At 42.0% G+C, this 107,495-nt stretch overlaps 1 protein-coding gene across 1 annotated transcript; it reads right to left on the bottom strand.

The window, feature by feature from the left end:
- Positions 1–4,856: 4,856 nt before the first annotated feature.
- LOC109874106 (microtubule-associated protein 1B) lies at positions 4,857–70,173 on the bottom strand. Its single transcript, XM_020465882.2, has 7 exons — positions 69,786–70,173; positions 62,785–62,886; positions 27,040–27,122; positions 14,022–14,162; positions 8,784–13,773; positions 8,369–8,607; positions 4,857–8,157 (listed from the first exon to the last, which is right to left on the bottom strand). The coding sequence occupies exons 1-7, from the start codon at positions 69,967–69,969 to the stop codon at positions 8,002–8,004; spliced, it is 5,895 nt and encodes a 1,964-aa protein (XP_020321471.1). The 5' UTR covers positions 69,970–70,173; the 3' UTR covers positions 4,857–8,001.
- Between the last annotated feature and the right edge of the window lie 37,322 nt (positions 70,174–107,495).

Here is a 107,495-nt window from a genome sequence, read left to right as displayed (position 1 = left end):
CTGTATTCAAGAGCATACTGTATCTCAACCAATGGCGGGGTTAGGGTTAGGAGTTTCCAGATGTCTTGAAAGCACCATTACTAGCTACTCAGACTGGCTCAGTGGCTCACAGGGCATGGAAGCCACACACTGGCTGATTGGTATGCTGCCTGCAATTCTCCCTAAATTTCACCAGCACATCACATGTGCCACATGGAGAGAGAAGACACTTGATCAGTGTTATTCTCCCTGCAGAAGAGCAGCAAAGTAAATTAAAACAATATGGGGATGAGGTATGTAGATTGGGTGGGCTATTTACAGATGGACTATGTACAGCTGCATCGATCGGTTAGCTGCTCATGTAGCTGATGTTTCAAGTTACTGAGGGAAATGTAAGTCTCCAGCTTCAGCGATTTTTGCCATTTGGTACAGTCACTGGCAGCAGAGAACTGGAAGGAAAGGCGGCCAAAGGAGATGTTGGCTTTGTGGATGACCAGTGAGATACTGTATACCTGCTGGAGCGCGTGCTACGGGTGGGTGTTGTTATCGTGACCAGTGAGCTGAGATAAGGTGGAGCTTTACCCAGAATAGACTTATAGATGACCTGGAGCCAGTGGGTCTGGCGACGAATATGTAGCGAGGGCCAGCCGACTAGAGTGTCATGACGTTGGCCTGTGGGTAGGTTTATGATCCCCATAAATACATTTTCACCTTCCCTCTCTCTTGACTCTAACGAGGGACTCTGGGTAATCCTTTGTTAAACATAGAGAGTCTGGGAACATCAAAAGGTGGGGGGAAAGGAACCATATTTCGGTAATCCAACAAGTTGAAAATATGCGTTGGTACTTAATGAATATGATGTCAGTTCGGTTGTCAGCTGAGTACCTTCTCTGCTGTACAATCCGGTTTCCGAGCTGGTCACAGGTGCACCTCAGCCATGCTCAAGGTACTAACCAATATCATAACCGCCATCGATAAAAGACAGTACTGTGCAGCCGTCTTCATCGACCTGGCCACGGCTTTCGACTCTGTCAATCACCGTATTCTTATCGGCAGACTCAATAGCCTTGGTTTCTCAAATGACTGCCTCGCCTGGTTCACCAACTACTTCGAAGTTAGAGTTCAGTGTGCAAAATCGGAGGGCCTGTTGTCCGGACCTCTGGCAGTCTCTATGGGGGCACCACAAGGTTCAATTCTCTGGCCAACTCTTTTCTCTGTATATATCAACGATGTCGCTCTTGCTGCGGGTGATTCCCTGATCCAACTCTACGCAGACGACACCATTCTATATACATCTGGCCCTTCTTTGGACGCTGTGTTAACTGGATTGTATATTTCAATTATCTGATCGTCTGACCGCATTCTATCCCTTATAGTAAAAAAAAAACATTTGGTGCCAATGAGAATGACATGACAAGAAAGAAGTCAAGGACACTGTGTTAACAGTCGGTCGGTCTCTCTCTCTGCATCTCTGTCTTTCGGTCTCTCCCTCTTTCTCTCTGCATCTCAAATCAAATCAAATCAAATTTTATTTGTCACATACACATGGTTATCAGATGTTAATGCGAGTGTAGCGAAATGCTTGTGCTTCTAGTTCTGACAATGCAGTAATAACCAACAAGTAATCTAACTAACAATTCCAAAACTACTGTCTTATACACAGTGTAAGGGGATAAAGAATATGTACATAAGGATATATGAATGAGTGATGGTACAGAGCAGCATAGGCAAGATACAGTAGATGGTATCGAGTACAGTATATACATATGAGATGAGTATGTAAACAAAGTGGCATAGTTAAAGTGGCTAGTGATACATGTATTACATAAGGATGCAGTCGATGATATAGAGTACAGTATATACGTATGCATATGAGATGGATAATGTAGGGTAAGTAACATTATATAAGGTAGCATTGTTTAAAGTGGCTAGTGATATATTTACATAATTTCCCATCAATTCCCATTATTAAAGTGGCTGGAGTTGAATCAGTGTCAGTGTCAGTGTGTTGGCAGCAGCCACTCAATGTTAGTGGTGGCTGTTTAACAGTCTGATGGCCTTGAGATAGAAGCTGTTTTTCAGTCTCTCGGTCCCAGCTTTGATGCACCTGTACTGACCTCGCCTTCTGGATGATAGCGGGGTGAACAGGCAGTGGCTCGGGTGGTTGATGTCCTTGATGATCTTTATGGCCTTCCTGTGACATCGGGTGGTGTAGGTGTCCTGGAGGGCAGGTAGTTTGCCCCCGGTGATGCGTTGTGCAGACCTCACTACCCTCTGGAGAGCCTTACGGTTGTGGGCGGAGCAGTTGCCATACCAGGCGGTGATACAGCCCGCCAGGATGCTCTCGATTGTGCATCTGTAGAAGTTTGTGAGTGCTTTTGGTGACAAGCCGAATTTCTTCAGCCTCCTGAGGTTGAAGAGGCGCTGCTGCGCCTTCTTCACGATGCTGTCTGTGTGAGTGGACCAATTCAGTTTGTCTGTGATGTGTATGCTGAGGAACTTAAAACTTGCTACCCTCTCCACTACTGTTCCATCGATGTGGATAGGGGGGTGTTCCCTCTGCTGTTTCCTGAAGTCCACAATCATCTCCTTAGTTATGTTGACGTTGGGTGTGATCTCTCTCCCTTCCTCTCGCTCTCTGTCTCCCTCTCTCCCTTTCTTTCTTTCTGTCTGAACTCTCCTTCTCTCTCTCCCACACACATTAATAGACAGTGTGACGATCAGATAATAGACGATCAGATAATTGGTGAATGTCCTTGACTAGACACATTCTTCTGACACTCTGACTGCCCCATCCTCTAGGTTGCTAGTCCTCTCCTCCCGCATCCTGGCTGGTTTACATCCCTTGCTGGATTATCTGTGACATTGTGGAGCCTGAGTCTCTGATACAGTATGTACTTTTTGTAAGGCCTCCTAGACCTTAAAAAAGCTCTGTTCTTATGCCACTCCTTCTACCTGATGGTTTGAAAAATGAGATTTCTTGGATCTCATTTAATAATCTGTCTTCATTTTGGAGAATAATAATTATCTTAAATGCAAACATCAGTTACAGTCATTCAGACATACTGCAGGTTTGTAGTGGCTTTTAAAGTGGACAGCCACAACCAGCTGACCAATTCACATAGCTTATACAATGGGTCTAGTTTGCAACCCAGACTTTTTCCTCTGACTCTGCCAAGTTATTCCACTAACGACGGACTGTTCTTTGATTTATCCCTGTGTGCTCTTCGTCTGGGCGCTGGAAAGTGCCCCGGGGTTGGCCTGTGCCATCATCATTAATAAATAAATGTCCTGGTTGAAACGGTTGGCATGGGCCACCGAGTCGCTCTCTCTGACTCGCTCTCTGTTTACATCCCTGTTAGTGAGCATTTTATCTTTTGTCAAGATAATCCACCTGACAGGTGTGGCATATCAATAAACTGATTAAACAGCATGATCATTACACAGGTGCACCTTGTGCGGGGACAATAAAAGGCCACTCTAAAATGTGCAGTTTTGTCACAACACAATACAAAGATGTCTCAAGTTTTGAGGGAGCATGCAATTGGCATGCTGACTGTAGGAATGTCCACCAAAGCTGTTGCCAGATAATTTAACGTTAATTTCTCTACCATAAGTGGCCACCAACGTCGTTTTAGAGAATTTGGCAGTACGTCCAACCGGCCTCACAACCGCAGACCACATGTAACCACTCCAGCCCAGGACCTCCACATCTTCTTCACACATCTTCCAGCTTCTTCACCTGCAGGATTGTCAGTGAGGGGAGGGGCTGAGGAGTATTTTTGTCTGTAATAAAGCCCTATTGTGGGGTGAAAACTCATTATGATTGGCTGAGCCAGGCTCCCAAGTGGGTGGGCCTATGCCCTCCTAGGCCCACCCATGGCTGCCCATCTGCCCAGTAATTTGAAATCCAATGATTAGGGAATGATTTCCTTATATGAACTGTAACTTAGCCAAATCTTTGAAATTGCTGCATGTTGAGGTTTTTTTTCTTTTTTTTCTGAAAAGATAGTGAGTGACAATGTTTGCACTCAGAATTACCCCACATGGCTACTGGGCTGGGCACAGTTAATTAGGGGAATTCCCCATCAGCACTTATGAGTAATTCATGTCATCTAGAGGAGTTACAAGTGTTATGTGTGTGTTCTTGTGAGCGTGAGTGTGTGGTTGTGTCAATCTGGAGGGGTTACAGTGATAACCTTCCCCTGTAACTAGCTCATTAAGCCTCTGTTCCAACCTGTTCCAAACTGAACATGTGTTCTTGTGGCCCAAACAGACAGACACACATTAACGTGCTGCTGGTAATGATGCTGCCATGGGAAAGGGCACCTTAAAAACTCTATAGACCACCTGCGAGTGCAATGCCCATAGTCTAGTTTATCGTAATGGTTAGTTGATTATTTGTTCCATCAGTTTCAATAATATTGATTGTTGATGGCTTGTTTAACCTTTTTCAGTTTTGTTTACATTTTCAGCTGAAGTTAAATTATTACATTATCATGCTTCTCACACCCTCATTGCCTAAAACTCTGCACAACATGTTCCTCATGGGACAATGTGTGTCTCAAGAAGGGCTGCAGCCTAGACTAGCACCCCTATCCATCCCAGTGGTTATAACCAGTGTGACAAACAGGTTGACTTCCTGGGCCTTCAATCTCTCCACTCCCTCATCTCCGTCTCTCCTCCCTTCAATCTCTCCTCCCTCATCTCCGTCTCTCCTCCCTTCAATCTCTCCTCCCTTCTCTCTGTTCCTCACTATTATTCTACAATGTAGAAATGAGTACAAAGAAAGAAAAACCCTTGAAGGAGTAGGTGTGTCCAAACTTTTGACTGATAATTGTACATTCATTCAGGAAAGAAGGACACCAATACACACATTCATGATTCTCCACAACATGAGTTTATTGTGGTTCTTTTTGTAGGTTTCCTTTTTAATAGTTGTGCCCTTTACATCAAATGTCCTATAGGAGGGGAGAGGAGATACTGCACGCAAATATCAGAAAAGCACTAAGTAATACTTTCACTTGAAACTAACCGCTACATTAGGTATGAGTCTGGAAAACGAGAGGGAGGATGCAGAGATCACGAGACAATTTTATATCACAAGGCTGCAGACAGTATTAACAATCATCCAAAAGAGAGAAAGATAGAGAGATTACAGGGATTATAGAAACCAAGGAATACAATAAAGCAGTAGCGTGAGGAAAGGTCAAGAAAGAGTGGTGTGCGTGGTCTGTCTGTCACTATAGTTTGTAGTTGAACTGCAGAATGGTTATGTTTATGGTTAAAGGTTCCTGTTGCAGAGCTGTACAGGACCACTGGATAATTGTGTTGCCATGGAGACAGTAACTAAGTCCCTGCCTCTGGTTGGTTGACTGTACTAACTTGTCTACATTGTGAGTTTTCACCTAACAGTGACCGTTTGTTCTGAGTAAAGGATGGTTGTATGTTCATGGCATCCAAATAGGCACGGTCATTTGTGGTTGACGTGTGCGGTTGGAGTTTTCTATTGTTCTGTTCATGGCTTCGCGCTACATTTCTTATTATTTGTCCTGGCTTTTAAATGTTTTTGTCTTTCACACCTGGAACTCACACCCAAAACAGTCACTCTCCCCCATGTTCTACTCTTCTCAAGGCGTATCTATACAGCGCTTTACCTGACTCATAGCGATTTTAGCAGAGGTACTGCCATATATATTTTTCTACAGACCTGTGGTTGGCCGAGGTTCTATACGTCCTCTTTGAGTAGCTACAGGGCCATGGACTATGATGGAGCAGATTTAAAGACCTTAAAACGGCCAACATAGTCAGAGGATGGGGCCGCTCGTTTCACTTTTCACTCCATGCCATAATGGCGTAGCAGGCAACACCCCAAAGACAACCAACTATTAATGTACCTCCCACTGGGCAAAAACTGGTTGAATCAACATTTATTTCCACAACATTTAAAAAATTAAATTCAATGTGATGACGTTGAATCAATGTGAAAAACTGATTGGATTTGCAAAAAGTAATCAACATAAGCGAATTGACAATTTTTTACACCCAACTTTGAATCTAAATCTAATCATGTCAACACTTTTTGTTGATTTCATGTTGAATTCACAATAGTTTGAAGACTAATCCAAATGTAAATCAAAAGACGCTGAACCGACGTCTGTCCCCAGTGGGGTATGTCTTATATTAATTAGCACAGCCTTGCATTGTTCTTTTGGCAGTTAAGGGCCATAAAAAGACTAAAAATACTTGGTATATTTTACATTACTCATGCACATTTCTTTTGGCCAGTCACCCTGCCACAAAGCTATATATAATTATAGTACAGTGTTAAAAAATAAAAACAATTCTAAGCTTAGGAAAGCTTCACAAGCCGGAACATATTGTGGCACATTCAAACAGTCGCTAGGGCTCCATTTGTGGTTGACACAAAAGGCTGCAGGACGGACTGAGCAGGAGAGTACAGTACATAGAGTTCTATTGAAATCAGTACAACACAAACGTTAGCAGACCATTTCTGAATCTTTCTGAACGTTACAGATATCATTTTGAAACAGCGTTTTTCAAATTCAATTGGTCAAGAAACATATTTGACATTTGGCCAACAAGTTCTACTTATTTGTTATGCACATTTGACCTTGCATTAAACAATTCTCCCGCAAGAAGGTCATTATTTTTATACTGAATTGTATACATTTAAAATGAATAAATAACAACTTTTAAAAACACTGAGATAAAATGTTTAAAATCATGGCGCCCATTATTAACTAATGGGAAAAACAATCAACAATATTTTGCGCAAACAGAATGGATACGCAACGAATGGATACATCTTTACTAGAATTGTATTGTTCTCAAAATAGTCGCAATGGAATAAGACAGTTAACATGATCCACAGGCCCCTCAGTGCAGTTGAACTTGAACTTGCTCTATGTATTTCTTCATACTCCGTCACTGCAGTGTCAAACGAAACTAGCTCTATACAGATAGAGACAGATATCTGATAGTTGGGGACAAACTTGTTTTATTTTATTTTAAGTTTATGCTGCCTTCTATTTGTCCTCAGTGCATCAATCTTTTACATTCAATTCACTTCCTAAGGCAATAACTTAAATGAGTTCTCCTCAATCCTTTGGTGTACGCAGCTGGGTTAAATCAATCTTATATATTAGTTCTTTTTATGGACAGAGATGTAATCAGTGGATTGAGACTGCTTGATGACCTATTAAACTATCACACCCAATATCTAAGTTGTCAGCATGTACCAGAAGAATTTTGACTTTTAAATTGGTAGTCCCAACCTTGAGGATAAATTAATTTCATCATATCTATTTTTTATTATTGTCAGACCTATTTTTTCCCCCAGTATGAACAAGTGTATTCTCATGGATTCTTCTATCTATATGTTACTTGATACATATATAATTGGTGCTCATGGGAAAGAGAGTTTTCTGAATAAATAAATCTACGTCAAGAGCACCAATATATACGATGGGACCTTCTCTTCATGTTCTCCACACTGGTTTAGGTCATATATTTCATGCATACCGGATATTATTATAACATCATTCCTTATTCAAAGTGTTCCACAAAGCTGATGCTAACTTGTGTGAGATAGTTTGTTTGAGTATTGTGGACAATTACATTTGTGGTTGTCATTTCAAACTCAAACATAATTGTAATGTAAGCTATGCATTGTTCATTAATGTTGTCAAAGATCCTTTGTTTAAATGACGTGTTTACGTGGTTTATACTCTTATGTCTACGTCATCCCTCACCCCAACTCAAAGATACCACTAACAACATGATCCACTTGATCACTAGATCTCTCGGTTACTAGATCCTTTGATCAGGAGAGTCCAGAGGGTTGTTCCAATCTAAATGACTACGACCCCTTCCTTCCATCAGTCCCCTCACTCTGAAAGTGCATCTTGGAATGTCAATGGAGTGCACACTCCAGTGAAGGGAGAAATGAAGGGAAGAAGAAACTCATAATTTGGAATGGAACGAGTCCCGGGATCAGGTTCACAGCTCTATCTTGCAGGCGGGGAAGGACTCATCCTGCATGACCACGGTGGAGCTGGAGGCCAGCACCATTATGTTCAGGTCCTGCTGCTTCTCGTGAGTCTCCTGGTACCACTCCCTCATCACCTCTGAGTCATGGGTCGGGATCAGGGTCACCTGCCAACAGGGAAAAGAGGTTAGGGTTTGAATACTATTTTTCAAAAACTCAGAGCTTTGTTTGGTTCCGCTCTAAAAGGCAAATATATACAGGTATATATTATTTTTCCTCTATGTACACTTTTTAAGCCTTGTCTATCATCTCTATCTTTCTGATACTATGGCATTATAACACAGTTAATTCGGATAGATTTTGACTGTCTCCCTGTACCTGCATGTTGTTTCCCCACGTGGCTTTGCCCTCCAGCAGTGAGTCCAGGACAGCTTTGCTGGGCTCCCGGGCCGTCTGGTCATTGCCACTGACTACATAGTAGGAGGACCTGACCCATTTGAAGAACTCTGCATCCACATTCTTGGCGCTGCAGTGGTTTGGGATGTAAACCAGGTCCATGTATGTGGGAGGGCAGTTGGGTACGGGCATTGCCGCTGCCGCCTTTCCACTACCTGAACCTGAGACAGAGATGTTAGAAAATCAACGTGCATCATGGATGAAAGAAATGTGAAACTATACCGAGGCAAATAGCGCTTAAACCTTAAACTTGTTTGTTTTTTTATCAGAAAAAGAAGCAAAGGATCTAAACACATGATTAAGTATGAAAAGATGAGTGATGAGTACCAGGTCTTACCTGATGTAGCACTTTTCACACCCCTTGAAGCAGAGGTATTGGTGGCATTTTTGGCATCTTTCCCTTCTCCTGCACTCTTTTTGGGAGAGGCTATTACTTTTGAATCCTTTACTTTTGAGAGCCCAGTCTTTCTGGCCGGAGAGGAGGACTTGGTCTTGGTGAGCTTCTTCTTCTTAGCTTTCTCAGCTCCCTCTGCCTTTGAGTCCTTGTCCTTGGTCTTTTTGTTGTCGTCAGGGGGTGGCTTGTCGGCCTCCGGATCCACCATGGTGACATCTGGGTGGGCTGGAGACGGAGCAGAGTCCCTGGGGGCCATGGGAGGAGGATCTGCTTGTCTGTACGTTAGGGTTCTGTCAGTGGGAAGTGTCTCAGAATCATCCTCAGAGTCTATGTTTGCATCTGCGGTAATTGAAGGGCACTCCTCAGTCCCAGGGGGAACATCCGAATCTGTCTGGGACGGGGCAGATTCACTGATGGAGGTTGGTGGAGTCTCTTCACATTGCTTAGCGTGTAGTTTACTGCTGGGGGGTGGAGGTCCTCCATCTGACTTAGCCAGGGGCTTCTCTTCCTCCAGAGGGTTCTCCTCATTCATGAAGTACTCCAGGGGACTGGGGTTTATGAAGGAGGGGGACAGCTCTGTCTTAGGGTGTCGGTATTCACAGGAAGTGACCAAGCATAGGTCAACATCTGTTCTGGAACCAGAAGAAGGGCTCTTCTTGGAGGAGTCTGGATCCTTGGAGCCACCTGCACACTTCTGATAGTCAGAGAGGTTTGAGGAGAGTGGAAGGTAGGATGGGGAGGGAACCTTGGGACTGACAGGGGATTTGGAATCTCCACATTTGAAGGGATTAGTTTCTGCTCCCAGAGACATCTCTGTTTTCTGTGTGAAGCAAGCATAGGAGGATGAAGAGGGGATGGCAGGGGATTTGTCCATCTGCTGGGCTAAGACAGGTGACATTTCCCTCATCTGACAATGTGTAGTGGTCGAGGGGGTGGATTGGGATGCATCTGAAGGAGACACAGAGGTGGCGTGACTTGAGTCATTCTCTTTGAAGAGCATAGGCTTGTCCATAGTGGGTGGGCACTGCTCAGCGGGTCTCAAATCATTGTCCTCTGACGGGCTGTAGTCCACCTCTGTTGGCCCATTCTCCGTGGCACGCAAGCTGCCTGCACAGGTGTGCTCTGGAGACTGTTTGTTGAAGTCCAGGGCTAATGAGTGGTCAGGGGACTCCTGACCAAATGACATGGTCGAATGTTCCGGGGATTTGGGCTCCTGTACTGGTGTGTTTGATTTGGCCGTCTTTGGTGAGATGTCTGGAGAGATTGACATGGGCCTGGGGCTGTCCCCCTTGGGAGAGATCTCTGCCTCCTGGAAGGGGGTTGGAGTCTGAACCACAGAGACAGACAAGGAGTCCTCCACCTCCGTTGATTGAGGGGAGCCGGCTTCAGCGTGGAGAGCAGGGGAAACGTCATCTGTCGTAGGCTCTGGGAATGAGCTGGTGGCCAGTGAGGTGGTGGAAGCCGAGGCGACGTGTGAAAAAGTGTCCTCTGCTACAGCCTCATCAACAGGGCTGCCCGATTTATCAGATGTGGTTCCCTCTGAGATCGACATTTTACTCTCCTCTTTGAAACCTGCGAAGGGGTTTGTGGATGAGACTGAGTTACTGTCTCTAGCTCCATTTTTCTTCTCATCTTGACTCAAGTGTATTGTTAACATTTGATCTAAATCAAAGTGTGACTTTCCTCTTACTGGTGGTGGGCTCTTCATTGGGGAGAGCACCTTCTCTACAGGTGAGGTGTGGTCTGGAATTGGGTCATCCATGGGGCTGACCCTGATGGAATCCTCTTTGTCACCCGTAACCTCTACGATTACAGGACCATGGTCATTTGCAGGTGGTATAGAGCCATACTTCTCATCCACAGGAGACTGAAAGTAAGGTGTGTGACCAGAGGAATGAGGTGAGGTGGTTCCTTCCAATGTCTTGTCATCGGGGCTGGTGGAAGACCCTGCTGCTGCCTTTGATGATCCTGAAAGTGTTGTGCACAGCTCAATTGGTACAGCGAATCCAGATGGGTATGAGTCAAAGGTTCCTTTGGGAGCTGAAGGGGACCGTATGAGAGGAGAAGTAGTGGAGAGTGCAGAGCTGAGTCTTGCCGAATCAAGACCAAATTTGTCTGACTTGAATCCTTCCTCTTTGTCCTCTTCCAGTGACGATGGTGGAGATATTGTGGACGCAGAAGCGTGGTAGTCCCTGCCTTCAGTGGCATTACTCTTTGAATGGTCTGACTCTGGGCCGTCCTGTAGCGGAGACAGCCTCTTCCTCTCAAAGTCTCCTAACGTGGTTCCTCCAAACCTGGCCATGTCCTGAGAGGGAGAATCCTCTGTCTCATCGTTAGTGGTTTCATCACTCATAATGTCCCTTGGAGTGGACATTTCATCCATTGGAGTAGGCACACTGGAGATCTCAATAGTTGACTGGGTGTGGCCAGATGTAGCAGTGTATGCCTCGTCTCGGTTCTCATCATCTGAGGCTACTTCGTCATCGTCGGAGCCAGCTGGAAGGGTCTCATCATGAATAGATGCAGCCGGAGAGAGAGGCTCAGATGTTATGTGAGGGTGTGTCACAGACAGACCCAGCTTCTGTACTTCTCTTTCATTTCTGTTATGATCTCTTACATATTGGTCTGCATCCGCACCCTCATCCTCAGAGTCCTTGTCTTCACTATCCTCAGCATGTATATGCTTGTCCATTTCCCTTCTCATTGGCTCATGGACCTCTTCTGTCTCTCCCTTCTTTTCATAATCTAGCCCAGTTCCCTCATCTTCAAACTTCTCACTGCCGCTGCCACTCAACTTGCCTTTATGCTCCTGTTCCTCTGGGGTCTCCCTGCTTTCTCCTTCATGCTCAGTGATTGTGATCCCCTCATCCAGAGACTCTTCTGCTTCAGGAGACTCCTTAGAGTGCAGGAGGGCCTCTCTGTGGACCACCACTGGCTCTTCCTCCTGAACGATCTCCTCTTCTTTGAGCTCCTCAAAGTCCTTGGTGAGGTCCTCTGGAGAAGACATCGTGGCTCTTTCTGTCTCAAGGACCTCCGCAGCACAAGTGGCGGCTACCACTCCCGCTGTGACAGCTGCAGCTCCTGCAGCAGCAGATTTAGCATCTGTGGCTTTGGTGTCCTTCTTGGTGACTTTTGGTTTCCCCTTGGACTTAAAAGGGCTTCCAAAGTCTTTCTTTGTAGTGTCATCTTTTTTCAGAGGTTTTGGTTTTGGTGCAAGTTTTTTCCCTTCACCTAGTGCAGATGAAGCATTTTTTACATCCTTGGATGGCTTCTTTATGTCTTTCTTTAGATCTTCTTTCTTTTGCTCCTTTTTCTCTTCCTTCCTTACCTTCATTGGGGAATCTCTCCTGAAATCTTTGTCTTTCTTTAAAATGTCTTTCTTTACCTCTTCTTTGTTTACCTTCTGTTCCTTTTTGGGTGTTTCTTGCCTCTGTTCCTTTTTGGGTGTTTCCTCCTTTTTAGATGTTAGCTTCTCATCTTCCTTCGCTACTTCTTTCTTTACCTCCTTTTCATCATTTTTCTTTTCTACAGACTTCCTGGGTTCTTTCTTGATAATCTTCTCCTTAAGAGCTTTTGGTTTAATTTCAGGCTTCTTCTTTTCTGGAGTTTCATGTGTCGGCTCTGCTTTAGCCTTCACTTCTTTTTCCGGTGCCTTCGCTTTCTCCTTTTTCACCAAAGGTTTCTCTTTTTTCTCAAATTTTTGGATCTTTTCTCGAGCTGATTCTGCGTCTGTCTTTGCCTTCTCTGGAGCTTCCTCCTTTGACTCTTTCTTGAAACTTTTGCTTGGTGATGGCCTTGAGACTGACTTCAGACTCTCCTTGCTGTCAGTTTTATGTTTCAACTTTGCCTGCTTCAAGGCTGGAGCCAAGTTAGAAGATAGCTCTTTCTGAGTGACAACTGGTTGCTTCAAAAAGTCCAAGTGTTTTAGTTTTTCCAAACCTTCAAGAATGTGATACTGAGTGGCATTTCCAGGGAAAAGAACTCGCACTATCTTCTCTGAAGGGTTTGATGGGTGCCACACGATCAATGAAGATATTGAGGTCATGTAAGAGATTGGGAGCTCTGATTCTTTTCCATTGGGCAGAAGAACAGAGGCTTTGTCTTTCTCACTACCTGTCCACTGCTTCATAAAGTGCTGCAGGTCCTTGCTGGTCTTTGATGGGCTAAGCACATACATCTCAAGCTTCCCCACACCCATCTTCTGAAACAGAATGATGGGTTCGATTGTGTTCCCGACCGGCCTCTGCAGAGGCTCGGGCCTCAGATTCAGCTTGCTCAGGTAATGGAGAGTTTGTGCCACCTCTTCAATGTTTCTCCTCACCCTGAAGTTGGGTTCAGAAGGCTTCCCTATATTCTCAGGAATGTTCAAGAACACAACTCCAATGTCTGGGGATATGAGGTTCTTCACCCAGTCGCCGGTAGCTTGGGATCCATGGGACAGCTCTTCCTCCAGCTCAGCCATCTTCCTCTGGAGCATGCTGTTGATGCCAGGCAGGTTGTCATCCCCGATGTGGGTCAGGAGGATGGAGTCTACCCGGTCTAGGTGTCTCACCAGCTTCCAGAAGCAGGACTTACGGTCAGAGCCCCCGTTGATAAGCATGTTGAACCCGTTCACCGCAAAGAGGGCTGAGTCGCCGCGGCCGCCGGGGAAGATGTAGCAGCATGGTTTTGAGAGCTTCAGGAAACCACCAGAGGTTGGTGGCTCCAACATGTCAAATGGCGATGGGATTTCTACTGACTCCGACAGGTATTCTGTGAACTCTGAGAGACCTTCCATCTCTGGGAGTATCAAGGGTGAGTTGAGCTTCATGTTGATGAAATCTTGTAGGTTGTGTTTGTCCAGGTTTGAATTTTTCCAGTCGCCTTGCTCAGGGCAGTAGAGGGCTAGGCTTGCTTTGTTTGCTGGGTGAATAGTGATGAGCAATTCACCAATCTGGGGAAGAGAGAGATATTTCTAGACTTGAGATAAAAATCATGACTGTTTGATCAAACAGAATATATTTATTAACACAATTAGGACAGATAACAGATGACAAATGTATTGTATTGTATCTGATGTATTGATGACGGTTGCTCATTGATAGGTCAGTAAACTTCAGCAGATTAAGAATTGTATTACAAACTATACATTTATAATTGTATAGTAATTGTTTAGCAAACAATTTGCTCAATTTGACTCACCTCGGGGTCTGTGAATATATCTATGAAGTTGAAGAAAGAGAATGAGCCGGACTGCAGAATCAGCTCTCCTGTGTCTTCAAAGCATTGTCCTGAAAGCACCAGCAGCTTGTGTCTGGCTGTGTCTGAGATCATTTGACAAACCTAGGCAGAAAAAAGGCATCAAACATATCAGAAAGACATATGTTTCATTGGAGTTTCAGTGCAATTGTGACATGAATCTCTTTTGCAATCATAGTTTAAGCTACCGCCAAAAACAGGAATAAATACAAGAAGGCCCACTATGACTTCTGCAGAGTCAAACTAGCAAAAGGACAATATAGGAAAAATGTGAAGTCATATTACACAGGCTCCAACGCCGGAGGCATGTGGCAGGGGCTACAATCCATTACGGATTGCAAGGAAGACCCAAACGTGATCTGCCCAACAATGCCTCTCTACCAGACAAACTAAATGCATTTAATTTTGACAACAACAATGTTGAGCCGGGTCCATCACCGACCCAGAGGATTGGGTGATCTCACTCTCCGAGTCTGACGTGAGAAGGGTCTTTAATCAGGTCAACACCTGCAAGGCCGACAGTAGTTCCAGGGCGCATTCTCAGAGAATGCGCAAAACAGCTTGCAGGCATATTCATGGTAATTTTCAACCTCTCCTTGTCCTAGTCTGTAATCCCCATGTTTTAAGATGGCCACAATCATTCCTGTTCCTAAGAACTCTAAGGCTTCATGCCACAATGAATACCACCCTGTAGCACTCACTTCTGTAATCAAGTGCTTTGAGAGGCTGGTTATGGCACACATTAACTCCTCCATTCTAGCCACCCTAGACCCACTCCAATTTGCATACCGCCACAACAAATCCATAGACGGCGCAATCTCAATTGCTCTCCACACTGCCCTCACCCATCTAGATAAGAGGAATACCTATGTGAGAATGCTGTTCATTGACTACAGCTCAGCGTTCAACACCATTGTCCCCTCCAAGCTCGGCACCAAGCTTTGGACTCTGGGTCTGAACACCTCCCTCTGCAACTGGATCCTGGACTTCCTGACGGGCTGACCCCAGGTGGTGAGGGTAGGCAACATCAACTCCGCCACGTTGACCCTTAACACAGGGGTCCCCACTGTTCACCAAAAACTGTGTGGCCACGCACAACTCCAAAACCATTATCAAGTTGACGACACGAAGTTGGTAGGCCTGATCACCCGCAACGATGAGTCAGCCTACAGGGAGGAGGTCAGTGACCTTGCAGTGTGGTGCCGGAGCAACAACGTCTCCCTCAACATCAGCAAGACCAAGGAGCTGACCTTGGACTACAGGAAATGGTGGGGCGAGCATGCCCCATCCACATTGAAGGGGCGTCAGTGGAGCAGGTAGACAGCTTCAACTTCCTCAATGTCCAAATCACTAAAGACTAAAAATGGTCAAAACACACACGCACAGTCATGAAGAAGACTTGAAAAAGTTTGTCATGGGACCTCAAATCCTGAAAAGTTTCTACAGCTGTACCTTGAGAGTACATTGACTGGTTGCATCACTGCTTGGTATGGCAATAACACCGCCCTCAATCGCATGGCACTACAGAGGATTGTGCGGACAGCCTAGTACATCACTAGGGCTGTGCTCCCTGCCATCCAGGACCTCTATATCAGGTTGTGTGAAAAGACGGCCCGGAAAATCGTCAAAGACTCCAACCACAAGCCATGGACTATTTTCTCTGCTGCTGCATGGGAAGAGGTACCAGTGCATCAACTCTGACACCAACAGGCTCTTGAACAGCTTCTATCCCCAAGCAATACGACTGACGGACAGGACATGTCCCCCAAATTCTGAATTTGCATTTTTGTCCTCCTCAGTTTTATTATTGGAATGTCATACAAAACAAGGCAGCGGTGGGGTAGGCTGTTTTGGGTGTTTATCCGACTGGATTTAGGGCCACTCTTGACAGCGGGCTGACGGGCTGTGTGAAGGCAAAACTTCTGGAAGGCTGGCTGCACTAGCACGGGAGAGTTGAGCATAGTTCAGTGTATGTGTTGCGCTCGTTCACCGGCTTGTAAAATAAATAGAAACTGGCTACTCTTTAGTTGACTGATGTATCTGGCAAGGTAACTGCTGTTTAACTTAACAGAAAAAACTAAACTAGTGTTTATTCGCAGTGCTGAGCTAGTATTGTAACCTGCAAGTAAAGTTAGCTAATGTTTCATACCCTCTCGACTGAGGTGAATGAATAGGTGAATGAATAAGCTATGCTAGTGAGTAGCTATCACAGCCTGATCAACTCTAGCCTCTAGTTACCTGTCAGATAGTAATAATAGCCACCTCATATTGCTATCTACCAGCAGATGTTTGTATGGACATGTTTTGTAGCCTTTGTTTTGTCACATTTCAGAAGTAAATGAACTTGGCAAGCTTTCGCCAGTTGATGTACCATTAGAGAGAGCGCTGGCTAAAAGTTGGCTTACATTAGCTATTATTTCTGCCTCAATCAAACTAAATCTGAATCAAACGATGAAACGTATTGATCTGTCAGTTTCCCAAGCTAATTCCCTACTTTTCACAATGGCACAGTAATAAACAGCAATATCATTACAGGCTTCACTGTCATGGTGCACAGTAGAGGTCAAGCCCACACCTGCTGGCTTTCTGTCCGACTGTCACGTTCGTTGTAATGATGAGACCAAGGTGCAGCGTGGTATGCGTACATTCTCTATTTATTATATGAGCGTCGAACAAAAACAATAAAGAACAACCGAACCGTGCCGCTACTGAAGTGCACAACGACAACTTACTGTAGACAAGAACCCACAAACACCAAAGGGAAATGGCTACTTAAATATGATCCCCAATCAGAGACAACGATAAACAGCTGCCTCTGATTGGGAACCATATCAGGCCACCATAAACATACAAATACCTAGACCTACAAAACCCTAGGCATACAAAAACCCTAGACAATACAAAACTCCTAGACAATACAAAACCCCTAGATAAAAACTTGAGTATCCACCCTAGTATCCACCAAAATATAAAGAAATCAGAGATATCTCAGGTCAGGGCGTGACACCGACTCCCACCTGCAACCGCAAGAACTGGTCCCAAACTCAACCGCAGTCCCACAATGTTATTTTTGTCCTTGTTTTTGAAAGAAAAGCACATTTTTGTCCATTAAAATAACACAGTATAGACATTGTTAATGTTTTAAATGACTATTGTAGCTGGAAATGGCATATTTTTTATGGAATATCTACATAGGCATACAGAGGCCCATTATCAGCAAACATCACTCCTGTGTTCCAATGGCACGTAGTGTTAGCTAATCCAAATGTATCATTTTAAAGGGCGAATTGATCATTAGAAAACCCTTTTGCAATTATGTTAGCACAGCTGAAAAGTGTTGTTCTGATTAAAGAAGCAATAAAACTGGCCTTCTTTAGACTAGTTGAGTATCTGGAGTATCAGCATTTCAGGCTCAAAATGTCCAGAAACAAATAACTTTCTTCTGGAACTCATCAGTCTATTCTTGTTCTGAGAAATGAAGGCTATTCCATGCGAGAAATTGCCAAGAAACTGAAGATCCCGTACAACGCTGTGTACTACTCCTTTCACAGAACAGCGCAAACTAGCCCTAACCAGAATAGACAGAGGAGTGGGAGGCCCCGGTGCACAACTGAGCAAGAGGACAAGTACATTAGTGTCTAGTTTGAGAAACAGATGCCTTCACAAGTCCTCAACTGGCACCTTCACTAAACAGTACCTACAAAACACCAGTCTCAACGTCAACAGTGAAGAGGCGACTCGGGGTGCAGTTCCTCTGTCCAGTGTCTGTGTTCTTTTGCCCATCTAAATCTTTTCTTTTTATTGGCCAGTTTTCTTTGCAACTCTGCCTAGAAGGCCAGCATCCCAGAGTCGCCTCTTCACTGTTGACGTTGAGACGGGTGTTTTGCGGGTACTATTTAATGAAGCTGCCAGTTGAGGACTTGTGAGTCGTGCTGAAACCATCTCTGTCGAGACCTGCATGTCCAGCAGGTTTCCCGCGGGAATGCAGCCCTCTAGTGCAGTCAGTACACAACACTATGCTCATCATGTCTTAGTAGGATCAGATGGTGACAAGGGTCCCAGCAGGATCAGATGGTGACAAGGGTCCCAGCAGGATCAGATGGTGACAAGAGTCCCAGCAGGATCAGATGGTGACAAGAGTCCCAGCAGGATCAGATGGTGATAGGGGTCCCAGCAGGGTCAGACAGCCAGGGAAGACCAGTGTACGGAGCTCAAGTGAATTTTCCATTATATTCAGTGAATGATACAAAGTTCCATCTTGAATTGATGGGTAGACCTACAGTAGCAGTTTAAGATTAAAGTTACAGCCTGGGATCTGGGAATAATGGTCATTTCAATTATTGAACCATTGATTACATTCTTGGATAATACACTGTTCAAAAAATAAAGGGAACACTAAAATAACACATCCTAGATCTGAATGAATGAAATATTCTTATTAAATACTTTTTTCTTTACATAGTTGAATGTGCTGACAACAAAATCACACAAAAATGATCAATGGAAATCAAATTTATCAACCCATGGAGGTCTGGATTTGGAGTCACACTCAAAATTAAAGTGGTAAACCACACTACAGGCTGATCCAACTTTGATGTAATGTTCTTAAAACAAGTCAAAATGAGGCTCAGTAGTGTGTGTGGCCTCCACGTGCCTGTATGACCTCCCTACAATGCCTGGGCATGCTCCTGATGAGGTGGCGGATGGTCTCCAGAGGGATCTCCTCCCAGACCTGGACTAAAGCATCCGCCAACTCCTGGACAGTCTGTGGTGCAAAGTGGCGTTGGTGGATGGAGCGAGACATGATGTCCCAGATGTGCTCAATTGGATTCAGGTCTGGGGAACGGGCGGGCCAGTCCATAGCATCAATGCCTTCCTCTTGCAGGAACTATTGACACACTCCAGCCACATGAGGTCTAGCATTGTCTTCCATTAGGAGGTCTCCCAAGGGGTCTGAGGATCTCATCTCGGTACCAAATGGGGGTCAGGCTACCTCTGGCGAGCACATTGAGGCCTGTGCGGCCACCCCACACCATGACTGACGCACCGCCAAACCGGTCATGCTGGAGGATGTTGCAGGCAGCAGAACGTTCTCCACGGCGTCTCCAGACTCTGTCACGTCTGTCACATGTGCTCAGTGTGAATCAGGTTTTCTCTGGCAAATGCCAAACGTCCTGCACGGTGTTGGGCTGTAAGCACAACCCCCACCTGTGGATGTCGGGCCCTCATACCACCCTCATGGAGTCTGTTTCTGACCATTTGAGCAGACACATGCACATTTGTGGCCTGCTGGAGGTCATTTTGCAGGGCTCTGGCAGTGCTCCTCCTGCTCCTCCTTGCACAAAGGCGGAGGTAGCGGTCCTGCTGCTGGGTTGTTGCCCTCCTACGGCCTCCTCCACATCTCCTGATGTACTCCTGGTAGCGCCTCCATGCTCTGGACACTACGCTGACAGACACAGCAACTGCTCTGCCCTCGACCGTAAGGCTCTCCAGAGGGTAGTGAGGTCTGCACAACGCATCACCGGGGGCAAACTACCTGCCCTCCAGGACACCTACACCACCCGATGTTACAGGAAGGCCATAAAGATCATCAAGGACATCAACCACCCGATCCACTGCCTGTTCACCCCGCTATCATCCAAAAGGCGAGGTCAGTACAGGTGCATCAAAGCTGGGACCGAGAGACTGAAAAACAGCTTCTATCTCAAGGCCATCAGACTGTTAAACAGACACCACTAACATTGAGTGGCTGCTGCCAACACACTGACACTGACTCAACTCCAGCCACTTTAATAATGGGAATTGATGGGAAATGATGTAAATATATCACTAGCCACTTTAAACAATGCTACCTTATATAATGTTACTTACCCTACATTAATCATCTCATTTGCATACATATATACTGTACTCTATATCATCGACTGTATCCTTATGTAATACATGTATCACTTGCCACTTTAACTATGCCACTTTGTTTACATACTCATCTCATATGTATATACTGTACTCGATACCATCTACTGTATCTTGCCTATGCTGCTCTGTACCATCACTCATTCATATATCCTTATGTACATATTCTTTATTTTGGAATTGCTAGTTAGATTACTTGTTGGTTATTACTGCATTGTCGGAACTAGAAGCACAAGCATTTCGCTACACTCGCATTAACATCTGCTAAACATGTGTATGTGACAAATAAAATTTGATTTGATTTGATTTGCCACAGCTCGCATTGATGTGCCATCCTGGATGAGCTGCACTACCTGAGCCACTTGTGTGGGTTGTAGACTCTGTCTCAAGCTACCACTAGAGTGAAAGCACCACCAGCATTCAAAAGTGACCAAAACATCAGCCAGGAAGCATAGGAACTGAGAAGTGGTCTATGGTCCCCACCTGCAGAACCACTCCTTTATTGGGGGTGTCTTGCTAATTGCCTATAATTTCCACCTGTTGTCTATTCCATTTGCACAACAGCATGTGAAATTTATTGTCAATCAGTGTTGCTTCCTGAGTGGACAGTTTGATTTCACAGAAGTGTGATTGACTTGGAGTTACATTGTGTTGTTTAAGTGTTCCCTTTATTTTTTTGAGCAGTGTATAATGTATAAATGTACACCAAGGTAATTCTTTGACATGCCTCATTTTAGTAGGATCAGTTGGTGACAGGGGTCTCAGCAGAGTCAGGCAGCCAGGGAAGACCAGTCTGTGAGGTGAATTTTTGTAGATACAATACTTTATTCTCTCTATACAGCAATCACTGTACAAGCCAGATGCTATTTTAGGGCAGTCTGACAAACCTCTAAAGTTGATTTCCAAATGGTATTAAGGGTTGATAGAGGTTTTTCCCGATGACACAAAACATGTCAAACAAAAATTGTGAGGAAGACCTGGGAGATGCTATTGATGATGATGAACGTATACAGATATGTTAGAATGCCCCGTCAGGTTCATATAATCTCAGACATAAATTACTGCAGTTTAAGACCATCCATTGAATGTACAATATGCCAGTGAAACTGAATATCATGCACTCAGAAATTGTATTATTCTGCTGGAAGTGTATAACACAAATGGGGACATATTTGCATATGTTGTGGTCTTGAAGGCTGGCTCAATTCTTTAATCTCAGCATGTCTACAGATTCTCCCTTCTCCCTATTTTTGTTTGCATGGAAATGTTGATACTGGAGACTGTTGTCAGAAGAAACTGTGTGACCTATAATTTATGAACTGTCTGTACTGGCAAAGGTTTTGGAAACCTGGTGAACTCACAGTTGAAAGACTTTCTTTGTAGTAACTCAGTTTCTATCTCCATTTCAGTCGGGTTTACAAAGAATTACCTTGGTGTACATTTATACATTATATTATCCAAGAGAACCCTCAATGGGTTTTACCTCGTTAACTAAAGGTTAAATAAAAAAAATATATATACAAAATTAATTGGAAGGTTGGTTATCCACCCACAATGTATGGAAGAAATGTCAAGTTATGTACAGTATCACTAGATTTGTTTTAAGATTAAGGGTATACTGTGCAACTTTCATAAGGTCTGGATGTCATATATGGAATACTGTATGACAAAAGGAGTCTATATTGAAAACATGCCCACGTCAGGGGAGATTTAGGCAATTCCTAGTTGCTGGGCTGCTCAGTCCTGGCCCTGGGGGTCTGCTGTACTGCTGTCACTCTGGCTTAACACACCTGAAACCAATAATGAATGTTTCACTAAGATTCTAAAGCTGAGTGGGGTGTGTTAGGTTGGGGCGCTACGTGGACCCCTAGGGGCAGGACGGGGTGACCCAGCTATATTGTGTGCAAGTACTATTAGGCCTATGATATGAATTATATGGTGGGTGTACTGTTTTAAAGACAATCAAAAGTACTATTAGGCCTATGATATGAATTATATGGTGGGTGTACTGTTTTAAAGACAATCAAAAGTACTATTAGGCCTATGATATGAATTATATGGTGGGTGTACTGTTTTAAAGACAATCAAAAGTACTATTAGGCCTATGATATGAATTATATGGTGGGTGTACTGTTTTAAAGACAATCAAAAGTACTATTAGGCCTATGATATGAATTATATGGTGGGTGTACTGTTTTAAAGACAATCAAAAGTACTATTAGGCCTATGATATGAATTATATGGTGGGTGTACTGTTTTAAAGACAATCAAAAGTACTATTAGGCCTATGATATGAATTATATGGTGGGTGTACTGTTTTAAAGACAATCAAAAGTTGTATTTGTATTTTATTTGTAAGAGTTGCTCATTGTTAGGCTATTGGTGTGCAACACAATATTAATTAATGCATTATCATGGATCGAGTTTAGTCTTATCAATCACTTAAACATATTTAATGATCTCTTACTTAGCTTGATGACTGTGGGCATTTTTGCTTACTTTTTGTTGTTCTAAATAGAGATGGCTAGAAGGGCCATGGGTCATATTATATTGTGTAGACATGCAGGAAATGTTCTTTAGATTTCCCCCCAAAATGGGATGACCCCCAGACACCCTGCCAAGTTATGTCCCCCTCTGCAAATAGCACTGCTGGGTGATTTACAGCTTCTAACCCCAAGCCATAAGACGGCTGAACAATTACCTCAACTAACCTGTACCCCGGCACATTGACTCGGTACCAGTACCCCCTGTATATAGCCTCTTTATTGTTATTTTATTGCGTTACTTTTTTATTAAAAAGTCATAGTCAATCGATCAATAATATAATACTCTTAGAAAGAAAAAAATTACATGTACAATATGTAGAATCTATGAGAATAGAAAGGTTCGGAACTTTTGTGAAACATCACAGCACAGTTCAAAAATATTTGGCAAATAGAAATCAAAACTGGATGGTGTTCAGAGACAGATGGGAGGAGTTGAGTTGAGCTGAAGGATGGGACTAAAAACAAACAAAACATAACTATTGTAAAATATACTGGGTTCGTAGAAAATGTACAGTGCATTCGGAGAGTATTCAGACCCCTTCCCCTTTTCCAAATTGTGTTATGTTAAAGCCTTACTCTAAAATGTATTAAATATTTTTTTCCCTCCTCAATCTACACACAATACCCTACAATGACAAAGCGAAAACAGGTTTTTCGAAATTTTGCAAATGTATTAAAAATAAAAAACAGAAATACCTTAGTTGCATAAGTATTCAGACCCTTTGCAATGAGACTCTAAATTCAGCTCAGGTGCATCCTGTTTCCATTGATATAGATGTGTCTGGACTGGAGTCCACCTATGGTAAATACAATTGATTGGACATGATTTGGAAAGGCACACACCTGTCTGTATAAGGTCCCAGAGTTGAAAGTGCATGTCAGAGCAAAAACCAAGCCATCAGGTTGAAGGAATTGTCCATAGAGCTCAGAGACAGGATTGTGTCGAGGCACAGGTCAGGGGAAGGGTACCAAAAAATGTCTACAGCATTGAAGGGCCCCGAGAACACAGTGGCCTTCTTCCATTGAATGGAAGAAGTTTGGAACCACCAAGACTCTTCCTAGAGCTGGCCGCCCGGCCAATCTGAGCAATCGGGGGAGGAGGGCCTTAGTCAGGGAGGTGACCAAGAACCCGATGGTCACTCTGAAAGAGCTACAGAGTTCCTCTGTGGAGATGGGAACCTTCCAGAAGGACAACCATCTCTGCAGCACTCCACCAATCAGGCCTTTATGGTAGAGTTGCTAGACGGAAGCCACTCGTCAAGAAAAGGCACATTATAGCCCAACTTGGACTTTGCCAAAAGGCACCTAAAGGAATCCGATCATGAAAAACAAGATACTCTGGTCTGATGAAACCAAGATTGAACTCTTTGGCCTCAATGCCAAGCATCACATCTGGAGGAAAGCTGGCACCATCCCTACGGTGAAGCATGGTGGTGGAAGCATCATGCTGTGAAGATGTTTTTCAGTGGCAGGAACTGGGAGACTAGTCAAGATTGAGAGAAGGATGAATGGAGCATAGTACAGAGAGATCCTTGATGAAAACCTACTCCAGACCGCTCAGAACCTCAGATTGGTACGAAGGTTCACCTTCCAACAGGACAACGACCCTAAGCACGCAGCCAAGACAATGCAGGACTGGCTTCAGAACAAGTCTCTGAATGTCTTTGAGTGGCCCAGCTAGAGCCCGGACTTGAACCTGATTGAACATCTCTGGAGAGACCTGAAACTAGCTGTGCAGTGACACTCCCCATCCAACCTGACAGAGCTTGAGAGGATTTGCAGAGAAGAATGGGAGAATCTCCCCAAATACAGGTGTGCCAATCTTGTAGCGTCATACCCAAAAAGACTCGAGGTTGTAAACGCTGCCAAAGGTGTTTTTGCTTTTTCATTATGGAGTATTGTGTGTAGATTGATGAGGGAAAAAAACTAGTTAATCCATTTTAAAATAAGGCTGTAACTTAACAAAAATACTTTCCGAATGCACTGTATATATTATGTATAAGCTGGAAGTAGAAGCCTAAGTGTTGTTGTCCATTAGTTTACTCCTATTAGGGGAGAGGTGGTAGGGTTAGGAGAAAATAATAATGGGTAATATATAAAACTGTATATATAGTACCAGTCAAAAGTTTGGACACAACTACTCATTCCAGGGTTTTTCTTTATTTTACTACTTTCTACATTGTAGAATAATAGTGAAGACATCAAAACTATGAAATAACACATATAGAATCATGTAGTAGCCAAAAAAGGGTTACACAAATCCTCAAAATAGCAACCCTTTGCCTTGATGACAGCTTTGCACACTCTTGGCATTCTCTCAACCAGCTTCATGAGGTTGTCACTTGGAATGCATTTAAATTAACAGGTGTGCTTTGTTAAAAGTTAATTTGTGTAATTTATTTCCTTCTTAATGTTTTTGAGCCAATCAGTTGTGCTGTGACTAGGTAGGGGTGGTATTGAAAATAAATAACTATTTGGTAAAAGACCCAAATGCAGCCCAAATAAATGCTTCACAGAGTTCAAATAACAGACACATCTCATCATCAACTGTTCAGATGAGACTGCGTGAATCAGGCCTTCATGGTCGAATTGCTGCAAATAAACCACTACTAAAGGACACCAATAAGAAAAGACTTGCTTGGGCTAAGAAACACAAGCAATGGACATTAAACTGGTGGAAATCTGTCCTTTGGTCTGATGAGTCCAAATTTGAGAATTCTGGTTCCAAGATGCAGAGTAGGTGAACAGATTATCTCCGCATGTGTGCTTCCCACTGTGAAGCATGGAGGAGGAGGTTTGATGGTGTGGGTGCTTTCCTGGGATACTTCTTTGATTTATTTAGAATTCAAGGCACACTTAACCACCATGGCTACCGCAGCATTCTGAAGTGATACACCTGTTCTCCACTCTGGTTTGCGCTTAGTGGGACTATCATTTGTTTTTCAACAGGACAATGACCTAACACACCAGGCTGTGTAAGGGCTATTTGACCAAGAAGGAGAGTGATTGAGTGCTACATCAGATGACCTGGCCTCCACAAACACAAAACCTCAACCCAATTGAGATGGTTTGAGATGAGTTGGACCGCAGAGTTAAGGAAAAGCAGCCAACAATTACTCAGCATATGTGGGAACTCCTTCACGACTGTTGGAAAATCATTCCAGGTGAAGCTGGTTGAGAGAATGCCAAGAGAGTGCAAAGCTGTCACCAAGGCAATGGGTGGCTACTTTGAAGAATCTGAAATATATTTTTTTGGTTACTACATTATATAAAATATAACTTTTTTGGTTACTACATGATTCCATATGTGTAATTTCATAGTTTTGATGTATTGACTATTATTCTACAATGTAGAAAATAGTAAAACATAAAGAAAATCCCTAGAATGAGTAGGTGTGTCCAAACTTGTGTCCAATGTACTGTATATATTTACAAAAATCTATATGGGTGATTGGAAATGATGCAGACAATTACATTGATGGAAGCCACAATATATCTGCAATGTTAAAGCTGATCTACCCACTAAAATAATTAATAATAATTGTTAATATTTTTGTATTAAGTACTTCTTTTTATTTATTTATATATATATATATAGCCCATCCCAGCCTTGTGCAGGTCTACAATTTTATCCCTGATGTCCTTACCAGCTCTCTGGTCTTGGCCATTGTGGAGAGGTTGGAGTCTGTTTGATTGAGTGTGTGGACAGGTGTCTTTTATACAGGTAACGAGTTCAAACAGGTGCAGTTAATACAGGTAATGAGTGGAGAACAAGTGGGCTTCTTAAAGAAAAACTAACAGGTCTGTGAGAGCCGGAATTCTTACTGGTTGGTAGGTGATCAACTACTGATGTCATGCAATAAAATGCAAATGATTTACTTAAAAAACATACAATGTGATTTTCTGGATTTTTGTTTTAGATTCCGTCTCTCACAGTTGAAGTGTACCTATGATAAAAATTTACAGACCTCTACATGCTTTGTAAGTAGGAAAACCTGCCAAATCGGCAGTGTATCAAATACTTGTTCTCCCCACTGTATATAGCCCTTTTTCGCCCTAATTTGGTGATATCCAATTAGTAGTTACAGTCTTGTCCCATCGCTGCAACTCCCGTACGTACTCGGGAGAGGCGAAGGTCGAAAGCCATGCATCCTCCGAAACAGACCCTGCCAAGGCGCACTGCTTCTTGACACACTGCTCGCTTAACCCGGAAGCCAGCCCCACCATTGTGTGGGAGAAAGCACTGTTCAACTGGCGACCGTGTCAGCGTGCATGAGACCGGCCCGCCACAGGAGTCGCTAGAGCGCAATGGGACAAGGACATCCCGGCTGGCCAAGCCCTCCCCTAACCCGGACGACATTGGGCCAATTGTGTGTCGCCACATGGGTCTCCTGGTTGCGGCCGGATGCGACACAGCCTGGGATCGAACCCGGATCTGTAGTGACGCCTCAAGCACTGCAGTGCCTTAGACCATTTATGTACTTATGGAATGTGCTTACCTCAGTGCTGACAGCTGCATCTGAAGGGTTGATAAGAACTACAGTCTCGAGAACGCTGCTTTTGTGGTGAAGAATTCTCTGCCCTGAAAACAACAAAGGGAGAAAGAATAACTCAATCAATGTGTGCTGTGGAAAATATATAAATGAAATGCTTACATTTTTTGCTGATTGATTAAACATTTTTTTATAGTGGGTGCATGTAAAAGCATGCCTTAAATAGCTGAAAATATTCAATGGCCCTATTAAATCAGAGGCTACAGTTGCAGCAGATCATTTTTTTCCTTTGCCCTGTCAGGCCAGTATGGCATGTCTGCCCTCCAGAGATGAAATGTTCTTAGTAGTCTCCTCCACTCAATCATCAAGGCTGCACACACCCAATTACCCACACAGCCTACTAATCACCCACCTACCACCAGCCACAGACTGTCACCAAGAAGCCATTACCACCAGTTACCCTCAGTCACTTCCAATTCAACCAGGGAATTGGTGAGAAAGAAACATCTCTTTGTAGTCTATTTGTTTCAATATGAATCTTATGAATCCAGTGTTTCTTCATTAAATCGTTAATCATGTAACTCCAACTCCATAATGCTCTCCTTTAATATCAAAAGGCAATCATTAATAATTTATTGTGGAATCTCATGTATTCTCTCTCTCTCTCTCTACTGTCTGTCTGTCTATTAATCAAACGGTTCAGATACAGATGTTTCTGACAGTTTTAATGTGACTATGTAAATGGTCATGTTTCTCCAGCGGTGGCCTTTATCACTGCCTGTCCAATATAGCCATGAAATGGCTGGATCCGAGAGTCAGCCCAGCTACTCAGAATCTGACTAAACAAGAAATCACTGTTTTAGGAACTTTCAGCAGCTTGCTTTATCTGAATACTTTCCTTCGCCATTATTATACATTAAGAACCAACTGGGTAACCCTTCAACATGTTAATGCATGAATTAAGTGTTCTTACGCCACACATAATTTAATGAGGAAACAGGACTTGTGCTTCCTGATAACTACCCAATCAAGAGCAAACAGTGAGTCGGTGAGCATCAGAATATAACAATACAAAACTGTGATGTAGTCTCTATTTAATCCAACTGTGTGCCTCTGCCTTTTGTTTGTGCTCCTCTGGTCCAAGTTGCACCAACACACTGAGGGCAACCACAGAGTCATCATTCACCTATAGTAGTTGCGATGCCTTCCTTTAAATCACCTGAGTGGCATCCCAAATCACTGGGCATAGACGTCAATTCCATGTCTATTCCACGAGGGTTCAGTGTAATTTCATTGCTATTACATGGAAACAATGTTGATTCAACCAGTGTGTGCCCAGTGGGAATCGATCTTTCTCTCTGTCTCCTCCTCTCCTCCTTTCACTCATCATGGTGAGCCGTGGTGGTATTTACCAAGAGGTTCTACAGCCATGGTATACTGCTGCTACATTACTTGATTCAAGAGACAGGCGTTTATGTTCCTCATAATTGACAAAAAAAAATTGGGGGGGATTTATCACATACCATAACATGCCAACACTCGTAAAAGCTTAAGCTCTATCACTAGTGGAAAACCAGGCCAGATTTGTAAAACTAACACCGTGATTGCAACAGAACAGAAATAACTGAAATGGATGATGCTTTCTTGGAGGTTGAGGGCGGGGTTGGGGATCTGCTCTGCTGGTATATAGAAAGACTACCAGTCGTGATTATCTCAGAGAGAGGGAGAATGTCTGGGGGGCTCCATACAGCAGTAGGTTCTGGCCTCAGGGCTGATTCAGCCATACATATTTCATATTCCCGATCGATCCTCCTACCCATTAACACACCTGCTGTACCCTCCTCCTGAGGGCTGTCACTCACTATGGAGGAGGTGCTCAATCTACTGCCACTAATGCAAGACTGGCTCACATATAAGAGGAATAGATTTAGCTCGATAGTAATGGTCCTTTTCCAGTTGCGTATCCTGTAATGTATATATATATTTTTAAATCTTCAATGGCCAATGGATCATGCACTCCAAATTAGAAAGGAGGAATAGGTTAAGCAGACGTAGTTCCTAGTTGAAGGACTTCTTTTTAATCCATGGTGGAAATGTTATGGCGGTTGTTGTTGTTTGTCTTGGATAGCAGCCTATAAGATTTACAGCTTTTGATACTGACACACAGACTTCTATTGGAAATCCACAGCGTTTATTTTATTCAAGGGAGAGAACTGTGATTTTAAAATTGCGGAACAAGCTTAGCTTAGTTCATGTTCAAAATAACTGGTTGTCTCTTTGACTATGTGTTGTACTTCCTGGCGCAGTTCAAAGCTGGAGCTATTACTGTATTCTCTTGCTGTGTATTCATTCATTTTCAAAGGCTGGCTTAACAGCATCAGATTTATTACTTTAAAGGCCAGGGGTAATGTTTCAACCCCACGGTCTTCATGGAGATTGATAAGCAGAACCCTGCAGTCTTGAACCGGGGCCTCTGTGTTTCTGTATGAGAATAATCATTGACTGTGGGAAACACAATCTCCATACACAAACATCACAAACACAGGCTATTTCTCTACCGGCCCCATCTTCTTAGCAGGTGGCAGCTAAATCAGGCACGTGCACAGATGTAACAAGGTTACATTAAAAACAATTAAATCAATTCTCAGAAAAACAACTTTACATGTTTTACAGTTATTTTATTTTTTATTTTTATTTCACCTTTATTTAACCAGGTAGGCTAGTTGAGAACACCTTTATTTAACCAGGTAGGCTAGTTGAGAACACCTTTATTTAACCAGGTAGGCTAGTTGAGAACACCTTTATTTAACCAGGTAGGCTAGTTGAGAACACCTTTATTTAACCAGGTAGGCTAGTTGAGAACAAGTTCTCATTTACAACTGCGACCTGGCCAAGATAAAGCATAGCAGTGTGAGCAGACAACACAGAGTTACACATGGAGTAAACAATTAACAAGTCAATAACACAGTAGAAAACGAAGGGGGGGTCTATATACAATGTGTGCAAAAGGCATGAGGAGGTAGGCGAATAATTACAATTTTGCAGATTAACACTGGAGTGATTAATGATCAGATGGTCATGTACAGGTAGAGATATTGGTGTGCAAAAGAGCAGAAAAGTAAATAAATAAAAACAGTATGGGGATGAGGTAGGTGAAAATGGGTGGGCTATTTACCAATAGACTATGTACAGCTGCAGCGATCGGTTAGCTGCTCAGATAGCTGATGTTTGAAGTTGGTGAGGGAGATAAAAGTCTCCAACTTCAGCGATTTTTGCAATTCGTTCCAGTCACAGGCAGCAGAGTACTGGAACGAAAGGCGGCCAAATGAGGTGTTGGCTTTAGGGATGATCAGTGAGATACACCTGCTGTAGCGCGTGCTACGGATGGGTGTTGCCATCGTGACCAGTGAGCTGAGATAAGGCGGAGCTTTACCTAGCATGGACTTGTAGATTACCTGGAGCCAGTGGGTCTGGCGACGAATATGTAGCGAGGGCCAGCCGACTAGAGCATACAAGTCGCAGTGGTGGGTGGTATAAGGTGCTTTAGTGACAAAACGGATGGCACTGTGATAGACTGCATCCAGTTTGCTGAGTAGAGTGTTGGAAGCCATTTTGTAGATGACATCGCCGAAGTCGAGGATCGGTAGGATAGTCAGTTTTACTAGGGTAAGCTTGGCGGCGTGAGTGAAGGAGGCTTTGTTGCGGAATAGAAAGCCGACTCTTGATTTGATTTTCGATTGGAGATGTTTGATATGAGTCTGGAAGGAGAGTTTTCAGTCTAGCCAGACACCTAGGTACTTATAGATGTCCACATATTCTAGGTCGGAACCATCCAGGGTGGTGATGCTAGTCGGGCATGCGGGTGCAGGCAGCGATCGGTTGAAAAGCATGCATTTGGTTTTACTAGCGTTTAAGAGCAGTTGGAGGCCACGGAAGGAGTGTTGTATGGCATTGAAGCTTGTTTGGAGGTTAGATAGCACAGTGTCCAATGACGGGCCGAAAGTATATAGAATGGTGTCGTCTGCGTAGAGGTGGATCAGGGAATCGCCCACAGCAAGAGCAACATCATTGATATATACAGAGAAAAGAGTCGGCCCGAGAATTGAACCCTGTGGCACCCCCATAGAGACTGCCAGAGGACCGGACAGCATGCCCTCCGATTTGACACACTGAACTCTGTCTGCAAAGTAATTGGTGAACCAGGCAAGGCAGTCATCCGAAAAACCGAGGCTACTGAGTCTGCCGATAAGAATATGGTGATTGACAGAGTCGAAAGCCTTGGCAAGGTCGATGAAGACGGCTGCACAGTACTGTCTTTTATCGATGGCGGTTATGATATCGTTTAGTACCTTGAGTGTGGCTGAGGTGCACCCGTGACCGGCTCGGAAACCAGATTGCACAGCGGAGAAGGTACGGTGGGATTCGAGATGGTCAGTGACCTGTTTGTTGACTTGGCTTTCGAAGACCTTAGATAGGCAGGGCAGGATGGATATAGGTCTGTAACAGTTTGGGTCCAGGGTGTCTCCCCCTTTGAAGAGGGGGATGACTGCGGCAGCAGTCCAATCCTTGGGGATCTCAGACGATATGAAAGAAAGGTTGAACAGGCTGGTAATAGGGGTTGCGACAATGGTGGCGGATAGTTTCAGAAATAGAGGGTCCAGATTGTCAAGCCCTGCTGATTTGTACGGGTCCAGGTTTTGCAGCTCTTTCAGAACATCTGCTATCTGGATTTGGGTAAAGGAGAACCTGGAGAGGCTTGGGCGAGGAGCTGCGGGGGGGGGGCGGAGCTGTTGGCCGAGGTTGAAGTAGCCAGGCGGAAGGCATGGCCAGCCGTTGAGAAATGCTTATTGAAGTTTTCGATAATCATGGATTTATCGGTGGTGACCGTGTTACCTAGCCTCAGTGCAGTGGGCAGCTGGAAGGAGGTGCTCTTGTTCTCCATGGACTTCACAGTGTCCCAGAACTTTTTGGAGTTGGAGCTACAGGATGCAAACTTCTGCCTGAAGAAGCTGGCCTTAGCTTTCCTGACTGACTGCGTGTATTGGTTCCGGACTTCCCTGAACAGTTGCATATCAAGGGGACTATTCGATGCTATTGCAGTCCGCCACAGGATGTTTTTGTGCTGGTCGAGGGCAGTCAGGTCTGGGGTGAACCAAGGGCTGTATCTGTTCTTAGTTCTGCATTTTTTGAACGGAGCATGCATATCTAAAATGGTGAGGAAGTTACTTTTAAAGAATGACCAGGCATCCTACATGTGGAGTTAAATTCAACCACATTACGTGCCTGATAATGTGATTAAATCCAACCTGCCTTTGCTAAGCCTGGTCATATTTCCAAAAGCAGCCTGAGAGGGCTGGGTGGTGGAGGAGGATGCGGCCTACACCTCTTGTGCTCAACAGGATATCCTCCATTAAGCTGGTACACTCCCCCTAAGGAGGATGGGTAAGAGGACTGTTGCCATGCTTCATCTACCTATGTCGAGCAAATGCCCCTTTTCGGTGGTGGTATAATTTGCTCAAAAATGAAAAATATATACAATTTTAGAAATTTTCAAAAGACATTTGACAACAATATAACAATGTGACAATAACCTTACAAGACAACGAACCTACAAAATGTTTATAAAATAAAAAAATAAATGAGACATTGGCTCACACAGTCACATACAGGAGGCTACATATTGCACATTGAGTGTGAAACATTAGATGAGGATTATACAGAGATGCAATCAATGAGATGTGAGGGGAGATTCTCCATAAAATCAATAAAGGGTTGCCAAATTCTGTAAAATGTCTCTGACTTGTCCCTCAACGAATAAGTCATTTTCTCCAGTGGGATACAACTATTAACTTTGGATAGTCACATTCCAATTGGCAGTGGGGTATCTGCTTTCCATTTCAAGGCAATACATGTTTTGGCAATTGCTAGTAATATTTCTGATTTTTATAAGATAGGAATTAGTAAAGTTACCCAGTAGACAAACCTCTGGGTCTAAGGGGAACGCAACCCCATGGATTGAGGATATGGCATCACATACCCTTGCCAGAAACTATAGTTTTGAACACTGCCAAGTTGAATGGAGGAATGTTCCTTCATCTACTGTTCATCTAAAAAAATAGGGAGGAGATACCAGGGTGGAACTTGTGAAGGTCTAGATGGGGTGATATAGAGCTGATGGAGGAAATTAAACTGGATCAGTCTGTATCTGGAGTTCAATGTGGATGTAACACCATCCCTGCATAGGTCACTCCATAATCCCTCATCAAGATTGATACCCAGATATTTTTTTCTCCATCTAATTCAGGGTTTATCTAACCCAGGCAGTGGTAATCCTGACATAAATAGATCGTCAACATAGGAAATGGTCTTGAACAGTGGTTGGTCCACATGGCAGAGTTGTTCGATGGGTGACATCTTCGGTAGGTTCCACTGGCCCTTGAGATTCACCCTGATAAAAGTAGGTTGTATGTAACTAAAGGAGTCCTTGTTAGACAAGTGGTATTGCTGTTGCAGCAGTTCAAAGGACATTGGAATTCCCTCCTCATAACAATGTTTCAGAAGAGTAATACCCTTATCAGGCCATGCTCTAAAGTTACTGTTCTGGAGAAACATGGGAAGCAATCTATTGTTCCATAGAGGGGTTTAAGGGGAATTAATCCCTCTTGTCTGAACAGCTCATGCAGTTTAAACCAAGTCAGGATGGAATGTATAATTAAAGGGTTGTCTGTGATAGTTTTTATAGACTTCATGTCTCATTTGTAAAAACAAATCTGCCCTAGTGTCCTCACGTACATGAAACCTTTCGATGTTCAACCACGAGGGGGAAGGGCCATAGTCTAGAGTGCACAACCAAGTAATACATTCTAAAATTGGGGAGGTTTAAGCCCCCTTGACCGTAATCAAGGGTCAGTTTGTCCTGGCTAACCCCTAGGCGTTTTACTGGGCCAGATAAAGTGTCTAGTCAGCTTGTTGAGAGAGAAAATGAATGCTGCGGGTACAGGGATGGGGAGAGATTTAAACAAATATGGAAATCTGGGCAGGACATTCATTTGAATTACATTAATTCTACGCAGTAAAACGAGTGGCAAGTCATTTCATTTACACAGGTTACCCTCCACCTTTGGCAACAAGCTGGCCAAATTGAGTTTATAGAGGTTCTTCAGGTTACCATCCATCAAAATGCCCAAATATTTGAAACAATTATGCTTGATTGTATGACGGTCAAACACAAAGTTCAAATTTCACCTAATTTTTTTATTTAAATCTTGTATCCATAAAATGAACTATAACACTCTAATAGGTCCCGCAAGTGAGAGAGGGAATGTTCTGAGTTAGAATCAAGATAAGGTCGACCACAAAAACTGATAGCCCAAACTCAAAGCCGTGTACAGTGCCTTCAGAAAGTATTCACACCACTTGACTTTTTCCACATTTTGTTGTGTTACAGCCTGAATGTATAATGGATTAAATTTAGATTTTTTCTCACTGGCCAACATATAATGTCAAAGTGGAATTATGTTTTTTTTCGAAATGTTTACAACTTAATTAAAAATGAAAAGCTGAACTGTCAATAAGTATTCAACCACTTTGTTATGGTGAGCCTAAATAAATTCAGGAGTAAAAATGTGCTCAACAAATCACATGATAATATAAGCATGATTTTTGAATGAATACCTCATCTCTGTACCCCACAAATACAATTATCTGTAAATTATCTGTAAGGTCCCTCAGTTGAGCAGTGAATTTCAAAGCACATATTCTGTTATAGCCTCAGCCCACGGTTCAATGGCGAGGGCGAAGAGGTGTGGGATAATAGGGAAACCCTGTCTGTTCCCCGTATAGAGAGGGAAAGAAGAGGAAGTAATCCCATTGATTGCAATCCTAGTTTTATTTTACCAAGTTTAAAAACATGATGCCTAAACCGAACTTTTATAAAAAGTGAAAGAAAAGGCCTTTTCGGGGTTGAGGGACACTGCAACACTAGGCATTGTTTTTGTATCAAATACTTTTCTGAGATTATTGGAGGACAATCTATTAATTATGAAGCCAGTCTGATCTAACATCTTGGTGGCCTGTAGGAGGTGCACTTTAGGGGGTTTTCCCCTTTTTGGAATTACTGTAATCACATCTTCAGAAAAAGACTCTGAAAAGCAGTTGTGGTTCCCATTTTAAGTACCTCCGCAAGGTAGGATACCAATAGCTCCTTAAATTCTTTATAGAACTCTGGGGAAAAAAACATCCTCCCCAGGAGATTAATTAGAAGGTAAACATTTAATGGCCTCCAACAATTCAGGGACTGAGAAATGATCACTCAGGCACTCTCTGTCCTCCTCTGGCGTGGGAGGTTGAGAGAGGAGAGAAATGAGTTGATCTCTGATTGGGAAGTATAGAGTATTTCTTCAAAGTATCATTAATTTCAGTAGGGTGTAAGGATATCTCATTAGTAAGAGTTTCTATAGCATGAATTGTCTTACTTTCCTCTGTTTTCAGTTGCCATGCCAATACTATATGGGCTTTCTCTCCAAGTTCGTAGGATCGTTGTTTTGATCTAGTAAAGGCCCTCTCAGTTTGATATGTGTTCTGCGTACTATATTGCAGTTTTTTATTTACCAAGAGCCCGTATAGGTCTTTAGTCGGGCCTCTTTGATAGGTTTTTATCGAGCTCAAGATTTTCAGATTTAAAGGACATTCATTCCGGCATCGTGTTTTCTCTTCAACCATTTAGTAAAGGCAATGATTTGTCCCCTCAGATAGGTTTTCAATGCGTCCCAAAGAATGAAACTGTCAGGAGCAGAGGGTTTGTTTGTCAAAGAAAAAAATATGAATCTGCTCTTCGATGGATGCACAACATTCAGGTTGCTTCAAGAGTAGAATTTATTTTCCATTTATATGCTCCATTTACCGTGGTAAGGATGGAGAGTGATATTGCCAGAGAATGGTCAGTAAGCAATCTGGGGAGATATTCAGTATCTAACAATTTGTGAAACAGCAAAAAGCTATGCATGTGTGTGTGTTGTGTGGGTGTGAATAAAAACAGTAGTCCCTATCCTGTGGGTGCCTCTATCTCCAAGCGTCTAGTAAATTGAGATCCTTCATGAATGACATGGTGAGCTTGGCGGATTTTTTAAGAGGGGAGGGTTTATCAGATCTGTCAAGAACTGTATCTAAACAAACATTTAAATCTCCTCCAGCCAGTAGCCATCCTGGTGCTTGAGCAATCTGAAGGAAGACATTCTGAATAAACATATGGTCATCAAAGTTTGGGAGCATAAATATTCAATAGGGTCCAAGACTTCGAAGACATACTGTATGTCCCTGCACCAAAACAAACCTGCCTGAGTGATCATATATGGTGTTGCTGACACAAAAGGGAATGTTTCTACTTTGCAGCTCTTCTTGCTTGGGAGTTAAAAGAAGACGCAAAAACTTGTCCCACCCATTCCCTCGTTAATTTATTGTGTTCACCTGCTGTACGATGTGTTTGTTATAAAGAACACAATGTCAGCCTTTCATTTCTTAAGGTACAGTATGTATACACTCTTTTCCTCTTATGTATAATGTGACATATGTTAGTGGATTAAGCATGGGCTGGGTTTCAAATTGATAACCGAATGGTATACACTATTATGAAAATAATTAGGTAATACTTGAAGTGACCTATGTCAAATCAAAGTTTATTTGTCACGTGCACCAAATACAACAGGTCTAGTAGACCTTACAGTGAAATGCTTACTTACAGGCTCTAACCAATGGTGTGTATAGGTCAGTAAATAAATAAAACAACAGTAAAAAGACATTTGATAAAAGAGTAGTAAGGCTATATACAGACACCTGTTAAGTCAGGCTTATTGAGGTAGTATGTACATGTAGGTATCGTTAAAGTGACTATGCATATATGATGAACAGAGAGTAGCAGAAGCGTAAAAAGAGGGGTTGGCGGTTGGTGGGACACAATGCAGATAGCCCGGTTAGCCAATGTGCGGGAGCACTGGTTGGTCGGGCCATTTAGGTAGTATGTACATGAATGTATAGTTAAAGTGACTATGCATATAAGATAAACAGAGAATAGCAGCATCGTAAAAGAGGGGCTGGGGGGGGCTCTCAATGCAAATAGTCTGGGTAACCATTTGATTAGATGTTCGGGAGTCTTATGGCTTGGGGGTAAAAACTGTTGAGAAGCCTGGATGTGGTACTCCGGTAACGCTTGCCATGCGGTAGTAGAGTCTATGACTGGGGGGGCTGGGTTTTTTAGGGCCTTCCTCTGACACTGCCTGTTGTAGAGCTCCTGGATGGTAGGCAGCTTTGCCCCAGTGATGTACTGGGACGTACGCACTACACTCTGAAGTGCCTTGCGGTCGGAGGCCGAGGAATTGCTGTACCAGGCAGTGATGCAACCGGTCAGGATGCTCTCGACGTTGCAGCTGTAGAACCTTTTGAGGATCTCAGGACCCATGCCAAATCTTTATAGTTTCCTGAGGGGGAATAGGCTTTGTTGTGCCCTCTTCACGACTGTCTTGGTGTGTCTGGGCCAATCTAGTTTGTTGTTGATGTGGACACCAAGGAATTTGAAGCTCTCAACCTGCTCCACTACAGCCCCGTCGATGAGAATGGGGAGGTGCTCGGTGCTCCTTTTCCTGTAGTCCACAACCATCTCCTTAGTCTTGATTACGTTGAGGGATAGGTTGTTATTCTGGCACCACCTGGCCAGGTCTCTGACCTCCTCCCTATAGGCTGTCTCGTCGTTGTCGGGGATCAGGCCTACCACTGTTGTGTCATCAGCAAACTTAATGATGGTGTTTGGAGTCATGCCTGGCCATGCAGTCGTGGGTGAACAGGGAGTACAGGAGGGGACTGAGCACGCACCCCTGGGGAGCTCCAGTGTTGAGGATCAGCATGGCAGATGTGTTGCTACCTACCCTCACCACCTGGGGGCGGCCTGTCAGGAAGTCCAGGATCCAGTTGTAGAGGGAGGTGTTTAGTCCCAGGATCCTTAGCTTGGTGATGAGCTTTGAGGGTACTATGGTGTTGAATGCTGAGCTGTAGCATGTTGGTATTACAGACTCAATTAGGGACATGTTGAAAATGTCAGTGAAGACACCTGCCAGTTTGTCAACACATGCCCAGAGCACAAGTCCTGGTAATACGTCTGGCCCCGCAGCCTTGTGTATGTTGACCTGTTTAAAGGTCTTACTCATGTCGGCTACGGAGAGCGTGATCACACAGTGGTCCGGAACAGCTGATGCTCTCATGCATGCCTCAGTGTTGCTTGCCTCGAAGCGAGCATAGAAGTGATTTAGCTTGTCTGGTAGGCTCGTGTCACTGGGCAGCTCACGGCTGTGCTTCCCTTTGTAGTCTGTAATAGTTTGCAGGCCCTGCCTCATCTGACGAGTGTCGGAACCGGTGTAGTATGATTCAATCTTAGCCGTGTATTGACGCTTTGCCTGTTTGATGGTTCATCGCAGGGCATAGCGGGATTTCTTGTAAGCTTCCGGGTTAGAGTCCCGCACCTTGAAAGCGGCAGCTCTACCCTTTAGCTCAGTGCGAATGTTGCCGGTAATCCATGGCTTTTGGTTGGGTTATGTATGTACAGTCACTGTGGGGATGACATCCTCAGTGCACTTATTGATAAAGCCAGTGACTGATGTGGTGTATTCCTCAATGTCATCGGAAGAATCATGTCATCGGAAGAATCAATGTCATCGGAAGAAACATGTTCCAGTCTGTGATAGCAAAGCAGTCCTGTAGTTTAGCATCTGCTTCATCTGACCATTTTTTTATAGACCGAGTCACTGGTGCTTCCTGCTTTAATTTTTGCTTGTAAACAGTAATCAGGAGGATAGAGTTGTGGTCGGATTTACCAAATGGAGGGCGAGGGAGAGCTTTGTACGTGTCTCTGTGTGTGGAGTACAGGTGATCTAGATTTTTTCCCCTCTGGTTGCACATTTAACATGTTGATAGAGATTTGGTAGAACTGATTTAAGTTTCCCTGCATTAAAGTCTCCAGCCACTAGCAGCGCCGCCTCTGGGTGAGTTTCCTGTTTGCTTATTTCCTTATACAGCTGACTGAGTGTGGTCTTAGTGCCAGCATCTGTCTGTGGTGGTAAATAAACAGCCCAAAAAAGTATAGCTGAGAACTCTCTAGGCAAGTAGTGTGGCTTGCAGTTTATCACAATATACTCTACTTCAGACGAGCAAAATCTAGAGCCTTCTTTAGATTTCGTGCACCAGCTGTTGTTTACAAATATGCACAGACCGCCCCCCCTCGTCTTACCGGAGTGTGCTGTTCTATCCTGCCGGTGCAGCGTGTATCCCGCTAGCTGAATATCCATGTCGTCATTCAGCCACGATTCCGTGAAGCATAGGATATTACAGTTTTTGATGTTCCGTTGGTAGGATATTTGTGATCGTACTCTGTCTAGTTTATTGTCCAATGATTGCACGTTGGCGAGTAATATAGACGGTAACGGCAGCTTTCCTAGTTGTCTTTTGCGGGTCCGGACGAGACATCCGGCTCTTCGTCCTCTGCGTCGCTTCCTTTTGCGAATAATTGGGATGTCTGCCCTGTAGGGTGTTTGGAGAATATCGTGTGAGTCCTGCTTGTTGTTGTTGCTGTTGATGAAATCTTTGTTTAATCCGAGGTGAGTGATCGCAGTCCTGATATCCTAGCTCTTTTCTTCCGTAAGATACGGTTGCAGAAACATTATGTCCAAAATAATTTACAAATATCACGAAGAAAAACCCACACATAATAGCACAATTGGTTAGGAGACCGTAAAACGGCGGCCATCTCCTCCGGCGCCATGTGTCTCTTTTGGAAGGAAACAACATTTACAAAAACCCAACCCGATAGTTGGACTAAAACATTTGTAGAGATACATTGTTGCTTGCTTTCCATCTTGCTCTTACTAGCTAAACTTTGACATAAACTAAAATCTATGAGCTCTCTATGCTGAATATTTTACTGTCAACAATAAGGGCGCTTGAGTCTCTTTTCAGAAGAAGAAGAGAAACATAAATGAGGGGAAAAGCAATAGGCCCAGGCCTACTGATTTTGCGTCACCCAGTCAATATCAAAACCAAAATATGCTGTCCCGTAAATGTCCCATAATAACGAGTGTAATAGAACTCAGTAACACTCACCTGTAGCAGCCGAATCGTGGGGTAATCACATCCAAATTCAAAATAGACATTAGCAGTTCAATCCCAGGACAGCAAAAACAAGATAAATCCAATAACTGCGTCAAATCCCACCGATAGACCTTTGTAATTCAAACGCGGTTCAGTACTTCTCTCGGCGTGTCGAAGAGATGGCTTCAGCTATTGTACTGAACTTTCATCCACGCGGGGTGAATGAGGTAGTCAGTGATATTCTTCTCCTTCAGGTCTTTGGTGGCTGGAGTGAACTGTTTGCGAAGACTTGCGAGATCCACGCTCATATCCGGGAAAAGATGGACCCTCTTGCCAGCAACGGTGATGTCCCCTTTGGCTCTTTCAAGTCACAGTATCTTCTCCCTGTCCTGGAAATAGAGGAACCGTGTGGGCTTATCTGGTGTGGGTTTTGGCATCAAGGTTCTGTGGGTGCGTTCGATTTCTAGTGGCTTGGTGAAGTTGTTTATGCCCAGGACATCAGGGATCCACTTAGTGAAGAAACGATGGGATCACGGCCCTTGCTGTCATCCTTCAATCCCACCACATGGATGTTGCTACGTCTGCTCTGGTTCTCCATCTAGTCCACCTTGTTTTTGAGATAGGAATAGCAGCTGTTTGATCACCTGGTCATGACATGTGATGGTATCTTCAATGGTGCTGATGTGCAACTCAGCCTCAGTTGCTCTCAAAAGCAGATCATTCAGGGAGGACTTCAGGCCGTCAAAGGAAGAATGAAGTTCAGACGATTTCTTGTACATTTTTTGTGAAAGTCCTTTTTTACCATCTTGAATTTCCCGGAGGAGAGTAGCAAGCATACCAGAAGAAATTGGAAGTGGCTGCGGAGAGGAACCGTGTTGAACTGTCGTCAGTGCTCTCAGAGCTAATGCTAATCTTACTAGCTGTGGCGTTGCTATCGTTAGTTTGAGATTCAACAAAGTTTTTGTCACTACCTCGCTGGCAATGAGCATACTGCTGGCAGGCTGATGGGGTGATGCAGACAGAACATGCTTTCCATCCAATCCTGCAACCTCCGTTACCAATAGGCCATATGATTTTGCTTGCTTTGGAATCCAGAGAAGGGACAGGATATATCCCTAGTTGAAATTGGCTGCTTACATGAATGACTTTCAGCCCCACATGTAGGTATAAAACACAGTTTATTTCCGTAGCCTATCTTGCACTTAGAAAATGCATAACCGTTTATGGCTGTAATGACAGGCTACAATTGCACAGTGATTGTTTGCGCATGGCAACAAATGGAGTTGGGTTGGAAATAGTAATAGTAGGCTACAGTATTTCTTACAATCGTCTATTTTAACTGAAATTGTGTTGGTCATTATTAATAAGTGCAGCATTTCCACTTCAAAATAGTTTAGCAAAATACTTTACTCAACAGATTGTGCTGCATTCCCCTCTTGTAATAATTGCGTGACGAGTCTGTGACAGCGTTTGAGTGTTTTTTTGTTTGTTTGTTGGGTTGAGCACATGCCCCCCAAAAAGGACTGTGCACAGCCCTGCAGCTAATGGAATGAAAAAGTGGGCGTTTTATTCCCCTTTTCAGGGTTTCTATGTAGATCAAATGCTTTGGTTAGTGCCCTACTTTACTTTTCTGCAGAGAACAGAAGGAACAGTTCAACCCAAAAATAAAAATGTTAAACTCAGCTATATGCAGTACTAGGCCACAGTCCCAGCATTCATTTTCTAGAAACACAACTAACACACCCATCTCCGTGCACCTTGGAAAATGCCTCTGTTTACTTTATCCCTTTACATTACCCCTTAAAAGAAAGAGATAACAATAAAGGAAGGGCCACTGAAGCTAGATTGACCCCTGGCAATTACAGTTGCTTGGATGATAAAAGGGCCCTCTCTGCTACCCTCTTCCACCCCCTGCATCCCTCTACCCCTCTGTCCTTCCAACCCCTCCACCTCTCTCTCAGTGGGAAGGAAAGGCCATGTGAAACTAGGGTTGGACGGTATCCAGATTTTCATATGGTCATACCGTCCTTCTCTTAGCCAGGGATTTAAGGTATTACCGGATTAGTATACAAGGGGGCACCAAAAATACTATTGTGTGTATTAGAATGCTAACAACATTAGCACAAGTAATAGCGAATTTCCACAGAGGCTAATAGCTAAATATGCATAAGAAAATAAACAAATTGCAAAGACATGCAATCCAGCTCATAAAGGTATACATCTATAGATAGGAGCTACCGAATATAATTTTTGGTGAGTTTGGACATTTACAAGCATATGTGAACGAGAGACATTGTGCAAATGAACAAAGTTTTGACACATGCTTGTCTGAAGACCAGTACTGACTCTTTTTTTTTACCTTCATTTAACTAGGCAAGTCAGTTAAGAACAAATTCTTAGTTTCAATGACAGCCTAGGAACAGTGGGTTAACTGCCTGTTCAGGGGCAGAACGACAGATTTGTACCTTGTCAGCTAAGGGGTTTGAAATTGCAACCTTCCGGTTACTAGTCCAATGCTCTAACCACTAGGCTACCCTGCCACCCCACACTGAAGCAAAGTGTGTACACCCTGTTTCTGTGTGGAGTCTGGAGTCGCTAGGGCAATGGGCCTGACTTTTCTGCTCTGAGAAGTTGGGGTAGGAGCAAACGAGCCAAGAAGGGAGAGGAGAAAGAAAAAAACAAAAAAAAGAAAATCAAAAGATATCAGTGGCAGCTGTACAGATAACTCATCCAAAGGGCTTTGACCTCTCAAACACGGCAGAAAGCTTACACAATATGATGCCCTGTCACCTTATTAATTCAGTAACTTACTTAGATAACTATCAAGTTCATCTTAAGGCTTGTGTTAATGCGAAATCTCTTGCTGCATTTTGTAAACGCAGATCTAAAATGTTTGTATTGTAATTTCTGCTCGGAATCAGACAAATTTTGTTCTTCAGTTGCACCACTCCACTCGGATGAGAATTCATGAACAGCATTCTATCAGCAGACAACGCTGTGACTGATGTGTAGTTACTTTTCTCTGGTACATTTCTCAGAGTACCCAGCCTACTTTCTCTGGTAAAATGTGAGATTAACTTTACGCAAAATATTAGGAAATGTAGCTGGCTACATTATTTCTATAGTTGCACACCCTGATTACTCTAATGAATCAAAAAAACACTTGACTTACAATATAAAATGCGACCACTGTCAATACACACTGGGGAGCTACAGTAAGCTTCATAATGTAAAATAAAGTGAAATGAAGAACGCGATCTGCTTCATCTCCTAACGTATTGCACAAGTTGACTGCAGGTATTTACTTAGTAGCTAAGTAGCTACAAATATTAAAATGTATTGAAAAACTTCAAAGAAATAGTTTCAATGGCATTGACAGTGTGGAAAAAACATCTCATGGCTAGGGCTGTTACGGTGACTGTTTTACCGCCACACCGGCGGTCACAAGTCATTTGTAGGGGTGGCAGGTAGCCTAGTGGTTAGAGTGTTGTAACCGAAAGGTTGCTAGATTGAATCCCTGAGCTGACAACGTAAAAATCTCTGTCGTTCTGCCCCTGAACAAGGCAGTTAACCCACTGTTCCTAGGCCGTCATTGTAAATAAGAATTTGTTTTTAACTGACTTGCCTGGTTAAATAACAAATAAATAAAATCACCACAGTCAAATTCCATGTGACCGTTTAGTCACAGTAACTAGGCTTCTCCAAGCTCTGATGCTGCTGATGGTCATTAGTACTCCTAAAGTTGGCTAACAGCCTTCTATTGTCCCTCTAATCACTGACATCAATGAAAATGTAATCGAACATCAAATCAAACACTTCATGAGAGCTCATGTTGTGCAATATTTCTATAGGCTTTGCAGTTGCGTGAGAAAACAGTTTTGATGGCCTCTATTAAAAATAGGAGGATCCCATCAGCTTTCTACAAGCTAGGCCTATTATATATTTTCTCAACTTTCCTAATATTAAGCACATTCCTGGCATGAAAATGAACCACAGGAAACGCATACATTCCCCTTTTCTACGACAGGTGTATTATAATGGTCCATTCTAAATCAAAACTAATTTACACATATATTATTTAGTATATGTAAAGACAATATTAAATTAAGAATATTCCGTGGGTGACAATATTAACCTATCACTTGTGAACGATATATTATCACTTGCGAATTATGCCCAAAGTGTGCAGTAAAGCAAGAAACAGCACGTTCCTTTTTTTTGCAACTTTTTCAAATCATAGTCGAACACCTCATGTAACCTAGCCCATAGACCTATATGTTTTGATAAGGTTTGTATCACAACTAAAGTGGCCAAAGAACTTCTTAAAATGAAGCACATTAATCTGCTTTATAACTGGTGTAGAGCCAAACTGGCATACATAGGCGGAGCAAGATAGGGGAAGATAATTTTCACCATAAAAAAAACACCTTTATGATAAAGCATTACATGCATAATCACATTTGTGGTCACTTTTGAGAAAGGTGTTGGACTGTTAATTGATTGAATTTTGGAACATTCACACTTTCACACGTGTGCGAATTGTTGCGCTTATAATGTGAAGAAATAGCCGAAATAGTTTATCAACATGTGAAGCTAAACGTTCTGGACTGTTGCATCAGCCTCATTGCTTTTAAACACTTTTTTGATGCGAGTGGTTGTATTAATTTGGGATCTATCGCATCCAACAACTGTCCCAGACTATGTTTGGATTAGGGTTCTTTCTCGCACAGAAGGACATGTTGACCAATAGAAGGCAACTTTTGTGGGTGATAGTAAATTGACATAGGCTGGTGCTTTTGCTGTTTGTTGAGCCTAATCATCTTGTTGGCTGACGAAATGTAAATATGGACAGTTCTAACATCTTCAATAGAATAGAATAGAATAAAACTTTATTGTCCATCCAGAATGGACATTTTTCTTTGGCATCACCGTCCCTTAAAAGGATCACATACACATACATTCTCACATCATACACATTTAAACCAGTCAGCCCATCATGCTGCATACACTAAAAACATAGAGGACATTAAAACATTCACTCACAACCGACCGCTGTCCCAACTGCACTGGATAGATAACTACATACACCGAATTTAGTTTGCATTTAGTAGTCCAACAGCACAGGAAAAAAAACTATGTTTGAACATGTTCTTCTGGGCCATGGGCATTCTGTAGCGCCGAACAGAGGGAAGCCTCTCAAACAGCCAGTGCCTTCTTTTTGTTGCCTTGTGGAACAGACTGCTCAAATGCGCCTGTGGTCGACCAATTATTTTGCTAGCTGTGTTTACTATTCTGGTCAGTTTGCTTTAGCTCCTCATGCTCAGATTACCATACCAGACTGTCATATTGAACGTGAGGATGCTCTACACCAAGCTGCTGACACCAAACCCCTTCAATTTCCTGATTAAAAACAGGCCCTGGCTTGCTTTAAAAAAAATACAGTCTGCATTCTCTGTAAACCTCAGCTTGTTATCAATTTGTGTCCCTAGGTATTTGAAACACTCAACCACCTCCAATGGTTGGTCTTTCAGAAAGAGTAGTTGGGACATTGGTAAGTTGTTGCCATTGATGATCAGCTCCTTTGTCTTTTCCACATTGATGTTCAGACGATTTCCGGCACCATTCTTGAAGGTTGTTGGTCTGTTTAAAATAGCTGTCCCCATCTGACGTAGCATCTTTAAAAAAGAGCCCTACCAGTGCCATGTCATCCTCGTACTTGAAAAGGCTCACATTGTTTCCTTGGATCTTCATCTCATTAGTGTAGATAGTGAACAACAACAGGGAAAGGACACACCCCTGGGGCACCCCTGTGTTCAGGGTCAGTTCATCAGAGAGGGCCCCATTCATGAGGAAAAGCTCCGTGGGCGGTCAATTAAAAAGTCCTTGATCCAACATGCGAGGCCTTCATTGACATTCAGGTCCAGTTGTCATTTCAGCAGTGTGTGTATTTACATTGTATTGAAAGCTGAACTAAAATGAATAAATACAATGTGTGCATAGGATTTTGCATGTTGAAAGTGACTAGCCACCATGTTCACCAAGGTCAGGGTAGCATGCTCAGGTCCAGTTGATCTGTAATGGAAAAGGTAAGATGCTTACTAACAACCCTTTCCATGCATTTGGCCAGAAGGGGCGTGAGGGCCACAGGTCGAAAGTCATTTGGTGACGTCTTAGGCCCCAGACGTCTTAGGCACCGGTACAATGGTCCAGGAGTTTTGGCATGTACAGATGCTCAGCAGGAGTTGAAACAGTCATTTGAAGACTACCTTGAGCTGGTCGGCGCAGACCTTCAGTACTTTGCCCCGTAGTCTGTCTGGGCCCGGCACTCTGTGTGGCTTAATATTTGACAAGCATGAGGCCACCTCGTTCTCTGTTATCTGGACAGTAGAGGATTTGGGGATGCTCTCAGATATTTGTATACGTTCGTCTTTAAAATAGACGGTGTCAAATCTTCCATAAAAACAGTTTAGTTCTTTTACAAAGAATGAACAGTCTGCAATTTTATTGTTCTCTCTTTTCCCTTCTCATCCCATCATTGCAGTAAGCCCTTTCCATGCCTGTCTTGGATTGCCTGTACAGAACCTCTGCTCCACTTTATCCTTGAAGTTGTTTTTTGCTTTCCACATTTTTGACCTGAATTCATTTTCAGTATCTCCTTTCAGGAATGCAAACTTCCTTTCATTGAGGCACATTTTCAAGTCCTAAGACACCCAGGGCTTGTTGTTAGGAAATATTTTGACAGTTTTTGTGTTATTGACAGTATCCTCACAGAACTGGATGTATGACGTAATACGGTCTGTCAACTTGTGGGGATCCCTGCACGAGTCAAAGAACACCTCCCAGTCTGTGACGTCAAAGCAATGTTTGAGCTCCTAACTACTCTCCTCTGTCCATACCTGAAAGGGTTTTTCCCGTTTCACTTGCTGCCTTTATCTCGGTAGGAGATGGATAAAGTAATGGTCTCATTTCCCGATAGGTGCACTGCACACTGCCTTGTATGCGTACTCATAACATTGCCTTGTATGCGTACTCATAATGTTGCCATAACACTGGTCCAGGATGCGAGTTGAGTGAGTTGGACAGGTGAGGTACTGTTGCAGAGTGGGGAGGTGCGCGGAAAGGGAGAGCATATTAAAATCCCCAAGCAAAAATACAGGCTGGTCAGTTGATCGTGAAAGCGCAGCATTGAAACAGTCTGTAATCCTGTCAGCAGCTTCCTTATTGGTAGATCCAGGCACATTGACCAGAATACTAGCATGGTAGTTAAAATTGCCTGAATGATACAATGAGAATATAATAGTCTCTGGTGCATACTTGTTCAATCCCATTACACTGCATGGCCCAAGTATTATCTACAAAGATACGCAGCCCCTACAAAGATACATGTTGATTTATGTGAAGCTGATTTGTCTCGATCTGCTCCAATAACAGTGTATCCATCAATGTTCAAATCAATATCGTCCTGCTTGAGTCACATTTCTGTGGCTCGTCTCCTAAAGTCCTCTTCAAATTTAGACCTTGCCACTAACTCATCCAGTTTATTATTTAGTGACCACACATTTGACAGGGTGATCACCAGGTTTTTTTATTTTTTTTATTTATTTATTTATTTCACCTTTATTTAACCAGGTAGGCTAGTTGAGAACACCTTTATTTAACCAGGTAGGCTAGTTGAGAACACCTTTATTTAACCAGGTAGGCTAGTTGAGAACACCTTTATTTAACCAGGTAGGCTAGTTGAGAACACCTTTATTTAACCAGGTAGGCTAGTTGAGAACACCTTTATTTAACCAGGTAGGCTAGTTGAGAACAAGTTCTCATTTGCAACTGCGACCTGGCCAAGATAAAGCATAGCAGTGTGAGCATACAACAAAGAGTTACACATGGAGTAAACAATTAACAAGTCAATAACACAGTAGAAAACAAAGGGGGGGGGTCTATATACAATGTGTGCAAAAGGCATGAGGAGGTAGGCAAATAATTACAATTTTGCAGATTAACACTGGAGTGATAAAAGAACAGATGGTCATGTACAGGTAGAGATATTGGTGTGCAGAAGAGCAGAAAAGTAAATAAATAAAAACAGTATGGGGATGAGGTAGGTGAAAAGGGTGGGCTATTTACCAATAGACTATGTACAGCTGCAGCGATCGGTTAGCTGCTCAGATAGCTGATGTTTGAAGTTGGTGAGGGAGATAAAAGTCTCCAACTTCAGCGATTTTTGCAATTCGTTCCAGTCACAGGCAGCAGAGTACTGGAACGAAAGGCGACCAAATGAGGTGTTGGCTTTAGGGATGATCAGTGAGATACACCTGCTGGAGCGCGTGCTACGGATGGGTGTTGCCATCGTGACCAGTGAGCTGAGATAAGGCGGAGCTTTACCTAGCATAGACTTGTAGATGACCTGGAGCCAGTGGGTCTGGCGACGAATATGTAGCGAGGGCCAGCCGACTAGAGCATACAAGTCGCAGTGGTGGGTGGTATAAGGTGCTTTAGTGACAAAACGGATGGCACTGTGATAGACTGCATCCAGTTTGCTGAGTAGAGTGTTGGAAGCCATTTTGTAGATGACATCGCCGAAGTCGAGGATCGGTAGGATAGTCAGTTTTACTAGGGTAAGCTTGGCGGCTTGAGTGAAGGAGGCTTTGTTGCGGAATAGAAAGCCGACTCTTGATTTGATTTTCGATTGGAGATGTTTGATATGAGTCTGGAAGGAGAGTTTGCAGCCAGACACCTAGGTACTTATAGACGTCCACATATTCTAGGTCGGAACCATCCAGGGTGGTGATGCTAGTCGGGCATGCAGGTGCAGGCAGCGACCGGTTGAAAAGCATGCATTTGGTTTTACTAGCGTTTAAGAGCAGTTGGAGGCCACGGAAGGAGTGTTGTATGGCATTGAAGCTTGTTTGGAGGTTAGATAGCACAGTGTCCAAAGACAGCTTCTCCCCCTCCGTAGTCTGTTCCTGACACCAGCTATTGAGCCTCGCTTCTTCTTAGTTTCCCTTTATGACTTTGTAGAACAACCATCTCTCTCAATGTGAGCAAGACAAAGGACCTGATCGTGACTATAGGAAAAGAAGGACCGAACAGACCCCCAATAACATCGACAGGACTGAAGTGGAGCGGGTCGAGAGTTTCAAGTTCCTTGGTGTCCACATCACCAACAAACTATCATGGTCCAAACACACCAAGACAGTTGTGAAGAGGGCACGACAAAACCTTTACCCCCTCAGGAGACTGAAAAGATTTGGCATGGGTCCACAGATCCTCAAAAATTTCAACAGCTGCACCATCGAGTTAGAATTCCTCACAATCAAATGTCGACCGCATTATCTACCAAGAGAATTCTCTTCGGCAATAATCACAGCCGCATATATTCCCCCCCAAGCAGACACATTGATGGCCCTGAACAAACTTTATTTGACTCTATGTAAACGGGAAACCACATATCCTGAGGCTGCATTCAATGGAGCTGGGGATTTTAACAAGGCTAATCTGAAAACAAGACTCCCTAAATTTTATCAGCATATCGATTGTGCTACCAGGGCATGCGCAGACCAGCTGGCTGGTGTGTTTACAGACATATTCAATCAATCCTTATCCCAGTCTGCTGTTCCCACATGCTTCAAGAGGGCCACCATTGTTCCTGTTCCCAAGAAAGCTAAGGTAACTGAGGTAAACACCTACCGCCCCGTAGCACTCACTTCCGTCATCATGAAGTGCTTTGAGAGACTAGTCAAGGACCATGTCACCTCCACCCTACCTGACACCCTAGACCGACTCCAATCTGCTTACCGCCCCAATAGGTCCACAGACGACGCAATCGCAACCACACTGCACACTGCCCTAACCCATCTGGACAAGAGGAATACCTATGTGAGAATGCTGTTCATTGACTACAGCTCAGCATTTAACGCCATAGTACACTCCAAACTCGTCATCAAGCTCGAGACCCTGGGTCTCGACCCCACCCTGTGCAACTGGGTACTGGACTTCCTGACGGGCCGCCCCCCCCCAGGTGGTGAGGGTAGGCAACAACATCTCCACCCTGCTGATCCTCAACACTGGGGCCGCACAAGGGTGCGTTCTGAGCCCTTTCCTGTACTCCCTGTTCACCGACGACTGCGTGGCCATGCACGCCTCCAACTCAAACATCAAGTTTGCAGACGACACTACAGTGGTAGGCTTGATTACCAACAACGACGAGACGGCCTACAGAGAGGAGGTGAGGGCCCTCAGAGTGTGGTGTCAGGAAAATAACTCCACACTCAACGTCAACAAAACAAAGGAGATGATCGTGGACTTCAGGAAACAGCAGAGGGAGCACCCCCCTATCCACTTCGACGGGACAGTACTGGAGAGGGTAGTAAGTTTTAAGTTCCTCGGTGTACACATCACAGACACCCACACAGACAGTGTGGTGAAGAAGGCGCAGCAGCACCTCTTCAACCTCAGGAGGCTAAAGAAATTTGGCATGTCACCAACAGCACTCACAAACTTTTACAGATGCACAATCGAGAGCATCCTGTTGGGCTCTATCACCGCCTGGTACGGCAACTGCTCCGCCCACAACCGTAAGGCTCTCCAGAGGGTAGTGAGGTCTGCACAACACATCACCGGGGGCAAACTACCTGCCCTCCAGGACACCTGCACCACCCGATTTCACAGGAAGGCCCTAAAGATCATCAAGGACAACAACCACCCGAGCCACTGCCTGTCCACCCCGCTATCATCCAGAAGGCGAGGTCAGTACAGGTGCATCAAAGCAGGGACCGAGAGACTGAAAAACAGCTTCTATATCAAGGCCATCAGACTGTTAAACAGCCACCACTAACATTGAGTGGCTGCTGCCTACATACAGACTTGAACTCATTGGCCCCTTTAATAAACTGATCACTATTCACTTTAATAATGCCACTTTAATAATGTTTACATTTCTTGCATCACTCATCTCATATGTACATACTGTATTTTATACCATCTATTGCATCTTGCCGAATGCCGCTCTGTCATTGCTCATCCATATACAGTTGAAGTTGAAAGTTTACATAAACTTAGGTTGGAGTCATTAAAATTCATTTTTCAACCACTCAACAAATTTCTTGTTAACAAACTATAATTTTGGCAAGTTGGTTAGGACATCTACTTTGTGCATGACACAAGTAATTTTTCCAACAATTGTTTACCTACAGATTATTATTATTGTAATTCACTGTATCACAATTCCAGTGAATTGGTGAGAAGTTTACATACACTAAGTTGACTGTGCCTTTAAAACAGCTTGGAAAATTCCAGAAAATTATGTCTTTAGAAGCTTCTGATAGGCTAATTGACATAATTTGAGTCAATTGGATGCGTACCTGTGGATGTATTTCAAGGACTACCTTCAAACTCAGTGCCTCTTTGCTTGACATCATGGGAAAATCAAAAGAAATCAGCCAATACCTCAGAAAAAAATTGTAGACCTCAACAAGTCTGGTTCATCCTTGGGAGCAATTTTCAAACACCTGAAGGTACCACGTTCATCTGTACAAACAATAGTACGCACGTATAAACACCATGGGACCATGCAGCCATCATACCGCTCAGGAAGGAGATGTGTTCTGTCTCCTAGAGATGAACGCACTTTGGTGTGAAAAGTGCAAATCAATATCAGAACAACAGCAAAGGACCTTGTGAAGATACTGGAGGAAACAGGTACAAAAGTATCTATATCCACAGTAAAACGTGTCCTATATAGAAATAACCTGAAAGGCTGCTCAGCAAGGAAGAAGCCACTGTTCCAAAACCTCCATAAAAAAAGCCAGACTACGGTTTGTAACTGCACATAGGGACAAAGATTGTATTTTTTTGGAGAAATGTCCTCTGGTATGATGAAACAAAAATAGAACTCTTTGTTCATAATGACCATCGTTATGTTTGGAGGAAAAAGGGGGTGGCTTGCAAGCCAAACAACACCATCCTAACCGTGAAGCACGGGGGTGGCAGCATCATGTTGTGGGGGTGCTTTGCTGCAGGAGGAACTGGTGCACTTCACAAAATAGATGACATCATGAGTCAGGAAAAGAATGTGGATATATTGAAGCAACATCTCAAGACATCAGTCAGGAAGTTAAAGCTTGGTCGCAAATTGGTGTTGGAGGGCCAGTAGGAGGCACTCTTTCCTCTGGTCTAAAAAATATCCCAATGCCCCAGGGCAGTGATTGGGGACACTTCCCTGTGTAGGGTGGTGTCTTTCAGATGGGAAGTTAAACGGGTGTCCTGACTCTGAGGTTATTAAAGATCCCATGGCACTTATCGTAAGAGTAGGGGTGTTGACCTGGCTAAATTCCCAATCTGGCCCTCAAACCATCATGGTCACCTAATAATCCCCATTTTCCAATTGGCTCATTCATCCCCCTCTTCTCCCCTGTAACTATTCCCCAGGTTGTTGTTGTAAATGAGAATGTGTTCTCAGTCAACTTACCTGGTAAAATAACGGATAAATAAAAAATGGGTCTTACAAATGAACAATGACCCCAAGCATACTTCCAAAGTTGTAGAAAAATGGCTTAAAGGACAACAAAGTCAAGGTATTGGAGTGGCCATCACAAAGCCCTGACCTCAATCCTATAGAAAATTTGTGGAAAGAACTGAAAAAGCGTGTGCGAGCAAGGAGGCCTACAAACCTGACTCAGTTACACCAGCTCCGTCAGGAGGAATGGACCAAAATTCACTTATTGTGGGAAGCTTGTGGAAGACTACCCAAAACTTTTGACCCAAGTTAAACAATTTAAAGGCAATGCTACCAAATACTGTGTATGTATGTAAACCTCTGACCCACTGGGAATGTGATGAAAGAAATAAAAGCTGAAATAAATCATTCTCTCTACATTCTTAAAATAAAGTGGGATCCTAACTGACGTAAAACAGGGAAATTTTACATGGATTAAATGTCAGGAATTGTGATAAACTGAGTTTAAATGTATTTGGCTAAGGTGTATGTAAACTTCCGACTTAAACTGTATTTATATGTATATATTCTTATTCAATTCCTTTACTTAGCTTTGTGTGTATTAGGAAGTTGTTGTGGAATTGTTAGATTACCTGTTAGATATTGCTGCACTGTCGGAACGAGAAACACAAGCACTTCGCTACACTCGCAACAACACCTGCTATCCATGTGCATGTAACCAATAAAATTAGATTTGAACTGAATCCCTTGATATTTCACTGACCTCGTCTCCCCTCTTTAGGGTATGTCCAAAATGGGTCTTTCTCTAACATATCATTAACATTATATAAAACAGCTGTATTTCATAGTTTATTAATACTTCCAATAATAAGCACTGAACTAAGTTGACAGATGCGGTGCAGCCCCAAAAAAATGTTTTGGGGGGGGGGTCGTCGTATTCCTAGTTGTTTCCGAGTATCACAAATAGCTAAATAAGCATGACACAAGCTGAATCAAATGTAAAAAGGCTTTGAAAATAAAAAATCTTGCGGTACGCACAGTTGACACGTTACAGAGATACGCTTGTTTTTGTGAGAAGTCTTTGAAAAACAACAGGTACTTTGTGTTTAATTTGAACACCCTAAACTAACATATGAAAATACTCATGTCTCAAAATCGATATCTGTCTTACCTCTGTATTGTTTTATGTCCTCTGGATTTGAGAAGAAAGATGATGGTAGCCTTTATTCTCCCACAGCATCCAGCCAATTTTCCTGATTTATGACCACTTTTTTTCCTCTGGCCTCCATTGATTTAGTCGCCCTAATTTTTACCATCCTACAAGGGTAAAAAAAAATTTTATTCTGTTAGTCTACACCCAGGAGGTTGGTGCTACCTTAATTGGGGAGGACGGGCTCGTTGTAATGGCTGGAGCGGAATAAGTGAAATGGTATTAAATATATCAACGCATGGTTTCCATGTTTGATGCCATTCCATGTGCTCTGTTCCAGCCATTATTATGAGCTGTCCTCCCCTCAGCAGTCTCTGCTGGTCTACATCTGTTGTTTAAAATTGTATTCATTTTTTATTTGATAAGCTTGCATTAAGTGACGGAACCCCAGTATGCTCGTCAGTGGACCATGATCTGTAAGTTCCTCCAGTACAGATCCTGGTGAAACTGAAACGCTCCAAAGATGATGGCCAGGGCTTAGTTGTGCGTTAGTTTCTGCTTTTGTTCAATGTCCTCGATGCGAAAGCAATCCGCTTCTCTTCACCAGAATGCATAATCTGCTCCTGGAATGTCTCGTTCTTGTTTTCAGTCTTTGACATTTTCTCTGAGCTCTTTTTGTTTCTGCAGGCTCGTTTGATGTGGCCCTTTTTATCACAGGCTCAGAAATCCATGTCCTTACAGCAGCATGTACACGCCTGATGTGCCACATTACCACAGGGGTTCCAGAGTGGCGCAGCAGTCTAAGACACTGCATCTCAGCATTAGAGGCATCCCTACAGACACCCTGGTTTGAATCCAGGCTGTATCACAACCGGTTGTGACTGGGAGTCCCATAGGGCAGCGCCCAGGGTTTGGCCGGTGTAGGCTGTCATTATAAATAAGAATTTGTTCTTAACTGACTTGCCTAATTAAATAAAGGTCAAATGAAATATCTATAATAATAATGTGCCTTGATCTCCCTGTCTGATATCAGTTGCAACTCTGTGCACTTTTACTGATGAACTCAACTGCTGAGCCTCTTTAGCAGCTAGTTCCATGGACACACTGACTTCAATGGCCTTTGCCAAGGTCAGATTACTTTCAGTCAATAGTCTCTTTTGTATAGCTTCACTCCATAGCCCACATACGAGTCTGTTTCTAATGGTGTCATTTAGAACATCATTCAACTCACAGTGCTCTGATAGTTTATTTAATGCAGCAGCAACCATCGTCACTGATTCTCCCTATTCCTGATTTATTCTGTGGAACCTAAACCGTTCAGCAATAACTAGTGGTTTTGGTGAAAAGTGTCCTTTCGGGTATTGTGCACAAACTGTCATTCTGTTACTAAACTTTGCATCTCTACTGCTCTTCAAGTAAATGTATTTTTGTAAGATGTTCTGTAGAAATTGTTAAAAGTAGTCATTGTGCATAGACTTGTATAGTTTGTTTCACTTTGCAATCGTTGGTTTTGGTTGGACATACATTTCAAAGTGAAAAATATGAGTCTCAGTGTGAGTCTCAGTGTCACTCCGTCACTCCGTTATCATGGCATTGCCCAGGATTAAATTGTTTTTATTAACCATAATTGATAACACTGTTAGTATGGTAGGCTTTTGATGTTTTCAAAGCTTTTAATTGAGGATCAACATGAGAACAGATGCACTTGCTTAATTATGTTTGTTAATAATTGTGTTTATTGGGGAAGCGGTGTTAAAACCAGGCCAATTTACAGCACAATGAAAACAGTTTAAAAGCACACCAGCATAGTACATTTCTCAACATGAATAACACCATTATTTATACACCATGCAAAATGGTAATGACATTTCTAGTCAATTATATCCTAGGAGCATATTATTTATTTATATCATATCTAATTACATTTTTGATTGTGGGAAATACTAGATGAGAAGCTTCTCATAAATCATCCTTGCTATGTTATAAGACTTTACACAGCTTATTATTTTCTCCCTCCACATTGTAAAGAAGCCAACTTCACCAACTACTTAATCAGCGTAATTTTGCAAGTTGACTGGACTTCAGAAGGACAAGAATATGAGATAATGTGTTAGTGTCAACAAACTCCGCTCAAAATCAGCTGAATTTAAACAAGCTTGTTGAGTGAAATTACGAATTCATGTTTGCTTAAAACAACTCAACCTTTTCCACTATTATCATATTTCCCAGCATGCTATCTTGCAGGTTGATTTTCAGAATTGCTTGTTTCAATATCTGTGTTTTTGCATGTACTTTCATTGGTTGATTAATTGTATGCTACACAAACACAAATAACATATATTTTTTTCTAATCTGTTAGTAGAAGGACTTATTGCACCTGTTACTGAGATGGCTTTTTCAGTTTATATCATTAAGGTAGTCTCAATAAGCAATATTCTCTACCTTGGCAGTCATTCGGAATGCAGGTTGCGGGTGATTAAAAAAGTTGGATATCCACTCTGTGGCTGAATTCCAATAGGAAATACACATCACTTTGCAAGCAAGCATAATGCAATTTTTCTAAACCAAGAGTTTCAACCCACTGTGTTAGGGTGTAACTCTCAAAGAAAAGCCTTATGATAAATTTAATGTCATAAAGTGTTTATTTTTAAAGATAACATCTTCACTTAAGCCAGGCCTGGGCAATTATTTTCCATGGTGGGCCACATTAGAATATATATTTGCCATTGCGGGACAGAATCAAATTACAGGATTATACATCATGTGTATGACTGTGTTGACAGATACATCTACTGTAAATCATCTCCAGATATGATACGTATTATAATTGTTTAACATGCACAGAAATAAACCCCATCCATGTTCTCCTTTTGGTAGGTATTTTCATTATTAAACATGCAATGAACTACACGGAGGGAAATGTACACTGTGCATTCAGCACCACGGACAGAACCCTTGTTAACGGGTATGCACAACAACACAAGAAAGAGAGAGAGCTCAACATTACATTTAAACTACTCAACCAGTGTGGGGAGTGAAGTCTCTGATGGGCATTGACTAGAGCAGTGAAGTCAGGTATAGTTTCTGACATCGCTATGCGCAGGATTGCTGAGAGATGATCTGTGCCTTGACTTGTTATATTTCATCACTGAAAATGTATGTTCACATACATAGGTTGACCCAAACAGTACAAACATCTTCTGAGCATGACTCCTAATCTTTGGAAAGTTTTGTTCATCGAGAGATGCATAGAACCTTATCAGTGACATTGTTTTGAATCGCTCTCCAATCCCGGCATCAGACTGAAGATCTATAAGCTCAAGTTGCAGGTCAGTGGGAGTGTTATCCACATTAAAGGTGAAAGGAGAGGAAACAAACAGCATGTCATTTTCCAACACTGAGAAAACTTACCGTTCAAAGCACGCAGCAGCAATGTATACTTCTCCCGCTGGTCATCTGACAGGGAACAGACTAGTAGTGATGTATACTTCTCCCGCTGGTCATCTGACAGGGAACAGACTAGTAGTGATGTATACTTCTCCCGCTGGTCATCTGACAGGGAACAGACTAGTAGTGATGTATACTTCTCCCGCTGGTCATCTGACAGGGAACAGACTAGTAGTGTCGGAAGGTGGGTGAGATTGTTGGCTTCTACTTGGTCGGTCATGAGGAGTCATTTTCCCTTGAAGGCTTTGACAAGGATGTGCAAAAAGGCCCTTCCCTTGTAGTTCGGAATTCAGTTCATTCATGAGGGCCATGATTTCCACGGTGAAGGCAGAAACAGCCAACCATTCTTTATCTTGCAGTTGAGGGAAATCCACATATTTTCCTTTCATTTGCAAAAACTCAGCAATCTCCGACTTCAGGTCCCACACCCTTTCAAGTGCCTTCCCCCTACTCAGCCACCTACTGTTTGTGTGGTAGGGGAGATCTGCATGACCCGACTCTGTCTCTTCTAAAAGTGAGACAAACTGCCTGTGGTTTAAAGATTTTGCTCTTATGAAGTTTACCACTTTAGTGACTGTATCCACAACATGGCTCATTTTCAGAACACATTTACAGAGCACCTCCTGATGAATAATGCAATGCAGGAAAATCATGTTCTGATCTGGGTTCAGCTCAGCTACTTGATCTTGTATCCTTTTCAAAAGGCCAATGTTTTTTCCTGACAAGTTTGGGCACCCATCAGTGGACAGACTGGATAACTTTTCACAACTCAGTCTCAGCATTGCCACACACTTACTAACATCCTCCAACAAATATTTCCCTGTGGTCTTCATTAACTGCACTGAAGGAAGCTTCTCTGTAATTTCAAAGTCTGGGGTTATGCCTCGTAAGAATATCAACAACCACAAAATAATTTACCTTGTCTTTCAACTGCTGTTCCATATTCTCTGCAATGTCCTCAACATGCCGTTTCACTGTTCGTCTTAACAGGGAAACATTTTCAAACAGCTATCTTGTCGGGGCAAAGTATTGCTGCAGAGTCAATTAAACATTATTTCATGAATTCGCCCTCAGCAATTGGCTTGCTATGTCTAGCAATTTTGTGGGACAGTACATACAGTTGAGGTCGGAAGTTTACATGCACCTTATCCAAATACATTTAAACTCAGTTTTTCACAATTCAAGACATTTAATCCTAGTAAAAATTCCCTGTGTTAGGTCAGTTAGGATCACCATTTTATTTTAAGAATGTGAAATGTCAGAATAATAGTAGAGAGAATGATTTATTTCAGATTTTATTACTTTCATCACGTTCCCAGTGGGTCAGACGTTTACATATACTCAATTAGTATTTGGTAGCATTGCCTTTAAATTGTTTAACTTGGGTCAAACGTTTTGGGTAGCCTTCCACAAGCTTCCCACAATAAGTTGGATGAATTTTGGCCCATTCCTCCTGACAGTGCTGGTGTAACTGAGTCAGGTTTGTAGGCCTCCTTGCTCACACATGCTTTTTCAGTTCTGCCTACAAATTTTCTATGGGATTGAGGTCAGGGCTTTGTGAGGGCCACTCCAATACCTTGACTTTATTGTCCTTAAGCCATTTTGCCACAACTTTGGAAGTATGCTTGGGGTCATTGTCCATTTGGAAGACCCATTTGCAACCAAGCTTTAACTTCCTGACGGATATCTTGAGATGTTGCTTCAATATATCCACATCATTTTCCTACCTCATGATGCCATTTTTTTGTGAAGTGCACCAGCCCCTCCTGCAGCAAAGTACCCCCCCACAACATGATGCTGCCACCCCCGTGCATCATGGTTTGGATGGTGTTCTTCGGCTTGCAAGCCTCACCCTTTTTCCTCCAAACATAACAATAGCCATTATGGCCAAACAGTTTTATTTTTGTTTCATCAGACCAGAGGACACTTCTCCAAAAAGTACGATCTTTGTCCCCATTTGCAGTTGCAAACTGTAGTCTTGCTTTTTTATGGCGGTTTTGGAGCTGGCTTCTTCCTTCCTGAGCGGCCTTTCAGGTTATGTCAATATAGGACTCATTATACTGTGGATATAGATACTTTTGTACATGTTTCCTCCAGGATCTTCACAAGGTCCTTTTCTGTTGTTCTGGGATTGATTTGCACTTTTCACACCAAAGTGCGTTCATCTCTAGGAGACAGAATGCGTCTCCTTCCGGAGCGGTATGACGGCTGCGTGGTCCCATGGTGTTTATACTTGCGTAATATTGTTTGTACAGATGAACGTGGTACCTTCAGACGTTTGGAAATTGATCCCAAGGATGAACCAGACTTGTGGGGGTCTACAGTTTTTTTTCTGTGGTCTTAGCTGATTTCTTTTGATTTTCCCATGATGTCAAGCAAAGAGGCACTAAGTTTGAAGGTAGGCCTTGAAATACATCCACAGGTACTTCTCCAATTGACTCAAATGATGTCAATTAGCCTATCAGAAGCTTCTAAAGCCATGACATAATTTTCTGGAATTTTCCAAGCTGTTTAAAGGCACAGTCAACTTAGTGTATGTAAACTTCTGACCCACTGGAATTGTGATACAGTGAATTATAAGTGAAATAATCTTTCCGTAAACAATTGTGTCATGCACAAATTAGATGTCCTAACCTACTTGCCAAAACTATAGTTTGTTAACAAGAAATTGGTGGAGTAGTTGAAAAACTAGTTTTAATGACTCCTACCTAAACTTCCAACTTCAACTGTAGCTAGCTCTCGCAATTCCGTTGTTTAATGAATGCAGTTTTGTGAAAAGTCCTTACTGCTTTTGCAAATGAGAAAGCAACTCTGCACTTGATGCACTTGCCATCTGCTCAGAAGACATATTCCTATATTTCTCTGCATGCCTCATCTGGAAGTGTCGGGACAAATTGTAGTCTTTCTCGACAGCAATGCTCTCTTTGCACCCTTAGCACACAGCTTTCCCTGATACCTCAATAAGGACATATTTCTATGTCCACTTTTGCTGGAACACCCTACATTCATTGTCTACTTTCCTTTTCTTTGAAATCTTTGAAAAACAAATTTTTGTGCAATTTCTAGCTAGCTACTATTTGTAACTGTGACGTGTGTTAGCCTGTGAGTCACTGTCTGTCCTCGTGCAGTTGTTTATATGTTCCTTAAAAATAAATCTCCCACAAGCCATGGGAGTTAAATCATTACACAAAGGCAAGTATTCAATGGGCTTTTAATTTGAATAAGAAATATTTGTCTCAAAACTTTAGTTAACCAAATTCTTTTTGTGATCTGAGCATGATTCCATAGGCCATATTGAATCAAGTTGCAGTCCACATATAGCCCTCAGGCCAACCTTTGCCCAGGCTTGACTTAGGCACTCGCTTGGTGATGGCTAAAGTACTACAATGTATCGAATACAACAATGCTGTCTCTGTCGCTAACAAATACAGGCATGGGCGGTAACTACAATTCACTGGAAAGGCACTCTGGGAAATATGTAAATAAGGTAGAATACATTCTCAAGTTGAATTGTTTGTTCACTCAACCTGAAATTCAAAGTTGAGTGAACATACAATTTAACTTGATAATGTATGTTGGGTCAGCTATATGCCCAAATGTTGAGCCAACTCACAATCCTATTGCAGCTGGTTACATTATGGGGTGGCAGGGTAGTCTAGTGGTTAGAGCTTTGGACTACTAACCGAAAGGTTGCAAGTTCATATCCCCGAGCTGACAAGGTACTAATCTGTCGTTCTGATCCTGAACAGTCAGTTAACCCACTGTTCCTAGGCTGTCATTAAAAATAAGAATTTGTTACAGCCTAGTAAAATAAATAAATACAAAATTACAATCCTATGTTAAATCAACTTCAATACTATTTTATTGAGCAAACCCACAATCATATTGTACGTTGAATCAACATGTTTATTTTTTCTTCTTTTTAAACTTTTTTTTTTACAGTGCATCCCTCTCTTCCCTCCTTTTATTGTGAGACCCAGGCTACTGAGGAGTTCATCTGTCTCTCATTCCCCCAACTCCCTCCTTCTATCCCTCCCTCCATCAGTCATTGTGAGGCCCAGACCCAGGCCACTGGGGGGTTCATCGAGCTAATTACCCACGGTTCTCCTGTGCATCTGCACTCGGGCCGCGTTGCTTGGCAACAACACACACACAGAGAGGAAGAGAGGGCGAGGCTGGAGGAGAGAAAGAGAGCGAGAGGGATAACAGGAGGAATAAAGAGGAGGACAGTTCACCTCACTTAAAGGCTTTTATGCTCAGTGAGGTGAAAGTAAAATGGCTACTGACCCCTGCTGTGTCACTGTTTAGCGGTCGACATTAGAAGTGTATTTTGAATAGACACACAGCTAGAATCCACACAGCTAGAATCCAGTTTCGACCACTATGGTAATAAATGGCTTTGGTTTTCATCTATATTTAGCATCTATTTTGGTTTGTTTGTGAGGATTTCATATTATTTGAATGTAGCATAACTCAATGTATTCCACTGCATCCACCAAGGATATCCCAACATCACACAATCATTGGCAAGAATAAACTAAACAAATTGAATATGCAAACCTCTAGGTATGTAAATATACAAACTGCTGCTGATTCACCAGCTGTCAGTTGACAATGACACAACCCAAGGTCAGAGAGGTGAGATCATAAAGGCAAACACACACACAAACACACTTGTTTTTCTATCCTCATGGTGACTTAAAATTGATATCCATTCAAAAACCCTATTTTCCCTAAACCCTAAACCTTAACCTGTAACCCTAACTCCTAAACCTAACCCCTTGCCCTAACCATAATTGTAACCCTAATTGTAACCCTAAACCTAACCCCTAAGCTTAAAATAGCCTTTGTACTCGTGGAGATGTGGGAAATGTTCTCTTCCAAGGATAGTAAAAATATGAATCTATGTATACTGTCTAGGTACAGTTCAAACTTACACCAGGTAGGTGTGTGCTTGTAATTAACACAAACCACGACACCTGCCATCTATTCTCTTTTGGCTGGAGCCATCAGCCCAATGGGCAGCCTAGCTGATCATGACCTGTATGGGTTATACTTTACAATACAGAGACAATATTCCATAGTAATAAAAGCTGTATATTCCAATGTAATAACATGGATATTAGGTAGATTATCCCTATGGAATAAGGCCTATAAAATGGGACCCCTTGTGAAGCCAAAAGGTCGGCTGCACGTCTGTTCCCGGTCAAGGTCACCCTGTCCACTGTCATGCCACATGTCCTGCTAGCTATTAGTCTATCAGGACCACTGCTTTATTGCCCACTCTATATGGAGACAGCCAAGCTCACTGCTGACACTACAGATCCAGAGACACATAATACAATCACAGACAGCACAGAGATCACACACTAAATACTGCTGGGGGTTACTGCACCTAGTACCTGATGAAGGAGAGAAAGAGCAAGAGAGAGAGAGAGAGAGCGAGAGGCATCCTCTGAAAATTTAAAGAAGTGAAGTATAGGGTGAATATCCAACATCAAACACACATAGACTGTAAAGTTGCCAATGGTGCGTTGTCACATCTTCACGTTTGTTTTGTGCTTGACCTTACCTCGTACGTCTGCAGAGAAACGGGCTGAATGTCTGGAGACAAAGAGCTTGAGTTCTTGGTCTAGGTTACAGTCGATGAGGTTGGTGTCCCATGAGCGAATCCCTGCACGGAAAACAAAACAAAAAGATTGAGGAACAGAAAGACATCAGTGCAAAAACCCACTTCTTCTATCACTAGGCTAGCCAGGCAGAGGCTAGCACACTATGAATATTCCCCATGCATGTTGCATCAAGGACCATCCCAGCTAGCAGGTAACAGGTAACATTGTGAGAACCATATGTTTCTTAGAGCTTGGTGAGAGCGTGGTTGTCCTATGTTTAATTTGCATACCTTCCCATAATGTTCTGGGAATGCTGCAGGATACCCAGCTAGCACATAATGTTCTGAGAACCATATGTTTCTTAAGTGGGAATTGCAGTACCTCAGCATAACGTTTCCTTCACGTTTCCTCATGGTTTTATTTAAAGTAATGTTCTCAAAATGTTTAGAGAATGTTAAGAAACATCATTCTTCTGTGAGAATTTCAGTCCTTCAGCATAATGTTTTCTACAGGTTTCCTCATGGTTCTATTTAAAGTCATGCTTTCCGAATGTTCAGAGATTGTTAAGAAACAATATTATTCTGTGGGAATGTCAGTACTTTAGCATAACGCTTTCTGAAGGTTTCCACGTGATTATTTTTAAAATAATGTTCTCAGAACATTAAGATAACGTTCCATAAAAAAACACAAGAAAACATTAGTAATGTTCTAAGAATGTTATTTAAAAACATTTACATTCCGTTCTCAGCATCAACAAAACTCTCTCTATCCTCTATCTTGTTAAGTGTGCCGAAGTGTGTTGGCTGTGCCCACTAATTGGCCCATCCTGATCTTAATGAGCACTTGTTTCCTTTGAAACAGGGTCTGTTTGAATAGACTAAAATGAACAGCTATGTATGTGTTAAAACAACATGTCATGCTAGCTCCATCCAGCGGACTAATTCCCTTGATAGAGAACAGGAGATCATAGATTTGAATCTCACTGACGCCGTGCCACAATAAAAAATAAATATGTTTGCATGATTAATGCCTAAGCATATGAATTTCCATGTGTCCTATCTGTGCCTGGAGTTCAAAACAGTTAACCTAAGCTAGCAGTGTTATTGAAAGACTCATTGAAACATGTTCTCAGAACATTATTTAATTACCTTCAAATAACTTATAATTTGTGTTCTCAGAAGATAAATAAAACCTCATAGGAAAGTAAAACGTTCTCAGAATCTCCCTTGCTTTGGTCTGCAGCAGTGATTATTTTGGATTTGAATGTCTTTTGATGCCAGTGTAGCTGTATATTGGTTTAGGCATAATGATGTTTGAGGCAGGACATACAGTGCCTTCGGAAAGCATTCAGAACCCATGACTTTTTCCACATTTTGTTATGTTGCAGCATTATTCTAAGATTGATGTGTTTTTACAGCAATCTACACACAATACCCCATAATGACAAAGCAAAAACAGTTTTTTTTTATGTTTGCAAATTTATAAAAAATAAAATAAAAAAAATACCTTGTTTATTTACAACATAAAATTAACATTCTCAGAACAGTCTAAATATTCACTTCTGTTCTCAGAACGTTGAAAAAACATTCAGTTTTACAGGTCAGGAAACTTATGGCTTTATTCCCAGAACCAATAGGAAACCAAAAATGTACATTCCCACAACTTCCAAGGAACCAAATGTGTTAGCTGGGTTGGCAACAGGTCCAGATTTGTTCAAATTATAAGTTTCAATGTTGTCACCAGCATCTATTAAACATTGGTCTCACTCGTCCTGGGAAACCAAAAATGTACATTCCCACAACTTCCAAGGAACCAAATGTGTTAGCTGGGTTTGCAGCAGGTCCAGATTTGTTCAATTTATAAGTTTCAATATTGTCGCCAGCATCTATTAAACATTGGTCTCATTCAGTTCATTGGGCCTGTCCTGGAATTAAAATATACCATTTGGCATGAGAGAGGAAATCTATAAATGGAAATATCTATAAGTGCTTTAACTTCAGTTTGCCAGGTGCTTTGGGTGGTGCTGCTGACCAAGGCTGAGTCATGATAAGCAGGATTATGTTGTTGTTTATCATCTCTCCTTGGCACTGCTGCTTACATACATATACATTATATATATATATATATATATATATATATATATGTAAGCAGCAGTGCCAAGGAGAGATTATTCTACAATGTAGAAAATAGTACAAATAAAGAAAATTGTAGAATAATAGTGAAGACAGCAAAACTATGAAATAACACATTATGTAGTAACCAAAAAAGTGTTGAACAAATCAAAATGTATTTTATATTTGAGATTCTTCAAAGTAGCCACCCTTTGCCTTAATGACAGCTTTGCACACGCTTGGCATTTTCTCAACCAGCTTCATGAGGTAGTCACCTGGAATGCATTTCAATTAACAGGTGTGCCTGGTTAAAAGGTAATATGTGGAATTGCTTTCATTCTTAATAATGCATTTGAGCCAATCAGTTGTGTTGTTACAAGGTGGGGGTGGTATACAGAAGATAGCCCTATTTGGTAAAAGACTAAATCCATATTATGGCAAGAACAGGTCAAATAAGCAAAGGGAAACGACAGTCACTCATTACTTTAAGACATGAAGGTCAGTCAATCCGGAACATTTCAAGAACTTTGAAAGTTTCTTCAAGTGCAGTCGCAAAAACCATCAAGCGCGATAATGAAACTGGCTCTCACGAGGACCGTCACAAGAAAGGAAGACCCAGAGTTACTTCTTCTGCAGAGGATAAGTTCATTAGAGTTAACTGCACCTCAAATTGAAGACGAAATAAATACTTCATACAGTTCAACTAACAGACACATCTCAGCATCCAATGTTCAGTGGAGACTGTGTGAATCAGGCCTTCGTAGTTGAATTACTGCAACAACAAAAAACACTACTTAAGGACACCAATGAGAAGAAGACACTTGCTTGGGCCAAGAAACACGAGCAATAGACATTAGACCAGTGTAAATCTATCCTTTGGTCTGAGGAGTCCAAATTTGAGATTCTTGGTTCCAACCGCCATGTCTTTGTGAGACGCAGAGTAGGTGAATGGATGATCTCTGCATGTGTGGTTCCCATCGTGAAACATGGAGGAGGAGGTGTGATGGTGTGGGTGCTTTGCTGGTGACATTGTCTGTTATTTATTTAGAATTCAAGGCACACTTAACCAGCATGGCTACCACAGCATTCTGCAGTGATACGCCATCAGCTTAGTGGGAGTATCATTTGTTTTTCAACAGGACAATGACCCAACACACCTCTAGGCTGTGTAAGGGCTATTTGACCAAGAAGGAGAGTGATGGCGTGCTGGAATATGAAGGAAGGAATATGTGCTCAGAATATGTGGGTACTCCATCAAGACTGTTGGAAAAGCATTCCAGGTGAAGCTGGTTGAGAGAATGCCAAAGCTGTCATCAAGGCAAAGGGTGGGTACTTTGTAGAATCTAAAATCTATTTAGATTTGTTTAAAACTTTTTTGGGTTACTACGTGATTCCATATGTGTTATTTCATCATTTAATTTTCATCATAGGTACACTTCAACTATGACAGACACAATAAGAGCAAAAATTCCAGAAAATCACATTTATTTGCAAATTATGGTGGAAAATATTTTTTTGTTCACCTACTAACAAGCAAGATTTCTGGCTCTCACAGACCTGTAACTTCTTCTTTAAGAGGCTCCTTCTGTCCTCCACTCATTACCTGTATTAATGGCACCTGTTTGAACTTGTTATCAGTATAAAAGACACCTGTCCACAACCTCAAACAGTTACACTCCAAACTCCACTATGGCCAAGACCAAAGAGCTGTCAAAGGACACTAGAAACAAAATTGTAGACCTGCACCAGGCTGGGAAGACTTAATCTGCAATAGGTAAGCAGCTTGGTTTGAAGAAATCAACTGTGGGAGCAATTATTAGGAAATGGAAGACATACAAGACCACTGATAATCTCCCTCGATCTGGGGCTCCACGCAAGATCTCACCCCGTGAAGTCAAAATAATCACAAGAACGGTGAGCAAAAATCCCAGAACCACACGGGGGGACCTAGTGAATGACCTGCAGAGAGCTGGGACCAAAGTAACAAAGCCTACCATCAGTAACACACTACGCCGCCAGGGACTCAAATTCTGCAGTGCCAGACGTGTCCCCCTGCTTAAGCCAGTACATGTCCAGGCCCGTCTGAAGTTTGCTAGAGAGCATTTGGATGATCCAGAAGACGATTGGGAGAATGTCATATGGTCAGATGAAACCAAAATATAACTTTTTGGTAAAAACTCAACTCGTCGTGTTTGGAGGACAAAGAATGCTGAGTTGCATCCAAAGAACACCATACCTACTGTGAAGCATGGGGGTGGAAACATCATGCTTTGGGGCTGTTTTTCTGCAAAGGGACCAGGACGACTGATCCGTGTAAAGGAAAGAATGAATGGAGCCATGTATTGTGAGATTTTGAGTGAAAACCTCCTTCCATCAGCAAGGGCATTGAAGATGAAACGTGGCTGGGTCTTTCAGCATGACAATGATCCCAAACACACCGCCCGGGCAACGAAGGAGTGGCTTCGTAAGAAGCATTTCAAGGTCCTGGAGTGGCCTAGCCAGTCTCCAGATCTCAACCCCATAGAAAATCTTTGGAGGGAGTTGAAAGTCCGTGTTGCTCAAAAACAGCCCCAAAACATCACTGCTCTAGAGGAGATCTGCATGGAGGAATGGGCCAAAATACCAGCAACAGTGTGTGAAAACCTTGTGAAGACTTACAGAAAACATTTGACCTCTGTCATTGCCAACAAAGGGTGTATAACAAAGTATTGAGATAAACTTTTGTTATTGACCAAATACTTATTTTCCACCATAATTTGCAAATAAATTCATAAAAAATCCTACAATGTGATTTTCTGGATTTTTTTCCCTCATTTTCTCCGTCATAGTTGAAGTGTACCTATGATGAAAATTACAGGCCTCTCTCATCTTTTTAAGTGGGAGAACTTGCACAATTGGTGGCTGACTAAATACTTTTTTTGCCCCACTGTAATACAAGACAGTAACAACATTGACCCCAAAGTGCAGATAACAACCAGTAGGCCTATAGGACAAAATAAGGTGCAACGTATTGACAAGCAGTCTGGACATGGTCAAGTCCAGGGATAACATCATGGAGGTGATGAAGACACAAACAGTAGAAAACCAAAGGGTGAAGCCTGGTCTGTGCTGATTGATTCATCCGGAGAGAAAATGCCCTGCTAGAAGATGACGAAGCATTACTGGAACTGTGTGCACAGCATGATGCAGCTGTGTCCAATTCCTGATTGATATCTGACATGACCCATTAAAACCAGACATTAAACAACACATGCAACAAGCTAGCCAAGAACGCAACCAAACGCATAATAATGACAAATACATAAATATTATAATAGGTTTCAAAGCAAATGTCTAGTTTTCCCTTTAAAATCCCTTAGGGAATTAATGTAAAGCATGCATTCTTAGCAAAGGCATATGAACAGATTTGCCATCATAATTAATAAATAACTCTTCAAAATATAGGCCCCATCTACTAAGCATAAACACATTTTTTTGTGAATATGGCCTAAAATATGAACGTGTAGGATTCCATCATATGTTGTTTTTATAATCCATGCAATTCTGTTAATAGTGTGTTTATACTGTAAACAATAGAATATAGGAGAAAACCACAGCATTAATTGTCATTGATCACTCCTGTGCAGTAGGCCTCAGCAGGTTTTTCAGTGTTCCACAAGTTTACGAAACATGGCGCTGTAATCCGCCCACACATTTTTTTCTACCGCCACAGTTTCTTCTTGTCATGCCAACCTGTATGACCACCCAAGGCCCAACCAATGCTGACAGACGACACAAGCACCGTCATTCCCAAACGCCTTTATGTTTATGTTTGAATAATGCTCCCTACGACTTTCCGTAGGGACCGCAGTGCGGAGTGGGCCACGCCTACATGCCGGTGTCGGATGAGAGAGACCATGATACAGGAATGAGAAAGCAAGGATGAGGAATGGTATGGGTCCTGTTGGGGCGGGCACGGTGGATGATTTAAGATGTAGCAGCAATAGGAGTGTTATCACGCATGTACATAAAGCAACATCGTGTTCAAAATATGGAACTATTGGAGTGCGCCCACCGGCCAATAAGAAGCCTAGCCTACACCCTCCTTTGTTATTCCCGTAGGTAAAATGTGATGTGTAGGCCTATGAATACATTTACTACAACGAAACAACGGATGCACTAAACCAAAATCATGACAAATGTATTGAAGCAGGTGGTCTATATCCTGGCCCTGATCCGCATCACATCCCCAAGAAAAGCAAAAACATGTCTCATTGACGCACAAAAAGAATGCTGAATCATTCCCGAATCCCGACAGCTTTTCCACGTGTGTGACTGATTTAAAGTAACACTGCAGAATATATTATGTTATGGAAAGGTAGGATATACCTTTCCATAACATATATATTCTGTCCTATAGAAATGGTGTATGGAGGAAGGTGAAGGGGGAAAGGGTGTTGAGGTGTGGACCGATGCCATCTGTTTGATTTGCGTTAACCACAGATTTGCAGATACCACACTGGGATGGGCCGTGCGCGCAGCCTGCAATAACACATCACTTTAACAACAACACAATCATGTTCACGTTTTTTCTGGTTGCCCGAGAGCATCATTGTCAATAATGCCTATGGAAGTGGATACATCCAAAATTAGATAGTGTTATGCGTAAAGTAGCCAAAGTTACAAAAGCATGGATCCAGACTTGGCGCGTGATGTAGGCCTAGGCTAGTTCTTCTCACAATATTCCAAATAAGATAGAGTATAGTTGTAGCCTATGACAAAGCATGTTGTTGCTGCCGCTACCATCATAGGCTAGCCTACACCACATCCTCAAAATCGTAATACGATATCGCATCCCTCAGTCTTCTTACCTTTTTCTATATCGGCAATGGCACACTTCAAGTGATCCTCCGTGACCATTTCCCCAATAACCACAAGCAGGTAAAATTTGTTGTCAACAAAACGGTGCGAGAGACTCGCGGACATCGGGGATGCCATAACGTTGCTCGAGCTGCTTAAAGTCTCAATATCTGCGGACTCCACAAGCGTCGCCATCCTCGCATTCACACCAGGCAGCACACACCCCTGTCCGGCTACGGAGTTGAGTGATCGTCACTACACTTACAGTGCGCCGTGAAAGGAGTGGTCCTGCTTTTATACCCCTAGACATTGTGTCATGATTTGCAACTGGGGGAGGAGAGGGACACGAGAAATCGGTGCTCTGGTGCGCTCTTGCTCCCATCCACAGCGAATCAAACTATGGGATCAATATCATGCCAAATGTTTTCACAAATGTAAATCACTTTCCACAAATGTAAATCACTTACCATAAATGTAAATCACCAATCAACAAAATGTAAATCACTTTCCGCAAATGTAAATCACCAGTCCACAAAATGTAAATCACCAATCCACAAATGTAAATCACCCATCCACAAATGTAAATCACCAGTCCACAAATGTAAATCACCCATCCACAAATGTAAATTGCCAATCCACAAATGTAAATCGCCAATTCACAAATGTAAATCACCAGACCACAAATGTAAATCGCCAATCCACACATGTAAATCACTTTCCGCAAATGTAAATCACCAGTCCACAAAATGTAAATCACCAATCCACAAATGTAAATCGCCAATCCACAAAATGTAAATCACCCATCCACAAATGTAAATCGCTTTCCACAAATGCAATTCGCTATCCACAAACAAAGACCTTTTTAGTTGTATTTGTAAAACGATATCTTGCATTAGATTTTTTTATACAACTGCATATATGCCGTTCATTCCCAAGTGCCTCAAGTCAAATTACCTGTTGTATTTGGCGCATGTGACAAATAACATTTGATTTGATGATTTGATTTGATAATATCACGGCATTCCCTAGTATTCCCTTAATTACATTCCCCAGCTCCCCTCATTGTGAATCCCCAGTTGTTGATATGGTAAGATACATCACAATAAACAGATGTGTGCATATTAATTAGAACAAAGCCTATCTTGACTGTCTGACAATTATGTAAAAAAAGAAGACGCTTTTGACATGAAAGGAGTGTTCAAAAGACGAAAGCCAGACAGCTACACTCTTAGGAAAAAAGGTGCGAAGTATAACCATACAGGGTTCTTCGGTTTGTCCTCATAGGGGAACCCTTTTTGGTGCTGGGTAAAACCCTTTACAGAGGGTTCAATCTAGACCCCTCTATGCAGGGTTCTTAGAGAATCCCCTGTATATGGTTTTACCTAGAACCCACTATGAAGGGTTCTGCCTAAAACCCTCTATGAAGGGTTCTACCAAGAAACATTTGATCATCTAAAGGTTCTTCATAGAACCCCTATGAAGGTGCGGTACCGAGAACCATTTTATCTCTGGAGGGTTCTTCCTAGAACCCTCAATGAACAATTTCACCAGCCTTATTCGTTTTTAAAATTGTATTATTTATGACAATTTATGACAACCTGGTTGAAACCTAACACAGCGGTGTTGGGAATCTCCTGATTTAAAAGCCACATTAAGGTCAGCAAACCACATTATATTGGCTGGCAAAGTAATGTGTAAGTCCTATTGAAATACAACCAGAATTAGGATGTCCAACAAGTAGAATTGTTAATCACCACACAACCTGCATAAAAAAATTACTGACTGAGTAAGGAAGATTAAATATTGAGACTACCTCAATCATCTAAACTGGAACAACCATCACAGTAACAACGGGTGCATTAAATCCAACATATTAGATTAGTTTAGAAAACAACGTTATTTATTTTGCAGCACTTACTGGTCAAAATTATTATAGCTGACATCGCACATGCCGCAGCACATGCGCAGGGTAGCCTTTTTGTCTTTTACTAAAAACCAATACAAAACCAATTAGGTGGTTGTTTGACAAAATTAAGATTCGGACATCATTGATCACACTCTTCTGATAAAGTGATACAAGCATCGGCACACTGCTTCAAAGTAAAATGCTTAGCGATTTCGAATCATGCCTCGGAGCTCCAGTATCAAATGTAACGTCACTAATTCCAATAGGAAATACACTTCACTTTGCAAATCAGCATAACGTGACTTGCAGGTAGGGTTGCAAAATTCTAATAAATTACCCAAGCGTCCCAGAAATCCCAGTTGGAAGGTTCCCGTATCCTTCAACCAGGATGTTTTGAAAATCTGGGAATTTGGGGAAAATGAACAGAATTCTGCAACCCAACTCGCAGGCCTGATGTCGCATGTAAACCATGAGTTTCAGGCCACTCTATTGGGATAAAGCTAGGCATCAAAATAAGGCCTTATGAGATATGTAATGTAGTGTCATAAAGAATTTAATTATAATGATAACATCCATCTAAGAACTCACTCGGTGAAGGCCACATGGCTGAAACTAAACAAATTTGACAACCTGACAACCTGACAACCTGTCACTAACAAATACAGTCATGGGTGGTAACTGTTGTTTTTAGAAGTGGGGGGACATATAAATATATATTCCTTTTATCCAGTCAGATAAACACCCCAAACAGCCTACCCGACCGCTCAGAGGCGTCCTAAAGCTATCATGTTGTGCTAACCAGCAACTAAACATAAACAATATCCTATAACCCACAGGTGGAAAAAATGCAACTTAAGTGATCCCCAATTAGAGACAACGATTACCAGCTGCCTCTAAATGGGAATCATACACAAACACCAACATAGAAAAATAAACCTAGAACCTCACATAGAAATAATAAACTAGACTAAAAACCCCTAGTCACGCCCTGACCTACTCTACCATAGAAAATACAAGCTTTCTATGGTCAGGACGTGACAAAAGCACACTGTTGCCTCGTTTCTTATCACTTTCCAATAATAAAACTGGGGGGGAAGAAAAAATGCAATTTCAGTGAAAGTTGTGCTCCTGGTGGTAACTACAATTCATTCGAAAAAGACAAGGCACACAGTATATATTGGAAGCGTGGCTTAGTGGGGGCATTATTTTTTTTTTTTTTACAGCTGATACATCTCAAATTTGAACCCACTGTGACACTATCAGTTTGAGTAATGACTACAAAATCACTTTAAATAAATGTACCCAGATATATTAAGTGTGATTAGATAGGTCTCACTTGGTGAAGGTCACAGAACTGACAAAGTATGAATTCAACAATTCACTCAATGTTAGTGGTGGCTGTTTAACAGTCTGATGGCCTTGAGATAGAAGCTGTTTTTCAGTCTCTCAGTCCCAGCTTTGATGCACCTGTACTGACCTCGCCTTCTGGATGATAGCGGGGTGAACAGGCAGTGGCTCGGGTGGTTGTTGTCCTTGATGATCTTTATGGCCTTCCTGTAACATCGGGTGGTGTAGGTGTCCTGGAGGGCAGGTAGTTTGCCCCCGGTGATGCGTTGTGCAGACCTCACTACCCTCTGGAGAGCCTTACGGTTGTGGGCGGAGCAGTTACCGTACCAGGCGGTGATACAGCCCGCCAGGATGATCTCGATTGTGCATCTGTAGAAGTTTGTGAGTGCTTTTGGTGACAAGCCAAATTTCTTCAGCCTCCTGAGGTTGAAGAGGCGCTGCTGCGCCTTCTTCACGATGCTGTCTGTGTGGGTGGACCAATTCAGTTTGTCTGTGATGTGTATGCCGAGGAACTTAAAACTTGCTACCCTCTCCACTACTGTTCCATCGATGTGGATAGGGGGGTGTTCCCACTGCTGTTTCCTGAAGTCCACAATCATCTCCTTAGTTTTGTTGAGTGTGAGGTTATTTTCCTGACACCACACTCCGAGGGCCCTCACCTCCTCCCTGTAGGCCGTCTCGTCGTTGTTGGTAATCAAGCCTACCACTGTTGTATCATCCGCAAACTTGATGATTGAGTTGGAGGCGTGCGTGGCCAAGCAGTCGTGGGTGAACAGGGAGTACAGGAGAGGGCTCAGAACGCACCCTTGTGGGGCCCCAGTGTTGAGGATCAGCGGGGTGGAGATGTTGTTGCCTACCCTGCCCACCTGGGGGCGGCCCTTCAGGAAGTCCAGTACCCAGTTGCACAGGGCGGGGTCGAGACCCAGGGTCTCGAGCTTGATGACGAGCTTGGAGGGTACTAATGGTGTTAAATGCCGAGCTGTAGTCGATGAACAGCATTCTCACATAGGTATTCCTCTTGTCCAGATGGGTTAGGGCAGTACATATTAAGGTAGTACTGCTCACTTCAGCTTTATACGTTTCTTAACAGATATTTTGGGGGGAATCACTTTCATCAAAATGTTTGAGTAGCCAGAACTTATTTGGTTTTACAGTGAATTAAGGAGATGTTAAGGAGAGGAGATCTGTCAGGTTGGTCACCGCCTTTCAAAGTTTGTTGCATTATGGGGATAAAAATTACTTGGTTTTTACCTGTCAACTGTGTACCTTTCCAAATCTTGTCCAATCAATTTATTTTACCACAGGTGGACTCCAATCAAGTTGTAGAAACATCTCAAGGATGATCAATGGAAACAGGATGCACCTGAGCTCAATTTAGAGTCTCATAGCAAAGGGTCTGTATACTTATGTAAATAAGGTATTTCTGTTTTCATTTTTAATACATTTGAAAACATTTCTAAAAACTGTTTTTGCTTTGTCGTTATGGGGTATTTTGCGTAGATTGCTGAGGAATTATTTTAATTTGATCCATTTTAGAATAAGGCTGTAACGTAACAAAATGTGGAAAAAGTCAAGGGGTCTGAATACTTTCCGAGGGCACTGTAGGTGATATTGCATAGGGCCATATTGTTTTGTAGTGGCGAGTTTTGTATGTAAACATTAACCAAGGTAAGCACACTAAGTGTGTTTGTTGTTTGCTGTCATCAGTTTTTAGTTATTTCACTTTGTTTCAAGATCGATAACATGTAAGTAAATCTCAATTTATTTTCTTCCTATATGGTCGTTGCTGTTCGTCAAGATAATTCTGAAGCACTTATGTTACTTTCATATTATTCAGGGTCCCTGTTTATTCCAGACAACTCTTTTTCTCGGATACTCTTCTCCTTCAACATTTCTCTTTCCTTTTTATCCTTGAACAAGAGACATATTCCTCAGATGTTGACATAAAATGTTGGACTTCACAATAGGGTGATAAGATCATGGCTCATCTAGCAAACTCTTAACTGAGTTGAAAAAAAACGACTACTCAACAGATAACATTATTGTTGGAGGTGATTATAATGGTTGCCCCTGATGACCTGATGGATAGGTATCCCACTAGGCATTCAGCCCATTGTTTTAATGACTCAATTCTTCATTTCTGCTCCAATTTTCAACTTTCCGATATTTGGCGTTCTCAGAATCCAACTTGAAAACGATTTTATTGGTTGAACTCTACAACTAGCGACAAAAGATTCAACTCTAGAATTGATTATTGTCCAATCTTCTGAATCTTGTCAGTGAATGTAGTATTTCCTCAGCTCCTCTGACAGACCATTGTTCTTTCTTTTTGCTTTGATGATGACAATAGTTTTTCTAAAGGATACTGGAAATGTAACTATTTTCTTTTTAAAGAATTAGCATTTTTGTTTACAGTCTAAAGATCTTATCAGAGAGACCTGTCTCGATTCTGCTCTTTCTGCTACTAACAAATGGGAAATTATTAAATTCAGAATTCGATGTCTTGCCATCACTACTGATGAAATGCAAAAAAAAATGCTAAAAATATATATATATTATTGTTGATGTTAACAGGCTGAGCAGTAAACTTGATTTAAATGACGATGAAAAAGCTGAGCTTGCTAAATGGCAATATGAAATGGATGACATATGCAACGATAAGGTACAGGGTGCCTTCATCCTCTCAAAGGCCAAATGGATTGAGAAAGGTGAGAAATTACATATTATTTCTTTAATTTGGAGAAAAGTAGGCAGACTAGGTAAAGCATTTCATCCATGTATGTTAATGTATTATATCTGATGACCTTGAAGTGATTATTAATAAGTAAATCACTCTTTCTACAGCCAAAACTACAACATCAAAAGGCTGGATAATGAAACAATATTTCTTTTATCCAAACATTGGGAATGATCCGTGGGTATTTAAAGAATAGACAAGTCCAACAGTTGTTGTTTTGTGATAACATGAAGGACGGTATAACTAAATAACTGTACAAATATATACGGCCCAGTTATCAGATTCACATCTAAATGTTGAGGAACTTATATGATTAAATATGAAACTATTTGTGAGAAGATGTAATGTGATGTTAGCCTTTTAAATGAGAGAATACTTTTTCATATAAAGTCTTAACCAGTCAGTGACCACACCCACGTGACTACAGACATTTTGTCGGCATCATGGAACGACCCATTTGCCAGAGTGCATAAAACCCCTCGTGAAGAATTAACGTACCAGACCAAGCAGGCAGATGGGGTTGAACTGGACGTCACGAATGGTTAGATTCTATGAGATGAGAAAAACGTGGAGCGTGGCTGCACGTTGAAATGGTAGGAATTTAAATCTCTAGAGACCATTGCCAGATTGCTACAGGCATGTAAAAAGGTTCTAGCTCTACATTAGACCAGCGTGACCGACAGCGTGAGCTGAAAAGTACGAAATGGTTAGAAACTCTGAAAATCTCTCTCAAGAAGAAGAAGACTGGAGCTGTTTAGTCTAGTAAACTTGACAAGAACCACCGGGTGGTACTTTGAAAGATCCATTCGAACGAACACTTCCTCTGGAAGATCCGGTCTAACAGACACCCAGAGACGCTACAGCTACAAAGGACATGCTGACCTCTGGCGGACAACCAGAGACTTTCTGTCGAATTACTTCCCGTAGATGGATTGAGTGTTTTCAACAGAGAGACAGCAAAAGACATCCACACGTAAATATGTACATTGCAATTCTTTCAAATGAGCGCCTGTTCATGAGCAAAATATTCACATTTCCATGAGCATAGTTATCAACTGTATGTACGATCGTGGAATTCCTTTGTCTCTCCCTTTCCCTCTCTTTTGAATCCGCCATTTTGTGTAACAAGCCGTCATATCGGTTTAGTCCACCAGAGACCTTTCATTGCATTGTGTTTGTAACCAATAACTATACCGTTTGTGTGTTTATGTATTTCTGTATGATTATTTAGTTAGTTAGTAAATAAATAATTTGGCCAATTTGTATATCGTTGATTCATCATTTAAGCTAGGGAATTTTGCGACATTTAGAATGAGACTGATAAGGTAAATAATAATTCATTAATTGACTGACTGATGTAAGAGATATTTATATCTTTAGAGTTTAGTCAGGAGATAGTAACTCGTTAAATAACTTTTTCCGTGGTGCCTCAGATTCCCAGATTACTACTTAATTAATTGTTATATGATTAATTTATTTGCATAATAATTGAACGAGGTATGTCATTATTTTATAAAATAACAGTCAAACACATTAATGATAGTTACTACATGACAGTTCTTATACCCAAAACCAAAGAAGGACTCTCTTTACTCTGACAATTGGAGACCAATCACGTTGTTGGCAACTATAAGTCACAAGCCAATGTCTATGCTAATAGGCTGAAAAAAGGTTCCTGTGAGTTCATAGAAGAAGATGGGTTTATATTGTTTTTAGATTTTGTAAAAATTACACTTTAGAGCACAACCTTTTATTTAGAACTCTCTACTTTTGGGTGCGGGGAGAATTTCTGTAAAGTGATAAGGATGATGATAGTGATACTAGCAGTTTGGTGGCTACGAGTAATAGAACATACCCTCGTTTCTCTATTACTAGAGGAATTAGACATGGTTGTCCAATCTCCCACCCATATTTGATTTATTTTAGCCACAGATTTATTAGTCGTATTTGTTAACACATATGAGAATTTAAAAGGCATCTGTATTTTTGGTCAAGATATACAGTGGGGCAAAAAAGTATTTAGTTAGCCACCAATTGTGCAAGTTCTCCCAATTAAAAAGATGGGAGAGGCCTGTAATGTTCATCATAGGTACACTTCAACTATGACAGACAAAATGAGAAAAGAAAATCCAGAAAATCACATTGTAGGATTTTTTATGAATTTATTTGCAAATTATGGTGGAAAATAAGTATTTGGTCACCTACAAACAAGCAAGATTTCTGGCTCTCACAGACCTGTAACTTCTTCTTCTCAGACTGCAAAAGTATGATGTGAAGATGATCTATACTCCGGAAAAGTTCATGTTCGCCGCCGACACTCTTTCTCGAGCAGTCGAAAAGAAAGAGAGCTTCGACACACAGAAAAACACTGAAATTCAGGCCTACGTCGACATGATCATAGCATCACTTCCTGTGTCTTCTGAGAGAATGGATCAGATCAAAAGAGAGACCGCAGCTGACCAAACAATAACAGAGTTGAAAGAAACAACACTGATAGGATGGCCTGCACAGAAAAACAACTGTCCTTAGAGAATACAGGATTACTGGATGTGCAGAGCAGAGCTCACCGTTGTGGATGACATAGTGTTCAAAGGCAACAAGTTTGTCATTCCCATGACACTACGCAAAGAAATGCTACAGAAAATACACGAGGGCCACTTGGGTGAGGAAAAATGCAAACGAAGAGCACAAGAAGTATTGTACTGGCCAAGAATGAACCAGGAAATCAGCCAGACCACTGCTTCATGTGAACTGTGTTTGACCTACAGGCCAAAGCAGCAAGCACAGCCGCTAATGCTTCATTCAGTACCCAACTACAAAGTTGGAATTGACTTTTTTGACAGCAATGGCAAAAGTCACATTGTTGTTACCGACTACTACTCAAACTACCCTGAAGTAGCAACACTGCCAACTACCTCCAGCAAAGCTGTAATCACCTACCTGAAATCAGTCTTTGCAAGACATGGGGCTGCGTCTGAACTGTACTCGGACAATGGCCCGCAGTTCTCAAGTTCCGAATTCCGATAGTTCGCTAATGACTGGGGATTCCGACACAACACCTCCAGCCCCAACTACCCAAGGTCCAACGGCTTAGCAGAGAGTTCAGTCAAAATTGTCAAAGGTCTGATGAAAAAGGCACATGATGGAAATGTGGATTTCCTAAAAAATCTGATGATCTACAGCAGGGCACAGCTGCAGAACGGACTTTCACCTGCACAAAATTGATGGGACGTCGCATTAGGACCAACCTACCCGTCCATGAGGACTGGCTGACACCCAGAGGTGCTCACAAAGTCAACCTCGCGAAGGAAGACCAGAAAGACAAACAAAAACAGCGACACGACAAAAGTGCAAGACACTTGCCTGAACTGAAACCTGGAGATCATGTACGACTCAGAGACATCACTATAGGAACCTGGATGCAGCAAGGGTGTGTGCAGAGAGAAGTTGCATCGCGATCCTATGAGTACCAAACAGAGCATGGATCACAACTGAGACGAAACAGAGTGGATCTAAGGCTTCAGCCATTCACTCAAGGGACTGAGGATCATCAGGAGGATACTGCTGAAGTGTAAAATGCCTTTAGAAATGGACAATTCAGTCAGAACACCCTGACTGACAACGAACGCTGTCCAACTGTTTCAGGAAGCACTTCAGCAGAATGACCAAAAAGGACTGTCAGAGCCCCTAAAAGGCGTATTGAGAATTGCTAAAAATAATAAAAAATACAATTAAGGTACACCTGGACTGAATGTTTTGGTCTTTGGTCTTTATACATTTTTGAACAATTATTTTAAAAAATGGGCAAATGGGATCATACATTTAGAGAAGTTATACACATGAAAAGTTAAATGATGTCATTTACTCTCTGATCTTCCTGCACCTTAGCTTCCTTATCAGGTGGATTGCGGTAGATTTCTCCAGTGTCCATGACGAATGACATATCTGACCTCAGAGGCGGGGTGCTGTTTCTATGGTTCCTTGGTCAGGTGGTGGCCATCTGTCCTGCCTTAGCGGTGTGTCAGAGATTAAGACCTCATCACCATGGCGCCACACACAACAGGACGATTAGAGAGAGAGAAGGGGTTTGTGGGTAGTAGTTATCTCTAAGTGCCGGTGATGGAGAGGAGGTCTCGACAGTATCCTGCTGTGATTAATGTTGATGAGGATATGGGTCTGTTACAGGTCAAGAGTTCAGGCAGAAACAGTAGGCCAACAGTAAGTAGACTTATATATGTTATTCTACTTTCAGTTATTATGATGTTGAGATATTAAAACACAATGTAAGGCTGTCTAATGCTTGTACAGTAAGGACCTCTCAGATCTGTAGCCTATTTCACGTTGGTTGCTGAGCTCCTGCCCTTCTACTGTGGTTTCATTAAGTACAGTGCATTCGGGAAATGTAGTCAGACCCATTCACTTTTTCCAAATTTTTCCAGATTTCGATTCATTATCAATGTGTCCACGGCTCAGTCTTCAACAATGGCAGGCATTTGATACTGGCAGTTAAACAGGTCAAAGGTAGGAACATCAGTACTTATAGACTAACAAGTAATGAAGATGAATGCACTAACTGTAAGTCTCTCAGAATAAGAGCAACTGCTAAATTACTGAAATGTAACTGTAAAGTGAAAACGACATAATAAAATATTTTACTTACATGGTAAGTAACTCCTGTTTCCCTTGGCCCAATGGAATGTGTCTGTCTGCGTCTTTTCTGCGTCTTCCCCCACATACAATTATGTTTATTACATACATTAAATGATCAAAAGTATGAGGACAGCTGCTCGTCGAACATCTCATTCCAAAATCATGGCCATTAATATGGATTTGGTCCCCCTTTTGCTGCTATAACAGCCTCCACTCTAATGGGAAGGCCTTCAACTGGAAGTTGGAACATTGCTGCGGGGACTTGCTTCCATTCAGCCACAAGAGCATTAGTGAGGTCAGGCACTGATGTTGGGCGGTTAGGCCTGGCTTGCAGCGGGCGTTCCAATTCATCCCAAAAGTGCTTGATGGGGTTGAGGTTAGGCCAGTCAAGTTCTTCCACACCGATTTCGACAAACCATTTCTGTATGAACCTCACTTTGTGCACAGGGGTATTGTCATGCTGAAACAGGAAAGGGCCTTCCCCAAACTGTTGCATCAAAGTTGGAAGCAGAATCGTCTAGAATGTTATTGTACGCTATAGCGTTAAGATTCCGCTTCACTGGAACTAAGGGGCCTAATCCGAACCATGAAAAACAGCCCCAGACCATTATTCCTCCTCCACCAAATGTAGGCTTGTGTGTGGCTGCTCTGCCATAAAAAAAAAAAAACATTTTCTGAAGCTTCCGACGAACATTGTGCTGACGTTGCTTCCAGAGGCAGTTTGGAATTCAGTAGTGAGTGATGCAACAGACGATTTACACACGCTACATGCTTCAGCACTCGGCGGTAACATTCTGTGAGCTTGTGTGGCCTACCACTTCGCAGCTGAGCCGTTGTTGCTCCAAGACGTTCCATATCAATCCATATCAACAGTAAATATAATCCAAATCAAATAATTTCCCATTACATTGTCAGACCTGTTTTATCAAGGCATGTGTCACAGGCACCCCACTATGCCTGCCCTTTAATATGTGTGTGTGTGTGCTGAAGGCAACCCCTCAGTCCACCCTCCTGCTGAACTCAGTGTTGTGTCTGCACATCTTCCTGTGCTGGGAACATGTCTTTTACATGTCTTTTACTTCGCTATATTCCTAAAGAAAATATTGTACGTTTTACTCCATACATTTTCCATGACACCCAAAAGTACTTGTACTTTTGAATGCTAAGCAGGACAGGAAAATGGTCCAATTCACACACAAAATAAGGTGTTCATCCCTACTGCCTCTGATCTGGTGGACCCATTAAACACAAATGCATCTTTTGTAAATTATGTTGAAGTGTGCCACTATCTGTACATTTTAAAAACAAGAAAATAGTACCACCTGCTTTGCTTTATAATAAGCATTTAGAAATTATTCATACTTTTACTTTTGATACTTAAGTATATATTTTCCACCACTGCTGACTGTGCTCTGGGCAGAGACTGTCCTCGTCTGACTGACTGACTGGTTAGAAGGCTGGGCTATGAGCTGCTCTAGTTATTTTACCTCAGCTGACACTGACTCTGGAAAAAAATAGAGCACAGCTACTATACATCTGATTCAGAGGGAGTGGGTTAAATGCAGAAGACACATTTCGGTTGAATGCATTCTGTTGTGCAACTGACTAGGTATCCTCTTTCCCTTCCTCCGAACTACAACATCTATGGCTTTTTTCTTGTTCTCTTACTCTTATAAGACACGTTTTTGAATATCCGAGAACACAAAGGTTGTCATTCCTATTGATGATGGATGCTTCAACCAGTGGTGGAAAAAGTACTCAAATGTCATACTACTATACTAAAAGTAAATGGAATTGCTCAAATATACTTAAGTATCAAAAGTAAAATTAAAAGTATTCGTAATTTCAAATTGCTTATATTATGCAAACCAGACGGCACAATTTAAATTTTTTATTTACGGATATCCAGGGGCACACTTCAACACTCAGACATTAATTTACAAATGAAGCATTTGTGTTTAGTGTGTCCGCCAGATCAGAGGCAGTAGGGATGACCAGGGATGTTCTTTTGATAAGTGTGTGAAATTGACCATTTTACTGTCAAAATGTAACTTTTGGTTCTTTTGGGTGTCAGGGTAAATGTATGGAGTAAAAAAATATATATATTTTCTTTAGGAATGTAGTGAGGTAAAAGTAAAAAGTTGTCAAAAATATAAACAGTAAAGTAAAGTTCAGATACCCGCAAAAACTACTTAAGGATCCATAAAATATTCCCTGTCTGTCCATGTCAGACCAGGATTGAGCGGTCATTCGTTATTAGTACATAGGACAGGCCAGTGATGTTGAGGAGGGGAAACCTGGCAGGGGCAGCATGGCATGGCAGTCTCTCTTTCTTTCACTGCAAAGTCAATAGCATCTTTAGACACAGCACTGGAGCTCTTACTCTGCTTAAGTGATATCCAGCAGTGAGTGAGTGAGTGAGAGAGTGAGAGACAGAGATGTGTTTGTGTGTGTGTAAGGGTATTTACTCACTACTGTAAGTCGCTCTGGATAAGAGTATCTGCTGAATTACTCAAATTACGATCACTGAGGTAAATAGAAAATGCGAGAACTCTTCTAATAAGCTAAGTAAGAGAATGAGTGTTTACACAGAGAGCGGTCTGGTTGAGGACCAGGGAGCTTTGCATCAAACTGAGTGATAGCATCCTCTAGTGGTAATACGGTTCCATTTATTTTTGCACCATAAATACAGCCCATTTTTACACAACAAACACATAGCTCAGAGTGCAAATTGCGGGGGCCCAGGGGGTCTCAGACCTGCTGAATGAGACATGAGCAGTGGGAATTTTAGCACGTAAATCTTGGTGGGGCAAACTCGGCCAATTTCTTTTAGATGTATACCTGCAAAGCTGATACACAATGCTAAACAATATATGAATTGCTCTTTAACAGTGACAAACATTGCCCGCAGTCAGGCCTACATAAAGCTGACCCAAGAGCAGAGCTTTCCTTCCAGCACCATGAAGTTAATTCTTACCACTGCTACACCTGGCTATCAGCGGAGCCTCGTCTGGCAGCAAAACAGTTCATTCAGCCTCATTTACTGTCTTTTTAAAAACCATAGCTGATATGGCTGACTTGCTTAAATAAATATGGTTTCTACTGACTCCTTGTGGATTTCTGCAAGTCGAAAAGAACTGCATTCTCCTTCAATAATAACAAACGTCACCGTGAGTTTTGACTTTTGAACCACACGCAAACATTATCACATTTATGTTCAGTAAAATCATAATGTTTATTCTTAAATCAGTAACACTTAGCTCTAAGTATAAGCATGTATAGTATGCTAGCTAATGTTTTGAAAGTGTGATGTTGACATGATCAGTCCAATCAAAGCTATGGTAGATATCCCATGATTGGACATCATTTTATCTGTGGCCAATGGCCTTGAGCCTTCTTGGATGGACACTTCTAAAGTAAATCCATGGCAGCACCCAATGGGGGGTTGAACTGCCCAGCTCGCCCTATAGAATCTGCGGTGACATAGTGTCCCCGTGAGTAATAGAACACTGAGCCTATCATGGCACTTTAAGAGAAGATTACCAACGCCTACGGCTCTGTATTTTCGCTGGCTGCCCCTCCACCACAGAAAGCACGGAGCTAGGCTAAAACACCTGCAATTTGGAGCTGTCTGACTCAAGAAAAATACCATATTTGTATGGGGCTTTATTAAGTCAGGGATAATTTCAAACAAATGAATGCCGAAATTACATCCAAAACAGCTAAACAGGTGGGGCTCAAAACAGGCGGGGCCCTGAAAGACAGGTCGCCACTGGACATGAGTCCCCTCAAATGGATGGGGTGTTCCTAAATAATGCTAATTCAATCATTCTGCTGCAGTGCATTCAGAAAGTATTCAGACCTCTTGACTTTTTCCACATTTTGTTATATCACAGTGTAACGGCCGTTGGTGGAAGAAGGTGAGGACCAAAGCGCAGCGTGGTTCATGTTATTTTATTGACACTGAACACTAAATACAAAAATAACCAAAACAGTTCTGTCTGGTGTAGACACAAAAACAGAAAACAACTAACGACAAAAACCCAGTGGGAAAAAGCTACCTAAGTATGGTTCTCAATCAGAGACAACGATAGACAGCTGCCTCTGATTGAGAACCACAACAAAGAAATACAAAACATAGAAAATGAACATAGAATGCCCACCCTAGTCACACCCTGGCCTAACCAAAATAGAGAATAAAAGCCTCTCTATGGCCAGGGTGTGACACACAGCCTTTTTCTAAAATGTACTTAAAAAAAAAACTTCATCAATCTACACACAATATGGCATAAAGACAAAGCAAAAACACGTTACATTTTTGGTGGGCAAAAAAAAAAAGAAAAAAAAAAAGGAGCTATCAAATTTAAAGTAAGTATTCAGTATTAAGTATTCAGACCCTTTACTCAGTATTTTGTTGAAGCACCTTTGGCAGTGATTACAGCCTGTCCACATACTTTTGTATACAGTGCATTCAGAAAGTATTCAGACCCAATTACTTTTTCCACATTTTGTTACGTTACAGCCTTATTCTAAACTGGATTAAATATTGTTTCCCCTCGTATATCTACACACAATACCCCATGAAGACAAAGCAAAACAGCGTTTTAGATAATGTTGCTCATTGTAAAAAATGTAAACTGAAATATTACATTTACTTAAGATGTCAGTCCCTTTTTCAGTATTAAGTATTCAGACCCTTTACTCAGTATTTTGTTGAAGCACCTTTGGCAGTGATTACAGCCTTGAGTCATCTTGGTATGATGCTACAAGTTTGGCACACCTGTATTTAGACTTTCTGACTTTCTCCAATTCTTCTCTGCAGATCCTCTCAAGCTCTGTCAGGTTGGATGGAGAGTGTCGCTGCACAGCTATTTTCTGGTCTCTCCAGAGATGTTCAAGTCTGGGCACTGGCTGGGCCACTCAAGGACATTCAGAGACTTGTCCCGAAGCCACTCCTGCTTTGTCTTGGCTGTGTGCTTAGCGTTGTTGTCCTGTTGGAAGGTTAACCTTCGCCCCAATCTGAGGTCCTGAGCGCTCTGGAGCAGGCTTTCATCAAGGATCCCTCTGTACTTTTCTCCATTCATCTATCACTCGATCCTGACTAGTCTCCTCATCCCTGCCGCTGAAAAACATCCCCACAGCATGAAGCTGCCACCACCATGCTTCACCGTAGGAATGGTGCCAGATTTCCCCCTGATATGGCACTTGGCATTCAGGCCAAAGAGTTCAATCTTGGTTTCATCAGACCAGAGAATCTTGTTGATCATGGTCTGATAGGTGCCTTTTGGCAAACTCCAAGCGGGCTGTCATGTGCCTTTTACTGAGGAGTGGCTTCCGATTGGCCACTCTACCATAAAGGCCTGATTGGTGGAGTGCTGAAGAGATTGATGTCCTTCTGGAAGGTTCTCCCATTTCCACAGAGGAGCTCAAGAGCTCTGTCAGAGTGACCATCAGGTTTTTGGTCACCTCCTCAACCAAGGCCCTTCTCCCGCGATTTCTCAGGTTGGCCGGGCGGCCAGGTCTAGGAAGAGTCTTGGTTGTTGAAAAGTTCTTCAAATTAAGAATATTGGAGGCCACTGTGTTCTTGGGGACCTTCAATGCTGCAGAAATGTTTTGGTACCCTTCCTCAGATCTGTGCCTCAACACAATCCTGTCTTGGTGCTCTAAGGACTATTCCTTCGAACTCATGGCTTGGTTTTTGCTCTGAAATCAACTGTGTGACCTTATATTGACAGGTGTGTGCCTTTCCAAATCATGTCCAATCAATTGAATTTACCACAGGTGGACTCCAATCAAGACGCAGAAACATCTCAGGGATGATCAATGGAAACAGGATGCACCTGAGCTCAATTTCGAGTCTCATAGCAAAGGATTTTCACGCGTTCAGCGTCACAAATAGAACTGACTTCTATTTTAGCGCTTGACGCTCATTGGCGTGCGAGAGCGTCAAGCGCTAAAATAGAAGTCAACGCGGTGAAAATCCTGCCTATCCCATTTCCTCATCGGTTTATAGAAGCAGATACCCACGTGCCAGCTCCTCATTGGTTATACCCATGTGGGTGATTGAAAGATGAACTGAGGTCAGTCGGTCAGTTGTGGTAATACACCTTATTATAAAAGTTAAATGCCAATGGCCCTATAAAGTCCAAAGAAGAAAAAGCCTGGAAGAAGGAGAAATGACTAGAAACGATTCGGTTGACCGTTTTATGTGTGACTGAATAATGACTGAATAACATGTATGTGTGTGTGGTCAGCATGTTAGGTGATTTCACTTCCGTTCTAACTGTACAGGACTACTGGAGTAAGGTCTATTCATTTTTTTATCTCTTCTCTCACTTTTGCTATTTTTACCTGCATTATAGGCAGTGAGCAAGCTCTTTGTTGTTTCTTGGTCTGGCAGTTATATTTGTTATGCTTAAACTATTCTCACTCAATCGTTTAAATCTATATTAGCTCGTAGTACTTCTGTTCTATATTCCAGTTTGTCGTTGTCTATAGTTTCACTCAATGCTAGGGGGTTAACGCATAAGGTAAGCGCAAAGCCTTATTTTTATTTGCCAAACAGTTCAAAACAGATTTATGTTTTTTTTCTACAGGAGTCTCATTCAATTTCATCCGACGTCAACTTCTGGAGATCTCGTTGGGGAAATGATGTATGGCTCTCTCAGGGTTCTGAACGCTCTGCTGCAGTAATCAATCTAAAGAATCATTTAAATTGAATTATTTTGTTCTCCGACTGTGACTCTTTTGGTCACTTTCTTTGTCTTGTTATCAACTGTAACAACATCATTATTATTATTACTAACATTTATGGGTACAATTCCAAACTTGAAAATGATCAGTTACTTGAATCATTGGAAAAGCGTATTCTCCGCTGGCTAACCAAGTTCCTTAATATTTTACTTACAGTAGGTGGGGATTTTAATACTTCTCTGAATAATTGTATTGATAGATGGCCTTAGGGACAGTCCACTTCTATGAATACAAGTTTGAGGCAGTTGATGGAAAGGTTTGATATTCTAGATATTTGGAGAGCAAAGATTCCTAATGACAAGTCTTTCACTTGGAGTAATAAGGCATGCTCCAGACAATCACGCATAGATTTTTGGCTGGTGTCTAAATGCTTTGATAAACATCATATTTCTGTTAACATCCTTGCCATTCCCCTTACTGATCATATAGCTATTTATATTCACATTAAATGTTTTATCTCTGATAATGACCTTGGCAGAGCATCCTACTGGAAGCTTAATAGCTCTATATTAAAACATGAGTTGGTCAAGATGGAGATAAACAATTGAATGACACACTTCTGGATCAAAGATATACATGACAATTCATACAGCAGTAACTGGGAGCTTTTTAAATATGAGGTTGGAAAGTACTTAAGAAAATATGGGAGTATTCTTGCCAAGACAAGGAGAGCTGAAGAAGAAATTGTAACTACAAAGATCCTCTCTTGTTCAAAAGCCTGTAGAAAGTCTCTCAGAGGAGGACAAATCTGTTCTGTTTGATATACAACACAAGTTGGATGATAAGTATGAACTGAAAGCAGAGGGAGCCTTTGTCAGATCTCGGAAGAAATGGCTAGAGGAGGGTGAACAAAATTCATCTTATTTTTTCAGGTTGGAAAAATACCACTCTAAAAATAATCAAATTCAACAATTAAATATGAATGGTCTCATCACAGATGATCCCGAATGAATCTCTATCTTTAGTTGCAACCTCTACAGGAAGTTGTATCGTTCTAAGTATTGTGAGGTGTCCTCAACAACAACAAAAATTATTCTCTGGGGGGGGGGGGTGTGAAATAATTTCATTCACCCCCCCCTCCTCTCTCCCCTGTAACTATCCCCTGGTTGTTGCTGTAAATGAGAATGTGTTCTCAGTCAACTTACCTGGTGAAGTATGGGTTAAAAAAACACAATACATTTGGGAGGCTGAGAGGGAATAATGTGATGACCCTATAATAGTTGAAGAGATCATTTATTCTATTGAACACCTTAAACAGAATAAGTCTCCTGGGACTGATGTTATAGTGTATCTGCTGAGTTTTGCAAAATGTTTTCTCAACAGTTAGCCCCTTTTCTGAGGTCTTTTTTGAAAGCATCACAAATAATGCTCTCCCTCCCAGTTTAACTCAAGGTCTGATTACATTAATCCCTAAACCCAATAAAGGCTTGCTTCTCCTCAATAATTGGTGTCCAATCTGTCTGCTCAATAACGACTACAAAATATTAACACAATTAACACAACACCTATGGAATTTTAACAATATAATATGTCTGATCAGAATAACAAACCCTGTATGGTTCTTCAAAATGATCTACAAAGAACATTTCAGATAAAGAAAGGTTATAAAATCACTCTCTATAAAGATTCTATAATGAACAATAAAAAAGGGTTCTATAAGGCCACAAAAGGTCTCGTAGCCATAGTGGAACCCTTTTTTTCTGGTACTACGTTTAAAAAATGTGGGTTTAGCAAGGGTTCTTCTAAGATCCTCAAAGTTCCTCGAAGATCCTTAGGGTTGGCACTGAAAAATGCCCCCAGAAGGTTATTCCAAGAACCCCAGAGGAGGTGGATTTAATCGAGGAACCTCTTTAGTTCTTGGGTGTTCTTGCAGGAACCTAATTGCCCAACTGAAAATGTTCTATTTTAATTTGAGATGACAGCTCATGGAGGCACTTAACTGAAAAATTGAAATATCTCCTCAATTTAAGGTAAGGTTTCTCCCATCATGATCTAAATTCATATTGTTTTATGATGATACAATCTATATTTTATTATTTGTGCAAATGGCTGTGTTATTTGACACTTTCACTCTTTTTAAAATTATTTCTAAAACAGAAACTGGACACAAAGGGTGCACGTTTTGGTTTTTGCCCTAACACTTCAAAAGTATGTATACACCCCTTCAAATGAGTGGATGCTGCTATTTCAGCCACACCCATTGCTGACAGGTGAATAAAATCTAGCATACAGCCATGCAATCTCCATAGACAAACATTGGCAGTAGAATGGCCTTACTGTAGAGCACCGTCATAGGATGCCACCTTTCCAACAAGTCAGTTCGTCAAATTTCTATACTGCTAGAGCTGCCCCAGTCAATTGTAAGTGCTGTTGTTATTATGAAGTGGAAACATCTAGAAGCAACAAAAACTCAGCCGCGAAGTGGTAGGCCACACAAGCTCACAGAACTGGACCACCGAGTGCTGAAGCGCGTAGCATGTATAAATCATCTGTGCTTGGTTGCAACACTCACTACCGCATTCCAAACTGCCTCGTCAGGAGCTTCATGAAATGGATTTCCATGGCCGAACAGGCGCTCACAGGCGTAAGATCACCATGCGCAATGCCAAACCTCGGTTGGACTGGTGTAAAGTTTGTCGCCATTGGAGTCTGTAGCAGTGGCAATGCGTTCTCTGAAGTGATGAATCACGCTTCACCATCTGGCAGTCCGACAGACTAATCTAAGTTTGGCGGATGCCAGGAGAACGCTACCTGCCCGAATGCATAGTGCCAACTGCAAAGTTTCGTGGAAGAGGAATAATGATCTGGGGCTGTTTTTCATGGTTCAGACTAGGCACCTTAGTTCCAATGAAGGGAAATCTTAACGCTACAGCATACAATGACATTCTAGACGATTCTGTGCTTCCAACTTTGTGGATGACAAGCAAGGTCCATAAATCAAGGTCCATTGAACACCTTTGGGATGAATTGGAATGCTGACTGCGAGCCAGGCCTAATCACCCAACATCAGTGCTCGATCTCACTAATGCTCTTGTGGCTGAATGGAAGTAAGTACCCGCAGCAATGTTCCAACATCTAGTGGAAAGCTTTCCAAGAAGAGTGGAGGCTGTCATAACAGCAAAGGGGGGACCAACTCCATATTATTGCCCATGATTTTGGAACGAGATGTTCGACAAGCAGGTGTCCACATACTTCAGTCATGTAGTATATTTATGTGCCTTGCGAAAGTATTCGGCCCCCTTGAACTTTGCGACCTTTTGCCACATTTCAGGCTTCAAACATAAAGATATAAAACTGTATTTTTTTGTGAAGAATCAACAACAAGTGGGACACAATCATGAAGTGGAACGACATTTATTGGATATTTCAAACTTTTTTAACAAATCAAAAACTGAAAAATTGGGCGTGCAAAATTATTCAGCCCCTTTACTTTCAGTGCAGCAAACTCTCTCCAGAAGTTCAGTGAGGATCTCTGAATGATCCAATGTTGACCTAAATGACTAATGATGGCGTAAAAGCAACACAGCTCATCACCCTGAACACACCATCCACTGTCAAACATGGTGGTGGCAGCATCATGGTTTGGGCCTGCTTTTCTTCAGCAGGGACAGGGAAGATGGTTAAAATTGATGGGAAGATGGATGGAGCCAAATACAGGACCATTCTGGAAGAAAACCTGATGGAGTCTGCAAAAGACCTGAGACTGGGACGGAGATTTGTCTTCCAACAAGACAATGATCCAAAACATAAAGCAAAATCTACAATGGAATGGTTCAAAAATAAACATATCCAGGTGTTAGAATGGTGAAGTCAAAGTCCAGACCTGAATCCAATCGAGAATCTGTGGAAAGAACTGCAAACTGCTGTTCACAAATGCTCTCCATCCAACCTCACTGAGCTCGAGCTGTTTTGCAAGGAGGAATGGGAAAAAATGTCAGTCTCTCGATGTGCAAAACTGATAGAGACATACCCCAAGCGACTTACAGCTGTAATCGCAGCAAAAGGTGGCGCTACAAAGTATTAACTTAAGGGGGCTGAATAATTTTGCACGCCCAATTTTTCAGTTTTTGATTTGTTAAAAAAGTTTGAAATATCCAATAAATGTCGTTCCACTTCATGATTGTGTCCCACTTGTTGTTGATTCTTCACAAAAAAATACAGTTTTATATCTTTATGTTTGAAGCCTGAAATGTGGCAAAAGGTCGCAAAGTTCAAGGGGGCCGAATACTTTCTCAAGGCACTGTATACTGACGAGGAGGCCCACAAAGGTACAATTGGTATTGGTTTGTCTCATAATGTTATGCAGATCACATGTATCATCTACAATAAATGTTAATGAATGGTTTCTCTAAAACCTTATAGGACTCAGTCACAGCAGCTTTTCCCTTAGCTCTTCAATGAAGATCCCAGAGGATATGATAATGATGCTTCTTGATGCTAGTACTAATATACGAACTAGTACTAAGCAAGTCTCTTCTTCTCATTGATGTCCTTTAGTTCAGATGTACAGCAGCTGGAATGATTATTCACCTGCAACTTACATGCAGAATGAGTGTCAGAGTAAGGTACATGGCTACTTAAACCACTACCTAAAGTGTATATTACTTATCTCTGTGTATCGTAAGATTAAGTAATCAAGCAATGCAAAAAACACAGATATAAAATAACAATTCTAAAAAGAAATCTAGAGTTTGCTGATTAATATGATAATGATGCTTTTGATTGCTGTGCTATACTCTCCAAAGTGTAAAACAATAACTCTGGTTATTAACACCAGCACTGGTGTCACGCCCCCTGGCCATAGAGAGGCTTTTATTCTCTATTTTGGTTAGGCCAGGGTGTGACTAGGGTGGGCATTCTAGTTTCTTTAATTCTGTTTTCTATTTCTTTGTTTTTGGCCGAGTGTGGTTCCCAATCAGAGGCAGCTGTTTATCGTTGCCTCTGATTGGGAATCATACTTAGGCAGCCTTTTTTTCCCACCTGTGTTTTGTGGGTAGTTAGTTTCTGTTTAGTGTCTGCCCCTGACAGAACTGTTTCGGTTTTTCACTTTGTTATTTTGTTCGACTGTTTTGTGAGAAATAAACTATCATGAACACTTAAAACGCTGCGCTTTGGTCCGATCCTCATTCCGACGAGAGACTTGACAACTGGGGGTTATTTCACACCACTCTTACAGTGTGAATTTAACTCCTGAATCAACACAAGAAATGTAACAATGAAAAATCAACACTGGCTCATTTGCTGTGTGCCTTTATGTACATACAGTATCTACCTCAAATACCTCATACCCTTGCAAATTGATCTGGTACTGGTACTCCCTGTATATAACTTAATTATTGTGTATTTTATTCCTCTTGCGTTTGTATCTGAATTAGCTACTCTTCCTGGGGTCCAGCAAAATTAAGGCAGCCTATAATTTTTTATTTTTTTTTAACATTACAATACATTCACAGATTTCTCTTCCTGGGGTCCAGCACAATTAAGGCAGTTAATGCAATTTTAAAACATTACAATAAATTCACAGATCTCACAACACACTGTGTGCCCTCAGGCCCTTACTCCACCACTACCACATATCTACAGTGCCAAATCCATGTCTACGTGTGTGTATAGTGCTTATGTTATTGTGTGTATGCATGTGTTTGTGCCTGTGTGTGTTGCTTCACAGTCCCCGCTGTTCAATAAGGTAGTTTTTTATCTGTTTTTTAAAATCTAATTGTACTGCTTGAATCAGTTACTTGATGTGGAATAGAGTTCCATGTAAGTCATGGCTCTATGTAGTACTGTACGCCTCCCATAGTCTGTTCTGGACTTGGGGACTGTGAAGAGACCTCTTGTGGCATGTCTTGTTGGGTATGCATGGGTGTCCGAGCTGTGTGCCAGTAGTTTAGAAAGACAGCTCGGTGTATTCAACATGTCAATACCTCTCATAAATACACGTAGTGATGAAGTCAATTTCTCCTCCACTTTGAGCCAGAACAGATTTACATGCATATTATTAATATTAGCTCTCTGTATACATCCAAGGGCCAGCCGTGCGGAGTTTTTCCTAGCCACCGTGCTTCTACACCTGCATTGCTTGCTGTTTGGGGTTTTAGGCTGGGTTTCTGTACAGCACTTTGAGATATCAGCTGATGTACGAAGGGCTATATAAATAAATTTGATTTGATTTGATTTGATTAGTTAAGGTGCGGCAAAACTATGGCCTGTAGGACCTGCCTTGTTGATAGTGTTAAGGCAGAGCAGCGCTTTATTATGGAGAGACTTCTCCCCATCTTAGCTACTATTGTATCAATATGTTTTGACCATGACAGTTTACAATCTAGGTTACACCAAGCAGTTTAGTTATCTCAACTTGCTCAATTTTCACATTATTTATTACAAGATTTAGTTGTGGTTTAGGGTTTAGTGAATGTTTTGTCCCAAATACTACGCTTTTAGTTTAATAAATATTTAGGGCTAACTTATTCCTTGCCACTCACTCTGAAACTAACTGCGACTCTTTGTTACGTGTTGCAGTCATTTCAGTTGCTGCAGATGCTGTAGATAGCCCCCACAATCATTTTATTGTGTTACAATTGTTGTTCTAGTTTTTTTAAACTTTTATTTCTCTGCATCGTTGGGAAGGGCTCGTAAGCATGCAACTTTGTATTCGGCGCATGTGACAAATCCAATTTGATATGATTTGATTATATAATTTAATCACTGCCACCTGGTGAGTTTAGCATTGGGCTAATGTAACGTAGCAGGCATAAAGGAAAACGCCTCTGAGAAGTTCCCACATCCAGTTTTCAGCTGAATAGGAAGCTAGGTTAAATTAGCTGTATCCCTGAAAACCGAATGCATCCGGTTGCTGGCAACTCCGTTATGCCTTGCATAGAGCTAACGTGTGCTACATGTATGTTATCTGATGGGACCAGCTACAATTTTGCGTTCTGTCACATCAGTGTTTCGTCATGGTTCCCTTTCCCAGGTGCTCTTTGATTCCCATCTTTAGAACCCAACGACCCCACTGAGTAACTTCCTGTCAGTTACAAGACGTAAAATAAACATTCCTCTCTCACCCAACACCACCCAATCTCTCTCTCTCTCTCTCTCTGTGTGTGTGTATACCACTTAAATATTTACAGAAGAACATTCCACACCCACACACCTCTATCTTATCAGCACTTCTTTTTAAGATGACATCATTGACTTCTGACATACAGTAGCTACTCTATAAATCCTGTGCTGTACATTACAGGATGTTAGCCTCCTTCTGTCCCCATCCAGGAACCACGGGATGTCATTACCTGAGACTTAAAAAGAGAAATGATAAGCAATGGCTTGTTATCCCCTCTCCAGGGAAGATGGGGAGGAAAACAGGTAAGATCCAACCTTGCAGTATTTATTGAGGCAGCTTGTTTGAGACCTGTCTTGTTTTGTTTTCATACCGTGGAAGAAGACTGTTCAAACCACTTTGCCTTGATGACTCAGCTAGCAGGAGGATTGTGGTCTCTCTCACAACTTAACAAAGGGATTTTTATAGTCTTTAAATTAACTTCATAGCAAAACAACAGCGATAGCCAGCGGAATTACAGCGGAGAGCCAGTGTGTGTGATAGCCAGCGGTATTACAGCGCTTCAGTCAGTCTGTAGATTATATACACGCGTTGTCCAGAGGGTGGTGCTGTGGGGCTGTTGTTGTAACAGCAGGGGGAGAACCCTTGAGGACCAAACTGTCCTTCGTAGCTCAGTTGGTAGATCATGGCACTTGTAATGCCAGGGTAGTGGGTTAGATTCGTGTGAACATGCATACATAAAATGTATGTATGTATGTATGTATGTATCTATACCTTTAGATTAAAGTGTCTGCTAAATGGCATGTATTTGCTGAATAAACTATCCTCTATCTACCACTATTGGGCAATAAGTTTGCTATTACAGCCAATCATACTACAATATAATGGATGGTATATGATTGATTGAAATCAGGGGGGGGGGGGGGGGGGGACTGTCAATTGTTTGTATGTTAGTCATATGCAATATCTCAGACAGCACTGGCCTGATTTTGGCAAAACTTCTGACTAACAAATTACACAATTTGTTAGTCACACCAGAGAGGAAGCGGCGAAGCGAGAGGGATAAGTGGGCACAAAGTCTGTATTCTCCAGCAGGTGGTGATTTTTCCACTCATGCAAGGAGTTTTTGTTTGAAGTTCAAATGGAATGGTGGTGTATTTTATTTTTAAGAGTGGACTGATAAGTAGAACGTCATGTCCCAGCAAAAATCACTTCATATCGGAGTTGTGCTGCTTGTTCACATGCGTATCTACCCTCTCATTGGCTAGAATGGTCCCACCTGATCTTGCCTCCTCCTGACTGCCTTTTCGTCCAACTACCAGTCTTTTTTAGCTAACAATCCACTATTTTGCCACTCCTTGTCATTGCCAAAAAGTATTTGGCACATGACGTGGATTACAGGGAGTGGATTAGCTGAAGAGACTAGTACCCATGCTAACTGCCTTCCATTTTCTAAGACGTTTGTTTTCATTGTTAGAGCAGCCACTTGATAATCTGGTCAACATAATGGATCATCTGTGGTCACACACTATAACTGAAATGTCACACATCTCAGTTGACCCAAGGAGGCATTCATGGGGATCACATGTTTACCATTGCCTTGTTTGATTTTATTTCAGTGTCGTACACCATTTGGGGCCCAGCCCATATGGGTTTATAAGACACTATTTAAGTACTTGTGCACAAAATACAATATGCAGAATACTGACATAACATAAAAATCTGTATGTTAATGAAAACCTAACAGATTCTAGAAAATATATGGCGAAGGGTTTAATTTGCCGATACTATTGATATCAATTACTTTTAGAGACATTTGGCTTGTGTATTACTGCAGAAGATGTTGCATTGGCTCTCATGACCTCATGCAGTGTGATTGAGTGGCTCTCAGACCTCACCATAGCTCCTGCTATCTACAGGCCTTTGGAGGACACCCAAGAACATATAAGGCGAGATTGGGTTTCTCATAACTCACTCTAAAAACCTCCAACCACCATTTGATAAAAAAAAAAACATGATTTGATTACGCAATATGATTTATGCTTTTAGTCGGGCACCATTCGTTTGTCTCATTGCATTATTAATGTAGCTGGACATCTACAGTATTTAGCTATAAGCCATTTAGAAGAAGTAAAAAAGATAATGGTCATTTTTCAGATATTACAAGTGCAATATACACTACCACTCAAAAGTTTGGACACACCTACTCATTTAAGGGTTTTTCTTTCTTTGGACTATTTCCTTCATTGTAGAATAATAACAAAGACATCAAAACTATGAAATAACACACATGGAATCATGTGGTAAACAAAAATGTGTTAAACAAATCAAAATGTATTTTATATTCTTCCAGGTAGCCATCCTTTGCCTTGATGACAGCTTTGCACACTCTTGGCATTCTCTCATGCTCCATTTGCTACTAATGGGCCCATAAAATATAATAGCTGTATGACTGTGAGAGGCACAATTACCGATATCCATGTTTTCCATCAAACCAGATGACAGTCAGTAGCTCAATTCGTCAGTGCTTTGAAACTTGTAGTGAACAAAATGTCAAGACCGGCTGATGCTGTGCAGTCATGTCCTATACAATGAGAACTCTCACACAGTGCTTCTGTACACTGTAGCTCATGTTAGCGCAGCCCTCAATCATGTCTTATCTGCCTCCTTGCTCTGGCTTATCTACTACCCACTCATTGACTGACTGACTGACTGACTGACTGATGTTCTTCCAAAGCATTTTCTCAACTGACCCTATCCACTCACATTGAGACATAGACACTAACACACAGATGTACACACACACACACACACACACACACACACACACACACACACACACACACACACACACACACACACACACACACACACACACACACACACACACACACACACACACACACACACACACACACACACACACACACACACACACACACACACACACACACACACATGCGCAAACACACACAAACCATCTGGAACCTTTCCCGCCAGGGCGCCAAACAAAACAAACAAGACTCTTTTTTTAAACTTGAAATCAAATCAAATCAAATTGTATTTGTCACATACACATGGTTAGCAGATGTTAATGCGAGTGTAGCGAAATGCTTGTGCTTCTAGTTCCGACAATGCAGTAATAACCAACAAGTAATCTAGCTAACAATTCCAAAACTACTACCTTATAGACACAAGTGTAAGGGGATAAAGAATATGTACATAAAGATATATGAGTGAGTGATGGTACAGAGCGGCATAGGCAAGATACAGTAGATGGTATTGAGTGCAGTATATACATATGAGATGAGTATGTAAACAAAGTGGCTAGTGATACATGTATTACATAAAGATGCAGTAGATGATATAGAGTACAGTATATACATATACATATGAGATGAATAATGTAGGGTATGTAAACATTATATTAGGTAGCATTGTTTAAAGTGGCTAGTGATATATTTTACATCATTTCCTATCAATTCCCATTATTAAAGTGGCTGGAGTTGAGTCAGTGTGTTGGCAGCAGCCACTCAATGTTAGTGGTGGCTGTTTAAGTAGATTGCAATAGAGCATGTCTCATGTTGAGTAATATATTACTCAAATTCTAAGGAATTCAACGGAGAGCATGGTGCAACTTGAAACCCATTGTATCATTTGTTAAAGTAGCTACTGTGTATGTGCACTGTGTAGTATTGGTTTGAGAAAAGTAAATGCACTTACTACATTGTGTCTTCTATATTGATTTGATGTTCTATAGTGAAGACAGGTGATTATGTCAAACAATTAGGGCTCAACTCGTATTTGTTTTCTTTCAAATATTTTGCTCTTGGTTGAGCTTACTTGGCTACTATTAAACCTAGGTCTGGACTGTTTACATGGGTGCATGCTAACCCTAACCTTAACCCTTAACCCTAACCCTAACCCTAACCCTAACCCTAACCCTAACCCTAACCCTAACCCTAACCCTAACCCTAACCCTAACCCTAACCCTAAACCTAACCCTAACCCTAACCTTAAACCTAACCCAATATGTATTAGTAATCGGCTGTATTTAGGTGGGTTGATCCAACCGATTTTGCCCTCATAGTATGTTGCCTTCCTACACACATATCCCTCTCCTTTGCCCAGCATCTTACCGTACACACTTGTCCAGGCTTGGCATCATCAGCACCGTTCAAAGAAGGAAAGCTTTTACTACTTAAACACTTTATTTGGAATTTTCCCTACATATGACAGATGTTCAACTAACAAAATCTTAGAATATAAACATTTCCCTTCCTGGTTTGCATGTGAACAATTTTTTTCTACTCTCTTTCAAACAGCATGTTTGGCTCTACCAGAGCCCTTCCCTGGTTGGTATTTCACAAGAATCTTCCAGTAAGTGCATTCTCCACAGTGTGAAGGAGGCGGTGGCCATGTCTGGCCAATGTTACCAGTCTCTGCCAACAATGATGCCATGCTGTCGTGGATGGCCCTTCCAAACCCTCAAAATTTTTTGGACAGTCTATTTACGAAAACCAAGCAAGGCCAGCTTTAAGAGTCCCGGGACAGATATCTTTGGCAATGTTTTTAAAGTGGATGTTTTTGAAGACCGAGCAAGATCAAGGACCACAGCATGGTAGCATGGGAGCTGGCTCAGTCAGGCTCGAGCTGAGAGAGGTCTGAGGGACTTTTCAGGGACAGAAAGCACACACACACACGCACGCGCACACATACACACTGCGCACACACACACACACACACACTGGCTCTCCGCAATCCATTAATCCTGAGCCCACATACATAGCAGCCATATTGTGTATCTACATAGTTCCTCAGAGATATATGCTAGCCCACAATTTAACTCCTGGCATTTTGACCACTGGAAATCTCAAATTTCCTCTATATTGGTTTCAACATATCCTTATTTATAGCCTAGTATTTATATTTTGATCAAGGGCTAATGTGTCTTATGTAACAGCACTTATGTTTTCAACCACATTTTAAACAACAGTAGTACACTCTTACAAAAAAGGGTTCCAAAAGGCTTCTTCGGCTGTCCCCATAGGAGAACCTATGTATGGAACCCTAAATATTTCTACTTGGAACCAAAAAGGGTTCTTCAAAGGGTTCTTATGTGGGGACTGCCACATAAAGTAAAAAGTACCCTTTTGTGTCCATGCCACAAAAGTACCCTTTTAGGTACTAGATAGCATTTTTTTACTAAAAGTGTAGTAGTGTTTTCTGTATGTTAGTGATTGAATGTTGATTTATATATTTTATTTTTATTTCACCTTTATTTAACCAGGTAGGCAAGTTGAGAACAATTGCAATTGCGACCTGGCCAAGATAAAGCAAAGCAGTTCGACACATACAACAACACATGGAGTAAAACAAACATAGAAAAATAAGTCTATATACAATGTGAGCAAGTGAGGTGAGATAAGAAAGGTAAAGGCAAAAAAAGGCCATGGCCATTTTTTATGAATTTATTTGCAAATTATGGTGGAAAATAAGTATTTGGTCAATAACAAAAGTTTATCTCAATACTTTGTTATATACCCTTTGTTGGCAATGACAGAGGTCAAACGTTTTCTGTAAGTCTTCACAAGGTTTTCACACACTGTTGCTGGTATTTTGGCCCATTCCCCCATGCAGATCTCCTCTAGAGCAGTGATGTTTTGGGGCTGTACTGGGCAACACGGACTTTCAACTCCCTCCAAAGATTTTCTATGGGGTTGAGATCTGGAGACTGGCTAGGCCACTCCAGGACCTTGAAATGCTTCTTACGAAGCTACTCCTTCGTTGCCTGGGGCTGTGTGTTTGGGATCATTGTCATGCTGAAAGACCCAGCCACGTTTCATCTTCAATGCCCTTGCTGATGGAAGGAGGTTTTCACTCAAAATCTCACGATACATGGCCCCATTCATTCTTTCCTTTACACGGATCAGTCGTCCTGGTCCCTTTGCAGAAAAACAGCCCCAAAGCATGATGTTTCCACCCCCATGCTTCACAGTAGGTATGGTGTTCTTTGGATACAACTCAGCATTCTTTGTCCTCCAAACACGACGAGTTGAGTTTTTACCAAAGAGTTATATTTTGGTTTCATCTGACCATTTGACATTCTCCCAATCTTCTTCATCCAAATGCTCTCTAGCAAACTTCAGACGGGCCTGGACATGTACTGGCTTAAGCAGGGGGACACGTCTGGCACTGAAGTCCCTGGCAGCGTAGTGTGTTACTGATGGTAGGCTTTGTTACTTTGGTCCCAGCTCTCTGCAGGTCATTCACTAGGTCCCCCCGTGTGGTTCTGGGATTTTTGCTCACCGTTCTTGTGATCATTTTGACCCCACGGGGTGAGATCTTGCGTGGAGCCCCAGATCGAGGGAGATTATCAGTGGTCTTGTATGTCTTCCATTTCCTAATAATTTCTCCCACAGTTGATTTCTTCAAACCAAGCTGCTTACCTATTGCAGATTCAGTCTTCCCAGCCTGGTACAGGTCTACAATTTTGTTTCTTGTGTCCTTTGACAGCTCTTTGTTCTTGGCCATAGTGGAGTTTGGAGTGTGACTGTTTGAGGTTGTTGACAGGTGTCTTTTATACTGATAACAAGTTCAAACAGGTGCCATTAATACAGGTAACGAGTGGAGGACAGAAGTGCCTCTTGAAAAAGAAGTTACAGGTCTGTGAGAGCCAAAAATCTTGCTTGTTTGTAGGTGACCAAATACTTATTTTCCACCATAATTTGCAAATAAATTCTTAAAAAATCCTACAATGTGATTTTCTGGATTTTTTTTCTGATTGTGTCTGTCATAGTTGAAGTGTACCTATGATGATGGGAGAACTTGCACAATTGGTAGGTGACTAAATACTTTTTTGCCCCACTGTAAGTGTTTCCAGTTTCAGAGATTTTCCTAGTTTGTTCCAGTCATTGGCAGAAGAGAACTGGAAGGAGAGGCGGCCAAAGGAAGAAATGGTTTTGGGGGTGTCCAGAGAGATATACCTGCTGGAGTGCGTGCTACAGGTGGGTGCTGCTATGGTACCAGCGAGCTGAGGCCAGGACAACAGACCCTCCGATTTGACACACTGAACTCTATCAGGGAAGTAGTGAGTGAACCAGGCGAGGTAATCCTTTGAGAAACCAAGGCTGCCGAGTCTGCCGATGAGGATGTGGTGATTGACAGAGTCGAAAGCCTTGTCCAGGTCAATGAATACGGCTGCACAGTATTGTTTCTTATTGATGGCGGTTAAGATATCGTGCACAAATAGTGTCCATATTTGCATTTTGTACAGTTGTGCATCCCTGTTGTCTTAATAATATTAGCAGAAACAGTGACAACACCAAAAGGCTCCCTAGTGGCGCAGCGGTCTAAGGCACTGAATATCAGTGCTAAAAGCATCACTACAGACCCTGGTCTGATACTTGGTTAGATCCCAGGCTGTATCACAACCGGCTGTGATTGGGAGTCCCATAGGGTGGCGCACAATTGGCCCAGTGTCATCAACGTTAGGGGAGGATTTGGCGTTGGTAGGTCATCATTGTAAATAAGAATTTGTTCTGACTTGCCTAGTAAAATAAAGGTTACATTTTTTTAAAGTTTGGAAGTTGGAACAAACAGACTTCTGAATTCCGGAACCTCTTAGATTCTGATATGATTTCAGGGAAAGTGTTTGACTGGCCTGAACCAAAGCCTTGTAAATAAGGCATAGGGGAAAAGGGCTTACACCATCTATTACCAAACACTCCTCTTTCACTGCCATTTAGAAAGACTGATAAGCGGTTATTGAAGATTGAAAACAGGTTTGGCCTATTGTTTGAACTCGCTAATGGTAAAGTATGCTGATCTCATGGTTCTGAAGAGAGTGGTTGAAAGCCAACAGTTGATAGAGTGGCAAATTAATACATTTCAGGAGATTGGTATGATTCGATACTTGAGAAGTGGCAGCAAGGAGCTACGCCAGACAGCTGTCCAGCACACAGGAAATGTTAAGGCATTTCAAAAGGCATAGGGCCACCAACAAATTTAGAAAACTGGAGTCAGCTGTAGGCCGTAGAAGAAACACACACATGCATGTGCAAGCACACACACAAACACAGGGGCACACAGGGGTACTCCTATCCTCTCAATATAACGTGGACAAAGCACAACAAAGTCTCCCTTGGGCTAGGGTGGAATTTGTTGACTACTGGGGAATACCATAAATAATTATATAGATCCACAAAAAAGAACAACACATTTTGAAGTTCTTGTGCCACAGCAGTTGTTGTAGTATTCCTAGGGACATTATAGTCTTAATTTCTCCTGGATACTGTCAGTCCTGCATCCCTGACGACGTCCAGGGTGGGGGTCATACAAAGTGCTCTGTTGTTCCGTTATACGTTCCCACAGAAACTTGAGCCCTGAAATACAGAAAGAGCGGTTCCGAGTTTTTTTTGCTTTGACGTTCTTAATCTTCACATGACTATGGCAATACAGATCTACTTTCGCTGATTGCTGGTACTGGCTGGTCCAATGGTTGGTCCTTAAATCCCGCTACGGTTGATGCCTGCGGAAATCGAATTAGCATAATAAAAAAATCCTTAAAAAAAAATCTGTCAGTTTAAGCTAGATACAGGCACTGTATATCTGTTTTTTTTGCATTGGATGCGTCTCAATCCACCGCATCCGTCTATGTCACACTTCTGCATCTGCGGTGCAGGTGACAGAGCGAGAGTGGTGTTTGTCAGACCATGAGATATCCCGAACATCGGCCTTCTCATAAAGTTGTATGTAATGTCCGAACGGTTTGGCCTACAAACTATTATGCAGTGGTGTAAAGTACTTAAAAAGTACTACTTATTAAGTCGTTTTGTGGGCTATCGGTACTATTTACTATTACTTTACTATTTATATTTTTAACTACTTTTTACTTTTACTTCACTACAATCCTAAAGAAAATGATGTACTTTTTACTCCATACATTTTCCCTGACACCTAAAAGTGATTTTTGAATGCTTAGCAGGACAGGAAAATGGTCCAATTCACACACTTACCAAGAGAACAAAGCAGGACAGGAAAATGGTCCAATTCACACACTTATCAAGAGAACATCCCTGGTCATCCCTACTGCCTCTGATTTGGCGGACTCACTGAACACACGTGCATCGTTTGTAAATTATGTCTGAAGGTTGGAGTGTGCCCCTGGCTGTCCTTAAAAATAAGGGATCAAATACATGTCAAATGTTTCCTGATCTTACTTATATATCAAGGGGTCTTAAAATTCTAAATCAAATCGCTAAAACATCCATGGTATGACCTTCTTAAAACAATTCCATATAGCTTAGTAGAACTCCCCCGGCTTAGACAGGTTTATGGGTTAATCAAGTTATATCACACGTGAACCCATAAGGTATACGGATAATGTGAACCCACAGCATATGATATAGATCAATATATACTCTATGGCTGATCCATCTGTGCAGTTGAACTACATGCGGTCATTGGATGCATGAGACTCAATGGCACCAAAGGCAAAAATGGATTCCCAAATGACAATGGAAATACACTCAGAGGGAGTTTTACCTCTCTCGTCAATCAACTTTCAGTTTCTGTTATCCATTTAGCAGATGTCCATGGCTTTAGCTTGCTCCCAATATTGAAACGAACGTTCGTGATTTGTTGGATGAGGTCAGACTTTTACCATTTATCTATTTCTCATTTGCAAACACAGCAACTTTGTGACCCAAATGTAATCTTAGACTGTCTGTGTACCCTCAGAGGACTTGTAATATTTCATTAATTGTGATAACTAATCGGAATTCCAGTCACTGGTCCACAGAGGGCATGGGAGGTTAGAGAGTGGGAGATTCCAGGAAAACTTACTGGGCTGGAGAGAAAGCTGGAACAAAGCCACTACAATATCTGTGATAGATCTCATCTGGCCATGAGGAAGCAACCACATGAACAGCAATTTTCTAAAGAAGGATGAGTGAGCAATCTGTAGTAGAGAGTATTGTAGTGGTTGATGAAGTGTGATATTCAACTATATGGCTGTGAATATGATACATGATACATCAGTATCTTTTCCTCTCTCTCTCTCTCCTCATGCATGCCCTTGTCATCATCTGTACTCAACAGTCAATTGGTGTCAAGTAGCTATGTTCAGATGCTGTAAGACTTTCCTGGTAAAGAGTTGTTTTTTCCATGTATTCCCACATAGTTACTCAGCAAATTGGGAACATCCCCAGAAGATAAGTTAAGATTCTCATTCATTGGAATGTTCTCCTAATATTCACTAAAATGTTCCCAGCAAACCAAAATTGTTTTTGTTAAGGTTCCCAGAACATTCGTTAGGTTGCGTCAAATTTTCCCATAACACAAAATCCGTCCAGCCATTTTGATGATTATACGTTTGTTCAAAACATCCCAGAACACATTTAGTCAGTTCTTTAAATGTTCCTAAAACGTTTCTTTAGGTTGTGGGAACATTGTGGGAATATGACAACAGAACGCAAAACACTAAAACTGTCTAGTTGTGCTGACATTGAGAAAATGTTTGTATCAGGGTGCACAAAACATTCCTTTGATGTTGCAAGAATGTCAACAGAACAGCCTTTCTGAGTTCTTTAAAGGTTCCCAGACAATTTCATTCGTTTGTGAGAACAGTGTGGGTACATTAAAATAAATAAGTTCCCAAAGCACAAAATATGCTCAGTTGTGATGACATTCTTTGTTCGGTTGCACAGGACATTCCCTTATGGTTGTAATAATGCTGGCACAACACTTGGTGTACGTTCTTTAAAGGTTCCCAGAGCATTTAATTAAGTTATGGGAATTGTCTGGGATGTTGCAAAAATATTCGTGTGATATTCACATATTGTACTTGAGGTTGCAAAGAACATTCCCTCAATGTTGCACAATGTTCAACCATTTCTGACATTCACAGAATATTTATTTTAGGTATAACATAATATTCAAACCTTTCCCCCTCAGGAGACTGAAAAGATTTTGCATGGGTCCCCAGATCATCAAAAAGTTCTACAGCTGCACCATCGAGAGCATCCTGACTGAGGGTAGTGCGTATGGCCCAGTACATCACTGTGGCCAAGCTTCCTGCAATCCAGGACCTATATAATAGGCGGTGTCAGAGGAAATCCCATAAAATTGTCAGAGATTCCAGTAACCCAAGTCATAGACTGCTCTCTCTGCTACCGCACAGCAAGTGGTACTGAACCGCCAAGTCTAAGACCAAAAGGCTCCTTAACAGCTTCTTCCCCCAAGCCATAAGACTGGTGAACAATTAATCCACCAGACTATTACATTGACCTCCCTCCCATTTATTTTGTACACAGCTGCCACTCGCTGTTTATTATCTATTCATAGACACTTCACCCCTACCTACATGTACAAATGACCTCTAACATGTACCCCCGCATACTGACTCGGTAAAGGTACATATAGTCTCATTATTGTTATGTTAGTGTTAGTTGTTTTTTTTAAACTTTGTTTATTCGGTAAATATTTTCTTAACTCTTCTTGAACTGCACTGTTGGTTAAGGGCTTGTAAGCATTTCACAGTAAGGTCTACCCTTGTTGTATTCTGCGCATGTAACACATACATTTTGATTTGATGTTCACACAATATACATTTGACCTTGACTTGGAGGTGTTATGTTATAGTTAGATTTTACATGATATTTCCACAACATTCTCAGCATGCACATTTCTAGTTCCTTAAAGCATACGGAAGCAGATTGGAATACATCCCCATTATGTTTCTCTACAGATTTAATGGCAATTCACATTTGAGGATTGTATTCTAGGCCCACTTGTCATGGAAGTTTGAATCAATAATGAGAAGAGACAAGGTCAATCCCCAATCAGGTTGATTATTCATAACGTATTAATAAGGAAAGCATGGAGTAATAAGGATGGCTGTTCGAGCCCTGAGAGAAAGAATGCAAACACCTTTAATAGCAAAGATACACCCCCTTAGCCTACACAACAAACAACAGATGTGTGGAATGGGTCACAAGGTTTGGATTCGTATGAAAGAAAGTCATAATTCACAGCAGACAGTATCTGCTGTAAAGACTGTTCTCATTGTGTGGAAATCAGGGCCTGTGCCCCTAAAAAAAGGTTCCCCTCATCATTATCCATACTCGAGCCATCTCCACCCTGGTACCTCCCAGGACACAAACACCAACTCATTCTATGGAATGTGAGCTCCAAGAGAGGACAAGACCACCATAAATCAGTTGCTAGAGTTAAATCTCAGAAGCTCCTCTCAGTTCACACAGACACAATGGAGTTCTAAGAACCCCATTCTGTTGCATAAAACAACCATTCAATGCAATAACAGTATTATAACATAATCTTGTAATTTCTCTACGATGCACTACAAGGTGATATAGAAACACATGGCATTTCATTTTAACAGCACTTAATCATAGAAACATAACCATATTTTTTACACTTCATATGTTATCTAACTTTAGGATGATTCACTAAAATGTTCCCAGCAAACCAAAATTGGTTGCGACAAATGTTTTCATAACACAAAAGCTGTCCAGGCGTGCTGATGATTATACAATGTTTGTATAAAACATTTGCCAGTCCTCTTCTGGCATTGCCGGGTGTAGATTATAAGAGTACATTAATTAAGGCCAGATTGTTTTTCAAAATGTTCAAACGCTCATAGATGATCAGCAGTCAAATAATAATCACAGTGGTTGTAGAGGGTGCAACAGGTTAGCAGCACGTCAGGAGTAAATGTCAGTTGGCTTTTCATAGCCGAGCATTCAGAGGTAGAGAGAGGTAGAGAGAGGTAGAGAGAGGTAGAGAGAGAGAGAGAGAGAGAGAAAGAGAGAGAGAGAGAGAGAGAGAGACCAACTTACTAACCTGAGACAAGGCTGAGTATAGCCCCCGAAGATCTGCTCCACCACATGAGTCCGAGGGGGCACAAGACCCGAACAGGAAGATCATGTCAGTGACTCAACCCACCCAAATCGAGTAAAGTGAAAAAAGCTTGGCACGACGTGACGCACCTCGCCTTGGGATGGCATGGAAAAGCTCTAGTAAGCCAGTGACTCAACCCCTGTAATAGGGTTAGAGGCAGAGAATCACTGTGTAGAGAGGGGAGCTGGCCAGGCAGAGCCAGCAAGAGCAGCAAGAGCGGTTGGTCAGTCCAGTGCCTTGCCGTTCACTTTCGCACCCCTGGGCCAGACTACACTCAATCATAGGACCTACTGAAGAGATGACATTCAGTAAAGACTTAAAGGTTGAGACTGAGTTTGCGTCTCTCA

The sequence above is a fragment of the Oncorhynchus kisutch genome, linkage group LG29 (assembly GCF_002021735.2).
Source record: "Oncorhynchus kisutch isolate 150728-3 linkage group LG29, Okis_V2, whole genome shotgun sequence".
Taxonomy (NCBI): domain Eukaryota; kingdom Metazoa; phylum Chordata; class Actinopteri; order Salmoniformes; family Salmonidae; genus Oncorhynchus; species Oncorhynchus kisutch.
This window is presented reverse-complemented; position numbering and strand designations above follow the sequence as displayed.

Coding starts and splice junctions, on each gene's coding strand:
- LOC109874106 (XM_020465882.2), bottom strand. CDS start 69,969: ATGGCGACGCTTGTGGAGTCCGCAGATATTGAGACTTTAAGCAGCTCG. Junction 62,887..69,785: donor CATTGCCGATATAGAAAAAG/GTAAGAAGACTG, acceptor TTTTCCGTGCAG/GGATTCGCTCATGGGACACC. Junction 8,608..8,783: donor TGTGAAAAGTGCTACATCAG/GTAAGACCTGGT, acceptor TCTCTGTCTCAG/GTTCAGGTAGTGGAAAGGCG.